General features: G+C 40.8%; 3 protein-coding genes across 14 annotated transcripts; all 3 read left to right on the top strand.

Moving 5' to 3' along the window:
* Nucleotides 1-1,203: 1,203 nt before the first annotated feature.
* prom1a (prominin 1a) lies at nucleotides 1,204-92,877 on the top strand. Of its 12 annotated transcripts, XR_004552943.2 has the most exons (29): nucleotides 1,204-1,712; nucleotides 39,196-39,254; nucleotides 39,775-39,801; nucleotides 46,481-46,686; nucleotides 64,082-64,202; nucleotides 64,619-64,682; nucleotides 64,986-65,075; nucleotides 68,115-68,344; nucleotides 69,216-69,290; nucleotides 69,487-69,550; nucleotides 70,140-70,299; nucleotides 70,743-70,895; nucleotides 71,861-71,984; nucleotides 72,592-72,695; nucleotides 73,477-73,561; nucleotides 78,858-79,004; nucleotides 81,084-81,155; nucleotides 81,282-81,374; nucleotides 82,944-82,961; nucleotides 83,464-83,517; nucleotides 83,606-83,686; nucleotides 83,761-83,829; nucleotides 84,429-84,518; nucleotides 85,157-85,272; nucleotides 85,952-85,975; nucleotides 86,386-86,454; nucleotides 88,556-88,658; nucleotides 89,546-89,578; nucleotides 89,831-92,877. XR_004552943.2 is itself a non-coding variant. In XM_034093046.2 (27 exons), exons 1-27 carry the CDS (start codon nucleotides 1,481-1,483, stop codon nucleotides 87,680-87,682), a joined length of 2,640 nt encoding a protein of 879 aa, XP_033948937.1. In that variant the 5' UTR covers nucleotides 1,204-1,480; the 3' UTR covers nucleotides 87,683-88,648. The 12 variants fall into 12 exon arrangements, 5 of the variants coding, with proteins under 5 accessions (XP_033948937.1, XP_033948941.1, XP_033948940.1 ...); XR_004552944.2 differs by lacking the exon at nucleotides 82,944-82,961; XR_004552946.2 differs by lacking the exon at nucleotides 86,386-86,454.
* Nucleotides 92,878-95,719: 2,842 nt separating this feature from the next.
* Nucleotides 95,720-97,024, top strand: fgfbp2a (fibroblast growth factor binding protein 2a). The gene is made up of 2 exons (XM_034092119.2): nucleotides 95,720-96,364; nucleotides 96,585-97,024. Exon 1 carries the CDS (start codon nucleotides 95,724-95,726, stop codon nucleotides 96,357-96,359), a length of 636 nt encoding a protein of 211 aa, XP_033948010.1. The 5' UTR covers nucleotides 95,720-95,723; the 3' UTR covers nucleotides 96,360-96,364; nucleotides 96,585-97,024.
* A 1,614-nt stretch (nucleotides 97,025-98,638) lies between these two features.
* On the top strand, nucleotides 98,639-100,151 carry LOC117454195 (fibroblast growth factor-binding protein 1-like). Its single transcript, XM_034093329.1, has 2 exons — nucleotides 98,639-98,738; nucleotides 99,344-100,151. The coding sequence occupies exon 2, from the start codon at nucleotides 99,363-99,365 to the stop codon at nucleotides 99,990-99,992; it is 630 nt and encodes a 209-aa protein (XP_033949220.1). The 5' UTR covers nucleotides 98,639-98,738; nucleotides 99,344-99,362; the 3' UTR covers nucleotides 99,993-100,151.
* Nucleotides 100,152-108,401: the final 8,250 nt, after the last annotated feature.

The following is a 108,401-nucleotide window of genomic DNA, read 5'->3' as shown; positions in this document are numbered from 1 at the left end:
GGCCTATTTTCAGAACAATGTATACATATATAACAGTGTGATTAGTAATTATTTAGTTGCCTTAATGTGCTAAAATAATACATTGTAAGTAACACGATGCAGTATTTTATTTTTGAATATGAATTATTTTCAAAGTAACTGTCACATCCTAGTTTTCTGTCACATCCTAGTTGTCTGTCTTGTCATGATTTTATTTTTGAAATTCTGTTCTCCCGTGTCTTGTCTTCCTTCCTGTGTTTTTCCTCCTGTGTCTGATTGTCTGATTGTGTTCACCTGTTGCCCTCGTGTTTCTGCCTCCCCTGCCCAGCTGTGTCTTGTCCTGTGATTACCCCTCTTTGTATTTAGTCTGGTCTTCCCCTGTGCTCCTTGTCGGTTCATTTTCTTTCCTGTCCCCCTCCATGTTGCTCACGGTCAGTTTTTGCTTTGTTGCTACCATGTGCTATCTGTTTGTTTCATGCCATGATTTGTTCATCAGCTCTTTTTTTATTTTTAAATAAAGCTCGCTTTTTGTTCCTAGACCTTTTTGCCTTTTTTGTATTCTGCTTTTGGGTCCTACCATTTTCCACGAATCATAACGGTAACTTAAGTTATCAAATGAATATCGGAGTAAAAATATAATATCTGCCTCTGGATTATAGTCGTACAAAGATAGCAGGAGTAGAAGTACTTGAAAATTGCATTTATTTGTTTATTCTACACATGGCAGTTATTTTGAAACAAAACATACACTTTTTACATAGTGCATGGTTGAAAGGAGCATCTTATTTTATCTGCCGCTTCTTACATTTAAAAAAAAAAAATGAAATAACAAAGTTAAATAAAAGCAATATTATTTCAGTCACAGTTGCTTACAAATGCTGAAACATAAAAGCAGAACACAATCAAAAGGCAACTTTATACTGTCTAATTACCCTTTCTTTATACATTTTCTTAACACATTTCTTACAGCCCTTTAAATCATTCGGCAAAGAATTCCACTTTATTTATCAAAAAGGCTACTTGAGTAAATACTTGTTACTATCAACCAATGTCCACCATTATTTTTTCAAACATATAAGAGTATATCAACATGTTATCAGATATAAGCACATCCTCCGCCCTCTATCACCGGCAGGAGGAGCCCCCCTCCCCGGACCCTCCCTCCTCCTCCTCCCCGGTGTAAAGTGACGGAGGCGCGCTCCCGTGACGCAGCGCAGCCCCGTGCGCACCGAGGCTGGAGTGGAAGAGGCGCGCTCATCTCGGGAGGACCGACCGCAGAACACCGGAGACGGGAGGAGATCACCCGGTTAGTCCGACCGCCAGGAGCCTCAGCCGGGGAAACGATGCTCAGAAGGAGCCTCTCCGCCGGCAGCAGGACTTAGAAAGCTGCGGGAGATCCACCCGGACACTTTTCAGCCTCCGCTTCCTCTTCCTCTCCGATAAGGAAGATCTCTCTCTTCAGTTTAACCCCAGTTTACAGGTCCGGTTTGACCCCAGCACGATGTGGAGTACCGGGGTCTTGCTGCTCCTCCTGGCCGTGTTTCTAGCCTCCGGAGAACTCCAGCTGGAGACCGAGCCGCGGAGACTCCCTCCTCCGGGAAAGTTGGATTTCGGTTATGTTCCTGCAGGAGTTTACGAGACTCTGGCCCATTACGAACCGGGACCGATAGGGATCCTGTTCCACCTGGTGCAGGCGTTCCTGTATGTGGTGCAGCCCAATGAATTCCCTGAAGGTAAGAAGCATCCTCACTCAGTCAGAGAAACAGAGGGATACATCCAGGCTGGGATGCGATGGATGCTCACTTTTGGGAACATTATCAGAATCAGAATACCTTTAATCGTCCCACAGAGGGGGAAGGTGTGAAAGCAGGTTAAAGTAAACTAAGTATTGCAGTTATTTACGGATTATGTATGTGTTGACATGTCTAACTAGTAGCCTATACATCGGTCTAATTGAATTACATGTGATTATAATACAAAATACATACTATTATATTTATCTGCATGTGGGATTTAACACAAACATTTTCCGGAGAGTGGAGCATGTTGTTTTTTTTCGGGAATATTAAGACCCAAGGATGCTCAAATCTATACTTGTACTACCAAGTTGTCACTTTCCACAGCACCAAAGCTGAAAGATGTTTGAAATGAGTTCTCATAAATGGATCTATTTCTTACGGACGGTATCGGGCTTGTCCTCTGTGTGTAAATGTGTCCTCTCGCGGACTCCACTTGTGCGTCACGTCCCTGCAGCGCGCGTTTTGATTTGCGCGCAGATCTGACAGCGCGCGTTGAGGTGGTGTTTGTGCGCGCGGTACACTTTGTCAGGATAATTACAATTAATGAAGCTCTCACTGACAGCGTGACGTGCTCACTTTTTACAAGCGATTTTTTTTTTTGCCCGGATGAGTGAATGTTTGTCTCAGACACCCAGTGGATCCTAATTTAATACAATTGGAGCTGACTGCTTGTACACACATGAGGTGTGTGTGTGTGTGTTTAATTGCTGGATGCTGAAAAGATGGCCTCGATGCGTCACTGTCTGCGTCCAGATAGGTCGGAACATTTAGCAGATTAGCAGCTCTCTGAGTCACCTTGTTAATTGGGTAATCCCATAAACCCCTGCGCCATATGTTGCTGGCCTTTTAGTTTCCAGTTTGTCCCCAGTGGTCTAATCCCAGTGGCAGACCACTGCCCCACGGAGGGATCTCCATCATAAACCTACCAACTGATGCATGGTGGAGAGTCATGTGGAAACAGTTGGTTTGAATACATTACTTCAGATGCATTTGCATGTAGTTTTGTCATTCATTAGATTAGAAAGACTGGGGGCGTTCATTATTATGTTTGGGTTCATCAGACTCTAACGTGAGGCCATCTGCTTATTAACAGCAGCCGTGCGTGCGTGGATACGAGCAGGATAAACAGACAGAGATGTTTCAGGTCGTGTCTCTGGGACATGCCGTGTTGGTCATTACATTACAGCACATTTAGCAGATGCTCTTGTCCAAAGCAACCTTCAAAGGGTGCATTCAACCATGACGGAAACAACTCCAAATAGCTGCTGCAGGTACTTCGCTTTCAGAAGTGCTACTGAATTTGCTTTAAGTAAGCCGACCCTTAGGTGCTACATTCAGAAGTGTTCAGTGGAAACAGGTGAAGATTTTCAGCAGCAGTCCTGATTGGGTATCCGGTTCCCAACAGGTTTGTTTTTGTTGAGGGGTATCTGTGTCCCTCCCACAGTGGGATTTCTATAACTACATGTTACAGGAAGCCCCTCTGTTGGGAAACATAACTTGGTAGTTATATTCAAATCTATGAGACAAGTGGAGGAAAGGATCTGCATGTGTTTCCACTCCAGTGGTCTGTGACTGGAGGAGGTGCAGATGTCAGAGCTCTGTGGAGGCTGGGTGTGTGTGGGGGGGGGTTCTCCAGTTCAGCCTGTGGTGAACCGTTGGCCTCTTCCAGAAGACATTCGAAGAATGATTCACTGAATCCTTGAGGAAAAAACTGCAAAAATGGTTCTTGTTAACAAGTGTTGTCCATCAAGGAGACACTTCATCAAAACATGGCAGCATCGTCACTTTCTAAAGTATAGTGACAGACAAACAATGGCACTGCAGACAGGTTCTCTTTTTTGTGCAGATGTAACAATTCTTCTCGCAATGACATCTGGAATACTGTGATATAAAGACTACACATCGTCTTGTACCTTATAAAGTGCCAGAAAACAGTGGGAAATGCACTCAAAATGCATCAAAACATTACAGAGTCCAAGGTGACGTCTCAAATTGGATATTACGCTTGGTAGCTGTTTCCCGCCAGAGCACTTACTCTTTTCCTTTAGAGAGACGATCCCGACTCAAGGTCTACTGACTTAAAAAGCTCCAGTAAATTGACTTTCGTTTACTTTGTCAAGCTGCTGTCAAGGTCAAGAATGAACTTTAATTCAGCACCCTGCAGTAAATCAGATAGATCAAAATGAACCACAATGTACTTTCTTCAAACTGTTGCATCGCTCTACTGTTAATAATAAAGGGCTTACATTTAAGAGTGACTAATATAAAGAGAATAAATTGTGACAAAATGTTGTAACATTTGCTATGGACAAAATCCTAAAACATTCAGAGTTTGCAAGTCAAAAGATCCTTGACAGCTGAGCAAATTCAATATTATAGGGTAGGTAAGAATGGAGAAACCAGCTCGAGTGCACGAGAATTTGAAAGAATGCAGCCGAAAAAAGACAGAGCCCCTCCTCCAACACACACGAACACGCACATGACCAATGAGGGCACGAGATAAGTGTGTGCCCAGATGGAAGGCTGACAGGCAGGTAGGCCATCCAGTTACTTTAGCCGGGCCGGCTCAGATGATTGGTCGTGCTTTTTACAGCGCCACGGCTTCCACAGATGAATTTTTTTAATGTATTTATTGTCAAAGCATTTAATATATTCATTGCTATCGGGATGTTAAGAGCATTCCATGGAATATAACAAAAAGTGTTTCTGAAGTGAATTACATTCCCCACCTTTAAATGTGGGGTAGGTAAGTTTGATACACTCGAGATACACTTTTTGTTATATTCCATGGAATGCTCTTAACATCCCGATAGCAATGAACATCTGAAGTGCTTTGACAAAAAATACATTAAAAAGATGTCATCTGTGGAAGCCGTGGCGCTGTAAAAAGCACGACCAATCAGTGGTAGTGGCAGATTTTTTCCGGTTGTGTATTTTCAAATCCGAGCGCACTCCAGCTGGTTTCTCTAAAATTACCCCACCTTTAACATGTCATGTGGTGGAAAGCTTTAGAATATGAAAACGGGAAACAACTAGTGCTTGGGTATTGTTTCGTAAAAAAAAACATTGAGTCCACAGTTTTTAAAGTTTTGGAGCACCGAAATCTAATTAAGAGTTCAGTAACAGCTTAATACAATATCTCAGAACTAGGGCTGCTCGATTATGGCAAAATTCCTAATCTCGATTATTTGGGTCAATAATTGATATCACGATTATTAAAAACGATTATCCATTTACTTTGAAAACTTCCATTTATTGAAAAAAAATATTTGAACAGTATGTTTTTAACAGTTGATTACCCTGAACTTTAAATATAATTCAACTGAAAAAACAATACAAAACAAAAAATAAAATAAAAATATTCATTTTATTTCGATTATGTCGTAATAGCGATTAAATATGATTCAAATGAGCAGCCCTTGAACTACCTGTATGAAACACTCAGCCTGATTGTCCTGGTCTTACCCCAGAAGCGACTCAGCTGTAATTAGCGACCTCCTTCCTCATGTCTTGGCTGACATGTACATTGTGAAGCGCCTTTATAATCTGGTGAGTGTTTGATGCAGTGACTGACACGTTCTTTCTCTGCATCAAAGCCCCCCCCACACACACTCGTAGGAGGTCTTATTAGCAAAGAAGCAACTCTCGTCTGTCAACGACACCCACACGAAGCGAATGAGCGGTGACACATTCTCGTTTACAGTTTCCAACTGCTTTTTGTACCGCAGTGTGGAAGCCCCCCCCCCCCCCAGAGTCACCCACACTCTCAAACACACAAAAGCTAAATGCCTATAACTAATATAAGTAGTCTATGGTAAATACACAGGATGATGCACAGGATCATAATCCCTTTTCAACAGGATGTTTAAGTGACATTCGTTGCATGGGTGGCCTCTACGTGAATATGAATTACTTTATTTGTGAATGATCAGACATTTACCGAAAGAGCCTCAATGCTAGAGTGGAGGGCTGCAACCAACGGTAGATTTCCCCTTTGATTGATATGCCTTTTCATTTCTCGATTAATCATTTGGTCAATAAAATGGCAAAAATAAAATTATAAAAGCGATGTCTTTAAATGTCTCTCAGGCATGATCGGCTCAGCAATAATTAATGACCATCCTTATTTTCTGCTAGTGAATCTCTTAGGTATAAACTTCTGCTGCCTTCAATTATAAATTCCGAGAAAGGATTGAAATATGTTTTAGTCTGGACTCTCCTTTGGATCCTATAAGTATATTGCCCGAGTAATGCTGGAGATGCTAGTTTGAGTTTACTCCAACTTTGGTTACATAAGGTACAGTTGTTCGCCCTAGTTGAATCACATGTATAATGTTCTTATAGTCTTGTGTAAGTCTTCAGATGTATTCCAATCTTAACACCATAGGCAGAGTTTGACATTTCCGCTTGGGGGGGCAAACCTTTTTTACTGAAGTCAGTACACAGTCCCAACTATTGCGTGGGTTGCTACGGATACAGTAGCAATAAAGCCAGCGTTCACCTCACTGAGTATGACTTTTCCACATACGAACACAACTCGTCCTGTCATGCACGCCTAATGCACGCCTCATGCCCGCCGTACACACACACTCATATGGAAGGAGCGGTCTCTCCCCCCAACAACAGTGCATTACATAACTGTACAACTTATCATAACTGTGCACATCTTGTACTTATTTGAAAACTACAATATCCCTTGGTTACTTGAACACGCTACAATATTATTAACCAGTGTCCTACCTTGTTAAAATATTTATATACGAAATATTTGTATTGGAACAGTTTTAGACGTGGTAATGCTGTAACATATTTCAGCCACTAGGGGGGGCAATGCAAATCCGCCTATGCTTAACACGCATACTAAAACATTTCACATCGTCAGCGGGAGTTTAGTTTCGGATCCGAACAGTTTGATTTACAGGAAGTGAGTATTACAGAGATTTGTACACTTGAACAGGGACACACACACATCTCTAATCTTTAGCTACGACGATTTGTATGTCTTCATCTTCTACTCTCCACAAACTAGTTATAATAAAACAGATGCAGCGATTTACAAATCGGTTGTCAGCTCATTGGCCATTAACTGGGAACGATTTTAATATTCTTATATATGTTTTTTTTTGCTAATCAGATAACAACAATGTGTCAGAGGATGGTTTTACATCATGTATGCAGCAGTAAAGACAGTAACATTACAGCCGCACACACACACACACACGCACGCACGCACACATGTTCATTTTGATAGATGTCAGCCTCTCTTGGGAACAGAGGTGCATGAAGCTCCTTCTGCAGTTAGGAAAGTATCATTCCGTGCCTGTGGGAGAGCGGCTGAAGCCAGCAGCCGTCACACAGCAGCTCCCTGTTTCTCATTAGTGTCTGTATTCCCTCCGCTGGAGAAGCCACACCGACAGATGACAGAGGCCCGGTGAAAGGCTGGCATCCATTCAACACGAGCAACAGTTGCCAGGGAAACCCATCGGCAGCTTTCATGGCCGCTATTTTTGTTTCCACCTTAAGAGTGTCTCGCTGCACCAGAGATCGAGGTTAAAACAGCTGCAGAGTTTAACATCTCAGGCCATGTTTGTGCTTCTGCACCTCACAGAGGCATACAGGACTTTGGGGTTCAGTGAAGGACACATAAACATGGGAGAAACTTGAGGAGGAAGACTTCAAAAGAGTTCTAACCAAGGACAAAGCAGAGATCGAAGCAGAGATTTAACTGAATTATAAAGTACACATTCTGGTTTAATGTATTTTATGTTCAGAGGAAGACATGTCTACAAAGAGTGAGCCTTTCTAAGGATACATGCTGATAAATCTCTACAGTGAAGGTCAAACTTTTGAATATTTACTCTCTCTTTCAAGAAGGTTGTGTACCGGCATGATGTTTGCTGAGATTTAACATGAAGCAAGCCCTGAAGTTTGTTAATCTACACACAAAAGAACATGTAAGATTAAAGTTTAAATGCAGGTCACTTTGGAGAAACGACAAGAAAAAGCCACATTTGGAAAATTATCCAACTGAAGAACCCAACCCAGTGTTGACGCATCCCTAACAATGACAGTATTCCATATCACCAGGACCGCCTTCTTCCATCTAAAAAACAATGCCCGCCTCCGCCCCTCACTCTCCTCCCGGCTGCTGAAACCCTCATCCAGACATTCATCACTCCAAGACTGGACGACCGCAACAGCACCCTGTTTGGCTCATCGTCCAACATTCTAAATAAACGGCAATATATCCAGAACTGCGCTGCCCGCCTCCTCACCCACACCCGCTCCAGAGACCACATCACCCCGTCCTTCAAAACCTGCACTGGCTCCCTGTCCGTCAACGAATACACTTCAAAATCCTTCTGCTAACACACAAAGTTCTCAATAACCACCCCCCCCCCCCCCACCACACCCCTTCCCGCAGCCTTCGCTCATCAGAAGCCAACCTCCTTTCTATCCCCACACGAACCAAGCTCCGAACCTGGGGGGACAGAGCCTCCTCCATCGCTGCCCCCACCCTCTGGGGGGACAGAGCCTCCTCCATCGCTGCCCCCACCCTCTGGGGGGACAGAGCCTCCTCCATCGCTGCCCCCACCCTCTGGGGGGACAGAGCCTCCTCCATCGCTGCCCCCACCCTCTGGAACTCCCTTCCACAACACATCAGAGACTGCACCGACCCCCCCACTTTCAAAACACTGACCAAAACACATCTCTTCAGACTGGCTTTTAATTTGTGAATGATGTTGTTTTGCTGTTTTAATATTTTTTAAATTCTATTATATGTGTTGCTGTTTTTAATAATTTTGTATTCTATTTTGTCTCGTTTTATCACCGCTGTAAAGCGTCTTTGAGCACCTGAAAAAACGCTTTGAAATTAGCATTAGCTCCAAAAGTCGCTTAATCTAGCAAGAAGGTTGAGAACGGTCATGTCGCACTGAAGACCAGAGCAGATGAAGAAAGCCACTTGGACAATGACTCATTCACTTAGAGGACATTTGCGATTAAGTTGGTGTATTATTAAATCCGCAGTGTCTTAAACACAAAACCGTCATGGCCCATTTCTTTAATAAATCGGGCTCCTCAATGGAAAACGTGTCGATAATGAGTTTGACATTTCAATATGCTAAAGATGAAGGAACTGTCCCTAACTGTTGAACAACCAAAGCTGGAGCCCCAGAGCTTAAATTGAGGACATTTAAACACATTGTAATGTTATATAATCAATTAATAGTGATCAGCATGAGCAACATAGTGTAGTAGTCTCATACTATCTTACTACTTTGGATTATAAAATATTTAGACATTTCTGTTCACAAACAGAGCTGCAGCAGTGTTTCCATTGGCCATCTTCTATCCATTAAGTCAACACAAGAAAGGGGAACTCTGACTTTACACACCTGAAAATCAAAGTTAAAACATGCCTGGAAATAATCCATAGTTTGAGTTTTAATAAAAGTGACATAATGCTTAAGAACTAATACGGCCTCAAAGTAAAACCCAGAACGGCTCTTTCTACCTAAAACGTGGCTGTGTTAAAAAATCCAAAACCCTTTCACTAATTATTGTTTACACTCGCATGCTGCAGTTCTCCAATTTGGAAGACGATACTATAATTCTGCTTATAATCTATTCCGAAAGCCTATTAACATCATTATAGCCCGTTAAACTAAACAAGAGGCACATTACAAGCATGGCAAATCACTGTTAGCGGATTAGACTGCACACGGTGCCTTTTAGCGTTTTACAGCTGGAAGTGGAAAAACTGTGGAGAAAAACTACAATCCAATGAATCTGTGTGGTGCTCTTAATCCATACGACAAATACTGAGTTTACCTGCTATGCATACTTGGTGCATACATGTTCATTTTGGAGTGCTTTTCATGGACATATAAGCAGAGGTTGTGGTGTTTCAACCGCGATCACAGCGACTCTCCAGGGCACCAGAAATCCAGAATAAAAGTCTTGGTGATAGATAAGAGTTATTAATGGACGACTGATTAAGGCTGCAGGCTCTGATACCGTCCGGTGATTAAAGCGAGTGTCCTTCAACTGTAGGGTCAGAGCTCGAGCCCCATGATAGCAAGCATCTGCTCTGCTGAAGTGTCCTTGAGCAACATCCTCAGAGCCGGTGTGTTGCTGACCGAGCATTTTAACATCTCAGTGGAGGAACGTTGGGGGAATCAGAGTTGGGAGTGTCCAAAAGAAATGACTCATTATCTTGCAGCATGTTTCCAGCCAGTTGCAAACATGTGTCCGATTTAAGAAAGCGGGCGAGTCTGTGCAAATTACCATTTGGATGCGATGCTGATCCCCAATAGGGCTTGCGTTTGCATTCATAATGATTTGCATATCTAAGTCGTATTCATAACATCACAAACGAGCAGAACCATGTGTGCTGAGATGATGAACTGGTTCTGTTGATCTCATTATCAAACACCGTAGTACTCAGTATAGCAATACAGTCAATGAGAGTACCGTACTTGTTGGACTATAACGCGCACCTGCATATGAGCCGCAGCAGCTAAATTGTCCGTCTGTCTTGCTCTCGTTCTGTCTCTCGGTTCCACTTTTACTTTGGCGCGCTACCTGTCTCACTCTTTTACGGCATCCAGCTTTTCCTGCTGGAGCCCGCCGCTTAAAGGTGGCGGGCTCGGACCGCTCATAGAGCCCATAGGGTTAAAGGTGGTTAATTTTCCCTGTAAAATCCATAGGTTTAGGAGGTTCCCTAGTGGCCGTTAGCGGTTAAAAAAAAATGGGGGAAAAAGTCGCGCCTTATAGTCCGAAAAGTACGGTAGTTGACAATACATCACAGCCCAGATCACTTCATTGCAAAGGTGTGCGACTTATACCGAAGTCTGAAAGATACCAACACATGTATTCAGAGTAGATGTTCTTCCATGCAGTGGGAGCTCGGATGCTTTCGGTGACCGAGGGTTGAAAGGTCAGGCCTCTTTGAACCGTGCATATAGACACACTCACATTTGGCAGAGAGCAGTTTCTGGACGGATGGGCGCAGATGGCTTTGGCAGTTTAAGTAGATTCACTGAGGCCTCGGGGTAAAAGGAGACAAAAAGACACTGCAAAGCTTTTTGCAAGTTTCCATGGCAACAGATCCTCAGTTGACCTCCACTCTATTCCTCTGGATTCAGTAACTCTATATAGTTAGTTATTGAACATGAAGAAATCTTTAAGGCTCCAAGGTTTAATGTCCATAGTTAACCCTACTGCAGCCCCTTGAACATGATACTAGAACTTAAGCTGCAATTAAAGCTATTTGAGGACAAGATCAACAGAAAGATAATCAATCCCACTATTTTGCTAATCGATTCATTGTTGAAGATATTTTTCGTGCAAAGAAATAGCAGAAAGTGTTTATCATGAATATTTCCTACTTTTCTCTGTTTTATACTATATCAAAGTATACATTTTTGAATAATCAAACGTTTTAAGACAACATGTTGTACTTTGAGAAACTTGGATGGACTTTTTCACTATTTTCTGACATTTTTGTAGACCAAATGATTCGAATTTAAAGTTGAATTCTTAGCGATTCTGCTGAAGGTAAATATATATTGCCATCGCTCCAAAAACGACTGAACCCCCAAGATTTCAGCTCCGCAACGTCAGCACTTGTGTTATTATATATATTTGTGAAATCTTTGTTTCTTTGGACGATATCTTGGGAGGACAGTCTAACTTTTTATATTAAAACATTTTCGATGCATATTTAATATTTCATGTTTCTGTCTTCAGGCAGGCTGAACTCGTGCCAGCATTAGATGACAAATTGGGGCGGAGTAGCTCAGTCTGTAGGGGTTTTGGAACAGGACCAAGAACAGAGTGGAGGGGCCAGTTGCCTTCCAGTCACTGCTGAGGTGCCCTTAAGCAAGGCAGCAGATCCTCACACTGCTCTGGGCGCTGTGTAGCTGCCCATTACTCCCAATGTTACTCTATGCTGCATGTGTTCATCCCATCGGAACATTCACATTAATTAACAACGTGTTTATGTCCTGCATATTTATTTATTTATGTCCACAAATCATGATTATTAAAAAAGAAACGGATCATGTTGCAGCTTTTAAATTATTCTGTAGGATTGGATAGCAGCCCCGAGGCTAACAGCACAAATGTCCGATGTGAGGAAGGCGTTCATGTGCTCAATATTTAAACTGGGTTCCACTTTACAATAGAACTACCCTTACAGTATAAAGCGTTTACGAATAGTTTGTAATTCATTTATTAATCGGGTTGTGAACACTTTATAAGTCATTAATAAGCTTTTACAAGACATGAGATAAACAGGGCGACTGTGACCGGTTGCTTGCCAAATAGTGAGCCCACATTTATCTGTACTGCTAAGCCTTATGTTGGCTAACTAGCTTCTTCATCAGCCAGCATCCTTGGTATCTGTTGCTCACTGAGTTGATTCTCACTAAGTAGCCAATGTAAGGCTTGGTCATCTTGCCAAATAGTGAGCCTGTGTTGATGTATGAAAACTGTTAGAACTGGTTTATAAATGGTTCTTAATGATTAATAAAGTGTTTGCAACCTAATTTATAACATAATTATAAACCCTTTATGAATCCTTTATAAGGGTAAAGTGGTACCTTCAACCTTTTACTAACCAACATGAGAAGAGAGGATTCCTTCAAGCACAAGAGGACAGTTAAAGCGATGTCTTCTAATTAACCAGACGGACATCATTATGATCTGTATGTTCCACAGATCCTGTACGGTATAAACAAACAACATGCATTTACAAAATAGAAAAACATCCTTTTATAAATAAGCCGATTCCAAGCTTTTGCATCCTTGCCAGATCCCGTGGAGCAGCCCAGTCAAAGTGTAGCAGCATCTGCACGACAGAAAGTGCTGTATATGGTTCCTCTGTCACATGCAGTCATGTCCGCGCTCCGACAGTGAGGCGCTGCAGGACAGCAGCCGACAACATAATGCATGTGTACTACCAGAAGCAATGTGTCACTGCAGCGCAGAGGGAGAGGCCATCGCAGGTGATTCATATCCAAGAACTGACACACAATTTGTAAAATATCTCAAAATCGGACTGCCCACAAATATGAGCCACAACATGATGGCTGAACGCTCCATCGTTTATCTCTCACTGTTGAAGGAGCACACTACTATTACATAATGTACTGCTGGCCATTTGAAGATTCAAAGATAATGTCTGCATGCATCAGGATAACATTTCATAAAACCTGTCTCTAAATAAAGGGTTCAATGCACTAAATATTACATGGATTTCCGCATTGTTTTTATTTGCTTGTTATCCACTGTACAGAAGGTAACCCAAGATGTTGAGCAACAAAGAGGGTAATGTCTACCAGAATAGGAAATGGATGCATGTTAAAAAACATTACTCTCAGTGAGTCAACATGTAGATGAGACTGTGATTCAAACCTTTGACTTAAAATATCACCATTTTAAAAAGAACAAATCCAATGTTTGACTTATTTCATGACTCCACAAGTATGTTTCTTTGCTTTCTCCTTTTCATGGTGGACAAGAAAGTCATACAAAACATTACCAGAAACTCAACTTGTTAAGTTCATTTCCGACAGTCTCTGCTTACTCACTGTAGTGTCCCCATTATATGTCCCATTTGTGTCCACTTGACTGTCTCCTCCATGATTTCCTGTTTTTTTTTTATCATGTTCTGTTGCCTATTAGCTTTTATTTTATTTATTTTTAATTTTTTTTTTTTTTTTTTTTTAAATTGTACGGTGTCATGAAAGGCGCCTAAAAATAAAATGTATTATGTTATGTCTGTCCAGGATTAACTGTGAAGTAGATTTGTCAACATTTTCCAAGTATTTCAATATCACGATGTGATGGTTGGCCACTTTCTGCGTTTAACCTGTTGAGCCCCGAGCCTGTTTTTCAAGTCTCAGGCTCGAAAATGACATTCCCAGAACGATTGACCATATCTTCTCTTCTAAAAGGGGAACATTAATCATCTTTTTTCTCAAAGCAACGATAAACCTGTGAGTTGGATGTAGAAATTGAGAATCAACATAGATTTTTTTATTTTAAAGTAAATTCAGATTGAAAATAGTAAAAAAATGTAAATTATTGTGTCCGTCCAAAAGAAATAAAAATGACGTATAGTGAAAACCACCCTTGAATGATGGGATAGTAGACTAAAAGCTTTAGGAATCCAAACTATAACATATAATAAGTACCCTGTATCAAGATTGATGCAAAACAAGTGACCTTTGACCTTTTTAGAGAGATTTAGCAAAAACAATTGGATGGAATTTCCATATCTCTGGAACCCATCGGTCGATTTTGATGATTGACACCTCTTTTGAACCGATGGAGCCAATAGAATCGAGGGGAAGTTCCTAAATCCATCTAAACATTACCCATTGGTGAATGAGAGTGATGCGCAGCCTGCATGCCCAAAACTGGAAGCTCTCATACGCTCGTAGCTCTCATAGCAGCTCTATATGAAAACTACTTTTATTGACATAAATGCTATGATGGATTATCAGTAATCATTTCAAAGGGACACAGAGACATTGGATTAACCTTCAGCAGCGTTCATATGCGTTTGAATGCCATTGAACACAACTTTTGATCAGAAAAACAGCAAAGGTAAGACGTATTTGCCGTTTTGGCCACGCTAAGAGAAGTTGTGTGTTGTCTTTGCTTGCTTTCGATTTGGTCTCACAGTGATGATACTTATACCATTGGAATCTGTGGAATGTTGATGCATTGATCAACAAAGGGCTTATTAAAAGATAGAGAAAGACACGTTATAAACAGCCAGATTGTGTTGACTTGCCTTTTTTTATATGTCAAACACTGGCATGGTAATTTGTGTTTTTGTCACATAAACATTTTGTGAGGGAGGGACATACTCTTGCAATGTTCTGCACTATTGTGTTTAAGAATCAGTGCAACGACGTTTTGCATTTTGGCTGCGAGTTGTTAAAGGAGAGAAACACTGGTAATGTCTCGTCACACACCGTCACACAGCTTCTTTCTACATATACGCTCCTGCTGCCCTGTTTGTTAGAGGAGATCACGCTACATAATCACAACACAAAGGGGAAACATTGTGCGCCACTTTAATTCCTCGCTTGCAGCTCCGGGCCTGTGATAAGATTTGAAAATAGCCCCTGGCTTCACGTTGTTACTCCTGAAATGGATCCACAAATCTGGGATTAGTCTCTCCGAAGGCTCAGACAGACGAGAAGGCCAGTTGTAAATGAAACGCTTCAATCCTGATTTATTCAGCCATTTAAATATGTGACAAGTCCACACACACACGTTGCAAAGTACACACACCACTTACAATTCACAGACCACCTGATGATGACACATTTATATCCTAACTTTGGATTGATGTGACCAAATTGAAATGATGCATGTGCTTGAATAAATTGATTAAATGAGAGCTAAAACAGGAGCAGCTGAACAACAACAAGCTTATTGTAAAATTAAGATGGAGGACAGGCTGTTTAATCTTCTCCAAAAACAAGAAGCGTTACCTAACTTCAGCTTGAAGTGGGAAAGTTTCCTTCAACTAATGAAAGACTCATTGGATTGAGGAGATGGAGACAGCTTGTGTGGCATTTGAATTGGAAGCAAACTGATCCTTAATTATAGCAACTGCTCTTTGTTGTAGTTGTATTGAGCTATTAAGCTACTAAGTCTCCATGAACAAGTATCACCAGTTATGAGGCTGTTATTGTTTATAGGATCGTCAAACATTTGTTTATGAGTGACATTGCGCTCAAGGCAAGTTTATTAATGAAACAGTCAGGGCTCAGATTTCTGTCACAACAGTGCAATGTCAAGAGACGAGAGTCCTTCAGAACAACAGCAATACTTTCTTTAGTCTGCGCTCAGATGGAAAACATCATCCACGTGTGTTAAGCTGTGTTGACATGGTGGGGGTATAATGGCTTTTACATTTCTTATCATCTCAGACGAACGACTGTCGCAAAACAAAAGTAAGAAATGATGGCTGCCATGATGAACTTTCAAAAGTGCCATGTCATAAGTCTTCAACATCATGGATCTATTGCTATTTTTAAAACTGCGCATCCTGCTACTTTTGGCCCACCATTAAACAAAAGCCTTCCATCAATGCAGCCTCTTGCATTTTGAAACTCTTAAAGATGTTATTTATGAAATGTTTGTGCAATAAGTCGCTCACAGCTTTTTGTCATCTTACCAATTCGTTGTTTTGTTTAACCCATGATCCTGCTTCAAATAATCAAATCGATGAACACAAAGCTAACAGCAATCTGATCTGTTAGCTCGAACTACTAGCCTCAAACTACTAAAACACGTCGACAGTACTCCTGTTCCTTTATCGTCCCTTTTGGTTTTTACTTTAAATGCACACGCCTCCTTCAAAATAGAAAGATCTGCAGAATCAAAGACCCCCCTTTGTGACTTAATTTTCTTTCAAATAACCAAGAAAACCCAGTGTATTAATCGTGTCAGTGCTCAGGTCGTGTTTGATTACTTATGAGGGAATTGAAAGGACTAGTGCTTTGAAGGAAGGCTTTAATGTGTGGATGTTATTCTCTCATGTCCGGCAGTGGCTCAGTCAGTAGGGGCTTGGACTGGGAGCCGTAGGGTCGCCGGTTCAATTCCCAAACAGACCTAAATATGGAGTGTGGACTGCAACTTGGAGAGGTCCCAGTGCACCTCCTGGGCCCTGCCGTGGTGCCCTTGAGCAAGGCACTGGCCAACCCCCTTCCCCCCCCTCACTCCCATTGCTCCCCGGGCGCTGTGCAATAGCTGCCCACTGCTCCTATACTAGACTGGTACTAGGATGGGTTAAATGCAGAGGCCAATGTCACTGTGCTGTGTGCTCTGCATGTGTGACCATTACAGAGGGGTTTCATCCTCCGGTTCTACATCTATATACAGCTTTGGTTAAGTTTGACTAAGACCTAAATAAAATATAAAAAGACAATACAAACCGCTGACCGCATGAGTCCATCACAGTGTGTTGGCTGCACGTGTTGAAGTGACAGGCCATGCATTGAGTTGTTGATTTCAGTGTGGAGGTGTGTTTTACTCCTTCACGTCGAAAGGAGCCAGTGGGTGGTTCGGGCACCTAGTTAGGATGCCACCTGGGCGCCTCCCTAGGGAGGTGTTCCAGGCACGTCCAGCTGGGAAGAGACCGAGGGGTAGACCTAGGACCAGGCGGAGGGATTATATCTCTTCGCTGGCCTGGGAGCGCCTTGGGATCCCCCAGTCAGAGCTGGTTGATGTCGCCAGGGAAAGGAACGTTTGGGGCTCTCTGCTGGAACTGCTACCCCCGAGACCCGACCACGGATAAGCGGGAGAAGATGGATGGATGGATGGATGGATGGATGGTGTGTTTTACAGTATAAAGAGGAAGAAGCAGATCAATACACTGAACAAGTGATGCATCTCATTTAGACAGCCTGCTCCACCAGAGGCTGGCACATCATCGGACTAAGTTTGTGCGAGTAGATAAGAGCTGTGGCATTAAGATTGTAGAAAGTCTGAGACATTTCAAGGTAATATTATAATGCCGCCATTAGCTTAAGCTCCCAGCTATCTCACAGAGCAGGTGAGAAACGTGGCAAAGCCAGACGTGGGAAGAAAGGGAAATCAAAAGGTCACCGAAGAACATCTTTGAAGAGATCTGCTTAAAGAAGCAAGGAAAAAGGGAGTGTGTTCGAGTAAGATCTGACACTTCCCCGGGTGCTGCTAAAGCTGACATTCTATAGACCTAAATGATTATCTAGTAAACAATCAGCAGGTTAATCAATAGAGAAAATAATGGCAAATAGGCTACTCATACAGCGCTAATACTCCTTAATATAAATTGGATCATAACTTAAAACTAGGGGCACCAGTACTTTACGCCCTTTATCAATTTATTTTAACTTGACCTACTGTTAACTGTTGTTCAACAGAACGCTGAGTGAAGTAGTGTGTCTTCAGTACTGTACATAAGACTGGTACAAGATGAACAAGAAGGCTTCTTAGTCTTATGAGTATTTCAAGATTCATGCTTTTATTGTCATTAGCTACATACTGTAACTACAGTGTAGTTATGTTGATGAAAGTCTTAGGTCACAGGCTCCCCCGAAGGTTCAACATAATAAAACAGATAAAATAGTGCAAGTAAATACAATACAAAAGAATAGAAGTAGTCCCATAAGAGTCTATACAAGTGATAAATAATTTGTAAGTTGTGAATGTTATGGATGTTCTTAGAGTATTATCAATAGCATCAGCTAACATGAGCATGAATGACTCACCGAAGACTACGACGAGATCCACTCAAAAAGCAAGAATGAAGGAATGGAATAGGTGTTGGAGTAAGAGCTGACACTTCCCAGGGTGTTGCTAAAGCCCCGTCTCATTCAGGGATGTCAGATTTGGGTCAGGCCGGGGTAGCCAAGCAGGAGAGAGGATGCGAGGCGAAGCGAGAGGCTGCGTCCCGCTGAACGGAGGGCCAGTCATGCATCCTCCGTCCCTTCTTCCGCTTCATCGGAGGGTTCAGCAGCAGCGCCCGGTGCTACGGGCCGACACTGGGACGCGCTGAGTTGTAATTGCAGATGTTTTTGGGGTCAACAATGCCCACGCCCCCTAACCCGCGCCGCTTAGTCTCGCCACACCTTCTCACAGAGTCATCGTAGAGTTCAGTCAGCGTGCAGAGACAGTTCCCCTGAGTCGGATGTGTCACAGGAACAAGGCACTCACTCGCCTTTTTTAAAGCTCTCAATGACAAGTATGCTTAACTTAGACAATATGTATTAAGTTTATTACAACGCAGCCCTGGTTGACTTCAGCACATGGATAAGAATGTATGGAGTTTATCAACACTTGTACTGCTTATTTGTATAGATACGTTTTGGTGCTTTCCAGCTGCAACAATTGGGAACGATTAATAGATGGGCAAAAAGAAATCCCAGAATGTATTAAGTTTGATATTCGAGTGGCAATAAAAATGCTATTTTCAGCCTCTCAAATATAGACTTATCTTGGTATTTTAGGAAGTAGGATAGAAATGTTTACTATTGCTGACAATGTATAGACCTAAATGAATACCTAGGGAAAACTCAATGGTTCTCATTGTTAGGGAAATAATTGTCCTAGACTCCTAGATATGACGTGCATGACCAACCCTGACGTCTGTTATCTCCTTTAAGGAGATAGGCTGCTTCAGCCATAATGTTGTTGTTCCCATTCTATGACCGGGCAACCCTAGGTCACAGATGGTTTATTGTTGTGGGTACACTGGGACACTTCCTTCTCGGTGTTTGTGGACTCCAAGGTGTGAAATCTTCGAGGCCATAAGTGTCAGACGCAAGTAACTCAGTGTTCCCAACTGTTTAGGCTATCTTCTCAAACATGTTGATCACTCTCTGCGAAACCAGTTAAATGGGCTGACGAGGGAGAGGCGCTCCAGAATTGACGTGGCAACTCTCCCGTGAAGTCAGAACCTCTGGCTCTTGGACTTGTGATGTGAATTCTCCGGCCGAAGCTCCAAATAAACCATCAGTGTTTGACATCAAAGCTCCTGCTCTTCCCGTGTCTCCTTCCTGAGTCGGCGACTCCCACTGCATTGCTACACAGAAGTTTCCCTTACACTCATACTTCATTTTTATTTGATCACAACTTGCCCTTTATTGATTTATCTTCATTGAACCTTCTGTTACCTGTTGTTCGACAGGAAGAATGAGTGTCTTCAGTACTGTACATATGGTTGGTACAAGAAAAACAGGAAGGCTTCTTCGTCTTATGTAACATCACTGATAGCATCAGCTAAACGGCTAAAATGTGCATGAAAATACTTGTTTGCGCAGTCATCTTGAGAAAGCTCTGGCCAGGCCATGAACTAGCACTTCTCATGTTGCACGTCGGCAGGTGGATGTGTGTCTCCTGGGGTCGGTCTGCAGGTCACCGGTCCTGTCTGTCATTGTCACCTTGCAGCTTGGCTTCAGCCCCGATTATCTGATGGTAATCTGGGCCGGTGTTTACCCGGTCAGTCTGCAGAGCCAATCCTCTGGGCTGTCTGTCCCTCAACATGCTGACCAGACCGAATGGCCTTTTGTCCTCTGGACGTAAAGACCTCTTGGCCTGAATATTACAGGAGAAAGCTTGTAGCCAGAAGACCTAGATTCAAAATCCAAGATTGGTTCGGTGAATGTTTTGCTACGTCCTCAAAAAAAACTTGATTTACTTGATTGTTCAGTTATTTTAAGCACTGGACAGAAATTCATATTCATATAATGTGTAATCCAAACTTCGTAGCGATTGGATTTGTCACAATTTGTTCAGGAAGTTCGTCAAAACTAAATTGATTTGTTCTAAAGCTGCCAATGTGGCTCGTACTGTTGAAAGTAGGGATGCTCCGATCGCCAATTTCGGGGCCGATCGCCGGAATCAGTATCGGCCGATACCGATCGCCGATCTGATCGAGTGGGCGGGGCCTATGGGGATCTTCCATTTAAAGTGATGTTTAAAACTCAGTTAATGGGGCTCATTCACTGGCGCTTCCACAAACAGCAACCAACATAATTATTATATTCAAATGAAGTACATTATTCAAGTTTACATTAACTTTGGAGAATAACACGGGAGAAATTTGCGGAAGCTCTCTCTCTCTCTCTCTCTCTCTCTCTCTCTCTCTCTCTCTCTCTCTCTCTCCTGACAGCCGGTCCCTATCCGTCTCATGCAGCTCACTGATCCAGTAATGAGTGACCCGACAGTGAAGAATAAACATATGTATAACTAGCTTAGCTAGTTCCAGAGGTAGATCAAATAGCTAAGTGGGTTAGGTCTAACTCTTAGTGTGTGTTCGCTCACCGGTCCGTCACAGCGGGCGGAGCTGCAGGATTTCTGCTTCACACACACGTTGCAAACCGCTATTTTATTGTCCTTTTCGGACACCTTAAAATACTGTAGGCCTAAACGTGTTTTTATACGTATGCAGAAACACTTAAGTAAAGGTTTGACCTCGTGGCTCCCTCTTGAATAGCTATGGTTTCTTTTGTTGCTTCTTTTCTTTGGTGGATTTTGACGTTGTGAATCATACATATGGGAATAAGGACACACACTCTTGAACATGCACTCCTTGAAGGCTTTCCCAGATGCCTATTGGCTAACCTTAGCATGGTGCTATCTCCAAAAGAGAAAGGCATACTATGGCGTGTTACAGTATGTCGAGATTCATCAAGCAGTGTGTGAGCAATGTACCTGGAAAACCCAGCTGATGTTGGTCTCAATGTTCTCGAGATGTAACAACGTGTCAAGTCCAGTTAAATCAGCACAACAGAGCCTGAAGCCTGGAACTAAATATGCAAATGTCAATGGAGATACAAATATGTCAGAGCCTTCCTTTTTAATTTGACAGAGTACCGTAATTGACAACCATCTGCAGAATACAAATCATCTCATATGGGGCTGAGAAATAAACTGTCTGCAGCAGACTTCACTGTTAGCATCTGTGCGGTGGATTCATATGGCCATTTCTCCGTCAGGGGACAAGATTGCAGATTGAAGTCAGCGTGCAATAGAACATTCTTTATTAGTGTCTGTCGCCACGTCGCCCGGATTTATTTGTATATCTGTGTCTGTGTGCATCTCACTCACTTTCTACCCATCAGTGTGATGTGCACTCGAGGGGAGGCTGCCAAGTGTATTCACATACTCAATGTGCAGACTGGAATATATCATGGATGTGTTTGTGCATGTGAAAAGGGATGTGCATGTTTTCTATGTGCGTGTCATGTGCTCATCTGGCTGCTGTGAAAAACAGAGTTAAGTGGAGTGTGGGACTCCAGCTGTAGATGTAGCCGAGAGACTCAGCTGTTTACTAAGTTCTCCTCCTACTCCCACACATATAAGCTACTGCATGTATACAGATGGAAAAATATGGTTTGTTTCATACATTAGCATCGATAACTAACACTCCGAAGAGAATACAACCACAGGGGTATTCCTTGTTGTAATTGAAATGTGATGGATAACTCTCTCGTGGCAGGTTAAGACCGTGTGTGTGTGTGTGTGTGTGTGTGTGTGTGTGTGTGTGTGTGTGTGTGTGTGTGTGTGTGTGTGTGTGTGTGTGTGTGTGTGTGTGTGTGTGTGTGTGTGTGTGTGTGTGTGTGTGTGTGTGTGTGTGTGTGTGTGTGTGTGTGTGTGTGTGTGTGTGTGTGTGTGTGTGTGTGTGTGTGTGTGTGTGTGTGTGTGTGTGTGTGTGTGTGTGTGTGTGTGTGTGTGTGTGTGTGTGTGTGTGTGTGTGTGTGTGTGTGTGTGTGTGTGTGTGTGTGTGTGTGTGTGTGTGTGTGGGGCTAAGCCTGATTCTCTCTCCATAGTTACAGATTCTATGGTAACACTGTTTGCTAGTCAGAGGTGTTTTTACACCAAGCTCAAGTGTCCTCTGATACAAACTGTCAGGACACACACACACACACACACACACACACACACAGAAAACACTTGGTCCTTTATTGGAAACCTTTCAGTTAAATGTCAAGTCTCTAACATGCTCACATTCACTTGAGGACATTTACCAAAACAGGAACTGATGCGTCCTTAAGTTAAATGAATAGCATCCTCATTAATGAGTATGACTTTATATTTGTTCATTATATAAAGATTATCCAAATTGGTTTCGTCCTGGATTTTTAAGCCATGATTCGAGTCATACCTTGGTTTTATGTCTCTTGTCTGGAACAAAAGTTTTACGTTTTATTATTTACTACAATAATACTGAGCTAGATTAACTCTATGTATTACCTTCACATAACATAATTGTTTACATAATGCTGACCATTGTATTCGTTCATTAGTAAACTTGGTATAGGTACATTTTTACCTATAACCTACAATAACAAGTAGTATCATTGATGTGATTTAAGTGTCCTCGGTACAACATTAGCAGTATAGTGTTACAGTAATAATGTAATATATTCGGTTGTTTTCATCACATGGATCACCAGCCCTTTGTTTCCTTTAGTTTAAAGGTCCCGTGTCATGCTGTTCTGGTTATCACCCGTCCCCTTGTGTGTTATGTAGTTTCTGCATGTAAACCGTCTGCAGAGTCACGAACCCTCAAAGTACACCCTGTAGCGAGTAAAACTCTAACACAGAAAAGACCTGCCTAGCTGCCCCAGAACGCCTCGTTGGAGATTTCTCTTTTTCTATTGTTTACTTCTTGGGTATAGTGACGTATTTCGGGTATAGTTATGTTACGTCCGCGGAGCCGTTACGTTTGGACCAATCCGCCGTGACATGGGACCTTTAATGTTTTCTCTACATCTACAAATGTTTAATTATCTTCACCTGGATCTCTGAAACAGTGTTGACCTCTGAAATGAATCAATGTCCACATGTGATATGTGTTAAATTTTAAAAGGAAGGAGTCCTTCTCTAGTCGTTAAAACACTACTTTTTAGAAGCCCAAGAAGTCAAAATAATGACTTGTCTTACAATGAAAAAGCAAAAAGGAGCACAGAGCTGTGTGTGGGAGGACCATTTTTTTCATATCCAGTTAATCATGTCACTACCTCTCAGATTCATCTCAGGTGTCAAGACCTTCATTGAGGAGAGGGAAAAGTGGGAGGAAGTGTGCGCGTAGGATGAATCACGCTGCTCGTCAGTTATTTAACAAGAATGTTTGGCAAAGTAAGACAGCCAGTATTTTAACATGTGGCACACTGGAACTGACATAGAGAAACTACCTGTTAATCAAAAGGTGTCGAAGACCCCATTGACTCCTACAGCAGTCAACTGAAATAGTATAGCAGCAGTAAAGATATCCCGACGTTGTATAAAACATTTTGGGTCAGATGTTTTTAGATTTAATCCCAAACCGCATCAATAAAATGGGTTTAACTCAGAAATTTGGGGCGGTGGTGGCGAAGTCAATAGGGACTTGGCTTGGCAATTGGAAGGTCACCAGTTCAAGTCCCGGCAAGACCAAGTGCTACCGAGGTGTCCCTGAGCAAGGCACCGTTCCCTATACTGCTCCCCGGGCGCTGTTCAAAATGGCTGCCCACTGCTCCTAACACTAGGATGGGTCAAATGCAGAGAAACAATTTCCCCACGGGGATTAATAAAGTATATCAAAATCAAAATCAAATACTCCAGAAAAGGGTTAATGTAGATCGAACTATACACTGTTTGTCTGCAGAGCAACTGAAATACAATCTAAAATGCTTTATATAGTTAATTATATACAGTTATTATATACATAACCTCACATCTTTTTATCATTAATTTCAAAACAGTTTTTGAGTTATCGACCTCTTAACCTTCTCCAGCCCACAGAGCCATTTATCAACGCACACCGGTATCCTCTTCTCCCACTCCCTGAACTTTTCCCAAACCCATGAACTGCATTCCAGCGATGGTTTATTACCAGCTCCCTCCTGCCTAATCCTGCTGCTTCTTCAACTCACTTTCATACAATCATATATTTAACAGAGTTCTTTTCTGTGTGTTTTATTACAGAAATACATGGAAGTCAGTGGATAAAATAATTTACAAATAATTGTCCACACTGACTTTAAGTAGGGTTGGGTATTTTGTAAGTACTAGTACCAATTATTGTGCTTTAGTGATAACAATACCGATAAAGAACTTAATTAGAAAGGTCTCTTTTTGTCTACTTTTTCAACACCTAATATGTCAATAGAGGCGTTCATCATACCGTCTACATATTTTGAGAGTGGGTTTTTAGTTTGTTCTGGTTTGATTTTGTGTTTTTGGTATAACTTGTCTTAAGTATAGATTTTTGTATATTTCATCTTATCACTGTTGAAAGAAAATATTGAATTTAAGAAAGTGTTGCGCTCAGCTTCATCATATCACAGACGGTATGGGTTGAAGCTGATGAATCACACATGTCCACATAGACGAAAACTGCGTTGTAGTTCAGTTTGTATTCCTGGTAGATTAATATGTTAAATAATTACGTTTATAGACATGTATTGCATAATTCTCTTCTTCTTCCATTTTTCATGTCTGCCTTTACTTGTCTTGGCTTGGCTTTTCTAGTAAAACACACACACACACACACACACACACACACACACACACACACACACACACACACACACACACACACACACACACACACACACACGCACACAAAGCCATTATCTAAAAACACTGAAACTTTCTTTGTTGCATAGCAACAAGGATGGAGAAAATGCTTCTCACAGGTTTTCTGATCCTTCTGTTACAAGACATTCCCATCGGCGGCTTGAGAAAAGTCTGATCACAGCCTGAGGCCTGAAGGCACCTACAGACGGTGTTAAAGGCGTCCTGGGTACTAAAACACTCCACAGCTAAACATATTGAAAAGACATGTGCCGTTATTAAAGCTGACATATTCTGTTTAAACACACTTTAGTTTATGTTGCGGAGCTCTCATTGCTGTAATGATGTTGGTTAACTGCCACACAGTGTAGGTGGTACTTTGCATTTGCTCTAATTAAGAAGTTTTATGTTTGCTCTCTTTTGTAATTGGTTCCTTTGTTTACTCCAAACAAACCTGTGCTGCTGCTTGTGTTTTTCTAAAGCCATGAACTCCCTGCCCATGTGTTGAATGTTTCTGAAATAGTATGCAACATTTTAACAACAGTTTACAGCTTCACAGTGTTTACAACATTCACTCTCCTTTAACCTTATATTGCTATGGCTTCTCAGCTGCTAAATGTTCCACTATGTTCACCTGATGGTCGCTAACGTACTGCTAACTGCTATCAATGCTTTGTTTTCCGGCCAAATCTGTCAACACAGCTGGAAAGAGCAGAGCGACTGAGCCAAAACAAAAATACGCTAACATGTACCGTAAAGCAAACGTGAACTGTTCAATATAGTTGATCCCTTTCACATACATGTAGTCATTTAATCCAATGTTGTTCAAAATATTGAATATATCAGCTTAAATAAAATGTGTTCATATCATCGGTCTTTACACAGGGGAATACAAAATGTACAGCAACAGCAAAGCCTTGGTCTCAAAGCAAAGCAGAGGCCGAGCAGAGTTTCCGGTCTGCTTTAGTGCTACTAGTACTCCTGCTGAATGTAATTCTTAACATAAAGCTCTCCCTGGTTTGTATGTGTCTGTGTCCTCGGATAACTTTGTGAGGGAGAATCCACGTAGTTCTACACCGTCTTTCTGTTCAGGAAAAATCCCCAACTCTCTCTCTGCTTTGTTGCCTTTACTCCTTACAAGCAGAGCAGCTGAATGGAGTTTTCCGGTGTGGAAGTGTATCTCATGGCCAGGCTTACTTACTTATTTATTTTTATAATAAGCCTGTTAGCAACGGGTGTTGTCATATACAACTCCCGGGGCTTAGTGAGGGGAATATTACAGTTTTGTTGATTCGGCTGCTGGCTTTTAGAGCAAGTTGATTGGAATTTCGTCCACGACTATTTTTTTTTAAGAGCAATTCCAGCCGCACTGCAAAGCACAGCATGTCGGTTTCCATGACATCAATTTAATCCTCGTCTTTTCACTAAACTATCACATGAGATATTTTCATATCTATGGATCCACCTTTTTTTCTTAAAGGTCCCATGTCATGCTTTTCCGGTTATTACCGGTCCCCTTGTGTGTCATGTAGGTTTTTCTGCATGTAAACGGTCTGCAGTCACAAACCCTCAAAGTACACCCTGTAGCGAGTAAAACTCTAACACAGAGAAGACCTGTCTGTGCTGCCCCAGAACGCCTCGTTGGAGACTTCTCTTTTTCCATTGTTTACCTCTTGGGTATAGTGAAGTATTTCGGGTATAGTGACGTAACGTAACGTAACGAGGAGCCGTTACATTTGGACTAGGGATGTCCCGATCACCTTTTTTTGCTCCTGATCCGATTCCGATCATTTGATTTTGACTATCTGCCGATACCGATTTTTGTGATGCACCCATGTTTATTCCAATGTTCTGCTCTCTCTGACTTAAGGCGAAGGTTTTGGTGGCGGTACAACAAACAACTTTTATCTTGTAGCTTCATAAACTATACCAAATAATCCAAGCAGTAGGCAGCACTTTATAGTTAGTCATTGCATGTAACTATTGAAATTCACACAAGCACACACACACAACAAAACAGACGCATTAAGACATTAAGTGTGATTACTTTCTCTCTTCTGTTTTTCTGTGACCATCTGTCTCAGCCTAAACCAGATTTATTTTTTCCTCTTCAGCAGTCTTGCCTCCTGTCTCTTCCTCTTTTACACTTTCTTCTCTTCCATCAGATGTTTAAACTCATGTTCTGCGTTGCTGAACATCCTAAAATACCTGAGGATGTAAAATAAGCTTCAATTCTGACACCAGCAGCATTAATAGAGTCTAGAACAGGGGTGTCCAAACTACGGCCCGGGGGCCAAATGCGGCCCGGTCCATCTTGAAACGGCCTTCAGCTAATTAAAAACTATAATGAAATATGGCCCACAAATTAACGTGTGCTTGTCATATATTGTACTTCTTAAATGCAAATGTACAAATATATTACAGTGTTAAAAAGCCCACTTTTCACATAAATTCTGTCAATTAAAGTTGGGAAAAATTAAGGAATGAGCTGCTAACACGTCTTATAACTAAATAAAGTAAACCCTCTGGAAAGTTGGGATTTAGGCTGTTGTGTTTCTCAAAGTCCGCGTCACACTGTCCCGAAATTGACACCAGATGGACACACGATAAAGGAGATGTTCAAATTCGGCTCTGGGGCCTCATTTATAACGCCGTGCATAGGATTCACGTGGGAAGGTTGCTTACGTAGTAGAAATCCAAAAAATAGGTACAGAAATTTTCCGACATTTTCCGATTCACCAAACATTGCGTACCGGCGAGGAAAGTGCGTACAGCACTTCCTACGCCGGTTTCCCTTTATAAATCACAACCGACTTGAAATGCTTCACGTAACGCCCATATTTGTCTATAAATAGTCAAAGAAACGCCCATTCATTCATTCATTTTGACTGACTGCATGAAGAAGATCACAGGAAATGACGACAGAACAGCTAAAAAAGACATCTCACACCGTGTCAGATTTTGATTATTTTAGGGAGGTCGAGATAAATCATTTTGTTGGTGGATGCCGTTTGAACCAGAGTAGCAGCATGGAGGTCGGATCGTCACCAAAATAAATAAATAAGTGGTCCGAAAAAGGTTCATGACAAAATAAATACAGATAGCCTTCCTCAGGCAGTGTGTTTGTACCGGGGACAGGAGACCCCCCTTGATGAGAAACTGTAAGAAGTGAACGGGGAATCCCTCCGGAGTGGAGTCATGACGACTGGATCTTAATTATGTTTTTGTATTTGGTGGTTTGTGTTCCAGCTGTCGATCAGCTGTGCGCAGCGTCTCCACTGCAGCCTGTGCATCTCAACCCCCCCCCTCCCCGCAGCAATATCCACCAGTTAGAGGAAATACAACCAATGTGGTGTGTATATTAGCTGTACAATTTACCACACATGGTGTTCTTAGCTTCCATACCTCCTGTGTTTTATGAGCGACTTATCAAGTCTTAGCAAACGGCATAAAACACGATTAAACATGATGGTATATAAAACCATGCTCGTACAACCTATAGAAATGCAAAACCGCATCATTTATGAGAAAACATTTCATAACATTAACACAACATATTCGAGGTGGTTTTAAATAACATATCCGTATTTATTTATTTCTCCAAGTTATGTTTGTGTGTGCACTGAGGAGTCCCAAACAGGCGTTTGTTTAATCATTTTAAAATTGGCTTTAATCAATGATTGAAAATGAATTCTTCCAATATGATAAATGAGAGGTAACATTTTATTTATGGTATTATTTCCACATATTTCTCTCCATTCTTCCTTCTGCCAACGGTGTCACAGTTTCTCGTCTCTCCCGTGTTTGTGCTTAGTGCGTACGCATGGGTTAGAGTTTGCGCGGAGGACCGCATGTTTTCCCGTCAAGTTAGTATTTGATAAATCGCAAACATTGCGTAGAAACTGGTGTACGCCATTTATTTGAGCGTATATCCCTTTATAAATGAGGCCCCTGATCGTAACAACATCGGGCCATTCATGAGGGCATCTTAAGCCATTGTATGACCGCCGGTGAAGTTTCTCAGGCTCCAGCAGCAACTTTGTGAGCGGTGGCAAAATCTTTGGCTTAGGAAGGCAACACGACTACGTGAAGCCCTCGCAATGCCGTCGTGTAGCCATCGTATTATAGTACAATTTGTGTTCTGTGAAACTGAACACAAATTGCAGTTTGTTTGCTTTCGTTGTATGTCTTAAATGTAATTTAGGTTAACTTCCTGTTTTATTTAGATGCTTTTATTTTGAAGGTGAGTTTATGCTGTTGACAGGAAGTTGTTGTTGCTATGGAAACAACAGTGTATGGTTCGGGTGCCATGGTGTGGCCTTCTGTAGGCATCGTACTTGCTTCGGCTGTTGCTTGGCTGTTGACCAGTTCGGGCCATCTTCGTGCGAAATTCACAATTCCATATTCTTGTGTCCATCTGGTGTCAATTTCGGGACAGTGTGACGCAGGCTATCAAGCATAATTTACCTACATTTGATTGATTTTTCTAACTTATAACTTAACTGATAAGGCAGTAAGTATAGCTCTAGTGAGCGGCCCAGCCCTTCGTATATTTTTCGGTATGTGGCCCTCAGTGAAAAAGATTTGGACACCCCTGGTCTAGAAGGAAGTTTGTTTGTTTGTTTGTAGCCTTTATTTAACCAGGTGAAAGCCCCTTGAGATCAAAAGATCTCTTTTTCAAGGGTGACCAGTAATGTTCTTCTGCCAATTGCAGCAGCATGGCTTTCACTTTCTCTCTCTCTCTTCTGTCAACAGGTGCTCCACTAACACTCAGGTTTTTCTGTACACCTGGTGGATGTTTTAACTATACCACAATCTAAAGGAAAATAATTGCGTTAAAAAGTATCATTTAGAGCTTGATAAATAAAAAATATTATATCTCTGGTTCTGATTGATCAATTTTCAAGGAGGATCCTCCTTAGTGTTTGTTAATACTATTTTAAATTGTAATAACCTGTATTTATGGTATATACTGCTTGATATCAATATTTATCAGTTATGATACCATAAATAGAGTGATGATCCGCACAGCTCGCACATTTATTATTTTATCAACTGAAATTAATATTTTGAAGTCTCCTACCAAAGTATAACAGACTACATGTTCAGATTCAGGTTTTATGTTGTGCCATCTTTAAATAAAGCTGCATCTATGATTGATCATGATGAAGATACCATCTGACGAGCGTCACGCACAGAATAACAAAGAAACATTGAAGTATTTACATTTTCAAAACATATGCAGGGTTTTATTTTGTCCTGAATTGAAATCAAGTGAGTGAAGCTGCACTAAAAAAAGCTTAAATTCAAATGTTTCAAACATTACAGGCGGTATTGGTATTAGGGCTTTCCCGAATACAATTTTTCGGGCTCCGGATATTCGGTAGTAATCAGCAGCGAATATTCGGATATTCGGCCCGCATGGGGGTGGGGGGTGCGTAGTAATCAGCAGCGAACCGCTTCAACAGGTGTATTTCGGTTTATTCACGGCATCCTTTTTGTTATTCTACAGTATTGTTGTTTTATAGTTATTTGTTATTGTAACCCAATTTGTGTTCATTGAAAAGGATATCGCATTGTGTTTGTTACTTTCGTTGCAGTTGTATATGTATTAAGTGTAATTTGGTTTGGCTTCCTATTTTTTATGGACATGCTTTTATTTTGAAGGAGAGTTAGCGCTGTTGACAGGAAGTTGTTGTTGCTATGGAAACAACGTAACGGAGAAAAGTAATATCTACATATAAAGACGGAGAAAGTAAACGATAAAGTTTATGGTTAAGTGTTAGCATCCCTGAAGAGGCGCAAGCTCTTACGTTAATATTGGAGATTTCAATCAATTCAATTTCAAAATCGAACGAATATTCGAATATTCGGGTACAGCCCTAATTGGTATAAGCCCCATTTTCAAAGTCGCAGTATCGACGACAAGAAGTGGAAGACGGTATGTCTTTGTCCATATAGTGACGGGTATAGAAAGGAAAGGTACAAACGTATCTTCAGTACAGATGTATTTTCTTTTCAGCACTCCAGTGGGAATGTGCTTTGTGCGCCCTTTTAAAACTCATCCCTTGTCTCACCCCCCACCAGGAAGCTTCATTGTCAGTTCGACCTGTTTTGTGTGACAGTTATTTGAAAAGGCTTTTATCTCCCACAGGGAGAAGGTTATTGGCTTTTCATAGACGGTATGTTACATGATATTCCTGAATAGTTTATGCTGTTGGAGCCTCAGCGCAGCCTTTACAAAAGGTCAGTCATCTCAACAGCTCTGCTTCAATAACAAGCACAGGATGTCCTGACACCGAGCGCCTCGTAGCAACAGCCAGAGATCCCTCTTCCCAGCCCACTCGGTAAAAACTACCGTCATGAGAAAAAGTCCTCGTTGCTGAATCGTAGAAGACATCCCTTCAATTATAAGATGTTTCTAAAAACAAACATCCCAGAACTACTACGTGGTACTTTTTTTGCTAGAAACTGAAGTTCAAGCAGAAGGACAGATACTAAAAGATGGAGTCTGCAGACATCCAATTGGTCAGGGGGAATAGTTCATTGTGCGATAGGATAGGGTGCCTTGATTTATTTGAAATGGCAGCCGGTAAAATACGCCATACACTACGCTGGACAATTAACATGTCCTTGTTTGGTTCTCTATGAACTCGTCAGCTAGTGATTTCAGAGCACTTTCATTATGAGAATCGCAAAAACATCTGAGGCTCTATCCACAGCGGAAAATCAAAGGATACGTAATCTGATGTAAAAAACTAGTCATGGCTGAAACATGGATTGAAAACACGGCATGTCATAATAATAATAATAATAATAATAATAATACAAGAAGCATTGTCTTAATTTAGAAGAAAGCCTTCTAAATGGTTTGTTTAGATCATAAAATCACACAAAAGTCAGTTTTAACATTTGTTTTTTCATCTGTTTTTGTTGGTTGTTGAGTGTTTTAAATAAACAAAGCTACAGTGTCCATGCTGCTGTATTATTAGGTTCAAATTGATCTCAGGTTTCAAAATCATGCATAGCTGCTATTTTCAGTTTCTTCTGAAGACACGGTATGCGGTGTAGCTGAATGCCATTCTGCTTGTTCTTATTCCTCAAAATCAATGCATCGACGGACTTGTGTGTTTATTTAACTCACTCGCTTAAGGGGGAGCTTGAACATACTGTCAAATCATTTAATCCACGGCGCTAATCGCCTTCATCTCCATGGACACCCACAGGGGCTTCTGGGAGGATTACCAGTCACACACTGCACTTTGTTTGCTCTGTATCTTTGATTAAGACAATTAATAACAAGGTCTTATGGTACCGTGTACAGTAACTATGGATGTTGCATTGTCTGCGAATACAGTACATGGCACCTGACAGCAGTTTTAACAGTAGCTGTGATACACAGTTTAAACATTTTGAAAGCACAAGCCTTAGCTTTGAATTGATGTTTACAGTCAAACTCAAGTGGATGCTGTTTGGCACGGCTTGCGGGTGTCAGTCCTCTTATATGTGAGGCGTGTTTGCATATTTTAAAAACAACTACAGGAAAAAATGCATATTTTATGAGCACACAGAAAAGGATTTGTTATCTGGCAGACATCAGGAAAGCATGAGAAAATCAATTGGAGTCGGGGCTGATCATGTTTGGTATTTTCGATGTGTTTTTGAAAGTCAGGGGGAACCACAGATGGTAAGAGTGCAGACGCAGCCGTGCTAATGCTAAGACAAGGTTACGTGGAGTTGTTTTGACACCTTGCAGTCAGAATCGCACACGATCACACAAAGCTGAACATGCTGGCTGAATTATTCGTGTTTAAAAGAAAAATATACAAACTTGAAGAAATTAACTTGAATCTTAAGTTGACATAATGTCCCTTAATCATGTGCGAAGTTAAATATTGCATTTCGGAATTCTGTCATTTCTTTCTGGGTAAAAAAGTTGTTTATCTTTTCATATCTGCAGCAAGAAGCACACCCACGGTACAACGTCCTACTAGACAAAGCAAAGCAAGTCTGAAGGGCATTCTAGAAATCTATTTGAACCCAAACATGCTGGTTTACTTCATGTTCTTTTAAAAACGTAGCAGGTAAAAAACCCACCAAACCAACTTTAAGGCCAAATAAAGAAACTGCAGTTAGAAAGTAACTTTGTTCAGATAAAGTTATTGTCCAGAAAACCTCTCTGTTCATGGACTTCAAAACGTCTCATTTCTCTGCTTTTCTTACACGAGAAGCCAAACTAAGACGGAGAGCTGCAGCATCCCTCTGGGCGAGAAACTCCTTTCTACTGAAACTAATGAAAAATTCATCTCGCCAGGTTGGGCTTTATCTTGAGCTCCCTGCAAAGCTTCGTTAACTCTGCTGTAAAACCTCGACATCGCTTTAGAGCTGAGACGCCACGGCAGCTGGCCTCTGCTATGCATACATGAATGTATTCAAACATGTACATGCAACACTTTGTATGCATTTTGCTGAGAGACATCCCATGGAGAGGGGTGAAAGCGTCCTGACTAATACATTCAATCAATGTGCTTTTGAAAAGACGAGTGGCAGCAGAGAGGGTGGGAGGAGAGAGGTAGTGTGGGTGGAAAACTAGCAGCAGGTGAGCTCTGCGTTCATGGAGAGGGATTAGACGCCGCTCACAAGAAACGGAGGTTGGACTGAATCCAGCCTTCTCTCCTCGCTGCTTTTCTCTCCTTCACCTCCTGTCTTTCTCTCCTCTCTAATCCCCCCGTCACTTCTTCCTCCTCCCTCGCTCCTATATCCCTCCATCCTTCACTGCTTCTTTTATTCCTCCATGCTTCCAGCAGTGACAAGTTCATTCATGCATTTTTCAGAGATAGGAGTTTTGTCGTACAATCATTTCTCACGAGGCACAACAAACCGCCGTCAGCCGAGTAAAACCTGTGGATTTATTTGATGTCGGTTTCTCTTTATTCATTCATTCTCGGTCCTCACACACATACGCTCGTGTTTTCTCTTTCCTCTCTCACTCTAAGTTGCAGCAGTGTCTCATATCAATACGGTGTAAAGTCAGTTGCCTTGATGAACACGTTTCCTAGAAAACGTACGGCTGATGACGCGTTGGCTAGCCCTTATTTGATTTGAGAGAAAGGTTAGGTCTTGATGAAATATTGAACATTGAAAAGCTGACTTGAAGCTAGAAAACCTTCAAACCCCAGAGTCCACGCTTTGTGTTCCCATCCATGCTCCTCGTGACTTCTCACTGAGGTACATGAACACCCCAACAGCTCCTGCCTTGAAACAAAATGTTTACAGTGAGAAAACATTGAATTATTACAATCCAGGTGGCAATTACTTTACATTCAAGTGTAATCTTGTAAAACTAGATTTAAAAAAGGGCAGAAAGGAAGCCCATCTGTTCAAAGTGAGTCTGCAACAAATGCAAAACCCACTATTTCAATAATGAAGTCATTTTTCAAGCAGAAAGGATTTAACAAGTACGGTTCCAGTTTCTTCAATATGATGATTTCTGCTCTTCTTTGTGTTCTATGATAGAAAAGTTATTCATTTTTGGACATTTTATTTGAGATTGTATTGCTAAAGGGTTTACGATCAGTTTTTAGGTGAGTTGTACTGAGGAACAAGTATCACAGCACCGACGGGTGAAAAATAGTGTTTTGGTAACACGGGGTGTTCAGGTAACACTTAAAGACTTTGTTATGGAACGCGAAGCAGAGTAGGGGGCTAGTACACCCTCCTGAGGGTCCGATTGTGGATGTCATGCGAGCGAAACATGGTGAAAACAATCATTCTAAATTAACAATCGGGACGGACATGTTCGGATTTCCAAAGGGAGGTTCTGTGAATAAATAAAAAATCAAGAACTGAAATAATTGAACTATTCATATCTTAGACTGCACTGTAAGTTTTATCTTTTAATGTTTATTTGATTAGCTTTTCTTTTTAATGACTGATTTTAAATGCCATTTTCATTTTTTGTTTTTCTTTTAATGTTTCTTTTATTAGCTTTTACTGTTTTTAAATGCCTTTGTCTGAATGTCTTTCATTTTTGTAAAGCACCTTGAATTGCCTTGTTGTGTTGAAAGGTGCTATATAAATAACCTTGCCTTGCCTTGCCTTGCCTTGCCTTGCCTTGCCTTGCCTTGCCTTGCCTTGCCTTGCCTTGCCTAAAGGAAGCAGGGTTCAGACTCATGATTCTTTTAAAAGTGCACCAAAAGAATTTAAAATGTTCCTAATGTTTCTAAATGCTAGCATATACTCCCAAAAATAAGGGTTGAACTGTGATTTGCTTTTGTTCTGTCTGTGCTTGAATCCACATATTTCGAAGTTGACATCTTTCCCTACGAACCCTCTGCCTTTCTGTGCGGTCAGCAACATTTGTTTCCGCAGTGTATCTCAAATGTTGACATATTTCTGCGATGTTTAGGCCTGAAGGCTTATCGAGACCGTGTTAACATTACACTTTGTATGCTGTTGGGAACAACGGGAATTTAAAAACACCTTCACAACAAGGTCAGGGGCTTCTTTGAAACACACGGAGAGAGAGAGAGGATATGATATCTTTCTCTAAAAAGCCTGGATCATTTTACAGCTCAGAAACGCACAATAGTGGCTGACGACAGCGATCCAGGGAGGAGACCTGACCTAGAAAACTGTGTTTCTCAACCTTGGTGGGAAAATCCTAGCAAGAAATGTGTATCACTACCTTCAGCTGATCGCTCACTATAACAACACTTCAAACTGCCCTTGAGCAAGGCACCTGCTGCACCCGCTTTGCTCTGTAACACCTGTGTGTGTGTGTGTGTGTGTGTGTGTGTGTGTGTGTGTGTGTGTGTGTGTGTGTGTGTGTGTGTGTGTGTGTGTGTGTGTGTGTGTGTGTGTGTGTGTGTGTGTGTGTGTGTGTGTGTGTGTGTGTGTGTGTGTGTGTGTGTGTGTGTGTGTGTGTGTGTGTGTGTGTGTGTGTGTGTGTGTGTGTGTGTGTGTGTGTGTGTGTGTGTGTGTGTGTGTGTGTGTGTGTGTGTGTGTGTGTGTGTGTGTGTGTGTGTGTGTGTGTGTGTGTGTGTGGCAGGTCAAGTATGAGAACAACATAAAACGCCCTCTCGGCTAAATAATCCCGCATTAGTAAATGTTAAAATAAAGGCAATTAGACATGACTGCTTAAAAGGATGAGCTTGTCTTTTCCTAAAGAGCGATGACAAGCAGGTGAAGTATCAGCCTGGAGCGCCCTCTTATTAAAACAAATCATATTTCTTTCAGTGACACGCAGGGATCATCAGGCTGTTTTTTGTGATGAATTAAAACAATTATTGTCAACAGTTTCCCTGAAGGATGTGTTCTTCCCTCGTAGAAAAAAGGCTGCATTGCAGAAGGAGGGGAAAACTGCCTTGTGTTTTTTTGCATCGTATTTTTGGAAGCCGTTTGCCTCCGAGGAGACTTGCCGTCTCTGTCATCGTTAACACATGAGTCACAGCGCTGCTTCAGGTGTGGATGAAGCAGAACTGAGACCGACAGCTTTTTATAGGAGATAGGTTTATTTGGGTTGATTTCCTCCAGGATTTCCATTTTTTAAGTGGATTGAATGTATTTGAGATGTTACTGAAAAATAATTTCAAACAATAGAAGCGTTGTTTCTTCAGACACTATCCTATATCATAGTGTGCGCCCTACCCATGGGCGTCACAGCCATTATATGAGGGTGGGACAAGTCCCCCCCACCTTTTAAAATGATTAGTTTAGACCCCCTGTAGGAGCAGACACAGTAGTGGTGGCTTAAAGCCCAGCTCTGCTCCGCGCCGTCCGTTAGATGAACGGTCAGATTAATAAGAGAAGGAGTTCAAAACACCGGCATAAAAGTTATAACAATAATCTGATTTTAATGGTAAAATAACACAATACGAAAATACAGAGCCCTGTAACAGAGCACTCCCCGCTCGACTGCCGCCCGATACAGGTATCGGGACCAGCCAGTCAGCAACAGGGGGCATTTGGCATGAATAATTATGTAACAGTATATATGGACATATTTGGGGCGGAGAGTCACTTCTTATCTTCCACCGGACTCCACTCCTTTAATTTCCCAACGAAGGTTTCACACAAACTATTCTTTCTCAAACAATCAAACATTGTACACAGATATATTGGAATCAAACATTGTACACAGATATATTGGAATCAAACATTGTACACAGATATATTGGAATCAAACATTGTACACAGATATATTGGAATCAAACATTGTACACAGATATATTGGTATCAAACATTGTACACATATATATTAGTGCTTGACATTATATTGGCCCCAGAAAGAACCGTGAAAAGAACGTGTGTGTGTGTGTGTGTGTGTGTGTGTGTGTGTGTGTGTGTGTGTGTGTGTGTGTGTGTGTGTGTGTGTGTGTGTGTGTGTGTGTGTGTGTGTGTGTGTGTGTGTGTGTGTGTGTGTGTGGATGGAGGTGTGTGTGTGTGTGTGTGTGTGTGTGTGTGTGTGTGTGTGGATATCTGGGTCAGGGAGTGTATGTGTGTCTGGGTCATGGAGTGTAAGTAAGAAGGTTTATATATATATAGGATTACTTTAAAACAGTCCCAAATAATACATGTTCACTTCAATACAGTTCAAGATAATACCTGTTTACTTTAACACAGTTTAGAACAATATCTGTTTGCTTTACCCCCCACTTTTACTATGCGGAAAGTCCGTGAATCGGTCTATCCACTCGCCGCTCTCTGTAGAGCGCTGTGTCAGTGCTTCATTGTCAAATCCATTCCACTTGCTTATTGAGAGAATGCCCAAATCAATTAGCTGTAAAATGATGCGCGCCACAGTTTCCCTGCCCCTAGAGGAGGTGAGGTCCACCTCCTGCCCACACCGCCTGTCAAATTGTCCCACCCACATTGAGGATGCTTCCTACGCCCATGCCCCTACCAGTGTATAGCCAGCCAAGCTAATGAGGAATTTTTGGTCGTACTTATACTTTATGTAGAATATAAATGATGTTTATTCATTAAGAAAATAACTTGACATTTTAAGGTTGACTAATGTCCCTTTTTATAATCATGTATACAAGTCAAGTATTCCCTTTATTGAATGTCGTCATGTTAGTTCTGGGTTGGGAAAGTAAATGGTCAGATGGTTTATCGAAGACCCCACATTATGGGCTTCATCATCCAAGAACCATGTCTCACAAAAAGCAAACCTAAGATTAGTTCTTTTTTTAAAGGCATCTGAATTTCAACCTATTTTTATTGCTATGAAAAGGATATGTTTTGCTAAGATACCATTTTAACTTTTAGCATTTCAAAAGTCAGAACAGGCCAAATACAAGGACTCCAGCATCCCAGTATCCTGCAGGAAAGATTCCTTGTGATTTCTTCTGAGGCCCGGAAAGCAGAATATCAACAGGATGTGATGTCAAGAGAGGAATACATACCAAAGCTTGTCATCCTGTCAGACTTGCCCCTGCCCAAACCAAAGAGGGAAGAAGGATAGATGAACGGACCCGCAGTGATTGGCTGCTTCCTGAAACTTTCTTGTCATAGATGAAAACAAAGGATCTAGTATTTGTTCCGGTTCCTGGCTGGGAAAAGTCTCAAAACACACCCCGAATAAAAAAAAATACACCAGAAATTGGGTTGTAAAATAAACACACACATTTTGGACTATTGACCAAAGCAGAGTCGTTCATTCAGAGTACCTGTGTCCTCTCATGTTCTGATTAACCCAGCTTCCCCACATGTCTTTCTTTTTGGTGTCTATATACGCCGGGATCCGGAGTCATGGATGATCCTGCGGTCCTGTGTCCTGGATCGCGAGCGCTGGATCTTGAGTCGTGGCTGTGGTCCTGGATCATAGGTCCTGGATGGATATCCTCGTGGATTCATCTTCCTATTATACACACATGCATCTCCAAACATTTGGACTACCTATGTTGCAAATGTATTATCTTTTCAATTTCCACACGGCATCTATTGCACGTCTGTCCGTCCTGGGAGAGGGATCCCTCCTCTGTTGCTCTCCCTGAGGTTTCTCCCATGTTCCCTTTAAACTGTGGGATTTCTCCGGAAGTGTTTCCTTGTACGATGTGAGGGTCTAAGGACAGAGGGTCTAAGGACAGAGGGTGTCGTATTGTCATACTGATATTCTGTACACACTGTGAAGACCACTGAGACAAATGTAACATGTGTGATATTGGGCTATATAAATAAACATTGATTGATTTTCAAGATACTTATCCGCAAGACTGATTGATTTCAGTGACCCTAATGTTTCTTACACACTGTGTTAATAGATGTATATACTGCAGTAATGGATATAGAAAAACAACCAAAGGTCTCTTCATGTGTTCTCTCTTTGTTGTTGCAGATCTTCTTGTCAAGCTGGCAAAGGAAAAGTTTGGCGCCATTCAGACGGAATACCAAAAGGTAACCTTGTGTGTGTTAAACTTTAAGTTGTTTTTCTTTTGCTTTCCCTTTGCCTTATTGCATTATGTGTTTCTGATTGGAAGCTGCAATTCACGATAAAACTACAGAAGAAATGTACCTCTGAGATGCTCTGCAGTCTCGGGCTTTAATAGCTTTTAGAAGCCAAGGCAAGGCCATTTTCTTCACTGCCACATCTGAAAAACATGGTAATTGCTTCTGGTCCAACCGGTGAATTCAGAGTGACATCATTAGGTTTTATAGGGAACAACTTTGATAGTCCCCGAGATCAAAAGGCTACCTTCGTCTCGATAACGGGATGATTTGCTGTCTTTGTGCAGCGTTACGATAAGCAACTACGATGTGAATACGCATGCCAGTTTTCAATCATTTGATGTGTCTTTGTTGTTCTATTTCATCCACATGTTTTTGTCTGGTGGCTTGGCTCTTTCTTTGACGCTGCGTTGCCTTTGTCTTCTGCATGCCCTCCTCATCTGATCTGCTCTGCTCTGGCCTCCCTCAGCCAGAGAACATAGTGCTGACTCTTCAGGTAAAGTCTGCACACTGCTCTTATAGTGAAACCCATCCCCTTCCCCACCATGCTCCACTGTCCAGAGTCACCGGGGCTGCACAGCTCCAGATACAAAATGATAAACTATGTGTTACATTCTTTTTGAGACTTTACAACACTTTCCTTTATTTCCTTTATTTCATCATTTTATCATTTCAATATATTTGGGATCAGTTGTGCGGCCCTAAGACTCTCACCCAGCCGCCCTATCCACCTTATCGACATGTAGCATCTGTAGCTCTCATCTGAGTTCTGGTTTAGATCAGCTTCATACTGTAGGAGCAACAATGTGACATGTATTTGACAAATGACATGTGTAACACCAATGTCACGGTCTGAAACTCCCCTGGGTTAGGATGAGTGTTAAACATTTCCCTTTATTTACAAACTTGGTGTCTGAGGACATCAGTTATTAAGCATGTATCAAAAACCAGCACATTACTTAAATATCTCTACCTTTTTGACTGCATTAGTGTCAAAATGAACTTGTCAGCCTTATGATAAAGCAGATATGTTAATGTGTTATAAACTACTAAAGAAACATACATGTTCACAGAATAGCTTGAATCCGCTGGTCAGCCGTCTAATTTGCGTCCATGCAGTATTTTCTCTAATATCCACGCAAGTATGAGAAACACACATGAACACACACACACACACACACACACACACACACACACACACACACACACACACACACACACACACACACACACACACACACACACACACACACACACACACACACACACACACACACACACACACACACACACACACACACACACACACACACACACACACACACACACACACACACACACACACACACACACACACACTTGATATTTTGCTTGCTGATGTTGACAGAACTCTTTGTAGCATTATACATCTCCATACTGACCTTGAACCAGGGTTCTTAAGGTCATTACAAACCTGGAAAAGTTCTGGAAAACAATATTTTCCCCAAAGTTTTGGAAAAGTCATGGAAATGTAACTGAAGTTGCATCAAATATAATTTATATTTTATCTAATCGCCGAAATAGTAATACTATAATGATAATAAATACTGTATCGTATAGTAATGAAACGTAAAATGGCATTTAACTGTCGAGGTGTTTTGCTGGTGAGAGATTTGAGTTGCTTTAGCGTGTAGAAGCTAGTAAGCCAACTATTTGATTTGTTTTGGATAGGCACGACATGTTTCAGACCTTATTTTCCTGTTCCATGTTCAAATAAACCATTTTCAGTGATGCCGCTGAGAAAGAGTACCGTACTTTTCGGACTATAAAGCGCACCTGCATATAAGCCGCAGCAGCTAAATTGTCCGTCTGTCTTGCTCTCGTTCTGTCTCTTGGTTCCACTTTTACTTTGGCGCGCTACCTGTCTCGCTCTTTTCCGGCCTCCAGCTTTTCCTGCTGGAGCCCAATATGGTCTAGCTGCGGCCAGTACACGGTGGTACACGATGGTACACGACACGCCCACCTGACACGACACTACGGTGGCTGAGAGGCACCACCGTTAAAAGCGAATTGACGAGATTTACATCATACAGCCCATGTGGTATAAACATTGATTTTAATTTCTTACAGTAGGAGAGGTTTTGGGATTTAGGAGGGAAGAAGGAAGATTAGGATTAGGTAAAAAGGTAGGGAGTGGTTAGGGTTAGGATGGGGGGAAGGGAAGGGTTAGATTGAAGGGAGGGAAGAGAACTGCTACCCGGGAACGTTCATACTGGGTAGTTTATTTAGTTTAAAAAAAATTATCCAACGAGTTAGAGACCACAAAGGAAGTGTAGTACCGCCGTTTGGCCACAAGACTCCGGCGCACTCCTGGGGGCTTGGTTCAACCTCCACTGTCCGCGGCCGCAGCTAGACCCTTCTCCTGGAGCCCGCCGCTTAGAGGTGGCGGGCGCGGACCGGTTATAGAGCCCATAGTGTTAAAGGTGGTTAATTTTACCTGTAAATCCATAGATGTAGGAGGTTCCCTAGTGGCCGTTAGCTGTACACAAAAAATGGGGGAAAAAGTCGCGGCTTATAGTCCGAAAAGTACGGTAATTGTTTTGGTCATGGAAAATTAGGTAACGGTCATGGAGAAGTCATTGAAAATCATTGGTGAAAAGGTGAATGAACCCTGTTGAACACTGACTCACAGTTTGCAATGAAGCCACAGAAATAACCAAAACAAAGCCATACATATCCAATCGCCTCCGTACAGCTTTTATTCGGGGGAATCTTTTTTTCTAGTGCTTCCGGAAATGTTGTAGTTACAATATCAATACTTAAAAACGACCAACCGATGTTCACAAACTGCAGAATTGTGACAATCAATTTGCCTCAAATGGTCACAAAACTTGAATTGGCAGATCTCGATTCTGTAGTGAAACTTTTTTAATTAATTAAATTCAGGACTGTGGCTGTTTTCTAAAGACTGTAATTCCAAGGCCAACCTGACAACAAAGGTAAACAAAAAAGATGGTCCAAGTATGATCTCAATAAATATCCCAAAAGCTTAATCCATTGTCATTAAGAAAGTAACCTTGATTGTTTAGTAAGAATTAGCCTTGACCATCCTCTTTATGTCACATGAAGGCATCACAGAGCAATCAGGCTTAAAAAGACGATTTCTAGCCATAATTAGAGCAGGCAATTTCTCTGATTGTGTAACGCAAGTTAATCAGTGAAATGTGGGTGTAATCTTGGTTTAAATAAAAGCCTCCTAACAGTGGGTTTAAACCAGGGGTGTCAAACTCAAGGCCCGGGGGCCAAATCCGGCCCGCGACTTCATTTTATGTGGCCCCGCAAGAGCTTGCAATGAATATAATACGTTTATTATACGGTTACATGACGATTTACAGAAGCAGGTTGCCCATAAACTACATGTCCCACAATGCATCTCGTTTTGTGACATGCACACTGAAGAGACTTCTGCTTTCAGACTTAGTTAAGTTATTATCCTATCCGATACTAATCCAATTCAGAGGCAATAATGTAATATAATACATTATTTTATATATATATTGTATATTTATATAGTTACAACCGGCCCTTTGAGTGCAACCTTTATGCAAATGTGGCCCGCGATGAAATTGAGTTTGACACCCCTGGTTTAAACAGTCCAGCTGTGATCAAAGGCCTGCTGCTGTTCTTCACTACTTAGACAATCATAAATAATCATGTTCCTCTTGTCGCTCCTGAGGGGCATCCAGTCCAATTTATCAAGCACCAAGATCTGAGCCTCCATTATTAATCAAAACAGGAAGCACTACATGCACAAAGAACTGTGATGTTAATTCATTCACAGTGGATTCTGCAGCATTCATCTGGCAGTCAGTGAGCAGTTTAGGGTAACAACATCTTGCTCAAGGACACTTCAGCAGGACTTGAGGGTGCTGCTTTGATGTACATCTGATTCAAGTTTGAGAATTGCCTGTCCTCACCACTCATGATGATGCCACCTCATCCTCCAGTTTGCTCGTATTTTAAGGTCACCTTCTGCTTTTGGGCAATTGCCAAGACAAAGCTATGGTCCAAAAATAGTCAGAGCTGCAAGCCCTTAAAGAGTGGCGGTGGAAAAAGCAACCTTTCTTTTGTGAAAATACACCCAAAAACAAGCGAGGCCCAGAAGCAGAATGACGAGGCAAGCGTTCATATTTGCAAAATGTCCTAAAAACGGGTTTGATATTTGAGCTTTTAGATGGAGGGAAACTCGGGTTCCCTGATTGTCTCTCTGTTTCCAGTGACCCTAAACTCAAGTATGATTTCATTCCTTAAGGTCATAAAGAGTGTGACTGATAGTGTTTCTCTTCCTACATCTCGTAAACTGTCTTTTGAACCCAGCCAGGAGCCTCACTCAGCCAAACACGCGTTTAGAGCACGTGTCAAACTCAAGGCCCGGGGGCCAAATCAGGCCCTTAGTGGATTTAATTTCGGCCGGCAGGATAATTTCTAATTACTATTAGATCTGGCCCGCCGGTATATTGCACGCACACCTTCACTCCATCCTGAGGGTCTCCTCCGCTCAGAGCCTGAGCCCAAACATTGATGACCTTGCCCCCGAGATGAGACGCCAAGTATCTGAGCTAGCATCACAGCAGCACACTGAGTTTACATGGATGTTTCCTTCTGCACTTTCTCTCACGACAACAGGGCATGTTTGGAAAATAGTTTTGTTGAAGCTGTTGTTGGCCTGTGGAAAAATGTGATCATAAGAAATGACTCTGGAAAAGCTGCAGATAGAGCCATAAGAAATGAATGCAACTGATTATTTAATGTTGTTTTTATAGGCATTTAAGCTTTGTTAGTTCCAGGTTTAATATGTGCAATAAGTTCATTTCAATAAGTTCTGCAATAAACATTGAACCAGTCCGGCCCTCGACTAGTACCGTTTTTTTATTTTGGCCCACTGTGTATTTGAGTTTGACACCCCTGGTCTAGAGGCTGGATTATGCTAACCGGCCGAGACTTCCAAGTTTGCACAGAGATTTAAAGAATGAACCAGAGAAGAATAGTCTTCTCTGCCGAGTTCAGAAGCCATTTCTTTTCTCCCTTCATGTTAAAAAAGCCGCAGGTCCCTGGAGAAGGCAGGGTCATTGACTTATGAAGGCGATTAAGATTAGTGTGAATCAGCCGGGGGAGCAGTTCGTCCATTCAGGAGCGATGATAGCAACCCCGCTTTGATCCTTTCATTATGAGAAGCTATTGAACATCATTGTGACAAGTTGCATGCGGTGTGGGAATTGCCAATCCCCTATTCAATTTTGCCAATTTGCAAAGCTGTGCTGAGTGTGTTGGAGATAGGGGCAGACTAAGCAGGAGCACTGTGGTACATGACAAGAGGAGGTGAGGCTCTTCTGAGGACCTGCCAACAGCAGCAATACACCCTCTCAGTATATCAGGGCGAAGTTCAAAGAAGTCACGTTGAATATTTCTAATATTCAATCAAAGTCGAGGGATTTCTTAGACTTTGTGATGTGCTGACTATTCAGAGACAAACGCAATCATATAACACCTTTTTTAAGACCCTTTCCACACATTTTAAAACCTCATCGCCACTTCGAGTTTTAACCGGTTACCTTGGCGACACACTTTACCTCACATTGACTATATACAGTATTGATTGTCATTCCTCCTTATCTTCCAACCATTTGGACGCAGACTTGCATTTCCCCATAACGATGTTGCTTAGCAACCGGCGTAAACGGACCTTTGCTCTATCAAGCAGTGAGCGTGCGATGTCCTGTTCAGATGACGTCAAATCCAACGGGATGCCATCAATAAACTCCACAGAATCACACTACACACCTACGCCATTACTACATTCAGGCAGACGGTAGAACACAACCTCTTTGGACCATTTAGATACTTATTGAAAACAAGCTACAAAAGGTAAAACCTTGGAAAATGCTTTTTAATACTTTTTAATAGCCTTCATTTTCACTAAATTGACTTTATCAACTTTTAATACTTTTTAAAACCCCGCGGACCCCCTCATTGTGTTAAACTCAGAAGGGTTTGATATTAATGGGATGGAGTCATTGTTATACCCTCCATGAAGGCAGGGCCTAAGGCTTTTATATCAAACTGCATTAGTTACATCTGAGTGTACAACAGGAATTTATAAAAGGCTCCGTAATGCTTCGATTTAAGGCGTTAAATATGGAGGTTTTTAACAAACGATATGGTACGAAATGTTTATCTTGAAACAAGTGACTGAAATCGTCCAAGAGATGATTTCACCTGTGTTTTGCAATTTCTTAATATCCTCTATGGGAAATAAACTAGAGCTGGTAAAGTGAAAATGTGCCCCTTTTTTCCACGACTTCCTCAAATGACTTATTAAAAATCAGATGAACTGCAGTCTGACAGGTGCTGTACCAAATGGGCAGTTCTGTCACCTTGTTCCAAGATAAATATGAATTGTATGAGTCGCTTTAAGATGAAAGTACTTCAGTCGAGCAGTACAGTAACTGCCTCGAAGTGTATTTCTATTGAAGCAGGTTCTTCATCAGAAATGCTGCCTTTCCCCTTTCATTAGAGTTGAAAAAGCGCGACATGAATGGCTCCTTTGAGTTTGTGTCCCCATCATCCTTCATGTGTCGCGATCCTCTCAGCGCTTATTGCAGCTTATTAGAAATGTATGTAAAAACCCTTTGGCTTACTATAGCTCTTAATCAGCTTGCAGCGTGGTGTGTGTGTGAGGAAAGCATTGCCATACCATCATGTCAAGGAAGAGTCTTGTTTCATAATGTTTGGCTTGTAGTATTCGAGCACTATTTAAAAAATGATTTTCTAGCAATGAGTAGTGTTACGTAATGTGTTTATTGTTTACCCACAAATCCAGCAGAGAATTTCCAGCAGTGGGATGATCCGACCAGATATTTTTAGATTTCTAAATATCCTCTGCCTCCTGGTGTGTGTCCTCCCTTTATGTCTTTATTATTAATCTATCCTTTCTTCTATCCCACCTCATCTGTTCCAACTCTGTTTTCCTCAACAATCCCCATTTTACACTCTTGTTATGTAATCTCCCTTTTTATCTTCCGCCTCTGATCCCCCTTTTCCTTTAATCTAATGTCCATGTCCACCACCTTTCTCCTGTATATCCTTTAATGAATTCTCCTTTATTCTGCATCTCATTCCTCCCCTGCTGACCCCAGGCCATCTACTATGAGATCGGCTTCGTGGTCTGTGCGGCGCTCGGCCTGCTGTTCGCCGTTCTGGTTCCGATAATCGGCATCTTCTTCTGCATGTGCCGCTGCTGCGATAACTGTGGCGGCGAGATGCACCAACGCCAGAGGAAAAACGCAGACTGTCGACGAGGCCTGCTGGGAACTCTGCTCTTCTCCACCTCGCTGGTCATCACGTGAGTACGACACATATATGTACACATGAACTGGAGTTAAAAGCAAGCTGCACTTCCATCTTTTGTAGTGTGTAATGCACACATCCAGGCCGAAACACACAGTGCACACATTCACCCCTGGTCATGTTGTGAGTGAGTGACTTTCACACACAAACACACACGGTCATCAGCTTTCCCCATCCCCCACAGTCTCACTACTCACTGCAAATATCTTATATCAGCATTTCAGAAGTGCATTTTATAACGGCATTTCTTCAACAACAACAAAACACTACACCTAGCTTACTAATACAACAGTAACATGATCAATTGTAGTAATTGTATGATGAACTGCATTGTGTTCTACTCTTTTGATAGCAATGGGATGGAGTCATTGTTATAACCTCCATGAAGGCAGGACCTAAGGCTTTTATATCAAACTGCATTAGTTACATCTGAGTGTACAACAGGAACCCTTGCTTTCTAAAAGGCTCCGTAACGCTTCAAGTTAAGGCGTTAAATATGGAGGTTTTTAACAAACGATATGGCGATTTTGTTAATATCCTCTACGGGAAGTCAACTGGAACTGTTAAAGTGAAAACTAAACACTACACATGGCTTAAGTTAATGCAGGCTAATAAAACCGTAACATGATCAATTGTAGTAGTCATATTTTCTGTGTGTTTGTACAAATAGAGTTAAATGCAAGCTCCACTTCCATCTTTTATAGTGTGTGTTAATGCACACATTCAGGCCGAAACACACAGTGCACACATTCACCTCTCGTCATCTTGTGAGTGAGTTTCACACACACACACACACACACACACACACACACACACACACACACACACACACACACACACACACACACACACACACACACACACACGGTCTTTCCCCATCCCCCATGCAGTTTGCTATATATAGTAAAGTCCTACTGTACTGTAGACACTCTGTGGCAGCACCCGTCATGCTTGTGTTCACTCGGCACTGGTCACTATAATCTGCAGAGGGTTCGTGTTGAATGAATGAGAAACAAAAGCCTTCCCCACGATACAGAAGTTAATCACAGTTATTGTATATAACAAAGTATTTTATGTTTCAATTGGCTGTCCCCTCTACACCTTAATATTCTCCTTTTGCTTTCTTGTATAATAATTGAAGGACATACTGCTTCTGCCGTAAGGTTTATTATATTACTGCTACAGCTGTCATTAAATATGCACATGTTAAGCAATTGGCTGATGAATGTGAATCTTGCACGGCGCTTATTGCACACATTGCCAAAATGTCAAACTGTAGTAACCGTGGTGAATTTTTTTTATTTAGGGATTTAATAAATAGTACCTCAAACTATATTCTGGATGGACGCTCTTATACTGTAATAGACCTGTTGTTCTTACAGGTCAACTGCTTTTAAAAACATTAACCCTGTATCGAAATGATTGCCAAGTCTTGTGAAACTTTTCTCCAGACTCGTTTCATTAAATCAAAGTTCTCTGCCGACCAAAACTGAACATTAAAAAGCCGCGACAGATCATGAGTATTTCTTAATCCACCTGTACTTCTGGTTGTAAGTATGCTTTCTCTACAGAATTTTGGAAGCAAAAGAAAAACAATCCTTTCTTTACTTCATTAGTATCCCTCAGACAAATTACTCAAGACATTATAACAGCAAATACTGTCTCAGTGCTCATATGGGAACATTCCTATATTGTTAATGAAGGGGTGGAAACTAAAGTAAGTAATGATATACCAGCTCAAGTTGCACAAGATAAGGGAAATGTGTTACGCAGCGTCCACACTACAGCTTCAAAAATAGCTTGGAGCTGGGCGTGTCTGGAGCTTGGGGATTTTATTCAAGCAACACGACCAACAACCAATCACATGAATCTCCCGCCCCCGACATACAAAGCAAAAAACCCCGGGGATTGTATGGGAGCAATATATATATAAACTCCCCAAACAGGCGAAAACCTACCAGTTTCACCCACTGTCTCTGCCACCTCCCTCCATGCCTGGTTCCTCCGGTTTGTATCCCGGTAGGTGAAGAGGGTCTGGTCATACAAAACCGGGTGATTCGCTACGGCGATAATTAGTTTCTCCTCCAACTTTTTTTGAAATATAGAAATGAACGGCGGGATATCTCTCCCAGCTTAGACGCGGTTTGATTGGCTATGGCTTGAGCTGTCAGATTTTCCGAAACGGGATTTGATTGGCTGGCGCTGGCTACTCCGGCGTCTCAGGCGGAGACGGACCGCTATGCTACCCACAATTCAGTCATTCAAAGTGAATGGGCAGATTGAAGCTGTCGACGCTGTAGTGTGGACGGGCCGTTAGGGAGTGGGCTGAAAATGTTTGAGTTTTAACTTCATCAGTAAGTACACAACTGTACATTAAAACAGATAATGTTCAGATGAGCCAGACATACATATTTTTTAATCCACATTTCTGTCTAAAATGATGTGTATATTTTAAAGTGTAAGTCTTTTTTTGCACTAGAAAAGTCCCTCTCATTGTAAGTATGCCTTCACTGAAGTATTTTTTAAGCAAAAGAAAAACAATACTTTCGAAGATCTCATGACCTAAAAATAACTCATTAGGAGTGCATTACACGGGGATTTCTTAATCTAATCTAATATAAACTCAAGAAATGATAACGGCAAGCAAAACCTGTTCCAGTGCTCATATGGGAACATTCCTATCATTGTTCAATGAAGGGGTGGAAACATCTAAAGTACCTCATGATATACCAGCTTGAACTGCTGGAAATGTACAAGGGAGTGGGCTGGAAACGTTTTTTTAACTTTTTCTATACAAGCCTATAATCTGGCTGTCAGATTATTTTCTGAGAGATGAGTTTCTCTGTTTCATTGTCCCTGCGGTAGAAGAGGCATTACCCACGGGGGTCCACGGAACAAAAGGTCGGGGAGCGCTGCGTGAGGACTGCAGGGACCCAGGAGTGTACTTAGTTTGATGTTCTTTGACTTTTTGTCTTCCTTGGAACCGAACCGGGCTATTCGAAATTCCAGGGCAATATCCTAGAAGCCGAGACGCGAGAGTCTGAGAGCATCCTCAGAGCTCTTGTTAAATCTCCCCAGCTACCTGGCAGAGAGGCTGCAGAGGCTCTAATGAAGCAATTACAGGCGGAGGAGAGTGATGAGCACCGAGCTGCAGGGTCAGACTGCTTTTTACCGCCGCTAGAAAGCTGACAGCGAGGCACTGAGGAGTGGCGGGGGTGATATTGATTTTTCAAGAACTGTTAAAATCAGATTAGGAGGAGTTAAAGACACCCACATAAAGGTGAGGACAATGAAGTGGCTGAGGAGGAGATAGGAGAGTAAAAAACACAAGGATGTTTACCAGACCTGGACACTGTGGTAGTTCATACTGTGGACAGGATATTCATTTATGAAACATTACGCAAGTGAAGAAAAGTTACATTTAAGTGAGCTACACACTCTGCCAATCTATTTGATATCAAACAAACCCCAGAACAAATCTCTTTAGGTGCATTTTGGACATTCTGTAGTCATGCTTTATGAATTTGTGATATTGGGCTTCATACATAACATTTGATTGATTGATAAAACATACCTTTTTTATGCGACATGATTGCAGTGAATACATTTTTGAATACATCCAAGTAACAGAGTTGCATCTAAACCAGACCCATTTACAATAATATCATACCACTAAATATGTTGTGGGTATCTTTGAGTATTTGGAAAGTACTACCTCAACAAATACTTATATAAGGCTTATATAATATTTGATATGGGGTTTATGACAGAATCCGGGCATGAGATGATAAGAGAAAAACACTCTTGCATGACCCTTTACTCCGATGGTGGTAGGATCAAAGCCCAGAGGAAGTGCGAAAAAGTCGTAGTTTAAAACGTGAATAAGTCATGTTCACTGGGTCAGAGCGGTAGCTGTCGGGATTTGATTCACACGGATGCAAGTCATGCTGAAAATGCACACAGTCCTGCACAACTGCTATGGCTGTTAAACGTGATGTCTTAGTAAAACACAACAGATGTGAAGTTCAGGAGATAATTTGGCATCGTATGCCCTCGAGGGAATGGCTAATCCTTTAATTACTATGCCATGTTATAACATCAAAGCTGTATGCCAAACAAATGTGAAACGTGTTATCAGTAGGAAACTCAAAGTGACGTGTGTTAGCATCACAGATGACATCCCACCCACGAACTGCCATTTAGACACAAGTTTAGAGTGAGGTGAATTGGAATTGTTATAATGATATCAGCAATGATGTAGCCGTAATGGATGCAGGCTTGTCATGGTTATGTTTGGTCTGGTGAATCCAGCAGTAGTGAACCTAAATAACCCAACTTTCCCAAAACATTGGGCATACAAGTGAACATCAGCATTCAAATGAATGAATGTGGACTCCTCTTAAGTAGCTTAAAGGTTTTATTCCACACTGTCTGACAGTATATCTTTCGACCGGCTTGTTGCAGTTGTTCGTGTCATGGCTGCCCTTTTCCATTAAATGGGGAATTCTACATGTCTTGTGCATCAATAGCACACATGTATATACATTTGATTAAAAGTAACCTTGATATATGTATTGTCTTTGGAGAAAATTGATGTCCATAGCGTTGAACAATGCTTGTTTGCAATTAAATCCAAGTATAACTTTATATAATCTACAACCCTCTCACCTGCAAAGCTACATTCCCATAAAACTGCAGTTTCATTTCAATAAAACTAAACTGCAGTTTCATTGCATACAGATATATTTTGTCCCAGATTATGTTCCCAGACTAAAACATGTGGTTGACGTTAACTTAACAAAACTACCTGGTTAGGTTCTGTATAAAATCATTGTTTGGCTTAAAATAAGTATGTTTTTTGCTAAAGCCCGCGTCACACTGTCCCGATATTGACACCAGATGGACACACGATAAAGGAAATGTTCATATTCGGCTCGGATTGTAACAACATCGGGCCATTGGTGAGGGCATCTTAAGCCATCGTATGACCGCCGGTGGAGTTTCTCAGGCTTCAGCAGCAACTTCGTGAGCGGTGGCAAAATCTTTGGCATGCCAAACAATTGCCGAAGGACCTTGCGAAGGTTCATTTACGTGTTGAATTTGTGTCTCCATTTTGCCCTTCGTAAGGCCATCGTGAGAGCATCTTGTCAAATCGTGTCATCTTCGCCTTTACTTCGTGCGATCGTCAGCGCCATCGGGCATTTTTCGCCTCACGAAGACAATACGAAGGAAACAAGAAGCTGCTCGATTATCTTAGGAAGGCTACACGACTACGTGAAGCCCTCACAATGCCGTCGTGTAGCCATCATATTATAGTACGATGACATCGAGATTGCATTTATTGCACAACAAAATCATGTAAACATATTATGTAAATAACCCAATTTGTGTTCTGTGAAACTGAAAAGGATATTACATTGTTTTTGTTGATTTCGTTGCAGTTGTATGTCTTATATGTAATTTAGGTTAACTTCCTGTTTTATTTAGATGCTTTTATTTTGAAGGCGAGTTTATGCTGTGCACAGGAAGTTGTTGTTGCTATGGAAACAACATGACGGAGTGTGTGGTTCAGGTGCCATCGTGTGGCCTTCTGTAGGCATCGTACTTGCTTCGGCTGTTGCTTGGCCGTTGTCCAAGTTCGGGGCCAAGTGCGGGGCCATCTTCGTGCGAAATTCACAATTCCATATCGGGACAGTGTGACAGGGCTTTGCTGAATTTACAGATGTGAGTCAAACTTAATTTTGGGTGAGGATGGATTCACACAAGAGCCAACCACCTCAATACAAGCACTTATACTGACATTAATACAACACCTCAATCAAACGTTGTATGGCACAAAATACATTTACCTTAAATTGCCCATGCAGTTTCTTCATAGACTCCAACTGTGCAAAGCCTTCACAGATGAGCCATGTTACTTCAGCATGTGTTTAACGTATCATGTCTCAGCTCATGCATAATGAACTGTGTAGTAAATGGCATGTTGCACCAAGCCTGCCAGCTATGAAAATGTCACACCGTACATTATTAAATCCACAGCAGCAGCTTTTTCAGTCTCCACTAACCAGAGTCCACACGCCTGATTTATAATGATAAAATGAAAGATCCTTCCCTCTGTTCCGGCCAAGTGGAAGACCTCTGCCTCATGCAGTTACCCAGAATGCATTTCAGCAAGCTATTTCAGTCGCAGGGTGTCCAACGCTATTAACACAAAAGGTCTTAACATTATGAGCTTAGTAATTCATGCTAATCATAAGGAGTCTAATTAATGATAATGTAGGCGCCAGTGCCTGAACTTTAAACCTCAGTCTGTTTGAAAGTGAAATATTAAGATATTTTATTACTGAGAAATCTACAAGGGGGTGTCCTCAGTGAGTGTAATGAATACCACATCATTGGCTCCTTTATGGCCTCTTTTTCACTCCTGTTAGTCTTTACCTTCTAGCTAACGGAGACACAAGAACTCATCTTATACATCATGCAAGCAAATACAAAAAAAGGATTATATTAGGTTTACATTTTGGTAAATATTCGCATTTTAGAGGTCATACTTTTACCTCATGTGGAAGCCAAACAACAGTCAGCCGTTGTGTAAAAACAAAAGGAAGAAAGCGCTGCCAGCATGCCGAAGAGCTGTTTCATAAGGGACTGCATAAACAAACATAAATACAAGAATGCAATATTTAAACATAACTTTACATATAAAGCCATAGGAGAGCAACATGATGCAAAGTTTCTAAGGGGCTGTGCAGCGTATTCCGAAATAAGACAATATGTCCACACAATGCCTTTGAAGTAGTTGTTTTCCTCAGGTTCACAAATGCTTTGAAATGGGACAACGTGTCTGTAGGCATTCAGACGTTGTTCAGTATCGTGCTGTGTATTAAATTAAGCAATTTACATGTTAGAAAACTCGTATCAGCTGATTTTGGATCTAAAAAGCCCCTTTTTTTTAAGATATTATTTGTTATCCGGTATTTTTAGAGGTGGCATCGGGAGTGTTACAATTGTATTGCAATACAAGACCTCCAGAGCAGAATCAGAGGGTTGATCAAATCATGTATTCTGCCTTGGGCCAGTTCTGATGAAAACATAACGTGTGAGCCAAACCCTTACTCTGTGTGTGAGTTTAGTTTACAGCCTGTATGGGCTTAGGGGGAAACACACAGTAGGTCCTCTCTTAAGAATGTGACGAGAGTTATTAGCACATTATTCTGCTGAATTATTAATAAAGTGACCCAATTAACGAGTAGAAACAAATGTTCCTTACTTGTCCTCTTGTTATTTCTCTGAAGGGAAGCAGGAGTTCAGCGGCTACGGCCTTAGACAAATGCATCTACTGTCAAATCTATCTAGAAACACACGTCTGTACATGTGAAGTTAGAAACTCCAAAGTCCACTGTAAGCACTGCTAGGATTGTACTTCTCTATTTTGCCTTTCTATAATGTTGTAGTTGTTGTAGCTCTTAATAACTTTAAATAACTGGTATTTGGTGCTTTATAGAACAGTGTTTGTTTGCTAACTGATTGTAGTGAGCACACACGGGTTCACCTACTTACTGCTGACACAAATACATGAACACAATCTTTCTCGAAACACAAAACCAAGCGCACAATTAGTCACTTAGAGACACACAAGCAAACGTCCTCTTCCTCTGTGAGCAGCCTCTCCGAGGAGTCGTCACATCCAGCGCTATTTTTAGTGGATTCATTAATACGGAGATGAAGTTCACTCTGTCACAGACGATGAAGATGTCACTTTCTGAATACACGTCAAGCTACTGGGATGGAAGAAAATGTGACATGACAAATCCGAGTTATGGAGAAGTTTGCTGGTTTAACGTATTGGTTTATTTTAACCCCAAGATATGAGACTTTGCTCAAGGGGGCCGCTGCAGAAAAAAGAGTAGGGGAAAGGGGATTACACGTAAACATCAAATAGATTCTAAAAGTTCTATATAAAAATAGCCAAATATTTAGTAGAAGAATTGATATATTTGCTTCATTGATTTCATGCTGTTGTAGCTGCCTTATTCATAGATACATTTGCATACGTGTTTGATCTACAGGAGTTTCACGAATGTGCCCAGAAGATAAAGTACCTCAGTGTAAATTATTCAGCTTTAAGAAGATCAATAGAAGTGTTGAGATTCCCGTCTTCAAACCCTTTCGAAAACACGGCTGCTCTCCGCGTTCCTGAATCACTTATTTTGGAGATGACATGTTGTTGAATTTCAAGTTACATTTCCTCTAATGAACAAAACAGATCCCGGCTCAGATCCCTTTCTACAAATCATGATACCCAGTACACTTATGATTGCCACCCAGCTTGCAGACACCACACAATGTCAGCTTTTCACAAACCACTGCTAATTAACTGGAGAGCTTGTTGTCAGAATGTCCCATAATTGATCAGATCTTCCGGCGAGACGATCATTCAAAGTTTCCCTTTTTCTCTGATTTATAGCTGAAATCCATTTTAGTTTTTACTAATTAAATGTTTTCCTCATCGTGGTGTCTTTCACGGTCTGCGTGCTCGCTCCAAATCAATACACCAAATAGTCGAACAGGAATTCTACAAAGTGCAACTAATTGAGGTTCACAGCTCGGTCAGGCTTCTCTTGAATGTATTGGAGACCTTTGTGTTGATGATAAGGCGCATTGTTTCAGAGGAGAGGGGAAGGATGTGAGAAGGCGAAGTGACGTACGGCTGAGAGGTGGTTTCTATCTGATGGACAACTGGCTCGGGGGATGTATTACCTCGAAAGAGCAGCATTGCTAATACAGATACAGCTGCCTTTCTCTATTCATTGAACTATTCATATCTTAAACTGCACTGTAACTTTTATCCATGTATTTTTTCTTTTAATGTTTCTTTTATTAGCTTTTCTTTTTTAATGCTTAATGTCTTTCATTTTTTGTAAAGCACTTTGAATTGCCTTTTGTTGATAAGTGCTATATAAATAAACTTGCCTTGCCTTTCTCACCATTTATTTTTGATACTGTTTTTTAACTTTGTGGCAAGCTTATTGAGGGATAAATGTCCAGTTGCCAGATTTAAAAATATATCACAACTCCCCTTCTTTCCAGCTCTGACTTCTGCTTTTTGTTACATTACATTACATTACATGTCACTTGTTAGACGCTTTTATCCAAAGCGACTTCCACACTCAGGGCAATCCCCACAGGAGCCATTTGGGGTGAAGTGTCTCAGGGACACAACGACATGCTGACTGCAGTGGGGTTTGAACCTGTGACCCCCTGATCCGAACACCAACGCACAACCCACTGCGCCACACACCTCGTAAAGTAATATATGTCCAGACAAAATAAATCATCCTTATGATTCTCCGAAACAAGGAATGACTCGACTTTTTCACGATCTTCATCTCAACCCCGAGTTTAAAGTAGATTCACTCATTTAGACTTTTAAAGTGACACTTTTTCATTATGCAGTAGGAGAGTATCAATCAACTTCTCCATGACATATGGAGAAGTATGTGTGTGAAAGAATCAAATTGTGCGGTTAATGACACACAAAAATTCATTAAAATTATGCATCTAATAAAACTAGAAGGGAACTCGTAGAATGTATGTAAATTCCCCCTAATGGGGAAATGCTACAACAACGTTATGGTTTCGTCCTTGGCTCATGCTACACCCCTTCACCAAGTGTCATGAAAATCAGGCAAGTAGATTCTTTGTAATCCTACGAACAAGCAGACCAAACTAACGAAAGAAAAGTCCTTTACAGCGGCAATAGGTATTGGTGCTCTTGATATTTGATGATGAAAACGTACTGCCTAAATGCATTGTTCAGTGAAATGAAACACGGGCAGGCAGCAGAAGGTCAACAGCCCAGGATGCAGTCACACCTAAAGTTCATTTGATTTCAACCATACTCAAAATGGAACAAGCTGAACAATATTGAGTAGTGGCATTTACAAATGATTTGGAAACTAAAGTGACTTGGACATGTTTCTTGAGAGAATGCATATTGGACTTTACAGCACTCTTAAAACTGCAAGTTTGACAGGACTTTGAAAGACAGATTACTGATCGTTATCACCAGACATGTTGTCGTCTTCAGGTCTGTATAATCCCATAGCTGTGTATCTTTTCCTACAGTAACTGTGCAAACTCCACATTGATCTTGTGATAAACATATGCAATGAACACTCAACACACCTCCTTGGATCGCATTGATTGCAATCATTATACGGATAGCTGTGAAATCAGTGAGAACACAATCTGTGACTGTGGGCCTGATGTACAAGCGTCGTGCCTGCATTAAAACCATGCATACGTTTCTTCCCACACAAAACTGGCATACGCTTTTCGTATTCCTTAAATGTCAAAGTTGGAATGAGTATGATTTGTTGGTTGCAGCAGTTTTCTCCCTGCTGTGTCCGCCATGTTCGTAGCTATGTTTTGTATTTGTGATTAGGATTTGGCGCCTTGTCCTGACCTTTTAATAGAGGCTAAGGAAAAACAATGTCCTAAAATCGACACATTGAAAAGCAAACGGTAACATTTTGAGAGAGGGATTGAGAAGGGTTTGTTTTTATTTATCATGTAAGGAAAACTCTACCGCTTTTGAATGATTTATGAGGGATGAATTCGTACCCATCATTTGGTTCTCTCTGTGCATAGTCGTGAGTTTCATGCCTCGGGCCGTGTTTGCCGCGCTGAGCCAACTGAGAAATGGACCGAACCATTCAAACCGATCACTGTGATTCAGCGAGTCTCTGACTTTACAGAACTTCAGGTTTCCTCACAAACAGTCCTTCCTCTTGGATTAAGAGACGGAGAGCTTCTTAGTTAAAGGCAAATTAAAGCTGATTCAATAAAACATGTTTGATAAGTCGAGGCTTAATAGAGTACAAGAAGTTGTGATGAAGTTGCATTGCTTCAACAGCTATTCCTTGTTGTTTTGTTTTGGACAGCTGACATTTATTTTTAAATCCCACGGTTAATATTTGCGTGAAAGGTTAATTCTTTTCATAACCTCAATCAATCCAGGGATGGTTTACCTGAGCAGAACAAATCTGTTTTTGATATCCTCAAAGTAATCCCTGTCTCTCTCCTTAAGAAATCTCTACAGACAAGTGTCTTGCTCAGGGGCTCACACACTCGCTTGAACCCAGTAGTTACAAAACTGGAAAACCGGAGTTTAGAAAGGGGGCGCGGAGAGGCTGAACTCCAGTTAATGAGTTGAATAACAGTCACCACAGACACATTGCAAATCCTTGACATTTATGTGAAAGAGGCTGAGTTGAAATAGGCGGGGATCTGCACAGAAGTGCCTCGAGCTAAAAAGAGGAAGGCTGCAAGTGCATGCAGAGTTTATTTCATTTCATTTGTATTTGTTCCGTTCATGGAATGCACAACTTCATGTATAATTGTTTACAAATCTGTTTAGTGTCTCTGTGAACACGCCGTTGACCAAAAAGGAGCAGGGAGAAGAAAAATAATCTAATATGACCTGCCCCTTTAAAAAGAAATGGATGGTCTGTCCTTCATATTTCTTATTCGCAGCCAAACATAACAGTATCGTCGGATAATAAGAGAAACACAAAAACGTACTACAAAAAATACTTAGTTCCCACTTGACGGTTAACGGAAACAAACAAAACAACAACACCAAAACATCACATGTGCAACACCCTCATCGGAGTCCTACTGGGGAAGATCTGTGAGGTGCCATACAGACATAGTTTAGGGACTACTGCTCGAAAAGAACAAGTGTCTGATCTTGTTTAGACATCGCATTACATTGTTCCAGCTGTTAAATCAATTGCAACACTTCCTCTGACTGTATGTTTTAAAGTGTAATCATGAAACAATATGAACTTGAGAGGAGCTTTTTAAGATACTACTTTATTAAAGTGACCGTCTGTGGCTGTGTGCACGACTCTGAGCCATACAGGCTGTTTGGTTCAGAGCTTAGTATTCATATCGTTCCTGGACTGTTTAGAGTGGAATTAATGTTCTGTTTTCGCCCGTCAGACCACTGCTGCCAGGCTTCAGACGGAAACGTACGAAAACTGAGCAAAACAGCACTGTATTCTTTATGGGACACCGGGCTGCTCAGAGCCGAGTTCAGACTGTGACCTGGCTCTGAGAAATGAGTGCAAAGCAGAGACGCTATAAAAGGGATATAACAATGGCTAGTCGAGGAGAAAACACTTTTAAGTGGAAGACAAACAAGCTAACCAGAGGTATGACTGTGATGAAATTGAACGTAAAAGGGAATCGTGGAATGTGGCATTTGATGGGAGTGTATAGTGAATGAAAGACTGTTTAAATTACAATATAACATAAGAAATAGTTGCTGCTGCTAATGCTATGACGTTTTATTTACACAATAAATAATATGTGTGTGATTGCCACTGGTCTGCTCCTGAGAAACACAAGTATTATCTAATAAGACGTTTGATGTCTTTAGGAAACTGCGTGGAAGTTTAAATATGTCCGAATACATTAGTGTGGCTGTTACGGATGCTGTTTGTCTGCATATAAATAAATCACCTATAATTATACACCAATACTAATCTGGTCGTGTCGTTTCCCGTTTGTACCCCTATAGCCAAGTGGGAACGTAACGGCGGCCCTACACCCTACGCTGATTCCCGACCCTATTCACATACTAAACGAGCTGCTAGGTTATCATATATGTGTTCAGCTCACAAGCTTTTGAATACAGGTCACTGAGGTCAGGCTGGCACACAAATGCTTCATGTTTAAACATGTGAATCTAATGTTGTTATGGCATTGCAGCAAAAGGCATTCCTGCACAGCACCTAGTTTCGCACATTAAATAAAAATAAACCGCAATAGCTACATTATTTACTTTAGTTTGTACAATAACTACATCTTTCATGTGCTTCCCGAGTGATAGGATAATAAGAGTAAACCGTTCCAGCCGTGTGAAAGCAGCGAGGGACTGTAGGGCAGCTGTCCAAGCCGAGCAACTACATTCAGGCTGAATGCAGGGCATTGTTGGAGTTTGTAAAAGCTATGGAGCCACCAGACCATGTAACACTCACTGCCCAGCCCCCAGTAGTGGCCTACATACTGGGGCAGTGCACTAGTTTGATTGCTCTTCTTCTTCTTCTTCTTCTTCTTCTTCTTCTTCTTCTTCTTCTTCATCTGTTGTTGTGGGGCTGACACCCTAAGGCACGGTTTCATGTGTCATTTGGCTTTCGCTCAACCAGGAATTACAGCCCCTTTACTGAGTAGCTAGAGGTAAATCTTCGTCCCGCTGCATTTTGAATTGTCCCCTGTGGTCAATAAGAGGCACTTTATCAACAGGCAGCCGTACGGCGGTGCACTCGGTGCCCACAGTTTGAGCTGGAGGGTCAGTTTACGAGTTGCTGTCAACAAATGTGGTGAAGCGGCACGACAAAACTCACTTTCACAAAGCGAGGAGCTGTGCTGTTATGTGGGTTTTTAAAAAGGCCATCTTCTACCTGAACATTACTATTCAACATGTTGGAAACGAGCATGGTTAAATACATCAAAAGTACACTAACGTTTTAGTATTTTCACAGTCACACAGCTCAAGTTTTTTTGGAAGGAAAAGACGTGTTGTAATGCATTGTAATCCTTTCACTTGTATTCAAGTTGGATGTATAGCATTGCTTAATAACAAAAGCTATTTAACTGAATGGACTGTAACATTTCTCTTTATTATTAGGGCTGCTCAATTCATCGTATTTTAAATCGCAATTACGATTTTAGCTTGCAACGAATATGAAAACAACATAATCGAAATAAAACGATTAGTTTTTTTTTTTTTTTGTTGATTGGTTTTTCAGTTGAATTATTCTTAAAGCTCACGGTAATCAACTGTTGAAAACATACTGTTCACATTTTCTTTTTTAAATAAATTGATGTTTTCAAAGTAAATGGATAATCATATTTAATAATCGCGATATCAATTATTGACTCAAATAATCGAGATTATGATTGTTGCCATAATCGAGCAGCCCTATTTAATATGTGATATAAAAGACATCAGGTGACATGAAGGTGAGAGCAGCAGGGAGAGCGCGTCTGTAATCAAGCAGTCTGACATGCTTCCTGCATTCTTTATACATCCTTAGTAGGAATCAGTGAGAAATGGGTTTTCTAACATAAATTCACTCGACTATTTTCTATCACTCCGGCGTTCCCTGCATGTCATCTCGAGTTTCTTTGATCATTTTGTGATGAGCCACAAATGTGTGTTTCATCCAAACTAGATGTTGCTAAAGTGAGGCGGACAGCCGTGTACTACACAGCTCATTGGAAGGCGCTTGGCGTTGTTCTCAATGAGTCTTTGTTTGCCTGCGGATTCCAGTGACCTTGCTGGACACCGGCAGGGAGAGGGAGTGAGTGAGCGAAAGACAAAGCAAAAGAGAGGCAGGTTGATATAGGAAGAGAGGGAAAAGAGAGGGCAAAAGAGGAGACAGAGGAAGAGAAGAAAAAGGAAAATAAGAAAGCAGGAGAGGTGAAATAATCAGAGACGGGTACAAAACAAGTCTCGAGCAAGAGAAAATGAGAAAAAGAGGTTTAGTGGAAGAGACGTGGATGAAGACAGACGAGCCGGAGCAGAAAGACAAATGAGAACGAGCTGGAGAAACAGGGAGGAAAGTATGGAATGTGGTGATACAGAGACGGACAGCGAGACAGAAGGTGTGTGTGATTTATAAATGAAAGAGAGGGTTATGAAAGTGTGTACTTGTGTATGAGAGAGAGACAGAAGGAGGGCAGAGAAGTGTCTGACAAAAGGCTTTTGTTTTGAAAGTGGCCATTTTGAATCTTCTCCTGGTTCCGGGTGGCTCCACTCCACTTCACTGTCTGTGTCCCAGCCTAGTTGTTTGGCCTAGTTTCTCATTAAGTCTCCATTTATACGACGACAGCGTTTACTCTGTGTCGGCCCGCTCACTATTTATGGCAAACATCATTACGAGTTCCTGGAGACGAGGCGCAGCTTGATGCCACGCTGTTGAAAAGAGTTTCTCTCTCCAGGGCAGCGCACGATCCCGTAACATTTGTTCTTTGTGCTAATGCGTGTTTAAGCGTGTTAAATACAAGTAGCAAACACTTTAAATACGTGCCAACCATTTTTTAACAAGATAAGACCCTCTGACATTCAGGTTGTGACTCAGCTGCCGAAACAGCTACCAATTTAGAGAAAGAGAAGAAGAAATTAATTCACAATGTCTCATTCGACTGTCAGAGAATATAACGCGACAACGCTCTTCTGCAGCCAATTGTCAGATCTAATAAATTGTCAAAAAGGGCAAAAATGCAAGATTATTTTACAAGGAAGGATAAGCAAGTGTCTTCTTTCTTGTTTGTAACAAGTTTACAAAAGAAAAAAAGGTCTGATCTTCAAGACACTTAGTTAAAAGAATGTAGCATAAGCCAAGGAAGAACCCATTACAATTTGGAGCAGATAAGAATCACTGGACTGATTCACAAATTAATGTTCACTTCCATTAACATCGGGAGATAGGATGTAGCCTTGTCTGTTCTCCCTGAGTGCCCTTCTAACTGTTAACTAAGACTAATTAGCGGCTTTTCAGCCTTGGCTTATTGATTTCTATGCTGTGCGAGTATTAACGGAAAAGTGTTGGTTGACACTTCAGTTTAGTGTGCAACAAGATCAGTAATAACTGTTATTTATCAAGCCTACATTTTATTGTAAGAGCTGTTTTATATCATTGTAAAATAATTATGCTTGGATGTGAAATTAATTCAAAAGTGTTACGATCACCGAACCTGAACAACGTCAAAGATCTGCAGAACGATTATCAGCCCTATAATACTCAAATCTACCGTTTGATTGATTACTGCTATGTGATTGGGTATTTAATATGGACTCTGATCTGGTGTTACATCATCAATATACTTACTATATTACGAAGGTAGTACTTTGCACATGCGGTGTATGAAAACGCATGGTGAAAAAGTGTCTGCAGTATATTGCAGGTTTGGACTAAAAGGGTTACTTCTACAAAGAGAGACTCCCACAGTAGAGACTGCTGACACACACACACACACACACACACACACACACACACACACACACACACACACACACACACACACACACACACACACACACACACACACACACCGTCTACTATTTCATACATTAACAACAGGACGATGGATAGGGCATAACCTCACTTTGCATCCTCTGTGGGCATGCACACACACACACACACACACACACACACACACAGGCTGTTGTGCATGCCTCCACAGAAGCACAGATACACAGGCCCACACGCAGAGACCTCGGCCTTCTTATACCGTGAGTCACAGCAGCCCGATTCATCTCCATTGATCTAAACCTGTTCAGTGTCCTCTGAGTCAGTCCTCGTGTGATTCCTTTCTGCGAGTCATCTTGCATCATTCATAAAGCGGCGTATTCCACTGAAGCGTTCCTATAGATGAGATGCACCATGTTATACAACCGCAATGTCAGAGTGTTGCTTCACCATCCATCGTGCAGACGTTTTCTTGACCATCTGTTCAGAAGTTAATCAACCCGTAGAGCCCATCCATGCTTACATGCGGTAATAAAACAGATATATCGTGCTCGCTGGGATACGCGGAGGCAAAATAATTCAGCTGGGATGAGTCATAGAAACGGCTTAATATTATGGGATGTCTTTCTCTTGATGTTGCTCAAGCTAATTAAGCCTCGTACCGAGCTACTCGGGTCTGTTTGAAGTATACAAGACACTCACTTTAATGGTTTGCTTTGTGCAATTCTGTGTACTTACATTACGAATGAATATATTTACAACCCAGGCTCCTCAGATATATAGATAGGGCTTCAGTGCTTATTGTATATGTACACACATTTATATCCGAGTTCATTTCCTCCAAATATCGTCCTGAAATGTATCGATTATATTGAAAATGCAGAAATCACAACCAACCCATCTCGTACTGGAGGTTAATAATACAAGGCAGCATTATCATGTTGCGCTCTGAGGCATTATGCATGATTGCTAAAGTATGTGGGATTATTTTAGCTTGCGTATCATTTTGAAAAACACACATGTATGACCTTTAAATTGGATTAATTTTGGATTGGACACTTTGTATCTATGTGTTGGTAATTGCATATTACTGTGATTACAAAAACTGGCTGTCAAGGACACCAGGCTCATTCCACAGGTGCATTCAGGTGGAAGTTTTGAAAGAAAATGTAAAAAGTAAATGGTAGTGCACACTGACCCCTACTGTTGATCACATGGTATCACCCTGTTCTGTAAAACCCACCCCACGGCTCTCTGTGGTGATTACAGTGGGAGCAGCAGGGTCACTCAGGGGTCAATGGAGACAGGAAAGGTCACTGTGTCTGTGTCTGTGGTTTTGTTTAGGATCGGAGTGCTGTGCGCCTACGCTGCCAACCAGAACCTGAGCTCTCAGGTGAAGAACATCCGGAGATTGGTGAACAGCAACATGAGGGACCTGCACACCTTCGTTAATGACACGCCAATGGTGAGGCAGTGATGCAAAGTGGTGTTCTGGAGACGATACGGTTGGATGTTCTCTTTGCTTTGTGTCCGATAGCAACGCAATATTAAACCATGTTAAAATACATTGTACAACAGAACCATGGATCAGACGCAGATGGTTGCTTTGAGAATAAAGCTCCTAGCAATGGACATTTTAGCTAGTAAAGTAACTTGAGGAGCCCCGGCTTTGACATGTACTTTACTTATAGGTGTTGCATTGGAACTGTTTGTGTTGTCGTGATGGTCCTTTGTACTTTAGGTAATTTTCTCCATTTCATTCTGACTGAAAATGAAACCGTGCTTCGGAGTGTTTCTTGCCGTCTATGACGAAACTAATAACCTAATTTTCATTTGCTTCCATTTGTAACACTCTGCTCTCTTGTGTGTTTCTGTTTGCAGCAAATTGATTACCTAATATCCCAATACGCCACAGCCAAGAACAAAGTCATCTATGACCTAGATAGTAAGTAGACCTCCTCTGCGCCTCTGACGGTGAATTAAGAGGACAGAAAGGACTCGCTGAGTTCTTGCTCTCGGTCATATATCATGCTTATTATCCGAATTCACTTTCTACTGTCCTTGATTTGTTTTCATAACAGATTTATGACATAACAAGGTGTAGAAACCAAAAGCAGTGCCTGTTATAGAGGATCTCTCGAGTATTCGTCTCTACTTTTGTGATAGTACAGCAGGCATTTAAGATACACATGAACTTAATAAACAAAAGGGACTGTTTGTTTGTTGTCTTCTGCTGCGTTCTCTACAGATATAGGTCCATTATTAGGTGGAAGGATACACGATCGGCTGGATAAGGAGGTCCATCCTGCATTGGACAGAGTTCTCAATATGGCTGGAGGTACGACTGCTTATTTTTCATTTCCTCTTTATTACGATATGATCAGGTGATTGTCAGCTGCAAGACACTGATGCGAAATGTTATCGAGTGACAAAGAACCTGGCTTTTATATCAAATGTAACCCATTGTTGCACAAAGACTATATTCACAATGATAAGGAAATGTCTTTGAATATAGTATGGCAATATTTGGGGCAAATATCTGTTAGATCGCACGAAAAATCATACTTTTCAGGAATTTCATTTAACCCTTAGAGTAGATGCATAAGTGGGTCTTTTTGACCCGGTGAGGTGGTTTTATTGAAGTATCTTTGTAATTACATTTTTTTTTATCAATTCATATTCCAGCTATTCCTCAAAAAACATGTTTTCGATATCATGCCATTCACATTTCAAATTTATATTTCAAGAAATTGTAGTTTTTGTATTAACTACCCCAAGCTTCCATAAGTGGGTCAATTTTCTATGGCAGGGGTTCTCAAAGTGCGGCCCGCGGGCCAATGGCGGCCCTCGGAAATGTTTCTGGCGGCCCGCGATAGTTAATGTGACACGCTGAAATGCATGCGTTATATTTTAATCCTCCATGGTTGCATCTAGTAAGAATTAGAATGGAATTTAAGAATGGTAAAACTGCGCCCCCTGGGTTCACAAGTGACACCTCTCAGGAAGATTATTTCACAGCAAGATCTGATACCTGTCAGTATAATAATAATAATAATACATTATATTTGTATAGGGCTCTTCAAGGACTCAAAGTCGCTTTACAATATAAGGGAAGGTTAGGGGGGGGGTATAGGACTATCAAACTTGATCAACTGGCATGGATTGATGGGGGGGGGGGCTATGAGTAGACAAGAGGAGAAGAGATGAGTTTTGAAAAGGGACTGGAGTACTGTGAGGGTCTCAGAATAGCGGAGATCTTTGGGACAATAATTCCAAACGTTTTTTTCAAAATGTCTAAAATTATAAATAGTGAAAAATTAAATATAAAATATTTCTAGTGTGAACCAAAATATAATACTAAATATTATACAAGTGATTCTTCTTAACCAAAATGACAAATTGCATAAAAACACACTAATACGGGTCCTTTTTGACCCACTTATGGACGAGTGCTGAATGTCTGCATAACGTTGATACTCATCTTCTTATGTGTTCATATAGAAATACTAATACTCATTGTATTGAATGAGAACAGCAGCAAGTCTATTTGAGACGACATCACCTGTTCAGATTCTGCCATGAAAACAATAGACAGTAATGTTTTTTGGAAACACATTTTCATGGAGATCAATGTTAAACATCAGAGTTAATAATAACTTGTAATTATCTTTTTTACTTGTTCAACATTTATATGTTATGCTTTTTTATAAAGTGAAAATCGAGAGAGTCATCAAAGGTAACAGTAACTAAGTAACTGATCAACTTACCCACACTCATGTGACCCCTGACCTTGTGACACCAGTGCTGCTCCTGTGATGTGTTCCCTTGTGATCCTCCTTGAGCACTTGGATCTGAGCATCGTCAACAAGCAAGTCATCTCAATTAAAACTGCACTACGCCACTAAAGATATTTGGTTTTGTGAACTCGCAATCCAGACATTATGTTGAGCAATATCAGTGCCACTTTGTGAAGATATATCTCACACAGACTTGTAAACTTGCATTGATTTCTAAAGGTGAAAGCACCACCTACACACAGCACCACCTACACACAGCACAGATGTTCTTTGAGTGCTTTCACCACATCAATTGTTGCAATGAAGATATATGATGAACATATATAAACCAATATGTCTCACAGTGTCGCTTAGTGCAGTTTTAAGTTAATGGCATCACCAGATCTTGCCAAAAACACAACCCTTTTCTCTCCAATTGTGTTTCCCTGCTGTGAAGTGAGCATTGTTTGTTTGACAAGTCCTATTGCTTTACTACATGTAACTACTATGACAGCACACTCCCTGTAAAGTCATCAACCAGACTTGTAATACAACAGAAACAAGCATTCAGCAATCATCCCGAAAGTTAAGGTGGTAAAACGCCTGATTGCAGATGACTGGAAGTTAAGTTTGTGTCCCATGTTGTGTCGGTCAAAGATGGAAAGTATCCGGTACGCATAGCGGTGTTGTGTCAGACGTGCTGCTCGGGCTTTGTAAGATTAATATAATGCATTAAGCACATCCACCTGAGTACACACACTGTTTCCTCTCCAACATTCTTGTATCTCTGTTATGAATGTGCATGCCAGTGTTTTTTGCATTTTTTATCCTGTTACATTTGAAAAGTCTGCTGCAGGCTTCTCTTTGATTGTTAACGAACACTGGCTGTTGTCTTGTGATGCATACAACGATTGCAGGGAAACTTGTCAAAAGAAATGGCAAAAAATTGACATTAAAGCATTCCTGTTTGGATATTGTTTGCCGAAAGCTGTTTGTCGAGAGAAGAGTCCAATTTCAGACTTCAGGGATTGAATATGAAACTGTAAGATATTCTCGGCTCAGGCCTAGTCCTAATAATAAGTGTATTTGTCTTTGCTTTTGTGTAACATGAGCCAGTATTACTCAGAGTCCATTTTTCTACTGGCCGCTAAATCTGTTTGATTAGTAAAAACAAAAAATGCTCCAGAAATGTTGACAAACAAGTTATTTAACCTCTTTGAAAATAATAGTGAATTAACATACTTCCTAGTATAACATTTACACGTAATTTCCCAGGGCAGAACTTAAAGATTTAAATCAAATGTTAATTATGAAGTCATTAAGTAATCATTATTGTCCTTATGAGTCATTTTGCCGCTGGATCGCATTAAAAACATTTCTTTTTAATTAAAATTCTTACCTTGAAAAATAGGTTGGCTAATGAGAAACTGAATAGATTATGCTTCACAATCCAGCTGTATCAACAATGGCTCAACTTATTGAAAAAATGTGAAAGAACACATTTCTAAAGAAAACAAGGACAATGACCTCACCCTCTATTGTTCTATTTTTCACTTTTCTGGGAGGAAAAATTGTGTTAAGAGAGTGTTTTGTTTTATCAGCTATGCGAGAGACGAAGGAGGCTCTGGAGAACGTCAGCGTGGGTCTGGAGGTTCTCCAGGAAGGAACGGGGAAGCTCAACTTCAACCTGAGCCTGGTGCGGACCAGCATCAACCGAACGCTCAGCGACCCGGGCTGCCACGACGAGGAGTCGGACGCCACCTCCGCCCAGCTGTGCCGAAACATCCGCCAGTCCCTTTCCCAGCTGCAGATCGGCGCCAACTTCACACGGGTACTACTCGGAGCCAATATGACTTTGTTCTCACTGTACTACAAACAAATGTGTACACACTTGCACTAATGTACATTCCCAAAGATATTGAAGTGACTGTTATTTTGTTGATTGTTGATTTTATCTTAAAGGTGGGGTAGGTAAGTTTCAGAAACCGGCTCGAGATACACTTTTTGTTATATTCCATGGAATGCTCTTAACATCCCGATAGCAATGAATATCTGAAGTGCTTTGACAACAAATCTATAAAAAAAATTAATCTGTAGAAGCCGTAATACTGTAAAAAGTACAACCAATCTGTTCAGCCGGGCCGGCTAAAGTAACTGGATGGCCTACCTGCCTGTCAGCCTTCCATCGGGGCACAAACTTATCTCGTGCCCTCATTGGTCATGTGCGCGTTCGTGTGTGTTGGAGGAGGGGCTCTGTAAGGAAGTGGCAGATTTTCTCCGGTTGTGTATTTTCAAATTCTAGCGATCTCGAGCCGGTTTCTCAAACTTACCTACCCCACCTTTAATGTATGCATATGTATAAATGTGCATTTTTGTATGCTGGATTGTGGGATACAGTATTTCGATCTCTCTGTCTGTACACACAAACTGAAATATTGACAATAAAGTTGACTTTGATTGAATTTTACTAAATGGTTGCTGAACTATTCGGATTTAGCTCCTCCACGAAAACAATGTTCTCAGCCATTAGTCTGATAACTTAATTACAACCGAATCTTGAAATACTGTCGACACAAACTCATTCAGCATTAATGTATGTTAGGGAAAGGACGGGCATGACAGGATTGTTGATTGTAAAATGTTGATGTATCTATGTGAATATGAACTGTATATAATTGCTTCTGTGTCTGTTTGTCTTTCAGCTACCTAAAGTGGCCGATCAGCTGGAAAAAATGACCGATGTAATGAGAACGGACCTCAGTGCGATCGTCCAGAAGGTGAGCCGAGAACACAAATCTATAGATATTCTTACATTGTCATGTTATTGGCTCGTTGGGATTCATTTAATGTGCTTGTTTCAACACGTTGTTTAAGGTGGTTTGTGTACTTGTGCCTCAGTCAGTGTTTTCCAACAATGGAACAAAATGGACCAACAATTCCATGTTCAAACACTTTGTCATGTTTCTCTCCCAGGGCTACTCCTCTTTGAACGACACACCAAATATGGTGATTGAACAGACCAGAAGTGTTGTTGAGAGTAAGTGTTATTTTACACGACTAAACTGTCTTCTTAATGCAAAACATTTCAGTTGTGACTACACCTAAATAAACCACTGAGATAATAATAATCCTTATTATAGCGCTTTATCAATGACTCTCAAAGCGCTTTACAAATACAGATATGTAATGGTCATCTACTGTGGAGCAAGTTCGGGTGAAGTGTCTTGCCCAAGGACACTACGGCCTGACGCAGTGGGGCGGGAGCGGGTTTCGAACTGGAGTTCCCCAACGCCCCCTTGATCTGATGATCTAACGCACAGACCACTGCGCCACCCGTCCCTAGAGATGTTTTACTTCTTCGTACATCTCTTTTATTCTCCTACCTTGAGAGTTTGCGCAACATAAGATATATTTTAAGTTAAAATTCACACTTAGCTTTCCAATTCAAATCAAGTCCAACTTAAAATGCACTTCATCTTTCATTTGTGTAACGTTGAATAGTTTAATATTAACCAATCTTTAAGTGTGTTCAATTGGAAGTGTCGCTGGCGGCTTTATTACTTTATCTATTATCTTAATATATGTTTTATTGAAACTGATGGATTATTGATGGCTGTGTCTCTCAGGCGTGCAAGGTTTGATGGACGGCATTGGAAATAACATCAGCAGCTTCTCCAAAGTGTTCCCTGTGCAGAGTTGCCTTTCCAACTTCACTATCGCCATCAGCCATGCCCATGCCAAGATTGAGGAGTACTACCCTGAAATTGACAAACTGGATTTCTACAGGTGAACTCATCTCCTATTCTTGAAACTGTAAGAGTAAAACAAAGGTAGAGAGAAAGAAAAACATACCTTAAACTGTAGAAAGTGTAAATACAGAAATGTGGGCTCTGTGTCAATGCTTGTGTTTTAGGTTTCTGCTCTCTAGGAGACTCCTTTTAGGAACTGCAGTACAAGTAATGTGTGCTATAAAAGCTTGCCCTAATATTTTTGCATTAATAAAATATTCATATGCGTTCAACATTAATTCAGTTTAAAATAGTGCACTCGAGGGAAATCTAAGATAATTTAGGAGTCATTTTATTTTCCCGCATCAAGCTTATGTGCCGTTTTATAATAATTGGTTTTAGCTTTGGCTTCCTTGTCTTACTCAAACACATTTTTCATCCTAAGTTTGTCATTTTAAGGCCACTTACAGTGAAGTATCTAACTGTGTCTGCTGCTTGCAGGTGGATTGGCTGTATTGCTCTGTGCTGTATGGTGGTCCTGGTCCTGGCCTTCAACTACCTGGGCCTGCTGTGCGGCACTCTGGGATACGACAAACACGCCTCACCTACGACACGAGGCTGCATCTCCAACACAGGAGGAACCATGCTCGTGGCGTGAGTCAACTTTCAAACTGAAGGAGGAGGTTTTTGTCGAAAAATAAATCTTTGATGAAGCCAGGGTTCAGGTCACTGCTAGAAATGTCGTACAATTTATTGCTAGTTAGTGCTAGTGCTAGTTACTCTCAACAACAACAACTTCTATGTCTGCCACAACTACTGCTACGATGTATCGTACATATAAGCTACAGTACTTCTGAAAAGTGTAAAGTGCATTTAGGAACAAAGTTGACCGAGATATTTTATTGAATGCAGAACCAGAAAACAATAACTTTAGTGCAGTGTTTCTCAAACTTTTTCATACCAAGGACCACTTAACCAATAAAAAAACACTCGCGGACCACCTAACTCCACAAATATCCCAAAACACATCGTTTTTCTAGAACAGATTATAAATCGCCTGAAAATGGTACAAACAAGTGGCAACATGTGTGACGAATGTGTTGCCCTGGGCTTTATCATGCAATAGAAAGTGAAACTTAGGCTCGTTCCATTGCGGAGATATTCCCGCGAGAGTGCGGAAAACTTAAATGTATTTATTTATTTCAAATGTGAAATGTTACCAATATACTCACGGACCACTAGGGGGCGCTCACGGACCACCAGTGGTCCGCGGACCACACTTTGAGAAGCACTTTAGTGCATAACATAACATTGTTTAAGGCAAAATAAAGTAATTTACTCGAACAGTATTTGTTTCCTACATGATAAGGAAATCCCGTATTTAGGATTTAAAGGGCTCTCATACAAAGGCGAACAAATGTTTTTGAATTTCAAAGCATAAACCTTTGACAAAGTATTCTAGATGTCATGATTTTTGAGATACTTATTCACATCAAAATTAAACCCCCGCTGATCCTTTTAATTCCCCTCTTTCCACCCATTCCAGTGCTGCTACACCTCCATCTCTGCTTGTTCAGTATTGTTTCTGTACCTGCCAGCCTGTGTGTTCTCCTCCACAGCGGCGTTGGGTTCAGCATCATCTTCTCCTTGGTGCTGATGGGAATGGTGACTGTCATGTTCCTGCTTGGAGGAAACATGGAGAAACTTTTCTGTGAGCCTTTCCACACCAAAGAAGTCTTCAAGGCAAGTCAGAAGTCTCCGAAAAAAATAAGCACATTCAGAACTCTTCAATGTGCAGGAAGAAAATGTACAGGGTATCTCCATTAGGGATTTTATCTAACAACTATTAAAATGATATATGTCTGATCGTAGCATTGAAATAAATGTATGGGTTATTAGTGCCCTAAACTTGTCGAACATTTTTTACAGAACATAAAAATGGTTTAAATATTATTTTGGTATCATTTCCTTCTGTGCCTCTCTCAGCTTTCTTGCTGTTTCAGTTCAAAAAGGTGTAATAAAGTGATCAACATAAAGCCTTTCTTACTCCAACTGGATACAAAAATATTAGTTCGGACTAGTTCAACCATTATGACCATATTTAATGATTTAATTTAGTTTTACCACAGCTATAGTGCCAGGAAATAAATGGATTGTAACAAGATATTTTCCATTTTAGTTACAAAACTACATACAGGAATTGTGAAGCAAGAATGCCGCTTTGTTTGGGTTTGAGTGTTTGTCTTGAAGTATCCTAGCCTTTACTTAACCAGGCCACACTAATGATTGTTTTATTTCCTTGCTATGATAATTATTGATCACTCCTCTTCCTGGCTTTCTCATCCACCAGGTTGTGGACACGCCATATCTGGTCAACCCAGAGTGGAAGAACTTCATCCCGGGCTACATGTACAACGACTCGGACCTGGAGCTGACAGCAGAGAGCTTGTACAGGCAAGGAACAACTTTTATGTATGTAGATGACCGTTTAATGTTTTCCACCTTTCCGAAGCTATCCTTAGGAGATTATTATATTCCTCACAACCTACTCCACATCTGTCTTCTCTGCATTTCCTATTTAGATCTGACTAGACGGCTAAATGAAGGAAAAAACAAACAATTTATTCAATAATAAGCTGTGGAATTACTGGATGAACAACATGCTGCTTATAATTTAGTTTTGGCGCAGGCGTTGGGTCAGGCATCAAGTATGCAACTGAATATGTTATATCCATTGATGGGGATGCCAATGAGAAGGAGAGAATGTATTAACCTTGAGAAGTTAATTAGCATCATTTTTCGACAATATCTGTGCTGCTTTTCTTCAGCCTCTTTCTCAGTGGTTACATCAGCTTTCATCATCTCCTTTCGGTGAGAAGCTGCATGCTCAGTAAAGGGGATGGCAGTCTTTATATACTTCCAAATAGAGCAGTGTTTCTTTGACTTGTCTTTTCTTTGCCAGTATTAGCAAGCAGTGCTAATACTGTGTACATGATGTGAGTCTACATGGTATGCAGCTGCCTCATGTTATCGTGGGACATTTATCTGTGTTATTTTGGCAAATATTCCAGGCTTTTTGTGCAACGGTACAATGTTTTCTGTCAGGGAACATGCCAATGTCATGTACTTCCAGTCAGTTTCACTTGGTGGCAGCAAATGTTTTCAATGAAAAACGATTAAGTTGACATGTCCTCTCTTTTCTTCTTTTTCTCCATTATGTCTGTGTCTTTCTTAGTACTTGCAAAGAGAACAAAGGCATCTACTCAGCCATGCGCCTGGACAAACTCTTCAACATATCCTCCTTCCTGAACTCTACAGTGGTCAGTAAACTCAAGACACAACATTAAAACATTAAAACATTCCTTCATATGCAGTGACTAACCAAGTATCTTTATAATACAAGTATAAGATTACGGATGTATTACAAACGATTCAACAAGTTCTGGTGTCACTTATTTGGCAAATGCAAATGTACAAACAAGATACTTCTCAATACATGTATGTTTTAAATAAGCACTCGGTAAAGCCCCTGTCACACTCTCCCGAAATTGACACCCGATGGACACACGAATATGGAATTGTGAATTTCGCACGAAGATGGCCCCGAACCACACACGAAGGCAACATTTACATTACATTTAAGATACAACTGCAATGAAAGTACCAAAAACATTTATGTTACAGTACTATGATACTGTACTGATATCTTCAGACTTTGTTCTTTACTTTATCCGTCTTTATATGTAGAAAATATTACGTTTTCTCCGCAATGTTGTTTCCATAACAACAACAACTTCCTGTCAACTGTCCTTCAAAATAATATATTATATCCTTTTTAGTTTCACAGAACACAAATTGGGTTATTTACATAATATGTTTACATGATTTTGTTGTGCAATAAAACAACCCGATGGACACACGATAAAGGAAATGTTCAAATTCGGCTGTGATCGTAGCAACATCGGGCCATTCGTGAGGGCATCTTAAGCCTTCGTATGACCGCTGGCGGAGTTTCTCAGGCTCCGGCAGCAACTTCGTGAGCGGTGGCAAAATCTTTGGCATGCCAAAAAATTGCCGAAGGACCTTGCGAAGGTTCATTTCCGTGTTGAATTCGTGTGTCAATTTTGCCCTTCGTAAGGCCATCGTGAGGGCATCTTGTTATCCACGGTGCCATCGGGCATTCGCCCCGATCAGAGTGAGGGCGAATGCACCGATGATGACACGACTTGACAAGATGCCCTCACGAGTGCCTTACGAAGTTGCCGCTCACGAAGTTGCTGCCGGAGCCTGAGAAACTCCACCGGCGGTCATACGATGGCTTAGATGCCCTCACGAACGGCCCGATGCTACGATCACAGCCGAATTTGAACATTTCCTTTATCGTGTGTCCATCGGGTGTCAATTTCGGGACAGTGTGACAGGGGCTTTAGGGAGTTCTATATTGTACTGTATGTAGTTCTGATTAATCTGAATCTATGTTGGTGTTGTAAGGTATACTATACTCTGCAACTTCATGTAACAAAAGTATTGGCAGAATATACAATAAAGAAGGCATTGTACTACATTCTCAAACCAAAGGTAGAATTAAGCAATTTGAACATGTAGCTAACAGTGATGTCGTGTCCAGATATCTTCATCCTTGGCTGCAGGATCTAATTAGCATTACCTAATGATTTCTTTGCTGCCAAAACAAAGTCTGTGCTGACGGCCGATAGCTTTGACATGCCTCAGCCCTTGCCTCAGTGTACGCCTGAGACATTACACTGATGTATGTTTCTATTTCTTGTTGGCTGCGAGCCAGCAACTCCTGCCTGCCTGAGACATTCAGTACTTTCCTGTCAGTTGGCAAAACTGTCTTGGCTTGTCCAAAACAACAGCTGGCACTCCCAATGCTGCTTCTCTTTCTGCATATTGGTCATTTATCTTCATTAAATGCCGGCACGATGCAAGTTTCCCAAAGTGTGTCATCCTACATGATAGGATTTGAGAAACAAAAAAAGACTATAGAGTAGGTCAGTTATTTAATTGTTAGTGCAAAAGCTATAGTGAAAAATCCTATGAAATATTGAGCTCCCCATAACGAACAGTCGCAACATGCGTAAAACATTATTGGATCTTTGAAATTATTTCATCTGTTCAGATATTGAATAGCTTTCTATTCCACATTAAAATATCCCCTTCTTTTCAATCTGAGCAACAACATACATCACATTCCCATGGTGAAACATGGTTCTCAATCAAGCCACTGTGATTATAGAGATATTGGGGGTTGAGATGTGAATAAAGTTGTTCTTCAGCTTGATGGTACTGTAGTGTCATTATCATAACATGTTAATCAGACCTTCTTAGTATCATATCCTCTTGGTCTTTGAGAGAGACCTTTTGACTTCACCATAATGCATACCAGATGATATGCTCACCTGTTGTCAATACATGTTGTCCCATAATAACTAAACGTACCATATTAACATTTCTAACATTATTAACAGTAATCGTCAAACAGTGCTTACCAGACATTTAGAAATAGCCACAGTGTTGGTAGGGTAGGTCCTCCATTCATTCAAACCTTTATTTAACCAGGTGGTCCCATTGAGATCATCGATCTCTTTTTCAAGAGAGACCTGTCCAGCATGGCAGCAACTAGGTTACAACATGAACATAAAACAACAGATAACAAAGGACTTCGTATTTACAGGGCACATTTACACACCTAGAGACATTGACAAGTACCAACAGTATCAAGTATCACTGCACCTATCTGAGCTTTAAAAACAGGCAGTGGAACCAATTTGCTCAGTTTCAAATCTTTTTCAAGACTGTTCCAAGCAAGAGGAGCTGCGCACATACAAGCTTTCGTCCCTAAGTCAGTCCTTGCACTTGGCACATGTAACAAAGCCACATCATGTGATCTCAGGCAATAGCTACCTGCTCTGTGTGATCAGAGAGCAGATGTAAGATGGGAGTTTACCCAGCATGGCTTTATACTGTAGATCAGGGGTGTCAAACTCAAGGCCCGGGGGCCAAATCCGGCCCGTGACTCAATTTTCTGTGGCCCACACGAGCTCTGAAAGAATATAATATGTTTATTATACGGTTACATGCCGATTTACAGAAGCACGTTGCCCATAAACTACATGTCCCACAATGCATCTCAAATATGCCTTTTTTCTTCAGAATTTAGCTTTTTTTCTTCAAAATATGCCTTTTTTCTCTGAATTAGATTTTTTTTTCAAGACGTTGCTTTTTTTCTAAATGTAACTTTTTCCCCCCAAATTTCACTTTTCTTTTTAAATCATTTTGTGACACTCACCGAAGAGACTTGCAATTATTTTCCCAAGACTTCTGCTTTCAGACGTAGTTAATTATGAAGTTATTACCCTATCCGATAATAATCCAATGCAGAGGCAATAATGTAATATAATACATTATTTTATATATATTAAATATTTATATAGTCTTAAAGTTACAACCGGCCCTTTGAGTACAACCATAATTCCAATGTGGCCCGCGATGAAATTGAGTTTGACACCCCTGCTGTAGATGAACATGTACCAATGACTGAGCCTCCGTACAGTAAGTGAAGGCAAATCAGGGTACAGTGATGAGGAAGTGCTTTACAGTTTGTAACAAATCTCAGTGCACTGTGATAGGCGTCATCTAACTTGATCAGGCAATGGGCAGGTGCATTCATATAAAGCAGATCACCATAGTCCAGCACAGGTAAAAAGGTCACAGAGCCTAGCCTGTTCTTGGCCTCAAGTGAGAAAGAGGACTTGTTTCTGAAAAAGAAACCTAGCTTCAACCTCAGCTTTTTAAGCAGATTATCGACCTGAAGTTTAAAAGAGAGGCAATCATCAAGCCAGATACCAAGGTATTTGTAACAGCCAACCACTTCAAGTACTTGTCCTTGCGTAGTAACAATATCTAAAGTGGTCTCTGGTGTCTTTTTAGCTTTTGAAAATAGTATACAGTACATATGCCGGGCCTGTAAGTGGCGCTGTACTTCCGCCACAAAATACACCAAAAGCAGCGAATAAGCCCCCCGAGCATGGTTGCCATGGTTGCCTGGTTGCCCTTCTGGTTATTCTCCGCGGTGGATTTAGCAACATGTAGTTCATGTAGTTCTCCATGTCCACTTGTTGCGGATGGTTGTGGTAGAGGAGCTGTAGATTTTGCACTAACATCTGTATCATGGTCAGTAGCGTCTGGAGCACGAACGCAACCCTGTGATCCGCCATTGTTGTTGGCGAAAGGCATCAGCAATGACGCGGGGGTGAGCAGGAGAGGTGGGGAGAGGCGGGGCTATGATCGTATAGGGCGTACACACAGAGCCGTAAGCCTTTCTTCCACATACCTACCCACCGTTATCAAAGTGTATCGTTTGAGGGCTCCGTTTCCGCGGCTCTGTGTCGGCCTCGTGTGGACGAACCGTCTATACGATAAAGTACCCGTTTCGTCTCCGTGTGGACGGGGCCTAAGGTTGTTCTGACTTTACTACCCTTTGTGTAGCTTAATCTGCCAATTAAATTAATTAACTGATAACACATTTAAATGAATTCCATCTTTTAAAGAAAAAAATAACTCAGTACAATGACTATTCTGAGAAATCCAAACCATTGTCAGCCTTGGGGTAAACTCCTGTTTCGGCATTTAAGGGTAAAGTTAAGAGAAACATTTTAGGAAACAAACATGTCCATTGCCAACATGTTTGTTGTGTTCTCTTCAAAGTGCCATAAAAAAGAAATTGAAATTACATATTACTTTTCAAGCCTTTTGGAAAATCATATTTTTCACCATGGATCTCTTTATGGTTATGGCTTTCATAAACGACAATACAATAAACCCTTATTAGCCCATAAAGTCATTGTAGAAATGTTGTTTCATGTCTGCCCAGGAATAGATGTCGTCTCTTGGTTTAATAACTTGGTTGTGTAAGAAATGTATTCCAATTTGTTCATTCATTTAGCAACTTTCAACAAAAGTGCTTTATGCATTAATAAGGACTGCAATTAAAGGTGGGGTAGGTAATTTCGGAGAAACCAGCTAGAGTGCGCTAGAATTTGAAAATACATAGCCGGAAAAAATCTGCCACTTCCTCACAGAGCCCCTCCTCCAACACACACGAACGCGCATATGACCAATGAGGGCACGAGATAAGTTTGTGCACAGATGGAAGGCTGTCAAAGCACTTAAGATATTCATTGCTATCGGGATGTTAAGAGCATTCCATGGAATATAACAAAAAGTGTATCTCGAGCCGGTTTCTGAAATGTACCTACCCCAACTTTAAGAGTTACAAGAATGATTTGTCCACACAAACAACCTCAAGAAAGGTAATTCTGGTATGCTATGCGAAATACTATCCAAACCACATCTTTAAAATAGTTTGTCACCCTAGTACTAACGTTTTTGCTTAGCATTTTTGTAGGCCTATCATTATGTTAACAATTTGTATGTATTCACCCTGTTCAAAGACTGAAACTGTGACGTACATAGAAACCTTGGTGAGAGATGTGAGATGTTAGGTTAAGACTATTTGAGAATCCAAAATGTAAAATAACATAATCAAGCCGTAGTGTTTTACATCCTGTTAAAACGGTTCCTTTTTGTTCACAGTTCACGAAGGATGTGGTGAGTCAGCTGGAGGGCGTTAAGATGGACCTGAGGGAAATAATCCTGTTGGAGGCCGAGGGGAAGCAGAACCTCGTGGATTTCTCTGACGCAGGGCTGTCAGAAATCAACTATGCAGACTACCTGGAAGAGGTGACACATAATACATAACGTAACTATTAGGGGTGCACGATTCGATTCGATTTCTTGGAGTCACGATTTGATTCACAATCGATTCGCGATTCAAAATAGCTCAGGAGTCCGCCCTGTGAGGCATGAAGAGCGGACAGAGTGAAGAGGATTTCCTGGTGGGTTTCCCACGATGCTGCATACTGTAAAGTCTAAGTGCCATGTTAGCGGGACATTACGGAGCTCACGGCGTAGAAAAAATGGAAAACAGCGTAGCGGGCAAAACTGAAAAATGTGAATCGATTCTTGGAATTTCTGAATCGATTCTGAATCGGAAGAGATAGAATCGCGATTCTTATGTGAATCGATTTTTGTACGCACCCCTAATAACCATTAACTGCTACAATTGCCATGCTTACATTTTGGATTCTTTATTATGAACTTTTTGCTACTTTGTAATCGAACTGCTGCACCACAATTTCTCTTAGGAGAAATAAAGATTTATCTAATTCAAAAACGTAATAAGTATAAGCCCAGACAGATCACACTTAAACTGTGCATGATTCAAAATCAAATACAGGAAAATACATTCACATAATAACTATATATGATCTGTTTGGAAAGTAAAAGTCAAATATAAAATGTAAGAAATATTCTGAAACGTTACTTTAGTAAAAGAAGCAATATACCACATTGTGAAAAGTAGTAGAATACTTTTTCACTGATGCCTTTATGTGTAATTAGCAAGTTTAAGTGAAATATAAAAAGAACATTGTCCCTGTGATATGCAGTGGAGTAAAAGCATAAAGAAGCATTAAATGGAGATATTCAAGTAAAGTAAAAGTACCTCAAATTGTAAGTACTAAGAGTAAATGTACTTCCATTCTACCACTATAGGCTCTGACGTCAATTCATTAGTGATATCTCTTTATACATACCAGTTCAATGAAAGACCAGGGTAAATATTGATAACAGATTGTTCTATACATATACTATAATGGTATATGTACTTTAAAGGACTGTTACCAGAAATAGCATGGTTCCTAAGGGTCTGTTAACCCCCCCCCCCTCCCTGGCTGTCAGTTAACATACAGCAGGCAGCCATGCTTTACCCAATAGGAGCTGCGACCTGACACAGTACACTGGGTTCTGTTGAGCATCACTGAAGCCTGATTATCCAAAAGTATTCCTGCCAAGGCAGAGCGAGCGTAGGAACAAGCCGGGACTCGGCACTCCCGTCTTCTTCGACACTACCTGTCAGGTTCACTCACGTGTATTTCTTCTGAGCGCAAAGAAGAGGTTGAAGGACTCCATTCAAGTGCACCACCTGTCCTGATTCACAACTCACTCTCAACAGTCAGGAGGAGAGGTTTGAGGTTCTTAAACTTAGATAATAATAGTGTATTATGAGAGCAACTCTAGTAGAAATATATTACAGAGAGGACCCTTACAAGTATGCAAGTTTCCAAACCCCTTGTCTTGGCCATTTCCTGCAATATCTATAGAACATTTAATCTAAATAATCTTTTACTTTTTGGCAAATTAATTACAATTGAGTGTAGGGAGGTTAAAAAAAGAGATTGTGTATTATTCAGATGATCAATAGTTCCTTTCTTTTTTTAAATATTGTGGTTTTAATCAAAAACTGGTACATAGACACATCATTTCTCTGCTGCTAAACACACTGATTTGATCTTGTGCATAATGTAGTGATAGCACCATGTTGGCTTTTTATTTAATATTTAGCCACTACTATGTTTTCATTCCTTCTAGTTATTTGTACCTCCTGAGTACATGGATTGCCTCCGAATTTAATAAGTATTTAGTGCTTAAGCATTTGCTTCCAAAGGAAATACTGGAGCAGTGAAGAGGTTTTAAGATTCAGCGTTGCCCTAGTGATGTGTGTTTTTACTCCAGCAGCTCAGGCTAATTATGTCTCAAGTTAACAGTCATTCCAAGGAGCAGTGGGATTTTTGAAATGTAAAAGCAACAACATTTAAAAGTGTTTTATTACAGCTAATAATGGATGATAGTCTCTAAGTGTTTTGCCCTCCAAAATTACCATTGAAAGAAGATGATGTATTCCTCTCTTTATACCTCCAGGTCAACAAAGGAGTTACAGTGATGGACCTGCTCACGTATGCCAGAGAGCTGGAGGCGCAGACAGACCTCATGGTAAGAACACCGTGGTGCTTTTATACGTTACATTTAGCTGACACTTTTAAGGCTAACATACACACATGTTTCTTTAGAGATACATCATTAGATTACCTTGTTTCTCCGCCTGTGTGTGTGTTTCAGCCCAGAGGCGGTCTGCAGAGCTCTCTGAAAGGTCACATCGGCACTCTGCGTCAGATCCACGCTCAACAGGTCATCCCCATGGAGCAGGCCATGGTAACGCCTCATTATTATTTTTCACGCTACTGAAATCGCTAAAAAACGTTGCAAAAACAGCAGCTTTTATCGTATTTTCCATCTAAATATGTGGCTTAAATCAGTTGTTTTACGACGGGGAAACAATGAACTGGCACGATATCAGGGTAGAAAATCTTTGCAGCTAACTTAGAAGTTTTCTCGTTAGAATGTTGTCGAGTTTGGCAGTCAGCGTTGAAGAGGAATGGACCACATGTCTTAACCACAGACCAGAGAGCGATGCAATGCCGCGGGGCATGTTGTGTGCGACTGAGGGATGCGTTTTCTTGTAAGAAATGTACAGCTCTTGTTCTTCTGTGAGGGCAAGTAAATGCTTGGAGGGTTGCTCGGCGACACACTGGGAAAAGAAGTCAAAAGATGAAGCAGGTTGAAGAAAAATATGACAAAAACACAGAACTAAAGAATGCAAAACTGGATTTGACCTTTTAGGGTAAACTGTCACTGAAATGTACCGGAGTATGACACATGGTTTTATACACAGGATAGTACAGTGGAATATGTTTTATTAATTGCCAACTCCTGCCAATTCCTGCCCAACAGATTTGAAATCAAAAATAGAATTTAAATAATATTGATAATAATATAAATATATCTAAATAAAAACTAGATCAAATGACTATTTTTTTATATAAAAAGGACAAAGTCAGAGAATTGCTTGGAGGAAGCATTTTAGTGGCTTTGAGCTCATTGCTTTGGTTTTAGGGCCCGTAACGTTACAATACAGCAAAGCCTTATTATAATTGTAATTATAGCTCATATATCAAATAAAGATGTGCGTGTGTAGGACAAAGTTCATAGAATAAAAAGGTAGAAAACAGTATTGCATGTACGTAATGTAACAGTCCAGGCTTAACAGCAGCAGTATTATGATGGTACGGCGAGATGGTGGGGGCCGAAAACAGAGCAACAAGAGAGTGAACATTCATCAGGTGGCCAGAAACACAACTCTAAATTATCACTAATGTTGAATGTGTGTAAATTAGCAGCTAAACATTTTAGAAAGTGATAGCTTGTTTCACTCCCAAAAGGTGCCCCATAAATTCATTAAAGTAGTCATAAAGAAACTCGACTTCAGAAAGCAGTCAGAGGCCGCTTCTCAATGTCGAGTAAAGCTGCTGCAGAGCCACTATTTCAAGTATACTACGTCATCGAGTGGCACCGAAGGACTGTTTGAGCATTCGGCGCCACTCGATGACGTAGTATACTTGAAATAGTGGCTCTGCAGCAGCTTTACTCGACATTGAGAAACGGCCACAGTCATTGATGTGTTATCCATGGGCTAATGCTAATTCAAGGGAATGATTACATATTCATATCATCAAACGTGGAGTGTTTTGACCGTCAGGCCACGTTCGATCATCCCATGTTGTGAAAAACACATTAAATATAATTTGTAATTTTCCCTGTCAATACTATAATATTGAATAACACCAGGGTTGTACAGCTACTGGACATTCAAACAGTGACGCGCCTCAACACGACTTTTACAACAGATTCTTGTGTTTTTCTTTTTCCACTTTCCACTTCAAGAAATATGTTAGAGCGAGGGTAAGCTGGAACGTGTCCACACCGTGTATTTAGTGTCTCCATTCATTCTATGGATCATTCAGAGATATTGTATCTCACAGATCTGAGAAGTCTCATTCTGGGTGGTGTTGTGGGATATTGTGTGTGCTTGTGTGTGTATTTACATAAACGTATCCTATTCAATGGTGTTAATCGTGGTTTTGTACCAAAATATTCAATGATATCCACTTTAAGAAAAGAAATGCGAGTTTAATCCAGTTATTCATTTGGTATAAAAGCTCAGTTCTCGCCATCATTTCTGTGAAAATCAAGAAAATATTCATAATTTCTTTCTTTGCTGTGGATATTACCTTTTGGAACAAACATCTTCAGCATGCTTGTTATAAAAGCAGAATATTGTTCATCACGTGTTGTTATTACCTGGTCTCCCTTTGTGTTTCTCTGGTGTAAACGGCCCCTAAGTGTTTCCCCCGACTTTGCAGGTTTCTGGTGTTAAAGTGTGCGTTTCTTTTTCTTTTTAAAGAGCGCGTTGAACCAGAGTATGAGGTTCCTGGAGAGAACAGCTTCCGACCTGCCAGTAAGCCAACAAGCTCTTCAGTATAAATCAGAAATATAGGATTAGATTAAAGTCAAAACGGATTAAATCTGTCATTTCTTCCCTGCAGAACAAAGTTTTAGCAGTTCTGGAGGCGATTGAAGCGGCCCAGTACCTCATCTCCCAGAATGCAACACATTTAATCAATCAGGTAACGCATGGATACCTTACTTTGTCATATGTTCTGTTGATCTGCACCTCACATGTTGTCTTAATCTATTACAGGAAACGGGAAAATACACAGCCACCATTGTTGGCTACTTCAATCAATACATAGAGTGGGTCAAGACCTCAGTAAGTGTTTGCGTGTTGATTCGTTAGCTTTATTTGCACATTTTGAAAACGCAAAAAGGTCATGAAGAGTACAATTAAATCTAAGAAAAGTCAAATACATGTGCAGGTGAGGTAGAAACCCATTATAGGTTTATCAAAAATATATTTAAGTATACAAAATAAACGTATCTTAGGTGTATACTTGAAGAATTACATTAGTATATGACTTAGTCAAAACCGAACAGTGTTGGTACGAAGAGAGAAATGCACTTTGCATGGTGCATGAGTCAATTCGGAGAAGACCAATATAACAATTACAACCTCTATAAATTGGAGGAATTTGCTTTGGTTTTGGGCGTAGTTAGGAATTCACAACAAAGTAAAAAAACAAGAGGAAAGACACGTTTGAAGCCTGGAGCTATTTCCTTAGAGCTGTCAATCGGACATTTTTATTTCAATCACAATGTTTTCGTAGTTTTGTGAGAACACTTAAAGTACAAGGACCTACTCCGTAAGTACTTAAGAATGGCACCAAGAGAGGATTTCATCTTTTTAAGCTGCAAACAGAATTAGACAGTCTGAGTCTGATGTGTTGACTGATTATATCTCTCTCCCTGCAGCTGGCCTTAGAGGTCGCACCGTGCAAGCCTTTCAGCAACATGCTGGACACGGCGGAGATCATGACTTGCAGTTTTGTGGTCGACTCCATGGTAATAATATCAGGGAGAAAGGACCATTTAAATATGATTGGGAATGTTTAAAGAGGTCAGGGTGGTGCACCATAACACTTTTTTGTATACTACATTTAACATGGGGTAGTGGTGGTCTAATGGATAGTGAGGTGGGATGAAGATCGGAAGGTTGTGAGTTCAAATCCCGCCAGGAACACCACCACTAGTGTGCCCTTGAGTAAGGCACTTAGCCCTCAGTCACTCCAGGGAGAACGTCCCTGGAAGTCGCTTTGGGTAAAAGCGTCAGCTAAATGAAATGTAATGTAACATCAGGTAGATCAAAAATATGCAAAGATGGCAAAAGTGTGAATTTGTATTTACATCTGTATTTCAAGCTAACAATTTAATTGATCCTTCTGGAGATATTTTCTTTATGCACAATTGTCTGAAACTTCATCTAACATGTAGGCCTAATATAGCATCAATAAATATGACTATTTTGTCAAAACAAACCTAAAGATATTCAATTTACATCTTCACAAACGACAAAGAAAGAAGCTAATCCTGTTCTTATAACTAGGGGAAATTGGGCATAATTGCTGGGTAAATGACTTTGATTGATTTATAACTTATCACAATTATATTCCTGGACTATTGGTTTGGTTTTTCCCCCACAGAACACCTTCTGGATGGGCCTGGGCTGCAGCGCTCTCTTCCTGCTGCCCAGCATCATCCTCGCTGTGAAGCTAGCAAAGTTCTACCGCAGGATGGACACAGAGGACGTTTACGACGAGTGAGTATATGTGTTACTCCTTTACGGCTGCATACATTTATTTTATAGTTTAATGTGCAAAAGATGAATCTCGTTAAGACAGTGTTTCGTCTTTAAAATTGATATTACTGAATATGCTGTGGATGGTTCTTTCTCTCCAGCTTCTTATGTTCTACCTTCTGCAAGTTATATCTAGCTAAGCTGCAGAAAGGGGAATTTTACTTTTAAGTGTATAATAGACGTACTATTCTTAATCATTTGAACTTCAATTGATTCACGTTTTTAAATCTACGCTTCTTCACACTCTACAGACACTTGGATTCAGTGACTTCTATAAGTGTTTTTTCGTTGATGTATTTCCTTCTGCCTTTTCTCCCGTTTGTAGTTCCTCTGTTTCTGGGACTTGGCATTTTACTTTGTGATAACCATTTCTACGATTTCCATTTTCCATATCTTTTTTTTTATTGTTTCATCCCTCTCTGTCAAGCACTTGGCACTTTACAAAGAAACATTGACACATTTGTCAATTTACATTTCTTCTTCGTGCACCTTCTGTTCTCTCATTTAATCCCAGCTTTACAAACATCACGCAATGTCTCCATCAGTCGTCATGTGATCTGTGCCGGGTCACATGGTGCATTTCCATCGCTCAACATTTCAATCAAATGTTTATGTTGTTGTTTTTTGTGTATCTTTATAGCATTGAGACAATGCCCATGAAAACGTAAGACTTTTAAACCACCTCCCTCTCCTTTTCAACTTCTCTCACTCTGTGCTTTTCTCCGGATCTTGTAAATAGACTTGTTTACTAAATTCTTGGAGCTGGTTTTACATTTTTAAGCTTGAAATTGCTCTTATGGGTGGATGGTGTGGCTTCTTGTCGTGTGCTACCTGTGAGAAGTGCCCCTTACCTTTTAAAGAAGGGCTCTTGCAATCATTACCTTACAAGTCCACCTGTTTTCTAAGTTAGAGTGTAAATAAAACACTATGGTTTATACTCCAACAAATATTTATCTCTTAACATTTTTGAAAAGTTTGATGACTTTGAAAATAGGCATTTCTACTACAAAGCTTTGATCGGCATGTACATTACATTTTTCATCCCTTTTTTTGTATACGACATTTTGTTTTCAGTATGGAAATTGGGAATAATGGTTATCATAGTGAGAGGTCACAAGGTATCCCAAATCCTATGATGACAAGGTAACCCTTAAAATAATGCTGTTGCTGCATGCTGTGGGAGGTGGAGGCATGCCTGGGGCCGTGGGATTCTTCACAAGCATTATGACGGACGAGTGCATGCCTTTGAGGGAGTTGATTAATTGCACACACACACACGTACAACACACACACACACACACACGTACAACACACACGCGGTGGTCAGCTAATTGACAATAACAACAAAGCTGACAAGTAATGGTAGCTTTTATTAGAAAAACATAATGTAAGACGTTAATAGTATTTTCATAAAAAAAGTACTTTAAAACAGAATTAAATAGATTTTGTGAGGAATAAAAAAGCTTTTTTAGACAATTTCAGAAATATGCATATTTACTTTCCTCTCTTAAAGGTGGGGTAGGTAAGTTTCAGAAACCGGCTCGAGATACACTTTTTGTTATATTCCATGGAATGCTCTTAACATCCCGATAGCAATGAATATCTGAAGTGCTTTGACAAAAAATCCATAAAAATGCATCTGTAGAAGCCGTAATACTGTAAAAAGTACAACCAACCGATTGGACGGCCTACCTGCCTGTCAGCCTTCCATCGGGGCACAAACTTATCTCGTGCCCTCATTGGTCATGTGCGCGTTCGTGTGTTGGAGGAGGGGCTCTGTGAGGAAGTGGCAGATTTTCTCCGGTTGTGTATTTTCAAATTCTAGCGATCTCGAGCCGGTTTCTCAAACTTACCTACCCCACCTTTAAGTGAACTATAGCAACAATGCGGTTACATTTTGTGGTTTTTAGTGAAATGTAATTTATGAAATGCACACATTAGGGTGAATTGTAATGACTTTAATGGTCTTTTGACTTTTAAACTAGCAAAATACTCCACACTTATTGGCTAACACACTAAACTAAGATGGGAAAATAGTAAACGCGTTAAAACATCAGCATGTTAACATTATCATTGTGAGCATATTGACATTTAGCAAATACAGTTGGAGTAACAGAGATGAATTAACAAGACAAAACATCGGGAATCATATTTGTTATCTTTTAAGACAGCCGGGATATGTACTCCCGGTGCCAGCCTTTATGCTAAGCTAAGCTAGCCATGTCCGTACTTAATGCAAAGCAATGAGAATAGAGGAATCTGCTGTTGTAAATGATTTACCGAGTCTTCACGGTAATATTGTTGCTACCATTACTTCTCTTCATCTTCTTTCGCTATGTTCTGCCGTGTGGTTTTCAGGGGGATCTACTAACCGACTGCATGCTCTGTACGTTCATGTGGAATGAAAAACCTTCCTGTTTCTTCTCATTCAGAGTGAGCCAAACCCCACCCAATGCACACCTGATCATTTTGTTCAGAGAGAGGCAAGCATGTCAAGCTTTGGTGTGACGCTGCAAACGCTGCTCCTTTATTAACCAAAGGTCTAACTGCATGTTGTGTATTTTCAAGTTGCATTTGGACGACGAGACGACTGTAGCAGAAGCTAAAGGGAGAGAGCAAAACAGCTGGACCAAACATCTTCGCTTCAGCGTAATCTTTTAAACTGGGTTTCATTCCAAAAGCTGGAAGGCAAAAACACAAAGAGAAAATGTTTTTGGGCGATTTTTATGGTCTTTACTTGTAAAACATTTCAAAGATATACAATCTTAAAATGAGTACAAGATGTTGGAATGACAATTACGATTCACTGTCCACAAATACCCCATGGATCCACAACCTCATTTGAGCTAAGGTTAAAACGGCTGCTACTGAAACACTGACACTCACTTCACCCTCCATTCATTTTTATTCCTTAATATGTTTATATTAATCTGTAAAGAGACACAACCGGAGTGAGTGAATAACATTTTGGAAGCCAGACATTTTAGAACCTGGTTAAATTATCCTTTCGTAAACCCTATTGATCAACAAATCCCACTAATGTAAACTTCCTTGTATACTTTAAGACAACTCCCTACTCACTGGCCCTAAAGTGAGGATACCGTTCATCCATCGTGATGTTCATAAGCTGTTTTGCTCTCTGCCTCGTCAACCACTCGTTCTGCTTCAGCAAGCAGAGGTTGTTACGTTTTTTGATGTGGCTGTTAATGTTTTGCCGTGTGTGTGCGTGTGTGTGTTTTGGTAGCATCCCTACCTATGACACTATGAACAGGTTCCCGCGGGCCTCGGCTCCTCCGAGGCACATCGACTGGTGACAGAGAGCCGGCTCTGGCTCTGGCTCCTGAAAGGTACAGACACCTGCGTCAGACCTCCGTTTACACTTTTTCATTTAATTCCTTCCTTCCAATCTTTAGTCTTTCTTTTGCACAGCCATCATCTCGTCCCGCTGTTCGTCTGTCATGAACACATAATCTTTCCCTCTCCTGTTTTTAATCTTAGTTATTTTTAGTACTTATTCTAACCAAACTACTGAACACTTCTTCACAGCTTGTTTTAGTGCTGTTCTGCTAACAGTGACTTTGCAGGACAACCATCACTCATGAACCATTAATGCCTTTGCCTTGTTTGATGCTGGTTGAAAATACTGTATGTTTTCTTCTAAAAACTGCTTTATTATTTTACTGAACGTCGAATAGCATAATGTCAAGGTTACTCCCAAACATTTTGGAATATTTCTAATACATACATTTGAATATCTGCAAGGAAATGCATTATCCCCAGAGGACAGCAGGTTGTAGAGGACTAATATAATAAAGGTTACATTTCTTCAGTTGCAAAAAGCACCACACAGTTATTGAAATTCCTCTGTGGAGCTTCAGTGAAGACTAATCTGACTGCACTCGTATGTCTGTTATTTCACAAAACAGTCAACGCTACATTCATCTCCTGGTTAATTCAAAAGAAAATAATGTTGTGCCAATTACATTACATGACTTGTTAGACGCTTTTATCCAAAGAGACTTACATACTCAGTGCTGTGGGCAATCCCCACAGGTGGAATTTAGGGTGAAGTGTCTTCAGGGACACAACGGCATGCTGACTGCAGTGGGGTTTGAACCTGTGCTCCCCTGATCCGAACACCAACGCACTAAACCACTGCGCCACAGCCTCCATAATAAAAAAGAAAAATGTTCTATGAATCGAATTAATTATTTGGAAATATTTGTTTTTCTAGTGCCGTCACAAACTGGAACTAAAACACACCATAGTAAGTATGTTTGACTAATTACATTTTAGAAATAAAAATAGTTAAAAGGTGTTAAATCTTTCCAAAGTCATGAACAACTCTGGGACGAGGTGTTTTATTGAGAAAAAGTGATATTACCTCATAAGTTTTTAATTTACTGACATGAAGAGTTACGCAAAGCAGTAAAACGTTGGGTACAAAAGTGGAGCAATGCCTGGATATATTTGGTATATTTTTTGTTTACTAATCAAAACCTTTCCTTCTTTTTTCAAGCTGTTTGTTTCACGAGGCCTCGGACCAGAAGAAGTTCAATCGAAGCTGGTTTCCTTACAACAAAAGAACACACAAAGCCCTTTGGGTGTTCTTTTGTGTTATCTTTAGTGATCAACTCAACCTCCTCAATCAAGCAGATCACAGCCTTCGGTACAGAAGCCTGCTCCCCTTCAAAGAAACTGCCTGCAGGACATCAAACGGTTTTTTTCATGGATTTCTGCGTCTGCGTTTACATTTCTTCAGACATAAAACTGAGCTGAAGAATACATTCAGCGAGAGGACAATAACGGTGATGCGTGTCATCGTAATGTACTTGTCTGTGCTTAAGAAGACAGGGACTGAAAGGTCATCGGAAGGTCATGGCGAGCTGCTAGAGGAACTTTTTCTCCTGCTCTTAGGATGGATCTATCGCATTCAAAAGACGCTTATTCTAAAAGGGGGAACAGTCTGTCGTTGTGTCTCTAATAACGTAATGTGCAAATTAACATGAAATCCAATGTGTTTAGTTGAGAATGGCACGGCGTGTTCAGAGTGTGTCATTACGAGTGAGAACTGAATGACAGAGATAAGGCGGTTAAAATAGAGACAAGTTGGTCCCAGGTGGATATATATTGTGATTAATATGAAAGACTTTAGCATGACTTTAAAACAAAATGTTTACAATATTACAAAACATCCAGACACCACTGCTGGTTGTGGGGATTTGCAAAAGACTGGTTGCCTTTCAGAAGTTTGTTTCATGCAGTTTTTGTTTTTGAAGATATGGTCCTTTCTTAAAGGGAAAATGAACCCACGGATGCTCTTACACTGAACATGTCAATATTAATTTCAGAAGTTTGACCAAAGAGGGATTTCCATGCTCGGATGCATTCATTCATTACAGTAGAGGGAAACATTTGCTTTTGATGTTACATGTTTATCATCTTGGGACCCCTCAGGTTTAGCTTGGGACCCCTCAGGTTTAGCTTGGGACCATTTGGGACCACACTTTTAGACGGCTGAAAAGCATACCTCCATTTAAGAAATCCTGGTTTGGGCATTAGTCAAATGAGTACCATTGATACTCAAACTAATTCAGTAAAATGCACCATTACATATAATTTAACCAACAGTGTAAGCATTGAGGTGGATTTTCCCTTTAATTCATAAAGTTAGTTTATATATATTACAAAGTGTCAGGCTTATAGATTGTTCCCTCGCGGATGAATTGATTAACAAGCTATCATGTTGAGTTCACTAACATGACACTTGTACTGAGATGTTTCTTGCTTTCATAGTGATGATATGTTTAAAGTGGAGAAATACTTTCTCAAGCCAAATTATTTTTCTTACCATAGGTCTCAGTCTTTAGTAAATGATGTGCATATTCTATTTGTGCTTTTTAAACCCCACTGTAGCTATGGATACATTCACGGTATACTGTACAAGTGAATGTATTCAAGAGCTATTTCTTATTTTTGTATAACTTGATGATGTTGGTTGAGAAATATGCTGAACTGTTATCGCTAAAACGCATTAGACAAGCCAGTCCTGTCGTCATATCCTCGCTGCAATGTTTACACTTTAGATTTAGACAATCCATTCATGGGACAATTCAAATATCAGAAAACCAGAAGAATGCTTTCTGGTTTACACGGTGGAAGGTGTCGAAGCACACTGTACAAAAAGAAATGTCCATCTTAACATGGAAAGCTTGAATTGTACAGGTCTAGCTAATTGTATACGCTAACCAAACAATAGCGACCTACAGTGATTACATAAGAGTACCAAATGTAAGAGTTTAAAATATAAAAAATATGATTTAAAGTTTATCCAAGGAAATAAAAACTGTGAAAAACATGAAATAAATTAGAACAATTTAATATTTAAACTGTATTTTGGTAATATTCGTAAGGCAGCTGACTGATTTAACTCATTCATTAGTTTAAATTATCAAAGGAATAAGTTTCATAATTTGAGATAAAAGTTGTGACATCACAATACTTAACATTAGGTAGCAAGTGGGTGTTTCTCAATGTCGAGGACGCTTCCTTGGTAGGACATGTCTTCCGAGTCAGGTCCTTCAGAAGCAAGGCAAGAATCCTTCCTAGCCTCGGAAAACGAAGAACGGTCGAAACAGGTGTGCAGGTGTACGTCATATGAGAGGCCCCGCTTTAAATTTTCCGCCAAAGATTTGGGAAATTGGTCCGTGCGCAAAGCATTGTGGGGATTTTAAGACTACGGAGGATACACATGTGCAGCCTCGATATTTCCCGCAACGAAGGACGCCGGCGTCGGTAGAATTCCAAGCATCCTGGTCCTTCGGCGGGACTCGATGACGTAGCATCCTTGAAATAGTGGCACATGTGTAGACTCCGCGGTCTTAAAATCCCCACAATGCTTTGCGCACGGACCAATTTCCCCAAATCTGTGGCGGAAAAACAAAAGCGCGGCCTCTCATTAGACGCACACCTGCACACTTGCCTGTTCCACTCTTCGTTTTCCGAATGCCAGGAAGTATTCTTGCCTCGCTTCTGAAGCAAGTGACTTGGAAGACGTGCTACCAAGCAAGCGGACTCGACATTGAGAAACACCCCCAGTATCTACAGCTAGAAATCTAGCTAGCTCTCTTGTTCTACATACAGTAACTTATAAACTACTGCATATGCTAAATATTCATAAGCAGTATGCTGCATACTATAGTCTTAATGTGAAAATCTTACTGAGATCATCATTCAAAATCTAAAGCATGTCTTTAGATGGAAGGTTTTACTTGTTTCTTTATTAAGATGGACATTCTTGAAGTACCAGTGGGCTCACTTTGACAGGCCATCATTCTTGTCCGCTATAGCGTCTGTATGTGACCCGTCTTGGGAGATCAATGGTGTGATTTTACTTTAAGTGCTAATACTCGGTATCGTGTATCTGAACCTTCAGATACATCAAAGAAAGGTTTGAACAGTGATGCTCTAAAGTTAGGCACTGATGGAGCAACTGAAGAGGAACTTCGTATGTGGGGGGGACGAAGAGAGTGTATAAATTGTGAATAAACTTTGAAATTCAATCTATCATTGTTTTGTTTTTCAGTTTTCATTTCATGTAGTGCCTTCACAACAATTGCCAAACTGGTTCTGTCAACATAGCAAGTGTGGTGTCTTGAATGGGAAGTGCGTTTTTTGGAAATCAGAAAAGAAATGCAATATTTTTGGAAAAGTACCAAAAAAAACAGGCAAGGAAAGTTTATTTATATAGAACTTTTCAACGCAAGGCAATTCAAAGTGCTTTACAAAAAATGAAAGACATTAAGCATTAAAAAAGAAAAGCTAATAAAATAAACATTAAAAGGAAAAATACATGGATAAAAGTTACAGTGCAGTCTAAAAAAAAAACATAGCACACTTGAATACAAGCAAGATTGGCAAACTGTAAATATTTAAGGCTACATGAATTCAAATAGTGATAAGATATTTAAAGGGACTATACAGTCCCTTTAAATATCTTATCACTATTTGAATTCAGTAGTCAGAGAAAATGGTGGAAGAAGTTGATCATAAGTGGGACTCGAATGTGTATGCAAAAAAAAGTTCTTCAAGAAATGTATCATAATGTAATTGTTGACGATATATTTTTGTTAATGATTTATCAAAATGAAAAGTAAATAAAAGTAATGATGTATAAAGTAGCAGGGTTTACTTAACACCTAATTAAAGACCTGAGTAAATGTACTTCTTAGTCACATTGCAGCACTGGAAAAATGAGACATCCTGCTCATAGAGTATTTTAAAACTTTAACACAATCCTGCACATTCTTCTGTGGTGCTGCCACTTCTGGCCAGAGCCCACTGGTTGCATTACTGGTCAGCTATTTTCCTTCTGCACCAACCAGCGTGTGGATAAACACCACCGAAAAACCACATGCAGACTCGTTCCTACTTCTAATTAGGCTTGTATAAAACACACATGAGAACAAACAAAAAAAACATTCAAAAACAGAAGCAGCGGTTCAGACACAATTCTATTTTGTATGTGTTTACTTGCACATCCGTCACTGTTTTTAAAATGGTTATTTCCCAGTTTACACAAGTTGTACATTACGGTAGAATGGTTGCTTTTGCAATTCAGAACAAGTTGTACATTTTGGTATAGGCAATGTTTGTTTTCTGACATTCTGTATTGGTAGAGCAGTGCTTCTCAAAGTGTGGTCCGCGGACCACTGGTGGTCCGTGAGCGCCCCCTAGTGGTCCGTGAGTATATTGGTAACATTTCACATTTGAAATTAATTAATTAATTTAAGTTTCCCGCACTCTCGCGGGAATATCTCCGCAATGGAGCGAGCTTAAGTTTCACTTTCGATTGCATGATATAGCCCAGATAAACACCTTCATCACACATGTGGCCACTTGTTTGTATCATTTTCAGGCGATTTGTAAAAAACGATGTGTTTGGATAGGTTTTGGAGTTAGGTGGTCCGCGAGTATTATTTTATTGGTTAAGTGGTCCTTGGTATGAAAAAGTTTGAGAAACACTGTGGTAGAGCTTTACACTAAGAGCAGGGGATCCAATGGCTCCTACAATAATGTGCACTATAATGGGCTCTGGAGAAAAGCACAAAACCGTCTACTCTCAGGATTGTTATTGTTTTATTAATATTTGTATTGTTATTTCATAGCTTATTGTCCTATGTTTAGAGCAGCCACACAAAACAGCGCCTTACAGGAATAGATAGTGGAAGCCGTTTTAAACTCGATAAGATAAGAGGCATCGGACAAAGTGTGCGGTGAATATGCTGCAATCTCAGGAGAACACAGATCTCTCAGGGGGTAGAGAAGAGTTGAATGAGCAACACTGCTGATTCTGTATTTAGAAAAAGATGGGAGCTTAAGAATTTTATATCAGAAAATGTCATCCTAGAATGGTGATGACACTCCTGATGGGATAAGTGAAATTCACTATGGGGCAAATAAATACACATCATTTTGAGATGCTTTTCATTGAGTATTTACATTTGTGTGCCACTCTTATACTAGTGCATTTCAGAAGGACCCATTGTGATGTCCACCCCCTCCTTCCAAGCTGTAAAAACCATGCATTTTACATAGTATTGAATGGAAGACTACTTACTATTTATTTTTACATAAGTAAATAACCGCGAAAAAGTTGTCTGTTTTTACTGTATATCCATAAACATTAAGTTTACTCGTGGTAGGCCTACGCTACAATTAGTTTTCACTCATGTCTCACAATGGGACCTTTCTCTCTGTATGGAAATGAAAAAAGCAACGTTTTACATAGCATACCCAACCGCACACACACGCTAAACCCCCTGGTCTTTTACAGACATTTCCCGTTATTTCTCAATTGACAAAATGACTTTCCGCGCTCCACACTGAATGTAGTCTGCCATGTGTGACTTCCACACACGTTACTTTGTGGTTGTGCAGTCTGATTGTGTTTATATTTGGGAAGGAAATGATAGGGTACCCAGCATGGTTGTGAGCTCGAACTGCCTTTTAAAAACAAGCAGGAACTCGGGCTCGTTTACATGAGCGCACTTCCAGACATTACTTTCTGAATGAGATGTACTCAGCAGACATTTCTGAAAACTATACTGTGTGCAGAGAAGAAAATGGTCTATAAGATGAAATTGACATCATGTGGTTCTTCTTTATGTGGGACAGGTTGTACTTTTGATGACGTATCACCATGACGAACACGAGCATTACTGTAAACAGTTGGTGGTCCCTGCCTCCTCCAGACAGCTGATGGAGCCTCCTCCTCCTCTTCCCATATAGGCTTTGTTTAGTCCGCTTTTTTTCGCAACATGAATTCCTTGCTCGGCCAATAAATAGCAGGAGGGACGTCAGCTCGAGCAGTCAATCTCTCCTCCTCTTACACTCAGCATCAGTCTCACACCATGTGGACCCAGGTCAGCGCTCTGCTGCTCTCGCTCGCCTGCTGCCTTTGGTCCGCCGAGGCTCAGACTGCGAACAGACAAAGCATCTGGAACAATCCCATTCAATTCAACACCAAGGCCAAGGACCAGTGCACCATGACCATCACGGGTCAGGGGGAGTACACACGGCTGAGGCTGATGTGCCAGAGCCAGCAGCGCTCCTACTGGTGCGAGTACATCGGACAGGCTCACACCTGCGGCAGCTACAACAAGAACCCTCGCCACTACTTCGTGCAGATGATGTGGGGCCTCAGAAAACTGCACAACGCCTGCCTGGGGCCGAGGCAGATCAAACCCCACATGTGCAGGAAGGCAGGCGATGAGTCTCAAATGGTCTTCTCAACCGGTTCCTTCTCCAGAACATCGCCGGAGGCTCCAACGAGGGCAAAACCAGCCGCACAGCCTGCCAGACCTCAACCTCAACCAATAAGACCCGATTCTACAAGGCAACCCAAAGCACAGCCCACAGCGAGAACCAATTCACAACCTCTGACACCACCTGTGGAGAGCAACGCTAAGAGGCTGGCTCAGCAGTACTGCTGGAGGTCGCTTCGAGGCATCTGCTCCTACTTTATTGGCTTGGTTCGGAAAAACTGAGGAAGGTAAGCAGCATTAGTCCGGATCCCTTCAATAACCCAAACGTATATTATGTGGTTTTTTAACTAAAGACAGAGTACTTTCATTTTTTTCAATTCAAAAATTGCCTCCAGAATGATTCTCTTTTTCTTCTTGCTTAACACACGACTGATCCAAATAATGTACAACTGAAAGCATCAAATGATTGCGATTTTATATGCATTTCTCCCCTCTGTTCATTCACAGATTTACAATGAAGATAACTTCAACCGTCTGATTATACCAGCCATCATTGGAGGGAAACCCCGAGCAGCAGTCTGGTTGAAATTGTGGAAGAACTGTAGCGCCCTCTCCAGAGCAAGAGGCGGTACTGCTGTGACCGTCTGAAGCAGGATTTCTGTGAACCTGGAATGCATCATCTTACAGATGTCACTGCCGGTCTTAATTGGGTACAAACAAAAGTTGTTTATGGTTATATATGTTAAGTATGAAATGTAAAGTTTGACTTGTGAGAAGGTTTCTTTTGCTGCAAAAACATTCTCAACAAGTTACAACACATTTGCCTTACTGGTTTCACTCATTAGTTTTTAAGCTGTTTACCTACGTGTAATCTACGTGCATCACTTAATATTATATTGTTGGGAAAGAGCAGAGGTCTGATCAGATAGTGATTTATGTACTGTTGTATTTGAGGGAATATATAATGAATGTGAACATATCTTTATTAAATAAATAAATATTATGATCCATTATTCCGTGTTGATCAACTTTTTTCTTGCTTATTTTGATGAAAGATGTGTGAGATTTGATAGCAAAAGAGTCTCAATATTGAAAACAGCTGCTATACACTGCATGTGATATATATATCATGTCACGGCCATTTCTACTGATCATAATTCCATTGTTGAGGTCTACTAAAATACATGTATATTGTGTAATTTTCCAAACTCACATTGGTTTCTCAAACAGCATCTCTGTATAGTATGTGTATTCACTCTCTGTCCTAAACGGCTTGTTGGAGCTCCTGCCCCCCCCTCCCTGTGAGCCATGGGGCCGTCTGCGAGACAGCGAAACCCAGCCCGAAACACACACACCCGCAGCCTGGCTGGGAGTTTGTGTGAGTACTCAGGCTGAGTTCCGCGGTGTCTCGCCAACCCCACACCAGTGAGCCAGCTCACAGTGTCCCGCTCCTCGCAGCAGCGAGCCTCGCAACGTCCCGCCGAGAGAGAGAGAGAGAGAGAGAGAGAGAGAGAGAGAGAGAGAGAGAGAGAGAGAGAGAGAGAGAGAGAGAGAGAGAGAGAGAGAGAGAGAGAGAGAGAGAGAGAGAGAGAGAGAGAGAGAGAGTAGAGAGAGAGAGAGAGAGAGAGCGAGAGCGTGTGTAAATCCGCGGATTGGTCCAAACATAACGGCTACGTAACATAACTATACCCAAATACTTCACTATACCCAAGTAGTAAACAATGGAAAAAGAGAAATCCCCAACGAGGCGTTCTGGGGCAGCACAGACAGGTCTTCTCTGTGTTAGAGTTTTACTCGCTACAGGGTGTACTTTGAGGGTGTGTGACTCTGCAGACCGTTTACATGCAGAAAAAGCTTCATAGCACAAGGGGACGGGTGATAACCGGAAAAGCATGTCATGAGACCTTGCATCCTCGTGCACCACCACATTTGACCATTAGATGTCACCGTTGCTTCAGTTAAACTGATCACTAAATTCAATCAGTGATTTTCTCCTACAGAAAACATCTGGCTCTTTCAAGATATTTCCAGTATTAATCTTTAGTAAACTGGCGGTGTTACAGTTTGAAACTACTCAGAGTTCATTTGCATTTGCTTGCCTTAAAAGTGAAGTTATCGTAAAAGCAGCTGGGACTTCTTAAAGCACAATCTACAAAAACAGATCATTTTAAGTCTTGAAATCTCACATAACGCTGGTACAGTAGGTGTCTCCAAAAGTTGTACTTCTTGAATGTGCTCGATGAAGAACGAAGACAGACAGAAATGAGATGTCAAAGTGCATTAAACAGTGAGGACATGTGGTCTACTCTGACACACATTAAATACAGTTTGGTTGCAAAGCAGGATCTGACTTGGTGCTTCTTTTAAAGTGAACAATTTCCATTATTTGATCAAATCAACATGTTACAAATCTGCATAAGAAGCGTTGATAATGGTTTGGGGTAACACAGTCGAGCTTTATCAGAATAGCAGGATATCTCTAAAGGACCACCCTTTCATTAGATGACTGAACTCAAGCCGTCCAATCATGCGTTGTGTGTGTGTGTGAAGGGGAGGGCTGACTCTGCAGCAGTTACTGTGGCTGCAGGTACGTTAAGCAGAGGAGACTCTCAGCTCTCAGGTGTTGGAACTTTAAACTCAAGTTTACTCTGAAAACTTCAGGTAAGTTTAGCCATCACTGTTTTTATCTGAGCTCACTCTGTAATGATCCCTGATTACTAATCTCTTTGGAATTAGTATAGTATTAATAGTGCGTGCTTCTTCTTATAACACTACGGTGATTTAAAATGCTCTATATGCTACAATACAAATCCATGTCTCATTATAATCACTATAAACGGTGTGTTGCTGCACTAAGAGACGTTGTAGTACTGACTTTCTAAACAATCACTAAATTCTGGTCACATGTTGTTCAGATTGTTTCATCCTAAAAATCCAGGATGCAATCTCTTTATTCATTTATATTTCTTGCACTGATACTTTTCATTCCAATTATTATTCAAATGTATTCCTTAATAGCTTGTTTTCCATTTTATTTGTATCCAAAATCCAACTTATATTGCTTCATGTTTTTATTATGTCTTTCCTAATGCATGTCATCGTCTTAAATTGCCTAAAAAGATGCTATTCTAGAAGAAAACTTAGGAGGGAAACCTGCTTATTTCCGCGTAACACAAGGGTCTAATAGAGGATTATAAAGATTATTATTAACAACGGGAAAGTAAGGGATTGTGGTCGTATCTAAATCCTAATGTATCCTCTTTCAGGACTGTGTGTGCTGCTTTCATGGCTCTCCTCACCAATGTCGCCATCCTGCTGGTCCTGGCTTGTATTTCCCATCAGCTGATGTTGAGCAGCTGCCAGAAAAGCCATGGACGGCGGGGAAGGGAAACAGAGCGAGGACAACACAAGGACAAGCTGAAGGTCAGCCGCCAAAGTAAATCTGTCCCTGCACGGCCCATCAAGGGGAAAATGGTGACCAAAGACAAGTCCGAGTGCACCTGGGCAGCAACGGGTGAGGAGGTCTTCATCCTCGGTGTCAGCTGCAAGAAGGGGGGCCGGAGCTTCAGCTGTGAATATGTCGCCAATCCGACCGTCTGTCCAGAGTACGTTTCAAATGTCAAACGTTACTGGAAGCAGATCGCCCGGTCGCTGAAGAAGCAGAAGACTCTGTGCAAGGACAGTGGCACGTTGATCAGGACAGGTTTGTGCAGACGAGCTCCCCGAGAGGCTCATTTCAGAATCTATAACGCCCCGAGGGAGACTGACGAGCCTTCAGAATCACGGCCAACAGAACCCAAAGCTGTCGCATCCTGTCAGCCCCGCCACAAGAAGCTGGCCGAGGAGCACTGCAACGACTCCTGGTCGACTTTCTGCACCTTCTTCTTCACCATGGTGCAGGATATTGATTGCTGAGAAAGTGAGCACCTAAAATAGATTCAGCTATGCAATCACGTTAAGACCTGTCTCTATTAAACATTCTTTACAGATCATTGCTGCTTGTATAGACATATTTCTCCACATGTTGTTCATGTTGATTCTATCCCTCAATAAACACTTTTCTACCTATTCTAATGTTGGTTCTGGGATCTGGTCGATTTGGGAGAAATCTACAGTTCTGATTACGATGGCAAGTTGTTTCGAAACATCAGATGTGTATGTCATTTCATTTTAAAGGAATGTATGTTCCATCCATCATACCAACGTGTCCTTCATTCAACAAATGTCTTAGTCAAGAGAGCCTCATCCTGTCCTTTTCAGCTGCAACAATTAGAGCAACTATGCTGTTCTGAGCCTCTCTACCTTTGAGGTGTAATGCTCGTCTTTGTTTTGAAAGCGTAGTAAAGTGAACATCTTTGGTCTTAGACAAACCATTTCCTGACAATTGAAGACCAAACTATTAATCAGATAATCGAGAAAATAGTTTAATGAACACTGAGATGATCTCTAGGTGATACCTTTAATCTAATTACATACAAATAAATGTGTTTCCCAGCATACCCATTTCAACTCTGCGTCTGTCCAAGCTCTTGTCTCTTGTTCCCATGTGCAGAGTCCTGCTGAACGTACTTGTGGGAGATTAGACGTGTGTTGGGTATTTACACAGTAATTTAACCAGAGGGAGTGAGATTTTTTAGAAAGCCGTGGCCTGCATACTTTGGCACTGACAAGCCTCTGAATTCCCACACGCTCAACTTGCAAAATCAAGGTCAAAGGTCAGCGGGTTCTTGGATTAGATAATGATAGAGATTTGGCAAATCCAACTCAAGGTTGGTAATTATAACGGGAACATACGTATACATTTCCACTGCATTTTACATTTGAGAAAAATACAATAAATGTGACATTTCTTTCCTAAAATTGCCATAGCAACCAAATCTATTAAGAGTATTCAAAAGTAAAAGTACTCATAATGCAGCGTGGCTACTGTCAGCATCATTATATTATATAACCGGATCAGTATTATCAATTCAATAATATGTAAGCAGCAGTACTTCAAGTCAAATGTTAATAACTATGCTACGTTAAAGCCTTTGTAGTTTATTTTTGTAACAATGGATTGAGTTTCATAAACGTATTATATATTTTGAATTTTAAATAATAATAATAAGAGACACTATCGCTCTTAAATATAACCGAGTAAAGATATCAAATCAATATTGTGGAGTAAAAGGTACAGTATCGCAAAATGTTACTTAAGTATTTAAATAATGTGCTTAGTTACTTTCTATCTCTGACAATGATAAAGTAGATTCATTCATTCATTTGTTCAGGGGTTAAGATTCACTTGCATCAGCTATTCATGTGTGACTTGATCTTATTTTTACCTTCAGACTTGTTCGTGACCTAAGGGTTACTTCGAAAAGGTGGTCTCTTGTCCCTTAATTTGAGTTCGCCTTCAGAATGAAATGTATCCCATGTATCATGTATCTATCATTGGTGGGGAAAATAAGGGCAAGAAACAAGAAAAAAAAAGTCCCGAAGTTAAAAGAACAAAATGTGATATCAGATCTCGCTAAATCATAGACAAGTGTCAGTACAAATGTTCACTTCAGAGATCACAGAGAGACATTTTTAGGAGGCTGACATACTTTCTCCACCCACAGCTCCAACAGACCGGAACAGAGCAGCCTCGGGGACCTGCTGTGATTTGAGAAAGGGGAATGACTCATTATTCTTGATGATTTTAGCTTCATCCATCATAATGCACTACCAACAGCCGAAATCCATCACAATCCAAAGACTCTCAGCAGGTTGCATTCTGGGCCATGTATACAATGCCTTAATGGGGACATGAGGCAGCAATGTGGCTGCAACCAAAAGTAAATTAGAGGGAAGTCATAAAATATATGCAGGAATGCGAGGAAGTAAAGGAATGAGTTTTCTTTTCAAGCATGACTTTGAGCAGCAGCAGCTGCAACTGAAAACAAGACTTTGATTCTGTGGGTCAGCTTGTGAAATGTGAGGCAAAGCAGACCATTAGTAAATACAAATCCCATCAAAAAGACAGAAAAAACCCCATTAGTTATTGTTATTTTAACAGCTATAAATTGATTAAACAACAGGACTGAAGTCAGTGTTCAAATCTATTGAAATCATTTCACATTAGGGGCCAACTGTCCTTTTCAAACGCAAGCAAACCGAGAAAAAACTATATTGTTAGGGATGTTAATGGGAATAAAAATGTACTAAATACATTTAATATGCAATCATTTGAATGCCTCGGACCAATTTCAGTGACACTTGAATGACCAGCTATTGTTATTCCCTCCGTCCACATTCTGCATGCCTCAGTAAGTGGATAAAAGGGAGTACTGTAGAGCCGATGAATGGGAGTCGGAGGCGGCATGTTGAGTATGGAACTCCACACTTTATTTTCCATTTAAGTTTACAGCTGGGTAGAATACTTTGCATACACGCTACTCAGGCTAGACCGATAACAACCACCCGGTACACTCTCTAGGTCCGTGGTGCAACACACACTTTATCACAGTGAATTATGTCCTGTAATGTTCTACCACAGTACAAAGTATATTGTTTTGTTTTTTATTTAGTGCAGTCGAAGCATAATATTGAAATACTTAAAGGTCCCATGTCATGCTTTTCCGGTTATTACCCGTCCCCTTGTGTGTTATGATGGTTGTTATGCATGTAAACGGTCTGCAAAGTCACAAACCCTCAAAGTACACCTTGTAGCGAGTAAAACTCTAACACAGAAAATACCTGTCTATGCTACCAGGGGCGGACTGGCCATCGGGAATACCGGGAGTTTCCCCGGTGGGCCGGTGCTGTGTGTGGGCCGGAGGGCCCAAAAAAAAAAAAAAGTTTCTTAAAAAAAAAAAAAAAAATCTTTTTTTTGGCCTAAATCCTACCGGCTCACATTTGTAAGTGTTCCGGCCCAGCCCAGCCCAGTGGGGTGTGGCCAGCGTTGGGTTGTAACGGAATACATGTAACGGCGTTACGTAATCAGAATACAAAAATCAAGTAACTGTATTCAGCTCGTGTTACATTTGAAAAACGCGTAATCTGATTACAGTTACTTTCGTAAACCTGAAGTGAATACATTTTGGATTACTTATTGGAATTATTGGTGGAAAGATTTCCTCACAACATGTAATATTCATTACTAAAGGTACAGCCTTGTCTGGTTTCTTGCTCAAGGGCACCACGGCAGGGCAGGAGGTGAACTGGGACCTCTCCAAGTAGAAGTCCACACTCCAAATAGGTCTGGTCGGGGACTTGAACCGGCGACCCTACGGCTCACAGTCCAAACCCCTACTGACTGCCATAGATTTAGTCCCTAATTTTGCTCTCAAAATGGACCAGATTGATGCATTTAACTTCGACATTTAAAAAAATCTTCCCGTGGGAGCTTGCCCCCGGACCCCCCTAGAGGAGGTGAAGTCCACCACCTGCCCACACCCCCTGTTAAATTGTCTCACCCACATTGAGGATGCTTCGTACGTCGCCCATGTTTTATTCCATGTGTCAAGTCAGGCAAATTGGGTCAAAATGTTATTGCATCAATGATCTGTTAACATTAAAATCACTAAATATATGCCGTAACTATTTTTGCTCTAGGCAACTCAAGGGCTCAGGTAATGTGATTACTATATGAATAATTGTCCAAAATAACATTAAAGGCATAGGGTTTTTTGTTAAGTAACATACTTTCGTCGCCGGCCGGCCGATACATGCCGCGCATTAAGTGGGCCTGTCTGTCAATTAATCCCGGGCCACTTTTTCCCCCCAGTCCACCCCTGTATGCTACCCCGAACGCGCCCCTGTAGCTGTTATGGTAAAACAGTAGATTGCACTCTCTGCTGCGAGAGGAGGCCAGACGAAATTGGCTTCCCTTGGTGAAAAAAAATGGAGGGATTGACCAATCAGACAAGGCTCACGTCATGCCACTGCCAACCTGTGATTGGTCAGGGCCATGCCAAGGGAAGCGAGAGGCGGCTGGCTTCCCTCACAATCCAATCGCATCAATTTAGTGTTGCAGTGACGCGTCCTAAAACCCCGAAGTATGCTGCGCTAGGTTTCCCTCGACAAAAAAGCAATGGGATTTCTCCATAGGATTTTGGAAAATAGCTCGAAATAAGGTCAGTGGAAAACGAACCTGTTAGATAAATGCACGTTTTGCTCGGTCGGATAATATCCACATGTCTACCCTACTTTTATAATTTTCGAATCATAAATCTAATCAAGAGAAGATATATAGCGTCACTGCATCACTCTCACCGCCGTTTGAAAGTAGCAAGCAACTGAAGCAAGTGCAATTTGGAGTTTTTAAATCAAATAATTGTACTAAACTTCTGCTACAGCAGCAACAACAAATACAATCTGATGACAGGCCGATGCCCAATCTGATGAGCTGTGTACAGCGAGGAAAAAAGGAGCGAATCGGACGTAAAACGTTAAAGGTCTCCTGATTTAGTTTGTGAATGAATGCTTATTAGAGTTTGGGCTGGAGAGTGCGTGCGGACCTCTCGGTTAGATAACAGGCGTGTGTAAGTCCTGCATCGGTATGATACAAATGTGTGTAAAATGATACCGGGTGCTGTAATCACTCATCTGGTTACGTTATTTATTACATTGACCACCACCCCCCCGACCCAAAAGAAAGGACGTATTATTGGCTTCCTCATTTTCCCCCCACGCCACGCTACTGCATGCTACAGAGCTGCTAAGAAACCAATGTGAGTTTGGAAAATTGCACAATATAAATGTATTTTAGTAGACCTCAACAATGGAATTATGATTAGTAGAAATGGCCATGACATCGGACCTTTAAGCAAAGTTCAAGTATCTCATGATAGCCCTTAAGCACACTACTTTAGTTAATAAACTTGGTTACATTTTAACCACAGATCACAATTCGAATGAGCACTCACCTGTCTCACTTAACTGCTCCATTTCCTTTGAATGAGTCTCCAATGTGGAAGAAATGTTATTTTTTACCGCGTTGTCCTTCCGTTTTCATATTTGGTAATCCTCTCGGTGTCCGAGGTCTTGAAAGCGTTGTTCTTGAATAAAACACACGGGAGGCAATGCTAATGCTATGTTAGCCTCACATGCAAGCTAGCAGTTAGCCACTTCGTCCTGGAGAAACACTACACGTTAAATCTAGTTCTTTTTATGAGGAGTTTGGTTCATAAAGGACAAATTCCCACACAGGGTTTGATTTAAAATATATTTTTAAATAGACTTAAAAACATGTGTTGTAGAACATAATACAACTCGTAGTTTTGGTGACCGATGTCATTATCAATATCCGCTTCAAAAGAAACTCCAACGTCAGGCCTATAAGAAGTAACAACAGCCAATCAGAATTCAGCAGAGCACCAGGCAGTCACTCTGCGCATACGCAACACTGAGCGTACTTTCGTTGTGAACGTAGCGACCTGTCAAGCACATTTTAAACACAATTTAAAAAGCTAACTTTAAAAGCTATTAGTCCAATTTATAAAAAGATTAATAACTGTATCATTCTATAAGTATGTATGTCTTTCTAAGTGGCTGTGTGCCACTAAAACTACTTTTACTGCTGCCAACAGGTGGCGAAGCATGGTTACTGCATTGAGATGTATCAGTGCTAATAAAATCCTCAAAACTATTAAAGTTACAATGCAGGTGCAGCAACTGCAGGTTATGAAGGTGAACATGTTAAGAAACAATAACTAAACAAATGTAGATATGTTATCCTAAAATGTGTGTATCTAAAATACCTGGTAAACATTTTATTGTCTTCTTTCTTTTTTGTACTAAAGAAGGGACAAATCACGTTGTTTAACATGAGCAGCTGTTCCTGTTTCAATTCAAAAGAGCACTCAAGAGTACCAGCAATCATAAAAAGCCCTCTGTGAATAAGTGAAGTATCCAACATGTAATTGTTATTTCTATATCCCAGTTTGCACAAAGCGCTATTTTTTCAAATGTTGCAATTTATGCCACTAAAAACCTCTCCATGCCCTATTTTCTGGTCAAAGCATCCTTCCTCTGGTGATGTTGGTGGCCTGACCGCCTGTGGCTCCTGATTGGCTGAGAAAGGTGGGCCTTGGTCAACACAATCCGGCACTACGGACACTAAGGAGATTTGTATGTGTGTACAACCAAGCTTACTATGAATGCTTTGTAAGAGAGTGAAAGGGCATTTGGTTCATAAAGAGCTTTACTCTCTTTGGAGCCAAGATTACAAACTGAAGAGAATTAATGAAACACCCCAAATGTTAGGCTACATTGTTAGCGTGACGTGAGACTGATAAGCGTGTGAAGCTGGTGGCTGGTATAGCCCAAGCAACCAGAAGAGAAGAGAGCAGAAAATCACCTCAAACTCTTTGAAGAAGTAAAAAAATGTTTAACATCATTAGTTCTATAATGAGGAGTAGAAGCAATTTTTTTTTTATCTATATGTTGCAAAGTTGTGGAGTAATATCCCCAAACTGGCAAAGGCCACTCAAAATGTATTTAAAGTATACATCTTTAAACAAATCTTAGATGAAAATAGTCCACAGAGGCCAACTACAGTCCACGATTGAAGGGACCGTTTGACTTTAGTTGTCTTTTGTAGTTTACAAAGTCATAAAACATTTCTTAACTATGTAATAGGATAATACTTCATCTTTATCTTCTATTTGAGAATGAAATGTGACTCTGGAGGCTGGATTACAGCATCTTCCTGCAGTGGAAATGAGCACAAAGTGATTTATGACAGACAGCTGCTGGCCACATAAACCCTGAGTCATCCTCATCGACTGCAACAACAAGCGATATTGCAGACTTATTATAGGGATTTTGAATTACAGCACCGTTGAGATCCTGACTATTGCTCCCGCTGAAAGCTATACATAACATCAAGTAATATCCATTTTTATTATTTTTTTGATTCAATAAAAAGATAGCAATTTCTGCAGTAACCAATAAACACTTATTGGTTCTGATCAAGTTGCTCATTAAGAATGACTGAAATGTGTCCAATCAGGAAGCATTAAAAACAGGAATGCTTGACTCAGCAGGTTAAGCTAATTTCAATTACAGGACTGCCATCAGCACCCAACAGCCACTACTGCACTTATATGATTGCATAACTGTCACATACATAAATTAAAACTTAAATATTCATGAGGGTTTTTTTTCCTGTATCAATGTTGTGGACATTTCTGGAAGTCCTTTATGAATAGACGCGTTAAAAGCACATGTAAAAGTTCATTTGCCTTTTTTTAAGACTAATTCATGTTAACATACATACATCTAATTTTTTAACTGGATTGCCGTTTGGTTTAAATACATTTCAGAATACTGTTGATTTTGCCATATACATGAAATAAAAACACACTAGCTTAGCTGCAATAAAAAGCTCCTTATAGGCTTATATCTGCCTATAACTACAGAGTAAAGGTAACCTCATTTTGCAGTAAGATTTGAGGGAATACATGTCTGCAAAAGGGCACATGAGCCTCTGGGGGAAAACATGCCAAGACATGAAAACATTTTCCAAATGAACCTTCAGGTGGTTTTTGAATGCGGAGCACAACGTCTGGCAGGCAGAGATTTAATGAACATAATGAGGCTTATAAATCACAGAGATCTATAAATACCCCTGCAGGTTAATTTTTCTGACATATAGGCCTGTGTTTAAGGTGCCGTTTACACGGGAACGAAACGGGTTGTATCCGCTACTTTTCTCTTTCGTATAGCTCGTTCGTTCACACGAGGCCGTAACGGAACAGCGGAAATTGACCCCTAAAATGATAACGGGTCCCAAGGTGGAGAGATCTGCGGACGGAACGCTCTGGGGGGCCAAACGGCTCCGTGTGTACGCCCTATACGATCATTTCCTGATAACGATGAAGCCATAGCCCCGCCTCTCCCCACCTCTGCTGTAACATGGTCAGTAGCTACTGTCAGTAGCTACTGACCATGCTACAGATATTAGTGCGAAATCTACAGCTCCTCTACCACAACCATCAGCAACAAGTGGACATGGAGAACTACATGTTGCTTAATCCACCGCGGAGAACAAACAGAAGGGCAACCGGGCATCCATGCTCGGGGGTCTTCTTCACTGCTTTTGGTGTATTTTGTGGCGGAAGTACAGCGCCACTTACAGGCCTGGCATATGTACTACAGCGCCTCCAGCAGGTAGAGCGGTCTCGTGTGAACGGACACGTTTATTTAGCCGATTGCGTGTGAACGGAAGACTTTTTTGATATTGAATTCGGTTTGTTTGCGTTTCATTTGCGTTCCCGTGTAAACCAGGCCTAGATTTCCATATTCGTTTAGAGTGTGGTAGGTAAATAGTAAATACACTTTGTTTTCACTCAC

This window comes from Pseudochaenichthys georgianus, chromosome 10 (genome assembly GCF_902827115.2).
Source record: "Pseudochaenichthys georgianus chromosome 10, fPseGeo1.2, whole genome shotgun sequence".
Lineage (NCBI taxonomy): Eukaryota > Metazoa > Chordata > Actinopteri > Perciformes > Channichthyidae > Pseudochaenichthys > Pseudochaenichthys georgianus.
Note: the sequence above shows the minus strand (reverse complement) of the source record. Positions and strands in the feature narration are given on the sequence as shown.

What these genes read in the sequence shown, in the direction of transcription:
- prom1a (XM_034093046.2), top strand. Translation starts at nt 1,481, where the DNA reads ATGTGGAGTACCGGGGTCTTGCTGCTCCTCCTGGCCGTGTTTCTAGCC. An exon ending in GGAGGAACCATGCTCGTGGC is followed by an intron (nt 70,896 to 71,860) that starts GTGAGTCAACTT and finishes TCTCCTCCACAG; the next exon opens with CGGCGTTGGGTTCAGCATCA. An exon ending in GAACAGCTTCCGACCTGCCA is followed by an intron (nt 83,518 to 83,605) that starts GTAAGCCAACAA and finishes TCTTCCCTGCAG; the next exon opens with AACAAAGTTTTAGCAGTTCT.
- fgfbp2a (XM_034092119.2), top strand. Translation starts at nt 95,724, where the DNA reads ATGTGGACCCAGGTCAGCGCTCTGCTGCTCTCGCTCGCCTGCTGCCTT.
- LOC117454195 (XM_034093329.1), top strand. Translation starts at nt 99,363, where the DNA reads ATGGCTCTCCTCACCAATGTCGCCATCCTGCTGGTCCTGGCTTGTATT.